We start from the raw sequence: 138,718 nt of genomic DNA on the forward strand, positions 1-138,718 counted from the left end.
TTTAACTTGTGTAACCCTCTTCAGGTATCTTTATTCATCTACAAAATAGGAGCCATGATGGTGCTGTAAACAGTAAATGAGCTATGGATGTAAATATTCGGTACATAGTAGTGTTGAGAAAGATAGTTCTTGTTGCTTCTACTCCTCTTTTGCTGGATGCCAAGAATGCAGACTCCTGGCTGATTATCCCTGGGTTATTTCTCGGGGTTGTGGGGTTGTGTTAACATGTGGCTTTGGAAGATAAAGTAATGTCTTCCTTCAGGACAAAGAACAAGTTTACGGTATTCCTTCCTAAGAATTGTAACCTTTCCAAGTTGTGCATCTTAGGCTCTGATACCTTAGGAAAACATCAGTCAGAGCTCTTTATCTACATGGTGGGGAAGAAGTGATGGTACACGTGGAAGCTGATCCTGTTTCCTTTGTCTTTGCTTTGTGGAATCTTGTGTATTCTATAACATCTACGAAACAGGAATGGATTAACTAGTGACTTTATCAGTAGGGGGAAATCAAACACCAGACTGGAGCAGAGATTGCTTAGATTGCTATGTGCATTTTTTTTTCTGTCCTTACTTGCTGTCATCAGGCACCCAGCACCATCAAGTTTATATCCTGGTAGGTAGCCAAAAACACCAATCGCATGTTTTTAAAGAATTCTCTTGTGCTATTGGGAGAAATGAAATAAACGAGATAAAAGCAACTTCAAAACTCTTGCTAAATTGGAATTATTGACCACTTTAATATCCAGTTCTAAATCATGGAGGTTGTTGTTTTCCTCCACATATCCTTTTTTGTATGTCTGTGAAGTTGCAATACATGGAAAAGAAAGTTGCGCAAAAATAGCTGAGTTTTAAATCCTGTTACATAATTGCTACTTGACTCTGGCCACCCTAAAGTTCCGTTTCCTAATACTTGAAATAAGGAACCGAATTCACGATCTGGTTGTATCACTGAATTGCTGGGACACCTTCCAAGATGAATATACAAGTGAATGACCAATTTAAAACTGCAATGAATCATCAGTTAGTGGTCGGGCGTAATCATCAACTAGTGGTCGGGAGGCAGAGGCAGGTGGATCTCTGAGTTTGAGGCCAGTCTGCTTTACAAAGCTAGTTCAGGACAGTAAGGGCTACAAAGGGAAACCCTGTCTCGAAAAAACAAAACAAACAAACAAATAAACTGAGCCAAAAAGATGCTCACCATCCAACCACGGAAACTTAGCCAGAGCCCAAAGCTCAATAAACCACAACTCCCAGAAGGCCTTGAGCCCGGATGCGTCAGGCACTCCAGGCAGAACTACATCTCCCAGGAGGCGCTGCAGCGCCCAACCGTCCGCTTCTCCCGCCTTACTACCTTTTTCTCCCCCGCAGCGCGGTGGCTGATAGCTCCTGCGGTCGGCCGGCCGGGCGCGCGCTGGGGTCGCGCGGCTGCTGAAGGGGGCGGGCGCGCGCAGGAGGAGTGGAGGCGTAGGGGGGCGGGGGACCGCTCGCTTGCTCGCAAGATGGCGGACGAGGACGGGGAAGGGATTCACCCCTCAGCCCCGCACCGGAATGGAGGCGGCGGCGGGGGGTCTGGGCTCCACTGCGCCGGGAACGGTGGCGGGGGAGGCGGCGGCCCGCGGGTCGTGCGCATTGTCAAGTCCGAATCCGGCTACGGCTTCAACGTGCGGGGCCAAGTGAGCGAGGGCGGGCAACTGCGGAGCATCAACGGGGAGCTGTACGCGCCGCTGCAGCATGTGAGCGCCGTGCTGCCCGGGGGGGCGGCCGACCGGGCCGGGGTGCGCAAGGGGGACCGCATCCTGGAGGTGTGAGTATCGCGACCGCCACGCCCCGTCCTCCTACCCTTCGCCTGTCCTGGCCCCTCACCCTGTCACCCAGGCCGCACCTCTCCTGGCTCGCGAGCCTGCGGCGACCCTCGCCCCCTTCGCGGGCCTTCGCAGCCGGGCTTGAAGCCTCCTGCCTTCCTGGCGTCTCCAGTTTGTGCTTTTGCCCCACCATCCCAGTGCTCTCCCTGCTGTCCCCATGCCTTTGGCTGCTCTCAACCCGTTTGCCTTCTTCTATAGCATGCCGCTTTCTGCCTCTTACTGAGAGAGTCTCCTTTTCGACCTAGCAGTGCTGTGTCCTCCCCAACTTTTCATCTTTAGCATCATAGTTTCCTGGTCTCTGCCCCCTTAGACCTTGTGGACTGTCCCTTCTGTCCTCTAGACCCGGGAGGTCCTGTGGTCAGCTTATTTTCCTCTGGAGGCATCATTTCTTTCCACCTTAACCCTCCACCTTCTTTCCTTAGTTACTCCCCGTTCTAATAGAGCACACCGACATTTTCGTATCCACCACTTGGCCTTTTCTCCCCTCCTCTTTGTAGTCATACCATCTCTAGTATACCTTATCATCGCATGCGTTTTTTGGGGGAGGGGTTGCAACCTGATTTTCAAGCTGGTTTCTCCATGGCCACATTGCTCTGAGTACACCCTTTTCTGACTCCCGGACTTCCACGTGCACCACTCCTCACACCTTGGAGTTCGGTTTAATAGTGCTCTTCCAGCTCCTACTTCCCCCAGACTGCAATCGCCTTAGGTCTTTGCCATCTCCGTCTTCCTCCTGCTCTGTGCTGTTGCAATCCTACACTTTATTTGTTCCCCTATAATGCTTTCCCTTCTCTTTTTAAGGCCCCTTCTGCTGCAGAACCTTCATCCAACTTGTTCGGGCTCACTTGTCACTTACCACATCCCGTAAAGCTTCAGGGATGTTGTCTTGTCTTGATAGTTTCAACGCAGGCCTCCTCTGCCCTAAGTTGTGTTGTGGTTGTGATTTTGTGCATTGTGGCTGTTGGTTGACTTGTGGGTGCTGTGTGTTTTCATTGTCTCCATTCTCTTCCATTCCTTGATTTCTCTCCTTTTTGCATCTGTACTGTATGTACCCCCCTCCTTCCATGAAGGGATTTACCCACATAAGTCTTTATTCTTTTTAAACATTTCATTTTAATTGTAAGTTCCACAGCTGACTTTTTTTTTAACAGGTTCATATAAGGCCTGCACTTATAGTATCTTGAAAGTCTGTCCTTGTAGAGGAGTCCACCCCTCTCCCCCATTTTGTGTCTATTTCTCTTACTCTGTGGACTCCTTCATTCTGTTTCCTCAACTTTTCCACTTCAAGAAAGAATAGCTCACTACCGCATGTGTTTGGTGAGCTTGTACATGTCTTCTGACTTTTCTGGAAAGAGATGCTTGTGGGTTTGTTTTGTTTAATTACTATATTACAGACTACTTTCTAATATTTTCTGGTCTTTGTAGGTGGCATTAAGAAACTGAATACAATAACAATGTTGATGCTGTCTAACTGGGTACCTGGGTATTTATTTTTTAGAAAACTCAACAGTGTGGCTGATGGTTTCTTCAGATAGAGACTTTTAGAATTGTCATTTTGCTTTCCCTTTGGAAATTAACTTTGATTCAGCTCTTTATTTTTAGTTTTAAAATATATAAAAGTTATAGTTGTATTAAAGTTAGGTCATTTACCCTATAGGATCCAAAAGGATGAAACTACAGCTAATATTGTCTACCATGAGTGTTTAAGCCTTTTATCCTTATTATAGTCTGCGCAGAAACCCCAGCTGTAAACTAGTAGTTGTAAAGATCTGCATGACCACGCGAGTCCCTATGAGAGACCAGGAGCCTAGGAAGCTAATGTTTTTGGTACTGTCCTTGGTGGTGAGAGAAGTTTTTGTCATTTTTGGTAGCAGGGGAAAGAAATACTGCCTAGACAATTCTTTCTGGAAGGTTGGTGATAAAACAGATCTTGGTATTGGTTTTGTACCCTTTGAGCTTTTCATAATCTCATTCAAAATTCTTTTTCAAAATTCAAAATTCTTTGAAACTATAGTACTTTTGTAGAAGTAGTAGAAGTAATTAAGAATTCCAGGCTGGTTGGTAGCTTCTGAGACTTTCGTATGCCTCTGCCCCCAACTCCCCCATTTCCTTAGACTTTTCAAGTAAGAGAAAAAAAAAAACAGCTACTAACTATCTTTCTTTCTTTCTTTCTTCCTTCCTTTCTTTCTTTCTTTCTTTCTTTCTTTCTTTCTTTCTTTCTTTCTTTCTTTCTTTCTTTCTTTCTTTCTTTCTTTCTTTCTATTTGAGGCAGAGTCTCATGTAGCCCAGGCTAGCCTCAAACTGTATGTAGTTTAGGAAGACCTTGAGCTTCTGGTCATCCTGTCTCCATTGTCTGAGTGCTGGGACTACAGGTCCGTGCTACTTTGTTGGGGTTATTTTTTGCTAAGGAGGGAACCCAGGGATTTAGGGCTTCATGCTTGGTAGGCAAGCATTCTACTGACTCAACTAGAATTCCCAGCCTGAGCTCTTCAATTTATCTTACCCGAGTCCTTACTCTGTCAGTGGTCCCAGGAAAGCTGTTCATGTTGATGAGAAGCGATGGTCTGAGCTAGGGAGGGTGGATTGTTGCTGTACAGCTTTGTCACTGTGTACCTAGTCACGCGCAGGCCTGGCCTCGGTGGTTGAGGTGTGAGATCTGTCCCTAGTTTAACTCCTCCCTGTGTGCAGACAGCTTTCACTCCGGTTGTCCTGTTGCAGTTGTTTGGACAACTGGTAGAGGTATGAAAGAACGGTAACAGATTTAAGTGGATCGAGACTTGTCCCTCAGCAAGAGGAGCCATTTCTTTGTGCTGCTCTTAAAGTCTGCCTACTGAGGCTCATCTATCCTGGGATAATTGTTAAGCTCAGGTGGAGCAGTGTTGGCTCACTTTCTCTGTTTTCCTTTCAAGGCCGGCTAGAGTCATGTTGCAGGGCTTGGTACCACAGTATGAAGAAGCCCTCTGGGCTCTAAATTTACTACAGATGGAAAGTTTTCTTGACTAACACTGTTAGTCTCCACCTTGTAATTTTTCCCAGTGTAATGTGTACTGGTGCCTTCCCTTTGATGTGCCTGTACCTTGAGGCCAGAGTGTGAAAGATGCTTTCAACAAATAGAACCAAAATAGATATGTCTTTGCACTGATTATATAGTATGTGAACTAACTGACTTGAGGTTAATCTCCGTAAGGTTAAAGTGCACTCTCACTGAGGACACTTGATTTCATGAGAGTTGCCTTTGGCAGAGTTGCTGTGTGCAGTGGGGTATGGAACCGCCTACATTTTTTGAGATTGTGTTTGTGGGCCTTTTTGGACTTGATCCTGGGGTGTGTGTGTGTGTGTTTATGCATGCGTGCGTGCGTGCAGAACACACTTTGAGTAGTTCTCTAAGTTAGGTCAGATTCTCCTTTGCCTCTCTCCCCATAGGGGTGGCTGGGATTAAAGATGTTTCCCCAATGCATCCAGCTTTTAGGTGGGTTCCAGGAATTGAACTTGCCAGACCTGCTCTGGAGAGTGAGAATTTCAAGAACAGATCCTTAAGGCTTGACTTGTAAGCATTCAAAATCATGATTTATTTATCTAGTCAGTATATGCTTCCCTTCTTAGTAGCTTCCTGATAATATACTTATCAGCTTTTCCTTGTTAAGGTTAAAGCATAAGATAAATTATATTGTACAGTTTATTGAGTCTTTTTTTGTTTAATTTCATGTGAATTTTTGAAAATAATTTAACAAAGTTTGATAAGTATTTTTACAGTTAAGTGAGTCATGAGACATTGAGTATCTTCTTAAGAACCTTTATAAAAGAATTCACTGATTTTTTTTCCCCCTTTGGCTCAGATTTTCCAGGTAGACGTGGATAATAATGTTTGAAGTGATTGTTGAGCAAAGGGACGCTGTGGCAAAGTTCTCATGCTCGGTATGCATGAGAATCACGGGGTCCTAGCCAGAAACACAGACCTGCAGGTATACTCTAATGGCTGTCATTCAGTGGGTCTTACATAAGACTAGAAATCTTTGTCAGTCTTTTGCCAGGTGTAGGGAATGTCAGTCACATGCTAAGCCAGTCACATTTCCAGAACGTGATAGTATGGACTGTTGTAGATTGCTCTCAACTCGTTTTGCTTCATCATTATGTGACACTGGGAGCCATGGCTAGGACTTGCTAACACTTATTAAGCTCCTGAATTCCCAGCTAAGGGAAGACAGCTCCTTACCAATCGTACCTCCTTAGGTGGGTTTTGCTGATGTCATGCAGCAAAGGTTAAGAGACAAATGACAACAGTCACTGTGTCATCTCGCAGTGTCTGTGGTGCATTACAGTTTGCAGTGCACTACGTATTCACTTCAGCACAGAGTTCCGGATAGAAAGGTTTGAAGCTCCTCGGGGTAGGACTGTGTTAACTATTATGTTTGTTGAGTTCCTAGCCAAATATGTAGTGGAACCTCGGTTCTCTTCATGAATACTTGAATATAGTGGACAGGACTAAAACCATCCCTGTGTTGTAAGAAGAGAGCCACACTGAGGGACAACCAGAATGAAGTCCAGGTCTTCGGAGTCTTTCCCAGTTAAAAAGTTTGCTTTGGTTATTTACTGACTGGGGACAGTCAACTTCCTTAACTTGTATGTATTCTTTGGAAGTTTCACACCTGTATCTTGATCGTGTTTACCCCAGCTCCTCCTTCCAGCTCCCCTTAGGACTCCCCTCCTCCTGTGCTCCTTCCCAACCTCATGTCCCCCTCCTTCCATTAGTGCTGTCCATTTGGGCATGGATGTAGGGCCTTCCCTGGGGCAGGGGGCCTCCTGGCGGCCACACTTTTAAAGAAGAGTGCCTCCTTCCCCAGTGGCAGCCCCTAGTAGCTCCACAGCCTGGGGTGGGTGTCTGAGTAGTTGGCTGTCCTTGGCGGTAACTTGTTATTCCTGGACTGGATAGCAGCAACTCTGTTTCTGTTTCTGACATGTGCCTTCATTTTTTATTTACCCTTTACCTCATGTTAATTTGGATCAGAGGCTGGGGTCCAAAGCAAACTTTCTTTGCTCCTATATTATTGCTTGTTTTCCTCTATACAGGCAAAGGGAACATGACAGTCATTCTTGTTACTTAAAAATACTTTTAGTCTCATGTAGTGAGGGTACAAACAAAGACTTGAAAACCACATTACCTTCCTTCAGAAATATTTTTATGAGTTGCTGTGACTAAGTAAAGGCATGGTGCATGCCTTTAATCCTGGCACTCAGGAGGCTAAGGCACTCTGATCCCTGTGAGTTCAAGGCCAGCCTGGTCTCCATAGTAAGTTACAGGATAGCCAGGGCTATACAGTGAAACCCAGTCTCTAAAACCAACCCACCAACCAAACTTTTTAAAACTTCAGGAAAGTTTGTATTTTTAGCATTCAGTGGATCTTGAGTTTTATACTAGCCTGTGCTATATATAGAGAGATCCTATCTCAAAAACAAAACAACCAAAAAATAACCACACCCCCTAAAATAAAACAAAACAGAAAGCCAAAATTGTAGTACCTTTTACATTACAGCGCAGTGTACACACAAACCAGCATCGGGTGCCACCCAAATTTGGTAAACCACCAAAACTCTTCACTGTTTGTCCTTGTTATTTTATTTATTTATTTATTTATTTTTTGGTACAGTAGTCAAGTTTTTTACTTTTCTTCTTAAAAGAGCAATGTCTTTTAAAACTTTTATTTTTTTTTTTTTTTTTTTTTTTTTCCCGGAGCTGGGGACCGAACCCAGGGCCTTGCGCTTCCTAGGCAAGCGCTCTACCACTGAGCTAAATCCCCAACCCCTAAAACTTTTATTAGTAGTGTGTATGTATGAATGCACACATACATGCATGCATATACATGTATGTACATGTACATGTACATGTGTGCTGTAACATGTGGAGGGCAGAATATAACTGTGGAGTCCTCATTCTCTCTTTCCATCTTTGTGTGAGTTTTGGGGTGAGAACTCAGGGTTGACTTTCCAGGCATGAGCATTTTGTGGTGAGCCCGCATCTTGCCAGCCCACTGGTCACTCTTTGTTTGAATGCTTGTTGGACCATGCCCATACTCTGAAGACACTGATTTGTTCATCCTGAGGATGCTAGGCCTTTCCAGTGCTTGGCAGGTAGTCCTATCACCCATGAGCTTATCTGCAGCCCTAAACAAAGTAATTTAGCCATGGTTTCATTCTCTCTTAGGCACCAACTATGTCAAGTATCACTAGGCTTGTGAGTCAGTATGCCTGGCTGTAACCCCTTGAGAAGCTGGCTCTGAGTTGGGGAGGTACTAGAAACAGTTTATTCTGTAAAAAAAGCAAAATGAAGTAAAGGAGGTTGTCTTGTTAGGGTTGCTGTGAAGAGACACCATGACCAAGGCAATTCTTATACACACACACACACACACACACACACACACACACACACACACACACACACACACACACACACACTTCTCTCCTTCCTCTGTGGCTTCCTGGGATTGAGTTGGGATTTTAGGCTGTATGGCAACTACTTTTCCCAGAGTTCCCCCTGACTCCAACATAAAGCATTGATGAGATTGAAGGATATGTGTTTCAATAGTAGAGAAAGAGGAAGGGTTTCATAGGCTGAGGACCTGACCAACGGGAGGAAAATGGGGGAAGTTCTAGGGTAGCAAGGGCCCTCACCTCGCTGTTGGGGCCATAGAAACTGGGAAGGATGGGTAAAATGAGATACAAAAAGGCCTTGAAAGCAGCACCAACAAATTTGGAATTTCTCCCCCCAAGACAGGGTTTCTCTGTGGAGCCCTAGCAGTCCTAGAACTTGCTCTGTAGACTTAGGGATCTGTTTGCCTCTGCTTGGGTTAAAGGCAGGTGCCACCACTGCCTGGCTAACAAGTCTGGATTTTATTCTTTTTTTTTTTTTTTTTTTTTCCCGGAGCTGGGGACCGAACTCAGGGCCTTGCGCATGCTAGGCAAGCGCTCTACCACTGAGCTAAATCCCCAACCCCATGGATTTTATTCTTATGTGCTAGGAATATAGTTGTGCATATATTTGTACACAGCTATTGTATATACCCATACAAATTTTGGTTTTGTTTTGTTGAATACATTTCCAAGGTTGAAGTAGAAAATGGGTGTTAGAATGAAAGACCCTATTTTCTCTTTTGACTGTCTTGTACTGTATAAAGAAGGGGGCTAGAGCAGGATGCTCTGACACCCAGTGAGAACTAGGAGCAGCTGATGAGAGGCTGCCTTTCATTTGTTCCAGCACTTTGTCCATAGCTCTAGCCAGCTTCTGGAATGTCTGTTTCCTGTCACTTTATGTTGTAAATGATTGTACTATGCTTCTCAGTGTGTTTATAGCATTTCGTCCCTAACTGCTCCAGAGCCCAAACTATGATTGATGCCTTGTTCTAGATATACTTTGTGTCTGTGATTGGAAAGTGCCACCTTGAATTTAAATCTTTTCTGTTGGTGGTGCTGGAAACCTGGCTCAGGGGTTAAGAGCAGTAGCTTCTTTTCCACAGGATCAGAGTTCAGTTCTCAGTACCCACAAAACAGCTCACAACCACCTGTAACTCCAGCTCCAGGGATCTAATACCCACTTCTAGTCACCTGTGTTGCCTCTCACATGTGTGAGTACAGAGACACACACATTATACTTACATAAAAACAATCTTAAATCTTTTGTTTTGGTGGTATAGCTTGTTGGGAGTTGAGGTGACTAAAGTACTAAAATGTATACCTGAAGTCTGTCTTCAGCTTGAAAAGTGAACTTTGGCTGTGTCAGGTATGTGAGGAGTGCTGCAGTGTTGTGAGATGCTGTTAGGTAGATGTCAGGTAACGTGTGTGTCGTCTTGTACTTACTGCCCCTGTTGGCTAAGTAAGGTTCTCGTACTGGAGGAGATGTACACATTCTTGAGTGTTTGAGTGTCCTTGTGCTTTTCCTCCAATGAACTTCTATTGTGAAAATGTTCTGTTTGCTTGTGACAGTAGCCCAGGCTGGCTTCTAACTCACTACTTAGCTGAAGCTGGCCTTGAACTAACTAACTCATCCCCCCACCCTCTTCTCTCTGTCCCTGGCTGTCCTGGAGGAACTCACTCTGTAAACTAGACTAGCTTTGAACTCAAAGAGAGCCATCTACCTCTGGCGTGTTGGGATTAGAGGTGTGTGCCAACACTGGACTGGTTTTGAACTCTTGATTCTTCTACTTGTATCCCAATGCATTACCACATCCAGCTTGGTCTTATTAGGTTGCTGAAGCAGACATCAAACTTGCTGTGTAGCCAGGTTGACTGTCCGCGATGTTCTCCCATTTCCACCTACTGAGTGTTGGGATTCAGACATGTGCCATCATGCCCAGTGGAGAAACATCTTTTAAAAAAAGGTTTTGTTTTTGTTTAAGCTATCTGAAGCTTTTGTTTTGTTTTATGCTAGTGTTAAACTCAGGGTCTAAGCATGCTAAAATATCAAATTCTATTGAGCTATACCCCTGACTTTATCCAAAATGTGATATATTTGTGTGTCAGACTATGTGTGCTATGGGTTCATACCCAAGTGATTTGCTTACTAACCTCTTTCTGTAGGAGTTACCTGCTTGTGTTGGTACTCTTCAGCTGCTTTCAGGATGGTTATTACAGAACTGTTCAATGAAAATAATAAGGAAATTGGTCCTTCATACAGCAGAAGTTTATTAACTCTGTGTGTCTGTTTAGGTTTAGTTATATACTGTGTTTTAGAATTGAGAGCCAGACTGAGTATGTGGAGATTGTGGAAGATGTGATAATCTCAGATAGTTTGGAAACCCACTTTCGCTTGTTTTGCTAGTTTACTTGTACAATGTACAAGGTGTTTGTCTACAGAACTCTGAGAGTTATGCTATATTTATATTAAAAGATGCTATTTAATTACAAGAGCAATAAGCCCTTAGGGCTGGAGAGATGGTTCCGTGGTTAAGAACACTTGGTGCTCTTGCAGAAGATGCAGGTTCAGTTCCCACATTGCAGAGACTCACAACCATCTGTAACTCAAGCTCCAGGGGATCAAGCCTTTGATGCCTTCTAGACCTCGTGGACACGCACACGCACACGCTCATGTATGGGCATAAACATCTTCAGGTTGGGTGAGGTGGCACATTCCATTAATCCTGGCACTCAGGAGGCAGGGGCAGGTGGGTTTTTGTGAGTTTGAGGCCAGCCTGGTCTACAGAGCAAGTTCTAGGACATCCGGGGCCACAGAGAGACCTTGTCTCATAACAAACAAAAGAAGAGCAATAAGCCTTCATAACTGCAGAGCCACACTGATAGCCCCTGGAATTTTGTATTCTAGCAGGAGTGAGAAGAACGAGATGGCTTTATTGTTGATAACAAAGGTCATGCTGGCTTCGTAGGTAATTTCCAAACTTTTTTTCTAGCTTACTTATATTTTTATAGTCTGAAAAATAGCTTAAGGTATTACACTTACTTTCCTGAATGACAAATATGATTCATTTTCCAGCTATATATCCTGTATTTGTAAACTGATTGCCTTGTAATTACAGACTTAGGAACTTTTCATTCTTTCCTAAGCAATAACCCCTTGTTTGTTCTGTCTGGAGGTGTTAGGTTGGAGAACAGGTGAGCTTTCTGTACTTCCCTTGCCTCAGGCAGATGCTTTGGGAGAACACGCAGCCACAGGTAAAGTTATTCTCCCCTCCCCTCAGCTTGAGAGCATCAGGTGCTGACCCACATACAGTCAGCTTTGCCACGGCTAGTTTTTACTGTTACAAAAACTCTCTTTTAGTGCCAGTTTTCTGAATGGAAATATTTGGTTTGTTTTGTATTTAGAGACAGGGCCTCTGTGTGTAGTTCTAGTCTAGTCTTGGTACTCACTATATAGACCAAGCTGGCCTTGAACCCACAGAAATCTGCCTGCCTCTGTCCTCTAGATTAAAGGCGTGTGCCACCATGCCTGGCTGGAAATGCTTTAAAAGTGTTGGTAAAGGCTGGAAAAATGGTTGAGTGGTTAAGAGCACTGGCTGCTCTTGCAGAGGACCCTGCACCCATATGGTGGCTTAAAATTGTCTAACTACAGTTCCAGAGGATTGAACACCCTCTTCTGGCCTCTGTGACACCAAGTATGCAACTGGTACATATACATGTAGGCAAAGTACCCATACAATTAAATTAAAATTAAAATTAAAAGTATTGATAAGGGCTGAAGTGATCCATCAGTGGTTAAGAGCATTTGCTTTGCAATCAGGGAACCAGGATTTAGATCCTCAGCAAAGTGTTCAATAAGAGCTGTAACTATCCTCTAGGAGTGTCTCTCTCTCTCTCTCTCTCACACACACACACACACACACACACACACACACACACACACACACACACACACACACTCATACCTGTACACAAACAAAAAATGGATAAATCCAGTTGTAGTCATATACCCAACACTTAAGGAGACTAAGGGTTGTTTTAGTTTAGGAATTATCTACATGAAGGGTCATTCTGTGTTGGATAGTTAGTTACAGGTTTGACAAATGGCATTGTGTCCTGTGTTCATAGTTGCTGTGTGGGCGCTAGGGATTAAACCTGTGTTCTTTGCAGGGTCAGTCAGTGTTCAAGCCCCAGTAGCATATTTCTTTTGATAGCTGAATTAATACTTAATTAATGGTTGTTGGAAGTTTGCTAATTCATCACTGATTGAAGAGTGTCACAGCTACTTCTAGTTTGGGACAGTTATGGATAAAGATGCTCTGAGCACCTGTGTGCAGGCTCTAGTGTGGATACGGATTTTACTGTTCATCTGGGTCAGCACATCGGAGCATGATTGATGGATTGGATGGTAAAACTGTAAAACATTGTCAACTTGCCTTACAAAGCCACTGTTCTAGTGCTATGGAAAGATACCATGACCAAGGCAACTGTTATTAAATAATAATAAAAAATTCATCTAACTGGGGGCTTGTTTATAGTTTCAGAGCATTAGTCCATTCTAATCATGTCAGGGGGCGTGGTGGCAGGCAGAGAGGCATGATGCTGGAGAGGTAGATGGGAGCTTTACATCCTGATCCTCAGGCAACAGGGAGGGAGGGAGAGAGGGAAGAAGGGAAGAAGAGAAGGATGGAGGTGGGGTGGGAACAGACAGATATTGGCCCTGGCAGCCCACTCCTAGTGGTACATGTATGTCAAGAAAGCCACATCTTGGGGTTGGGGATTTAGCTCGGCGGTGGGGCGCTTGCCTAGCAAGCCCAAGGCCCTGGGTTCGGTCCCCAGCTCCGAAAAAAAAAAAAAAAAAAAAAAAAAAGAAAGCCACATCTTGGGGTTGGGGATTTAGCTCAGTGGTAGAGCGCTTGCCTAGGAAGCGCAAGGCCCTGGGTTCGGTCCCCAGCTCCAAAAAAAAAAAGAACCAAAAAAAAAAAAAAAAAAAGAAAGCCACATCTTAATTCTCAGCAAGCAGTTCATCAGCTAGGGTTTAAGTGTGCAAATATGTGAACCCCTGGGGGCTGCTCTCATTCAAACACCACACAAAAGCGACTGCCATTTTACATTCTTGCAACAAGGACAATTGCTGATAAGGCACTTACCACCAAGCCCAGGAACCTTAGTGTGACCCCTGAGGCTTATATAGTAGGAGAGAACTGATTCCTAAAAGTAATCCCTTAACTTTAAATGCACACGGTGTCCCCACCATCACCCCATTCCCCATAAGTAAATACTGTGATAATTGGGTTGTTGCATTATAAGTTTGCCACGTATTTAGATGCAGATACTTTACTGGATACATGTTTTTGTAAATGTTTTCATTCTTTGTCATTTTATAGAGATGTTTAAAAATTTAGGTAAAGTTTAGCTTGCTAGTTTTTTCCCCATTCATGGACCAAGTCTTTAGTGTTGTATCTAAAACCTCATTTTCAAACACTAAGTCACATAGACTTTTCTACTCTGTTCTTCTTAGAAGTTTTATATTTTCTGGAGACAGAGGCTCAGTATGTATCAGAGGCTGGTCTTAAACTTGCTATGTAGCCCAGGCTAACCTTGAATTCTTATCCTGCTGCCTTTGTTTCCTGATTTTAGGATTCTACCAGAGTTCCCTCCTTGCAACTAAATTTTCTTTTTCCTCTTTTCTTTTCTCTTCTTTTCTTTCTTTCTGATAAGGTTTCTCTGTGTATAATCCTGGCTGTTCTAGAGGTCACTCTGTAGATCAGGCTGGCCTCGAACTCAAGAGATCCGTCTGCCTCTGCCTGCGGAGTGCTGGGATAAAGGCATGTAGCACAACTGTCCAGTCCTAAATTTTCAATTTTACATTAACTAACTAACTAACTAACTAACTAATTTTGAACATTTCTAGGGATCCAAATCCAGGGCATTGATGGGCGAGCACTGTACCATTGACGCATAGCCTTGATCTATATAAAGTACCACACTTTTTCAAAGATTTGTGCATATATGTTTGTTTAAGTGTGCATGTAGAGGTGTGTGTGCATGTGTGTGTGCATGTGGAGACTGGAGCACAACTTTGAGTGTCAGCCTTGGAAATGCTGTCTACAAGCTGGAGAAGGTGGCTAAGTGGTTTAGCTCAGTGTAGAGCGCTTGCCTAGCAAGCACAAGGCCCTGGGTTCGGTCCCCAGCTCCGAAAAAAAGAAAAAAAAAATAAAAGCAAGACTAGCGTTCAGACCCTGAGAGTCCACATAAATACCACATGGGTAGGGCTCACCTGTAATTACAGTCAGGGAAAGTGGTGGAGAGGGTACCTGAACTAGTCAGCTAGCCAGACTAGCATATTGGTGAGCTCTGGGCTTGACTGAAAAACTGCTTCAAAAAGAAAAGGTGGATATTATTAAGGAAGATGGCTGACATCAACCTGGAGCCTCCACATGCAGGAGTGTGTGTGTGCGCGCGCGTGCGCACACACACACACACACATACACACACACACAAACAAAAAAATGATGTCTGTTTCCTTTGAGCTTACCAATTGGTCTGGACTGGCTATCTAGCAAACCCCACAGCTCTTCCTGTTTCTATCTCTAGATCCTGTTTCTAGGGTTATAGTTCTGCACTGACATCTTTGACTACACACACACACACACACACACACACACACACACAGACACACGCACACACGTGCACACACACCCACACACGCACACGCACACACAGGGTCTCATTCTGTAGTGCTTGCTGACTGGAACTCACTGTGTAGATCAAGCTAGGCTTGAACCCACAGAAATCCACCTGCTTCTGCCTCCCAAGTGCTAAAATTAAAAGCATTTGCCACACTGTACCCGGCACGCCTGGCTTTGCTTTCTTTTTCGTTTTCTTTTCTTTTCTTTTTTTTTTTTTTCTTCTTTTTATGTGTGTTTTGGGAAGCTAACTCAGATCTTTATCCTTGTGAGGAAAGTACTTTCCTGACCAAGATAGTTCCTGGACATTAATTCATTAACAAAAAATAAACAAAACAAAACAAAACAAAACATTGTTTCCATCTTCCACCACTGGAATTATAGAAACTTACAGCCTTGCGGTGGTGCCTGGCTTTTTACATGGATGCTGGGATTTGAACACAGGTTTTTATGTTTATATAGCAAGTGCTTTTACCCACTGAGCTTTCTTCTTAGTGTCCTTGTCATTTTTTAAAATTTAGGCTTTTCTTGTGACACATTGCCAGTTTTTGTGACACATTGCCATTGTGTAATGTATGAAGTTGGAAAGCTTCTTACTGCTTACAATTGCATGAGTTTATTGGCTGTGTTAAAGGACTGCTTCTGAGGATTAATTGCCATTAGTCACTCGTGCATGTCACATGGGATCAACAGAGTATTTGTGTGTGGTAAAGAAATGGCTCCTTTCCCTGGTTTATACAGAAGTTTGCTTTGTTATTTTGTTATGTTGCTTTGTCCAAACCTTGTTTGATTATGTCCAGCTTCCTTCAGATGGAGGTTATAGGTCCCAACCAGAACTTCTCTCCTGCTTCTGGAAGTGTTTATATTAGCTTTGTGATTTCCTCAGCTGGCTAACTTTAGTTGTACTATTTGAAGCCACTTCCATTAGCTAGCTAAAAGTGTCTCCTTTGGAGCTAAACATTGACCTCAAAGTAAAAAAAATGAGGCTTTCTTTAAAATTATCAAGTGCATCTTTACATGCTGGAAACATCCAGGTGATTTGAATATCACTTAGATTCCCAAATAAACAAAATCCTGGTCTTATTTATGGGTTTTATTATAAAGCATTTTCTTATGAAAAATTTCAAGCAGAGAGGTTTAAAGGATTGTAGTGACTACCTGTAGGCTTAACATCTTTAAAAATGTATTTATTCATAATTATATTAAAGTATGTGTATGGGGTTGGGGATTTAAGCTCAGTGGTAGAGCGCTTGCCTAGGAAGCGCAAGGCCCTGGGTTCGGTCCCCAGCTCCAAAAAAAAGAACCAAAAAAAAAAAAAAAGTATGTGTATGTATGTATATGTGTATGTAGATGATGTTTGTGTATATGCTCACCAGGGGCTCAAGGAAGCCAATAAAGGGTGTTGAATTCCCAGGAGCTGGAGTTACAGGCAGTTGTGAGCTGATGGATGGGTGCTGCCAACTGAACTCAGGTCCTCTGCAAGAGCAGTGAATGCTCCTGACTGCTGAGCTGTTGCTTCTCTCTAGTACTATCCTCCTGATTCTATAATTGACATTCAGTTCTATTTCTGTAGTCACATACTTGTTGAATTCTTTTTTATAGTTCACTGAAGATGCTGACTTCTTTGTGGAATAGGATAGGTTGGTATTTCTTTTCTTTTTTTTTTTTTGGAACTGGGAACTGAACCCAGGGCCTTGTGCTTGCTAGGCAAGCGCTCTTACCACTGAGCTAAATCCCCAACCCCCTAGGTTGGTATTTCTTAACTCACTGCACATCTTTTGTGTTGTTGTTCAAACTTGTGTGGTTCTCAGATACTTGCTTATTTTGTGATCATTTATTTTCAGATAAATTTCTGATAGATTATGTTATAAAGACAGAAGGAAGCAAAATTGTTGGAAGAAGAATTGTGTCATGGAGAGCACAATTGTACCAGCCCATTTGCAGTGTGGCTATCATCGTCTTAATAGCTTTATCAGGGAGTCTGTTCTAGAGCTCCGGCTCACTTCAGTCCCCATAGCCACTTCACTAGCTGTGTGTGGTGGCTTTTCATATAGATTAGGGATTGAGGTCTAGTGAGACTGAGTGACCGAATACTAAATAAAGTCTTATCTGAAACGGCATCCTTGGCACTCAGACCCCATTCAGGTCTGACCCTCTAGAGCCCATGCTTTGAAACAGATGTCTACACTGCTGAAACTTCCCTTTTTGGGGAAGTTAACATTTTGCATTTATTTATATCTCAGTTTTGTATGAGTTTGGGGCCATGCTTAACTTGAACCTGGTTTAATAGTATTCTTGTGTAAAACGGTGTATAGTACCAACATTTTAATGACTAGTACATTACATTAAAAAAATAATTATTTTTGAGTGTGTGTGTGTGTGTGTGTGTGTGTGTGTGTGTGTGTGTGTGAGTGTGAGTGTGCGTGTGTGAATGAATTTGGGTATATGCATATGATTTCCTCTCACAGGCCAGAGGTGTATGCCTTTGGAGCTGGAGTTATAGTTGGGAGTTGAACTTGAGTCTTTTCACATGCAAATAACAGCTGAGCTGTCTCTAGCCTATGACTAACACTTTTATGTATGAGAAGTCCTTGAAATTCCTGAGGAGGGAGGGCCCTGTTTCAAATCAGATGGCCTGGAATTTTTTAGTGACTTCATTCTTAAGAGAATGAAAGAAGTTCTTTCTTTGTATTAGGCCTAGGCACATATAGCATTCCTTCTGCAGTTATCCAGATAAATATTAGCAAATGTGTTTAGGATATGACACAGAACATTAGAAGTTCTTTCCGATTTTTTGTGTCTCTTTGTAATGCTGGGGGTTGAATCTAGGGTCCATGCAAGCTGTAAGTATTCTGCCACTGAGCCAAATCCTTACCCCTTGTCTGTATTTATTTTTTAATGAAGTTTTGGGAATGTTAGCCAGTTGGAAGTACATTCTTGATGACAAAGACAGGGAACTGAAGCTGCTCCTTTTTCTCTCTGGATGTTTATAAGCCTCTCTTAAATTTCTTGGGAGTCTTTCTGGAATTTATTTTTGACACAGTCTCTTTCTCTTGCTCTGGCTGACCTTGAACTCACAGAGATCTATCTGCCTGCCTCTGCTTCCAGAGTACTAGGATCAAAAGTACAAGGCACTGTAACCAGCTTCAGGGAGAATTTTTACTCAAGGAGCAGTTCATTTCTGTTTACAACTTGAAGTTATGTTTTGAAATCAGCAGCTTTTTTGAAAAAATCTTTTTGTAGATCACATTCCTTTTTAAAGCCAATGAAAGGTGTGAACGTTCTCTCTAGAAAACAGATATATGCACATAAATACACTTTTACTTAAAATTTTGTAGGGTCACTAGTTTCCAAGACTGTAAGCAAAGTACTCCAAGGTCGGGTGACATATGCTGTGGTGCCCACACTAGGGAGCTGCATCAGCAGAACTGAAGTCAGGGCGTGGCTGCAAAGTCAGATCCTGTCTGGGAAAGTTGGGGGAAAGTGTTCATTCCTCCCTTGGGGGCCCCCAGCCATCGACTGTTATTTTTTCCTGTAACAAATCTTATGTTTGCTCTGCTAAAAAACAAACTGTGTTAAAGGGAAGAAAAAAAAAGGGGATCTGTAGAGAGACTATCTCAAAAAAAAAAAAAAAGAGGAAAATAGTAAGGTTGGAAGATAAATTCACAGAACAATCTTGTTAGTGTCTAGGGTGTTGTATTTTTGAGTCTCTGAGATGTCTTATCAATTGAGTTGTTTCAGAAGTGTCAAGACCGAGGAGCTGGGTAAACTCCTTTGTCATAAGTTAGGTGTCAGTTCTTACTTACCCAGTGTCTTGATGCATGGTGTCATGCCAGTCCCCAGCTCCAAACTGAACCCCAGGCACCCCACTACCTAGCTCTATGCCCCTTCTCAGTCTCCTCTCCTTCTTACTCCTCTCTCTTGTTTGGCTTTTTAGAAACAGGGTGTCATAGCTCAAATTGGCCTACAAGCAGAGATTCTCATGCCTTGACCTCCAGGGATTACATTTGGAAAGTTGGAATATCGAATTCTGGTTTCTTTTCAGGTTGTGTAAATTGGAATTTTCGTCACAAAGAGACCCTTAATTTTTATGTATAGAACTGTTTTGGTTAAATCACTACTTAAGAGTTTGCTTGGATTGGAGAGATGGCTCAGTGGTGAAGAGCACTGGTTGCTCTTCCAGAGGCTCCAAGTTCAAATCCCAGCAACCACATGGTGACTCGCAACCATCCGTAATGGGATCCAATGCCCTCTTCTGGTGTCTGAAGACAGCTACAGTGTACTCACATAAATATAATAATAAAATAATAATAATAATAATAGTAATAATAGTTTGCTTTTGCTTATAATTAGAATTTTAGGTTGAGAAATGTCAGGAGGAGTTTTGAGGATCACAGATTTTTTTTTCTTTTTCTAGAATTTTTGAGACAGTGTCTTGCCATATAGTACATGCTGGTAATCCTTCTTCCTGCCCCAGCCTCCTGAGTGCTGAGCTTACAGACCTGCAGTGCCATACCCAGCCTGATTTACTGGCTACATTGCTAAACTAGAAATAAGGGAGGAGGAGGCTAGCTGAGGCCTCTCCTTTCTGCTCTGTTTATACAAATGGATGTTTTAGATACCAGGCTCTGAGGAGGCTAGTCTATGGCTAGAAAAGCTCAGGATGGCTTCTTACTAAACTTAGTATTCTTTTCAGGAAGGAAAAACCCTAATGGTTTGAAACAGAACTGAAAAAATAATTTGATTCTAACAAGCAGATAAACTTTAAATATTAAAGTGCGTAGAGGCAGGCGTATCAGGCAGAGGCTCAGTGGTCTCGCTGAGGCAGCTAACTCACTAGACCAGCATTCTGGGAAGGCTGTTCAGTTTGTGGAGGGCTTGTGGGACTCGGCACCTTTTTTTTTTTTTTTTTTTTTTATTTATTTATTTATCATATATAAGTACACTGTAGCTGTCTTCAGACACACCAGAAGAGGGCATCAGATCTCATTACAGATGGTTGTGAGCCACCATGTGGTTGCTGGGATTTGAACTCAGGACCTCTGGTAGAGCAGTCGGTGCTCTTAACCACTGAGCCATCTCTCCAGCCCGCTCGGCACCTTTCTTGACAGAATTATTCTTCTTCCGTATCTTGTGCTTTCCCTTGTTTTAGGCTGTGTACAAGGGAAATAACTAGGTTGATTTGTGTATAACTTCAGGTGTATTTCTTGGTTTGGACAGATTATACAGAGTTTTAAGTGAAATGTATGGAGTATAAAATGTTTAGGTTATCCAGATATCCAAATTATCCTAAGAGATTATCCAGGCTGACTGGGAGAACAAAGGAAGTTGGGTCAGATAATATAATTTTTTTTTTTTTTTGTTCTTTTTTTTCGGAGCTGGGGACCGAACCCAGGGCCTTGCGCTTCCTAGGCAAGCGCTCTACCACTGAGCTAAATCCCCAACCCCAGATAATATAATTTTTAAAATAATTTTTTAAATTTTTATTTTATGTACATTGGCATTCTGCCTGCATGTATGTCTGTGTGAGGGTTTCAGATCCCCTGGAACTGGAATTACAGGCGATTGTGAGCTGCCATGTGGATGCTGGGAACCCAGTTCCTTTGGAAGAGCAGCCAGTGCTCTTAACTGCTGAGCCATCTTTCCAGCCCCCGAAAATAATGGAATTTTAGAGAGGTAGTCTTGCCCCTTTAGAAACCAAGAGATAGAGGAAACTAGCCTTTTTAACTATCAAGATAATAAATTGGTATAAAGGAAGGCTAATTTGAAGATATGGGGATAGTGTATATATAATTTAAGTAGCTATCTTGGGGGCACATCCACACCTACTTTAATCTCTACAAAGGGGAGTTTGTTTTTTTTTTTTAAGTTCTGGGGTTGGAGATATGACTCAGTGGTTGAGGATGTATAATGTTGTTGCAGAGGACCCAAGTTTGGTTTTCCAGCACCCACATTGGATGGCTCACAATGGCTTACACAGTGGCCTAATTCTAGCTCTGCACCTCTGGCCTCTGCAGGTAACATGCATTTACGTGCACATACCCATACATACATACATATAATTAAAAATAATAAAAATAAGTCTTAGAAAGGAAATTCCCTTGAAGTGTAGGTAAACAGAGTGTAGTTAAAGCTGGAGAATTGTTCAAGCCACCTTGATTGTATCGCTGGTTACAATGAGGAAAGCAGACTGTCTAGACAGCTAAATGAGCTTTATTTCATCCCAGCATCACTGTCTTTCCCACATGCTTTCCTGAATCGAGCAATGTGTAGCTGTAAGTTCACAAACAGCCTTTTCACTTTAGACTCTGAAGACAAACAGCTTTTCTGGAACCAGATACATCTTTTGATTTTATGGTTCATACTATGACACTGGAGTGGGGACAGCAGGGTGGAGTTACAAAGTGTTTGAACCCGTCTGGTTTATGGGATTGTTTTTTTCCCTTTTTCCCCTTAGGAACGGCGTGAATGTTGAGGGGGCGACACACAAGCAGGTGGTGGACCTGATCCGAGCAGGCGAGAAGGAATTGATCTTGACAGTGTTGTCTGTACCTCCTCATGAGGCTGATAACCTAGACCCCAGTGACGACTCCTTGGGACAATCATTTTATGATTACACAGAAAAGCAAGCAGTGCCCATATCGGTCCCCACATACAAACATGTGGAGCAGAATGGTGAGAAATTTGTGGTGAGTGTCAGCCCAACTTGAACCTCAAACATTTAGTTAGCTTGTATTTCTCTCAGTCTCGTTATGAATATGTTTCAAAAGTTCAAATAAGACTGCAGCCTAGGCCATTTTGTCTCTCGGGAGTTAGGTTCACTCAGAGATCTTGACACTGATTGGTTTATTGGAGGATGTGACCTACGTAATGAAGTGTCCTGTCTCTGCTTAAGTACAGTTTCATTTGCTTGTCTAACAGTTTCAATTTTGTATTCGTGAATTTTTTTTACCATATGTCTTTGCTAGTTATAGTCTGATTTACTGTTGGCTCTGGAAGTTTAGAGTGAGATAATTAATTTTAAAAGCTATCTTCCAAAGTACTTGGATAATACAGAGGTTTGTCTTTTGAAATCTGTGTGTTCCTGTGCTCACTCCTCTCCTCACCTTATTCCTTTTCAGTTTTCGGTGATGTCTGTGTGCATGATTAACTCGAGTTTTACCCCCACGGCTCATAGACTTTGACTGCAGTTCCCATGAGCTGTTCTGCACATTGCCATTTTGTAGAAAGTAGCACTCATCTTGCATTGTAGGTGATAAGTGACAGGCAGCCTGTTTCCCGTGCTGCTTGTCTTCAAAGCTTAGTTGTGCTGTTTATTTTTTCTCCTGGTTGCACTGTGTGTGTATGTTTGCCTTTAAGTGTTTCAGAAACATTGACATAATAAGCATAAATTCTTTAATTCTTTGTAGAAATGTAGTAGGTTCTGTTAGACATTAGCAAACAGACTACGGATGTTTAGAGCTGACCTGTAGGGCTGGGGGGTCAAGCTCAGAGGGTAGAGTGTTTAACTAACATACACAAGGTTTAGGGTTTAACACTCTATAAAATAAAAAACTGATCTGGTATTTTATGTTATTGCCTCTAAAAGTAGGATTTGTCCCATGTGTAGGAATGAGCTACTAAATGCTTGTGGAATTCTTCCTGGGGGCGGGGATACTGAACAAAACAGGTTAGCCATGGATAGTTGCACATAGGTTTCGTGTCAGCATGGTCTCTGTGTTCTTAGAGCTGTACACAAACTTTAGAAATGAGAGCTGATTGGTTATGGAACTTTTCGAGAAATAACCTAGGACTTTGGAAACTTCTGTAGCCTTGAGACAAGGAACGAAACTACAAATTGTTCTTTTGTAAAGGGTCGGTTTTACTAGCAAAATTTTTGTATGCTAACCATCATCTGTCTAGATGTCCAGTTTCCTGGTTCTATAGTGTTTTATCTACTACCATGTAAGGACAGGACTCTCATCACCCCCAGGTTCCCCTGTTCTGTTTTATAGTTATTTCCCTTTGTTAACTAACCACTGATTGCTTTCTGTCTCTATTTTCTTTTTTTCGAATGCCAAACACATGGAGATAAACAATCCGTACTTGTATTAGTTACTGCAACAAAATACCTGACAAAAGTAGCTGAGGAAGGGAAGGTTTATTTTGGCTCACGGTTCAAAAGTACGGTGGTGTTAGGGAAAGCGTGGAGGCCGGAGTGTTTCTAGTTGCAGTGGTTGGGAGCCATGGGCAGTTAGTCACATCACGCTGCACCGAGGAAGCAGAGACACACAAATGCTGGTGCTCAACTTGCTTTCTGCTTTTAACCTTCTATTCAGCCTCTGGATGGTGTTGCCCACATTCAGAGTAGTCCTGCTCTCCTCAGTTAGACTTCTTTGGAAATGAAAGGTTACTTTCTGTATCGAGTCAAGTTAACAATAAAGATTACCTTCTACAACAATGTGTGTGTGTGTGTGTGTGTGTGTGTGTGTGAGTGCACACACACGCTTGTGCATGCAGAGACCTGGGGCCATCATCAAGTGTCTTTCCTCAGTTGTTTTCCAACTTTATTGCTATTAGCTCCTTACATTTATTTAGTAGTATGTTGGGGTTGGCGTGTGGATGTCTGTGTATATGGGGGTGTGTAGGTCAGAGAACCACACGTGGAAGTTGCTTCTTTCCTTCTACCACGTAGGTTCCAGGGATTGAACTCAGGTCATCAGGCTTTGTGGCAAGCAGTCTTACCAGCTGAGCCATCTTGCTAACCCTCTTCTGTATCACAAGAAACTGCAGAGCTGACAAGATGGCTCATTGGTTAGGAGTGCGTGCTGTACAACTATGAGAACCTGAGCTTAGACACCCATGGAACAAGCCAGGTGGGTGGAGGCAGGATCATCTACAGGAACTTGCTGGCTGTTGGACTGTCCGAGAAATAAGAGCCCTTGCCTCCAATTAACATGGCAGAAGTGGTGGAGGAGGACATTCAGTGTCCACTACATTACACAGGCAGTCACAAACATACTCATCCATCCACTGCACACATACAAATCCTATACAAATCCTGCCAGAGTAGGATTGGATGTATAACTCGGAGGGAGGGAGACACGATGCTTAGCGTACATGAAGCTCTGGTTCAGGCCCTAGCACCAATAAACCAGGTGTAGTAGAGACTATGCCTGTAATCTTAGCACTCAGGAGCTAGAGAGAGGAGGATCAGTAGCTCAGGGTCATTCTCAGCTACACAGTTAAAATTTGAGGCCAGTCTGGGCTATAGGAGACCCTGTTTGAAAAATTCAAAAGAAAAGAAACTGACAAACTTCTTTTCAAAAGTGCCTTTGTCATATTTTCTCATTTGCTGTAGAGAATTCTAGTTTTCTATAACTTCAATATTTGATATTTTAATTACACCACCATGTCCGCCATAGGGACTTGCCGTGTATACCTGGGTGACATTTAACTCATGTTTTTCTTTTCTTTCCTTTTCTTTTCTTTTTTTTTTTTTTTTTTTTTTTTTTTTTGCCTCAGACCAGAGATGTCAGATCTTAGAGCAATTGGTTGTGAGCTTCTAGGTGGAACCAAACTTGGGTTTCCTTAACCACAGAGCCATCCCTACTACGGACTATTCTGGTTTTTATTTTGTTAAGGTTTATTTTTTTAATGTATGTGTATGTCTGTGCCAGTGTATGACAACTGTTTGTAGGTGCCTGCAGAGGTGAGAAGAGGGTGTTGGATCCCTGGGGCTGCAGTTACAGGAGGTCATGAACTGCTAAGCATGGTCCTTTGCCAGAGCAGGAAGTGCACTTGACCACCAAGCCATTCTCCAGCCCCCATGTGGGCATTCTTGTGGGTATAGTGGTATCCCACTTGAGTTTTAATTTATACTTATCCAATAGCTCATTGGTAATCAGCTGATTTCCTTAGATTAATCTCTATTCATCTGTTATCATTATGTGGAGATTGTTAATTTTCTGTCCATTTAAAATTTTGGTTTTATTATTTTGTTACAAGAATTTTTTATGTGTACTGGGTATAAATGCTCTCTCAGAGAGATATTTTATAAGTATTCCTCCTGGTTTGTGGCTTGCCCTGTTATTTTTTAAACTGTTTTGAAGAATGGAAGTTAGAAACTTTGATGAAGTCCACTTTTTTATTTTTGGTTATGCATTTCATGTTTTAGAAAAGCTGCCTAACCCCAGAATGTCAACCCTTCCACCCCCAGCTTTCTTCATCAGGGTCTTACCATATAGACTAGTCTGGCCTTGAACTCATGATCGAGTCTCCTGCCTTAGACTTTTGAAAGTTGAGACTACAGATGTGTTCCATCATATCAGACTTTATTATTCTGTTTTTTATGAATGTTTTATAGTTACTTTAACTATTTTTATAGTGTTATTGATAAATTTATGGATTCTGTATAAATCATTGCTATACTCATTCATATAAATGGTATAGTTTGCTGTTAGAGTGTTTACAGATCATACACAGCAATCACTTCTACAGTGTCTTCATTACTTTGACACAGTGTATAGCCTAGAGCGTCATCCCTCTAAACCTTTCCTCTTCCTCCAGCTCTAGGTTATACCAGTGTACTTTCTGTCCTATAAGTTGATATATACTGAATATGTCATATGAATATATCATATATGATTTTTGAGTGTGACTTATTTTATTTAACATGTCTTCAAAGCTTACCTGCATTATATTATGAACCTGTATTTTATTTTAACTTCCACTAGTTTTCCATTGTATGGTGAATTTATTAGTCAAGGTTTTCTGAATGAATAGAACTGATAGAATTATATAACTGTTTGTCTGTCTTAGGGTTTTATCGCTGTGAAGAGACACCATGACCAAGGCAACTCTTACAAAGGAGAACGTTTAACTGAGGCTGGCTTACAGGTTCAGAGGTTTAGTCCATTATCATGATGAGACACATGGCAGAGCATAGGCAGACATGTTGCTGGAGATGGAACTAGGAGTTCACCATCTTGATCTGAAGGCAACGGGAGATTGTGTATGATGCTGGGCATAGCTTGAACACATATAAGATCTCAAGGCCCATCTCCACAGCGGTACACTTCCTTCAACAAGACACACCTACTCTAATAAGGTCACACTTCCTAGTAGTGCCACTTCTTACGGGCCAAGTATTCAAATACATGAGTCTATGGCTGCTATCCCTGTTCAAACCCCAACCCCCCCACACACATGGGATTTATTAGACTGGCTTACAGAATATGGTCTAACAGTGGCTGTCTCACAATGGAAAGACTTAGAATCCAGTATTTGTTCCATTCAAGAGGCTGTTACCTCTCCAGTCCCTGTTTGGTGCAGGAACCCTGGAGGATTCTAGGGGAGCTGCTAGTCTTGAGTCTATTTTAGAATCCTGAAGTAATTTACAGCAAGAGGAGAGATGAACTTACCAACAAGAGTGCTAGTAGGCAAAAGGCAGAACTTCTCTGTCTTCTTCCTTTTATGTAGGCTATAGAAGGTGTAGCTCAGATTTAGGGTGGGTCTTCCTGTTTTAAAAATCTGATTGACAGCTGGGCAGTGATGATGCATACCTGTAATTCTAGAACTCTGGAAAGAAATGCAGGCCTGGTCTACAGAGTGAGTTTCAGAACAGCCAGGGCTATGCAGAGAAATCCTGTCTCTGAAAACCAGGTTGGGGGAGGGGGGAGACGAAGTCTGAGTCTAGTCAAAAATAAGCCTTTAAGAGTACCAAATAGGACTGGAGAGATGGCTCAGCGGTTTAGAGCACCCGACTGCTCTTCCAGAGGTCCTGAGTTCAATTCCCAGCAACCACATGGTGGCTCACAACCATCGTAAAGAGATCCGATGCCCTCTTCTGGTGTATCTGAAGACAGCTACAGTGTATTTATATATAATAAATGAATAAATCTTTAAAAAAAAAAGAGTAACAAATAAATGATCAAACCTTGACTCTCAAAGAGTGTAACAACAGCAGCAACAGCAACAACAAACCCCATTGTTATATTTTATCCCAGTCATTACTGTAAATGTACTCATAATATATGTAGCTGGGCATAGTGGCTCACACTTGTGCTTGGATGATAGGCTTAGGTCAGGCCATCTGGATTAAATATATATTTAAAAATATTAATTGGCACGGACATTCGTATTCGTGGAGTACAGTGTAACACAAGAATACCTGTATATAATGTGTAATGATTAGTATAGAGTAGTTGAGTACATTGCCTACTTCCTGATCTTGGGACAGTTTCAGCTTTCCCCACTGGGTGTGATATAGGCTGTGGTTTGTTATATATAGTCCTTACTGTGTTGATAATACAATCCCAGGATACTTTGCTGAAGGCTTTTTTTATCTGGAAGAATGTTGAACTTCAGCAAATCCTTTCTCTCAATGTATGGAGATTGGTGGTGATTTTTACCCTTCATTGTTTGATGTGATGTATTTATTGATTTGCATGTGTATATCATTTTTCATTTGTTCATCATCTATAATTTCATGTGTTGTTAAATTTAACTTTCTGATATTTATTGCTCATTAAAAGTATTACTTTTTAGTTTTTATATTTTTGTTGTATTGGGTCTGGGGTGTGTGTGTGTGTGTGTGCGCGCGCGCCTGTCTGTCTGTCTGTCTGTCTGTGGGGGAGGTCATGTGCCTGCCAAGACAGTGAGAGGACAACTTGTAGGAGTCAGTTCTCTTCTACCAAGTGAGTCACAATCATTGACTGAGGTTGTTAGCCTTGTCAACACCCACTGAGGCGTCTTCTTGCCTTAGAATTTTCTTTAATTTTGTATATTTGTACAGTTTCCAAAGTTCTTGTTGATTTAATTTAGATATTTTTGACAGGTTCATGCTTATAAACAATACAATGTATCTTGATCATAATGCACTTCCTAAAAGCACCCCAACATTTCCCCTTCCCCTTCAGGCTATCTTTTTATTTATTTATTTATTGTTTGTTTGTTTGTTTGGTTGGTTGGTTACCCATCAAGTTGGTGCTTTTTGTTGGAATGTTGACTGACCTTGTGCAGGCAGCCATAACTGTGGAGAGCTGCTGCGTGCAGTAGCCATGTTGTGTCCAGAAGGCAGCACTTCACAGCTCCCCTCTCCTTCCTTTGTTTCTTACACTCTCCAGTGTTTCTTGAGCCTTGAGTTGAAGAGAAATTGATACCCATGTTTCATTAGGGCTGAGTACTGGATAGTTACTTACCTTCAGCTCTTGGACCTGTTACCAGTCCGCATTAACTACTGCTCATTTCCATAGAAGCTTCTCTGGCCAAGACTGAAGGACACCTTAATCTGTGTACATAGACAGAATTAATTAGGAAACCATTTGATACTGTGTCCATTTAGCAGACCACAATCTTAGATTTCCCTCTAGGATTTATGAGCTTCTGTAGTCACGGGCTTTTGACCAGATTGATGTACCAGGCATGGATTCACTCGTTTGGAGCAAGCCTCAGGCCACTTCAAAATCGATTGCTAGTTACTCCTTCTGTGTGCTGCAAGTAACAGGTGGGCACATCTTGCCTGGTATGTCAGTATTGTAGCGTGCAAGGTTCCCTGTTGGTTAGTACCATTGGTGAGTTTCTTCCCCAGCAGCCTGCAGAGGACCTCTGGCACTTGAAAGCAAGCCAATAGGGAGGATGTTTTCAATCAGTTCCAGCTTGATTTCTCTGTGTTCCACAATCAAAGCAATAGAGTTTGATCATCTAGTTTTGATGGGTAAGCAAGAGCAATGCAACAACTTGTGTTTTGAGGACCTTGGGGGCTTTCTTGACCAATAACTTATAGAGAGACATTTCATACCTCATTGAGATTTAATAACTTGTGTTTTTTTTAAAATTATACTTGCAGCTGGGCAGTGGTGGGTGGCATGTGCCTTTAATCCCAGCACTTGGGAGGCAGAGGTAGGTGGATCTTGGAGCTCAAGGCCAGCTTAGTCTACAGCCTGAGTTCTAGGACAGCCAAGGCTACACAGAGAAACCCTATCTTAACAAAAAACAACAACAAAAAAACCCAAAGTCAAAAAACCTACAAAGTACTGGTTTTTTTGTACTGGTTTCTGATTTCTTTTTATATATATGTGTGTGTGTGTGTGTGTGTGTGTGTGTGTGTGTGTGTGTGTGTGTGTGTGTGAGAGAGAGAGAGAGAGAGAGAGAGAGAGACAGACAGACAGACAGACAGACAGACAGAGACAGACAGAGAGACAGAGACAGACTAGAAAAGACACAGGTTATTATTATAACCTTTGACTTTGTTGAAACTTTGTTTATACCCCAAGATGCAGTTGGTTCCATAGGATTCTGTTCAGTAATGAAGTAAATGTGTATTCTGTAGCTTTTTGATAGATAAAGTGGTGTATACATGGGTTTTTGGGTGCTTTTAGTCCGTAGAGTAGGTTAGCTTTGATATTCTTGTTGTTGGTATTTTGGAGGGTCTGGATTTCCCAGGGAGGAGGGTCTCGTGTCAAGTTTCTAACTATGGTATTAGAGTGTCCCCTTTAGTTATGACAATGTTTGCTCAGTGTAATTGGATGCTTTGGGGTATACATATGTTTGCAATCCTTATTTCTTTCCGTTAAGTTTGTCCCTTTATCACTATATATTGATAACATTTATTTCATTATTTTTTTTGTTGTTTTTACTTAAAACCTATTTTAGTTGCTATTGCTTGCTTCTAGCTTCTGTTTGCCTGATTCACATTTTCTCTATTATTACTTTTGGTCTTTGTCTTTACTTAGTAAAGCGAATTTCCTCAGGTAGCCTAGGATTGGTCCTTAATTGTTCAGTCTATATCTTTTAAGAATTTTATCTGGGGGTTGGGGATTTAGCTCAGTGGTAGAGCGCTTGCCTAGGAAGCGCAAGGCCCTGGGTTCGATTCCCAGCTCCGAAAAAAAAAAGAACCAAAAAAAAAAAAAAAAAAAGAATTTTATCTGGTCACTTTCAAGATTTTAAGTAAAAACATGTTCTTGTCATATGATATTTTTTTCAAGTAATTTTGTATATTTTTTGTTCATTTTTGTAGTTTGATTTTTTTTTTGTATTATTAAGGTTTGTTTTCTCTTCCTCTTTTGTACATGTATTCTACTAGTGAGCTTTGTGTTTTCATGAGAATCATTACCACTTGACTTCTTTCCCAGTAGAGGACTCTGTTTAGCATGGTGGTGATGAATTGCTTCAGTTTTTTACCTCTTTTGAAAAGACTTCATTTTTCCTTCCTTTAACAGAAAGCTTTATTGGGTGTTTTAGGTTGGCAGTCTTTCAGGACTGTCAATGTACTGTCCCTTTCCCTCTGGCTTATAAAGTTTCTACTGAGAATCTGATATTAGAGGAATGATTTGACTTTTACTTTGAAGATGTATATGGGTTGGGAATTGTTTGTTTCTTCTCATCACTGTCTTGTAGTATCAAAGGCTGAACAGTCATCATGGCAGGGCAGGTGCAGCGGCGGCAAGGGCACAAAGCGGACATTACCCCAGCAGTTTGGAAGCAGAGGTGTGTGTGCGTGTGTGCGCGTGTGTGCGCGTGTGTATTTTGAGACAGGGCTTCTCTGTGTAGCCCTGGCTATCCTAGAACTCGATCTGTATACCAGGTTGGCCTCAAACTCAGAGGATCCTCCTGCCTCTGTCCCCTGAGAGCTGGGGGTAAAGGGGTGTGAAGCCACCACTCTCAGCCTGTGCTTTTCCTTTTTCGAGGCACGGTTTTATGTAGCTCAGCCTCACTACGTGGCTGAGAATGGTGCTAAATTCCCTGCCCTCCCCCACCCTCTCCAAAGCGGTGGAGTTAATAGGCGAGCTTCAGCACACCTGGCTCATTTCTAGATTCCCCTTTTTGTCTTGTTCTTGTTTTTAATATTTGACCCTAAGATGCCTCTGAGAAAGTCTTTTTTTTTTTTTGGTTCTTTTTTTCGGAGCTGGGAACCGAACCCAGGGCCTTGCACTTCCTAGGCAAGCGCTCTACCACTGAGCTAAATCCCCAACCCGAGAAAGTCTTATATTACTTAAATCTGGTAACCTGAATTATCTTCTCCAAGATTTGAAAATTTTTCCTCAGCTCTTCATTAAATAGGTTTCCCCCTTTTCTTTCTCTTTCCTGTCTCTTTTCCTCCTTCCTTCCTTTCTTCCTATCTTTCTTTCCTTTTTCTTTTTAAATTTTATGTGTGTGAGTGTTTAGCCTATATGGATGTATGTATACTATATGGATGCCTGGTGCCCAAAGAGGCTAGAAGAGGGTGTCAGATCCTCTGAAGTCCAGTCTCTCCCCCACTACAGGAGTAGGAATCAGACTTAGCAGGCTCACCTGGCCAGTGCTTTGTACACATAGAACCTCCATCTTGTCAGCTCTGGCTGTAACAATTTCACAGGTGGTTTTCATTAAGAAAATGAAACTTTCTGCCGTGTATTCTACACTGTCATTTGAATAGGGTTCACTGGCTTTGGCTAGAAGTGAGTGCTTTAATGTAGTGTCTGTGGTTTCTACTGGTGTAATCAACCAGTTGGTGATGGATGAAGGGTTTAGTGTTACCTAAGCTGTATGGGTGTAGTGCCAGCCAGAAGACAGCTGTCTTGGGAAGGCTGTCATTTCCTGTGGGTTGCATGGGGCTGCTTTACAGTGGAGGGCCTGTAGAATATAGGTGAGGTGGAGCCAGTGCAGCAGCAGGGTGTGCTGTCATCTCAGTTTTTAAGGACAGTGTCAGTGTGGGGCCATGTTGATGAGTTTAGATAAGTATTCGTATCCACAGCATGGCATGTATCAGAGCAGAAAATACATCAGTATCTAGTGCTACGTGGGTGCCGGGTGGCACCAGTGGGCCCAGATGGAGCACCTGTCTGTGTTTGAGGGTTGCATGGGTAACTTTACAGGGCTTCTGTGGCTAACTTGCAGTTTGCTTCCTGGTGCAGAGGGAAAATGGGTAGCCAGGGTTTGTGGCAAGTTGGATGAAGCTGTGTAGCGAGTCCCTGGGCTGGATCCCATGCTGCCTGGGCAGTAGGGACTGGGTAGGGTGGATGAGTACAGTGTAGTTGCAGTCTAATGAATAGTGATGGTAGTAACTGGGCTGCTCCCCAAACCGGGCCCAGGGTCTGTGCTGTTGCAATGTGTTTAACAGCAAATGTTCCAGGTATCCATGGCCTCTTGTTTATCTTTTTCTTGCCATATAGAGACCTTCTTGGCTCAGGGTTGATCTTGAGAGAGAAGATAAGGACTGTAGTTCCCTTTATTATCTTAGTTTCCTTTTATTAATTTTATTTATTCATTTATTATTTTTGGAGATATGGTCTCACCGTTTAATCTCAGTTGACCTGGATGTTGGTCCAGACCAAGCTGAGTGTTGGGATTAAAAGCATGTGCCACCCATACCCTATTCCTTTAAAATAAATCACACACGCACGCACGCACGCACACACACACCCCTGGCCCCTTTAAATATATAAACATATGATTTTTATTTGTGTCTATATGAAAACCCACAGAGGCCAGAAGAAGGCATTGATGCCTTTGAACCTACAGTTACAGGCAGTTGTGAGCTGCCTGGCATGAGTCCTGGGAACCAAACTGAGGTCCTGCAAGAGCAGGAAGTGCTTTTAATCATCTCTCCATTCCCCAGCTACCTTCCTTAAAGACCCCTGTGTATCTCTGTGCTGCCCATTGTCTCTGTCACATACCATGTCACTCAAGGCAGCCTATCCAGCTGCTTCCTGGGGCGGGAGGTCGTAGCTGTGCTCTAAACACTCCACTGAAATACCTGTTTTTTCTTTCATTTGGTACTTTGTTGTGGAGAGAAGTATTTTAGGCCCCACTTATCAGCCATCTTGCTCATAGCACCAAGATTCTTTTATCTGTTTTTTAAAGCAGATAGCCAGTTGTTTTAGCAACTTACTTGGAAGAGAATATGGATTCCCCCATTGAGGTATCTCAGCATTGTTGTTGAGAACCAGCTGATAAATAAGTGATTCTTTTTCTGGACTTGTTTCTGTCTCTTGACTGTTATATCTGGACATTTCAATTCTTACATCATTTTGGGTTGTCTTCAACTGAGTGGTTTTCTCCTGAGAATGGCCCATATGGCCCATATGCTAACTCTTTATATTAATTCTTGCTTGTATTCTGAGTATGATGACTGTTACATTGTGTAGACTCTGGGTTCTATAATCTTCTTCTGAAGAGTACTGATGATTTTGCTTTATTTGCATCACCTTCAATCTCAGTTTACTTCTCAGCATTGGTTTTGTGTGTGTGTGTGTGTGTGTGTGTGTGTGGTGTATGCCTTTATACATGTATGTATGTTTGCATGGCACATGTATATGTGTGTGTTACATGTGTATCGTGAATATATATTTAATGTCTGGATGGATACATGGATACATGTATGGTATGCAGTATATATGTACATTTGCATGTCTGTGGATTGGTGGGTGTGTTTTCATGTGTAGAGGCCAGAAGTTCACAATTGGTGTCTTCCTGGATCATGCTCTGTCTTATATATTAAGACTACTAGAACCCAGAACTCTCCACTTTAGCTTGTCTAGCTAGCTGGCGTGCCTTCGAACTTCTCCTTCCACCTTTGAGGGGCTAGTATTATAGGCTGAGATCCACACTCTGGTCCTTATGTTTGCACAGCGAGCACTTTATTCACCAAACCCCTTCCTCTGTGTTTTGAGATGGTTTCATGTAGCCCAAACTGCCCTCAAGCTTATTTCAAAGCAAGAACAACTCCTGATTCTCTTGTCTGTGTTTCTCAAGTGCTGGGCTTACAAGTGTGTACAACCATGCCTGGTGGAATAACTCTTGGTTAGGTTAACCATATACATGTCACAAAATATCTTTCTCAACCTTGTGTCTGACGGTTTGACTTACCTACTTTGCCTATGGGGTCATCCCCAGCCCCAGCTGTACATTTTTGTGTCTGCACACAGCATTCAAATAGTCTAAATTACATCGTGTTTATTCAGTAGATGCTCATCTCTGGCCCTTCCTCTAGGCATCTTTATTACCTGTTCCTGTGGCAGCCTCAGTGCTTATGAGTCTTTTCCTATTTAAGTCAAGGAGATGTTAGATTTTCTTTTGAAGGTTTTTGTTAAGATATTGTGGGGGGTAGGGGCTGTTTCAATATGTAGTTCTGTGCTAGCCCCAAACTCTTAGCTAAAGTGATTCTCCTGCCTCAGCCTCTCTAACAGTTGGGACTGTAGATTCATGCCATCTATCTAGCTTTTCTCAGAGTTGTAGTTGCTCAAGTTGTGCTTCTTGGTTACTGATATCCCCTGCAGTGACAAGTCCACTAAAAGTAGTTAACCTTGTGTCTTAGGGTTTTTGTTGCTGTGATAAAACACCATGACCAAAAGTAACTTGATAGAAGCAAGGGTTTATTTCAGTTAACAACTCTTTGGCCACAATCTGTCACCGAAGGAAGAAGTCAGGGCAGGAACTCGAAAGCAGGAACATGGAGGAAGGCTCCTGATGGCTTGCCCAGCCTATTTTCTTACTCAACTCAGTCGCCTGCTCAGGGCTGACACATCCACAGTGAGCTAGGCTTTCCCACATCAACCATTAATTGGGGAAATGCCCACAGACTTGCCTAAGGCTATTTTTAGAGGCATTTTCTCAGGTTCCCTCTTCTCAGACATGTCTAGGTTTGTGTCAATTTTACAGTACACTAGCCATGATAGTTGACCCCATGTTAATTTGATACACATTGTTTATGGAGACTATCACCATTCCCTACTCTTTCTCCTCCCCTTCCTCCTTCTCCTCTTTGTTGTTTATTTGAGACAGGTTTCACTGTATAGCCATAACTGTCTTGGAACTCAGTCTGTAGACCAGGCTGGCTTTGAACTCGCAGAGATCCACTTGACTCTGCCTCCTGAGTGCTGGGATTAAAGGCCTGTGCACCCCTGCCCACTGCTGGGCTTCACCTTTCCTTTATTGATCATCCTGAAGATCTCATATTAACATCAGCGTCACAGTCTACAACACTGCAACTTTTAAGAACTCCACAGTCTTTAAAACTTCAGTTTCTTTAAAACATCCAGTTTCTCTGAAATATCCATAGTATCTCTAAAATATCCCAAATCTCCCTAAAATCTCCTACTCCCCTTCTGTAAAGTGAAACACACGTTACACACGTTCTTCTTACAGACGGAAGAACCAGGGCACAGTTAAAATCAAAGCAAAGCAAACCAGAGCTGGCTGGTGTGCAAGCGCTTGCCGTCTGGGACCGACTCAACTCCCTGGCCTCCAGAGGGTCTGAGCAGCTCCTCTCCAAGGCTCAGGCCAGCTCCACTCGACAGCCGCATCTGTCTTTGGCACCGTCCTGTCATCTCTACAATGTTGGGGTCTCCACTGCAACTGGATTGAACCCTTAATGATATCCTCTTCTGAACGTTTGTCAGGGACTCTGACCAAGCCTCAGCTTCTCTTATGATCCCTTCAATCCTGGGGTTTCTACTAGAGCTGGAAAGTTTTGAGAGCCAGAGTGACTATGAGCCTATAATCCTAACATGTGGGAGGCGAGGCAGGAAAATTATTGTAAGTTTAAGATCAGCATAGACTGCATAGGGGATTCCAGGCCAGCCTGGGCTAGAGTATGAGACTCTGTCTCAAAAAGAAAAAAAGTGAGCGACACAGGTGAATCTGAGTTTGGGACCAACTGTATAGCAAATTCCAAGCTGGTGGCTACCCTCAAACTCATAGAGATCTGCCCGTCTCTGCCTCCAAGTGCTAGGATTAAAGGTGTGTACTGCCACTCCCAGCTGAAAGATATTTTTATAGGGCTCAAACTTTAATGAGTTTAATGTTTTTCTTAATTTTTTTTTATATATATATTTTTTTTATTATAAGAGTGCCACGCCATGGGCTGGTGGGATTGGCTCGGGGGTAAAAACGTGTCTGCTACCAAGCCTGACAACCAGAGTACCATGCACAGTATCCACAGACTAGAAGAAAACCAAGTCTGCAGTGTTTTCCTCTGAGTCTCCATACATATGACTGCTCGAGCACACGAATGCACACACACACACACACACACACACACACACACACACACACACACACACACCCCACGTGTAATGTAGACATGCAGACTTCCGGTTTACATAGTTTGTGATGAGAAGTTTGCTCGTGTTATTCTTTTTTTCTTTTTTATAGAATATTTTAACCCACTCTGGCTATCTTCAAAGTTTTCTTCTTTATCTTTGATTTATTTAAGTCTTAAGAGGGTATTTCTCAGTATTTATCCTATTTAGGGAAGCTGATTTAGTATCTTGTTAGTTTTCGAAAAATTTTGGCCAGTGATTTTGTATTTCTTCAGTTTTCCATTCTTTTCCTCTTAGCTTTCTTTAAAAAGGTTTTTTTCTAAGATTTATTTTATATGCATGGTGTTTGCCTGCCTGCATGTGGATATGTCAGTGCGTGCTATTGTTCTTGGAGACCACAGGAGGGTGTTGCGTGCCTATTGTTCTTGGAGACCACAGGAGGGTGTAGAGGCCCTGGGAGCTGGAGTTGCAGAGGACTGGAAGTCACCATGATGAGAACTGTACCTGGGCCCTCTGGAGTGTCGGTCAGTGCTCTCAACTCTTGTCTTCCTCAGTTTCTTGTTGTTAGACTGGTATTGGCTGAAGCTTCTGGACGGCCTGTCTGTCCTGTGTTCTTTGCTTGTTTCTGTTTAGATGGTGTTGGCTGGTCTGTTTTTATGTTCCCTCGTTCTTTGTCATCACTGTTTACTGGAAAGACTGACAGAGGACTTCTCTTCTCTCACACGGTGCTCTTTATTTGTGCGTTTTCATTTGACGTTTGCACTTGGTTTTCATATTTGCTAGCGCTCCTCATCTGTTCACACCTGTTGCACACCTTCTCCTTTAGTATCCGCTCTTTCGGCACATTTTCATAGGTTTAGTCCCTTGTCATCATGGAGGGAAGCATGGTGACATGCAGGTAGACACGGTGCTGGAGAAGGAGCTGAGGAAGCATTCAAATACATGAGCCCGTTGGGACCACTGTCCCTCGAACCCCACAGCGTCTGTGTCCTCACGAAGCTGCATTGGCCCTCATAAGTGTTGGAAGGGGAAAGGAGAACCGACTCAGCTTTGTGCTTGTCTTATGGTATTTGACTCCAAAGCATCGGGTGTGGGAAAACTGTAAGCGCTGAAGTCATGGCGCTGGAGGTGCTCAGGTTTTTCTGTGAGGGAATTGGTATGTGGTAAGCTCGGCCTAGGTTTGCTGTGGCTCTCCTCACCTGACTGATGGGCTTCAGTTCCTCTGGAGTGGCCGCTGTTGCTGTTGAGAATGGCAGCCAGGGAGGGAGCTCGGGCCCTCAGTGTTTCCCATTGCCACCTGAGTGTCTCCACAACAGGCACGTTCCCTTTTGTTGTTGTTGTTGCATTTATTTATATTTACTTACTGTGTGTGTGTTGGTTTGTTGTGGGTGTCTATGTCAGAAGACATCTCAGGAGAATTTTCACCGTGTGGGTTTTGAGATATGTGTGTATTAGACAGGATCTCATGATGTAGCTCTGGCTGACCTGGCACTCACTATGTCAGTCAGGGCACCCTCATTCACAGAGACCTGCCTGCCTCTGCCCCCAGAGAGTTGAGAGTAAATGCACACACCAACACACCTGGCATTGGATAGCTTTTTTGAAAAACACAATCTATTATAAAGTGTTGGGGATCAAACCAAGGGCCTTTGAGGATGCTGCGTGCGCACTGTATGAGTGAGGTGCAGCCCCAGCTAGAATAGCTCCTGTTTTAGGACTAATGTTTGTTTGTTTGTTTGTTTGTTTGTTTTCCAAGGCAGGATTTCTCTGTTTAATAGTCCTGGCTATCCTGGAACTCCATTTGTAGACGAGGCTGGCCTGGAACTCACAAAGATCTGACTGCCTCAGCCTTCTGAGTGCACCACCACCACCACCACCACCACCACCACCACCACCACCACCACCACCACCACCACCATCAACCTAGAGCTAATTTAGCCTCCTTCCGAGTGCAGGCCCTTTGAGTTCTCTTCTAAAAGCCACAAAATTCAGAGAAGTCTGTTTCTTTCTGTTCGGAAGAAAGTTGAATTGTTCTAAACCCAGTGTGAACTCTGAGAAGTACTCATTGCGTTACCCGGCGAGAGTTTTTCCTTGAATTGCTTGCTGTTTAGTCAGAATTGCAGGTGACTGGAGCCTGCTTGTGTTTAGCACCTCTTGTGTGCTTAGCCCCACAAGTCTAGCTACTTTGACCTACTTGGCTCATGTGGCCTCCCTGCGCCATGCTTTAGAAGTTACCCAGGCAGAGAGTCAAGGAGCTGTAGGGCTCACCTTTCTAGTTTCCTTGTCTTAGGGATCACAGTTATTGGCTGCCTCCTGTTGTCTCATGTCTTGAAAAGAGTTGTTTCTGTTTTGTGTCCAGTTTTCTATTTGTAGTAAGAGGTTGACTATGGACCACTTGAGGATATCCAGCTTAGGTGTCCTATAAAGCATTATGTAGTATTTAGGGAAAATAATTAAAAATTAATTTAAATATTATCAACTCCAAAAGAAACATAATGTTAAAAAGAAAAAATGAGAAAAAATGTCAATGGAATTCCATATTATAGAAAAAAAAATTACAGTTCTCAGTCATAAATAATGGCAAATAGTTTTTAGATCTTTCTCTGGTTTTATTGAGACAGAGTTTGTGTGTAGACAACACTGGCCTTACTTGTTTACAGTGATCCTCCTGCCTCCACTTCTTTTTTTTTTTTTTTTAAAGATTTATTTATTTATCATATATAAAGTACACTGTAGCTGTCTTCAGACACCAGAAGAGGGCATCTGATCTCATTGCAGATGGTTGTGAGCCACCATGTGGTTGCTGGGATTTGAACTCAGGACCTCTGGAAGAGCAGTTGATGCTCTTAACCACTGAGCCACAGGTAGAGAAAAAAAATCTCCTTTGGACACAAAACTGTTCTTTATGAGGAAGAGTGGTACATTATACTCTTACAATTCAGAGCTTTTTGCAGTGCTTGGTAGAATTGTTAACAAGGAAGAAAGGGTTGTACTCTGAGCCAGGTGGGTGGCCCAGCCCTGGAGAGGTGGCAACGGGAGAATCAGGAGTTGAGGGCCAGCTGCAGCTGCACAGTGAGTTCTAATGAGACTGTTGTGAAACCAACACCTCAAACCAAATCATTAAAGAATAAAATTAAGTATTCAAAAGACCCTTAAATAAAGTAAAAATAATGAAAATGGAAGAAGATATTCATACTGTGAACATGTGAAAGAGATATGTCAACCACAACAACAAAAGGCTGGTCATGGTGCCATGACCTGTTACACATTGCGTCTGGGAGGCATGGGCTAGAGGATCTTAAGTTTGAGGCTAGCTTGCACTGCACTTCAAGACCTTGTCTCAAACACAAGCGAACAAAAATTCCGGTAGAAAAGCCACATAGAGCTAGAAGTGATGGTTTGTTCCTTTGGCTCTAGGAGGGAAATCACTTGAGCTCAGGAGTTTGGGGCCAACTGGGCAACATTGTAAAACATATAAACATCTCAGAACAAACTACTGGAACTTAACAAGTCTGTGAAAAATGCACACAAATTTAATATAATAGTTGGTATTTCACAAAAACAGTGGCTGGGCCTGGTGGAGTAAATAGCACTTAGGAGGCAGAGACAGGCAGATCCAGGACAGCCTGGTCTACAAAGTGAGTTTCAGGACAGCCAGGGCTACACAGAGAAACCCTGTCTCAGAAAAACTAAAACAAAAAAGCAAAACAAAAACAAAAAGGATATTTGGACAATAAATAATAGGAAGAAAATGTTCATTGTAGAGAAGTTTTGAATGTTAAAAGAGACTTTGGGTATTTAAAGAGACTGAACTTTTAAAGATTGTAGGACTTTTTTAATTTTTACTTTTTATTCCTGAGACATGGTTTCTCTGTGTAGCCCTGGCTGCCCTGGAACTCGCTCACTCTGTAGATCCGGGTGGTGTCAGACTTAAGAGATTTGCCTTCCTCCTGAGTACTGAGTACTGGGATTGAATGCGTAGGCCACCAGGCCCAGCCAACTGTGGACTTTTAAAAGTTAGAATGTTTTAGATTGTGATGTTGGTATTAATATGGGGTCTTGGAGATGATCTAAAAAGGAAAGGTCATGGTCTTAGTACGTTATCTGTTTGTGTGACCTGTGATAAGGAGTTAGTTGTCCTGACTGGTAACTTGGGAGAATAAACTGGGACTATTCCGAAGTCTTTTCACACCCATTCCATTGGCAGAAATACATTTCTTCTCATATGTCCCAGACTGGCCTTGAGTTGCTGCATAGCTGAGGATGGCCCGAGGATGACTCCTGAGTGCTGGGGTTATGGGTATGCCCCACCATTCCTGTTTATGTGGTGCTGGGGATCAAACTCTGGGTTCCTGCATGCTAGGCAAGCACTCTACCAATTATACTTCTTTCCCAGATCCTCAAAAGATTTTTTTCTTAGGTTGCTGTAGAAGGGAGTATAAGTTCTTACAAATCTTAGAGCTTGGTTGGACATTGTCTCCTAAGGCTAAAATGTACATGTCTTTAAATCTTCAATCCAGTACTCATCTCTGTATGTACAACAGGAGACTGTATACAAACGTTATAGCAGCATTTTCACATGGAGAGCTAAAGTCTGAAACAACCCCAATGCCAACAATGAGAGAAGAAATAAAACAAAGTGAACGTGGAGTTGATGAGGTGGCTAAGCAGGTAAAGGCCACCTAGCCTGACACCTGACTTCTCCTGGGACCCACACGATGGGGAGAGCTGACTCCCACAAGCTGTCCTCTGACCACCTCTGAAAAGACTATAGAGCTAGCTAGTGTGAGCTGAACATATGTCAGTCAAGTCATGCTGTTCTGTAATTAACCCCAGATTTTCTTTTCCTTCCTCATTAGCCTGCTTGTTCACTGACTGCGTTCATTGCAGTGGTTTTGAGAAACTTCTACCTTTCTGAAAACAAATTCACCCTTAAAATCTGGTAATTGCCTTTGAAGGTGTTTAGATGTTAGAGCAACTGGTAAAAATGAGACCATACCTCCTCAAAAGGAGTAGTTCTCTCATACATAGGACTTTTCCATGTTTATTAAAATGGCTGTGAACATTCTCTGTGTAGTGCATAGAAATACACCTAGCTAATATGCACCTGACTTTAGATGACTGAGTTCTTTGTTCTTCTGCCTCACCAGGTATACAATGTTTATATGGCCGGGAGGCAGCTGTGTTCTAAGCGGTACCGGGAGTTTGCCATTCTGCACCAAAACCTGAAGAGAGAGTTTGCCAACTTTACATTTCCTCGACTTCCAGGAAAGTGGCCATTCTCATTATCAGAGCAACAGTTAGATGCCCGGCGTCGGGGGTTGGAAGAATATCTAGAAAAGGGTAAGCCAGGCTTCATTTCTTAGTAGGTAAAGGCACTTGCCACCAGAGCTAATGACCTGAGTTCAGACCCCAGGACCCACAGTTAGAAGGGAAGCAACTCACACAGGCTGTCCTTCTCATGGCCATTTATCTGCTGTGGTAGGTGTGTGCCCCACCCAAACGGGTGGGTAAATAAATGTAAGTTTTAAGGTGTTTAAAGGTAAGTCAGTCCATTACACTTTACTGTGCTGAATGGTATAGAGTCTAACTCCTAATTGCATGGCTGTGTTTCCAGAAGCCATGTTTCCGATGAGAAGTGTTAAATGATCTGGGCCGTGAAGGCAAGACTGAAATGTCCACTGTGGTGACAGTACCCCACTTTGCTAGCTTGCGGAGAACCTCATAACAGAAAAATGAAGTTGTTAGTGGCCCTTCACGGTCTTTTATTTATAGGGTTTTATTTACATTTAAACGCATTGCTGTGGTGTGTTGATAATTCTTGGTTCATCGGGGTGTCCTGTATTCCTTACTCCTTTACAGCTGTTCCTGTATAGGTTTGCTTAGCTGTTGACCATCTAAAGTCTCCTGGTTCTCAATAGGGAGAACTAATAAAGCTTCCAAATGATAATTTAGGATTGTATGGATGTGGTACTGCAATATTTGTTTTTCTAGAAAGGCAAAAAAAAAAAAAAGGCACAGATCTGAGTAATAATGTTGTGGTTGTGGGCAGACACTGCCTTGATGTATTATATCATAGCTACATAACTTGCTAACTGTGTGTCTTAATCACCTTTCTATTGCTTGGACGACACCATGACCAAGGCAGCTTATCAAAGAAGCATTTAATTGGGGGCTTGCTACAGCTTCAGAGGATGAGTCTGTGACCATCATCATGACAGGAGCACAGTGGCAGGCAGGCGGGCGGGCAGGCGGGCGGGCGGGCAGACAGGAAAGGTTCTGGAGCCCATAGTTGAGAGCTTACATCTCATCCATAAGAGAGACTGGGCCTGGTATAAACTGTAGAAATTTCAAGACCCATCCCCAGTGCCACTCTTCCTCCAACAAGGCCACACTTCCCATCCCCACCAGACAGTTTCAACAACTAGGAGTGAAGCATTCAAATACATAAGCCTATGGGAGCCATTCTCATTCCGACCACCACACTATGTACTAAGTTTTTTTTTTTCTAGAATATTAGTTTAAAAGAGTAACGGTGTAAAGACTAATTGACATAATTCAATTTAAACAAACAAACAAACAACAAACAAAACCCCAACTAACATTGGCAGTGAACCTCTTTCTGAAGAGCTGTTTCCTGACAGTAATGGAGGCCCCTGATTTTACCTTTTCCTGAAGTAAACTGGCCCTCTGAGTGCGGCGTGGGGATGTTAGATGGGGTACTTTAGAAATGCAGTGAAATTGTCCGTGTACTTTACCATCCTTGGTGTGGAGAGCCACCCTAGTTTAGATAGCCAGTTACTCAGTTACGCCTCCCTCCCCTCTTTCCTTTGCTCACACTTGCCCTGTGTCTTGCTCTCTGTGTCTCTGTCTTCTGTCTGTCTCCCGTACATCACTTTGAAGGGGAAGTTAGATGCTCTGTTGAGCTCACATTTTTGGTTACCTACCCCCTTTCCAAAGTGATGTCAGGTATCATTCTCTGACTTGCTCTTCCTAGGCAAGGTTTCCTCTTGTTTCATTTGATGTTTGGTTTACGCTTACCTGACCTTTCTCTTCCTTCCCCTGCCTCTTTTTCCTGTGTTCTGACATGTCAATTGATCCCACAAGACTGGAACCTTAGATGTGTGATACTTCTCTATATTTAACATTTTTAGCAAACTACATCTTTATATTTCCTTTTATTGCACTGTTCTATACCATATTTAGATGAATTTCTACCAGGCCTTAAGATTCATATACTGAGGATACATATATCAGGTTATAATTGCCTGCTGCTAATTTAAAATTTTCTATATGTTCCCTCCCACCCCCACATCCCAAGATGTTTCTCCGTGTAGACCTGGCTGTCCTGGGACTCAGCTCTGTAGACCAGGCTGGCCTCGACCTTACAGAGATTACCTGTCTCTGCCCCCTGAATGTGGCGATTGAAAGCATGAGCCACCACTGCAAGGCTTGGCTTACTTTTTATACAGTGTTTTGCTGTATAGCTCAGGTTCGTCTAGAATCACTCTGAAATGCAAGCTGACCTTGAACTTGCAGCAAACTTGCTTCAGTTTCTGAAGGACTGGCATTGCGGATAGATATGACCTGCTTTGCCCTGATGGTTTAAATGTAAACTTTCCGATGCATCCTTTATATTCCTGATTTAGAGCCTGATGCTTGATACTGTCTTTGTTCTCTACAGTGTGTTCCATCCGAGTCATTGGTGAGAGCGACATCATGCAGGAGTTCCTGTCAGAATCTGATGAGGTAGGTGAACGCCCCTTCCCTGATCCCTTCTTGCTGAGCTTGTTATGTGGAAAAATAAATATAGACAGTGTTTGTGGGATGAATTACAGTCAGCTCTGTCGAGTGAGTGGATTTCTCCATTTCCTTTCCATGGGTATCTACCCTTTAACACCTAGAGCCAGGTTCACTTTCTCTGCCTTTTGTTTTAATTATTTTTTGAGTTCTGCTATAAAATAAACCCTCATCCTGGTATTTTCAATCACACATGTGTATGTGTAGATGTACACATCACTGTATTTTGTCCACGTTCCCTCCTCATTATGTCCCCATCACTTCCCTCTGGCCTCCTCCCTGGTTCCAAGGACCCCTCTGGCTTTGGTCTCTCATTTGTATTTATGTATTCAAGTCTAGAGTCTGCACAGGAGAGAAAAATTGGATGCAGTCGTTCTTTCCTTCTGTATTATCCCCTCTCTCTTTTCTGTGAACTTCCTTTTCCCTTCCATGTTCCACGAATGAGAGAAAGCGTGATGTCTTTCCCAAGAGTCTGACTGATTTGGAATGTGATGATCTCCTGCTCCACTTGTTTTCCTTGTGAGTCTTCTGTTCCCCTCTCAGCTGGAGCTAGAAGCACTTACTTCTCTTCATTGTACTGTTCCTCTGTATGTCTACCTGTCAGTCTCCCTTTTGTTTGCTGCCTTTGAAGTTATTTTAAGATTTATTTATTTTATGTATGTGAGTACACTGTCGCCTTCTTCAGACACACCAGATGAGGGCATCGGATATCATTGCAGATGATTGTGAGCCACCATGTGGTTGCTGGGAATTGAACTCAGGACCTAGGGAAGAGCAGTCAGTGCTCCTAACCACTGAGCCATCTCTCCAGCCCTGAAGTTATTTTAAAGGTAATTTTTTCATCTGACGAAACAGCAGCCACAGCGGTTTATTCTGGACCTGCATGTTGGTAAATTTTATTTCTTGAGATTCAGGTCTCTCTCTGTATTTCTGAGGTAATATTATGAGTATTTCTACATTGTCTGTCGGATCCCGATCATCAACAAACATGGTGACTTATTCTACTTAGAATGCTATAAAATTATGTACAAGTGACACAGTGGCTGGCTGACCTCAAAGCCCCTGAGCACTGGGTTTAGGAGTGTTTTCTGTTGGGGACCTTCTGATGGGTATGTGGCAGGACTAATCGAAAGATCATTGCCATAATTCTGCTGCTGTGAGAAAATGCTGGAATTCTCTCCTCTCCCCTTCCCTCTTCTCCCTTCCCTTCTCTTCCCTTTTCTCCCTCTTTCCCCTCCCCTTTGCTGCCCTCCTCTCCCCTTTTCTTCTTTCCCCCTCCTCCTTTTCTCTCTCCTCCCCTTCTCCACTTCTCTTTGCTTCTCTGTCTCTAAATAAAAGCATGCTAAAGAAAAAAACATTTCCGTCCTTCCTCTTAGTAACCATATTTCTCCATTCATAGCTAAGCATCTTAGAAGGGCATTCTGTTTTACTGCCATTTCCCTACTTAAAAGTTTAAAACTTTGCAGTTTTCAGGATTCAGTTTGAACTCTTACATGGCACTCACAAGGCCTGTCATGACCTGGTCCCTCTCCATCTCTCTGACCTCATTCCCTGCCATTGTCTTAGGTATTGTTAGTCCAAATATTTTGGTACTTTAATTTTCCTTTATGTTGCTACAACTCAAACCTCAAAACTCATGCATGCCAAGCAAATGTTCCACCACTGTGCCACATCTCCAAACCTCCGGAATACGTTTTCAACATTTATTATTTATTATATGTATGTTCTGTACATGCAGTGCAGCATTTTACAACATGGTAGACAACTTGGGAAACAGTTGGTTCTTTCCTTCTACCATGGGGGTTTGCAGACCAAACTCATCAAGGATATCAAGTTTAGTGCAAATGCCTTTATCAGCTGAACCAACCTACTGGCCTTCTCATTGGCCGGAGTACTGTTGATTGATTTCCTTAATCCATTGTGTCCTTCCCTTGAGCTTATGTCCTCTTCAGGGTACCTACCCTCACTTCATTCCATGCCTGTCCTTTCTATCACTGATCCTTTACAGCAGGTCAAAGGCCATTTCTCTGTACTCTTCAGCTGTCTTTATCAACTCCTTTGCAGTCCTTTATGCTCTGTCTGTCTGTCTGTCTGTCTGTCTTGGGAATGGAATCTATTCTTTGTTACTTTGACTTTTCTCATTCACTATTATGCAGAGGCAGCTTCTAATCTGCCATTTTCCTGACCCACCTCTTTGAAGTCTTCCCTGATGACTCAAGTCATTAATTTTTCATCTTACAAAGAACTTCTGCAGCTAGTATAACTCAGTCATCATTTTATTGCCATCTCATTTCTAATTTTCTACATATAAGCAGTTTGTCACTTTATATTTTTAGCTTACAAGAGTGTGTGAGCTACCAGTAGGTAAGAGCTAAATCTCGATTATCTTTATATCCCAGAGCCTCACCACAGTGTCCCACACAGTGGAGGTGCTTAGTAAGTGTTCATTGGATAGAAGGGTGGCTATGTAATACTGTCATCCAGCAGTTATTCTTCATGCCTATCTCTTGCTTTTCTGACTAGATTATAGGTTTTTTGTAGCTAAGGGTATAAAGTATAATAGTGCCCTCTCTCTACCCATGGTTTTACTTTCTACAGTTTGTTTCTGTGGTCAGCTGTGCACTAAACAGATAAATACAGTCTTTTAGAAACGAACACTATGTAAACTTCACATTGTGTGGTATTCTGAGTACCACAGTAAAACTTTATGTCCACCCCATGGGGACCTTAGTGGTCTGTCTGGTGTGTCTACTCTGTATATGCCACCTGTCTGATAGTCACATGGTAGGTTGGTCAGTCATCACATTGCCTGCACTAGCATCACTCCCTTGCTGTATTCAAGGAACTCTTAACCCTTCAAAGCAAGAGAGTGGTTTTATTAGCAACCAAGGGAGCCTTGTAACAGTAAGAAAAAGGATTCTGGTAAGATTGCTGAAGTCTATAGGAATGCCTCTTCTGTCGATGAAATTACAGACCAACCCCCCAGAAAAATTGCACAAGAACCTTAAACTGTAAACGTACAGCCAGGGTCCATATCAGTTGCTTACTGCAGGTGCTAACCCTTTTCCTGGACTCTCACCCCTGTGGGTAAGGAGGAAGCTATCGTCATGCTTAGGGTGCTTTAAAACAAAGAGTAGTAATATTTTTAATGGTCAGTGAGAATTAACTTATTCCTAGGTGATTATTTTTCAGTAATAAAAATTAGTAGACCAAAATCTATGAGAAGTTGGGGATGGTGGTTCACTCCTATAATCCCAGCATTCTAGAGACCAAGGGAAGAAGAAGGATGGCCTTCAGTTCATTGTGCGCCTTGTCTCAAGAACACATAACAAAAAGACAAAAGATAAACTATTAGAAAAATGTGTTGAGGCTGGAAACGGCTCAGCAGTTTAGGAGCCTTTGCTGCTCATGTAGAAGACCTGGGTTCAATTCCCAGCAAGTGAGTGGTGGCTCCCAGCTAATCTGCCCAAGGTCTTCCTGATCTCTGTGAGCACTGGACACACACACACAGTGCACGTACAAACATGTGGGCAGCACCCAGACACATAAAATAAATCTAAAAAGTAAAAAAAAAGAAATATGAGTTATCATCAAAAGCAATGAGGATTGTAGGCAGTTTGGGTTTTTTTATGGGTTTATGGTGTGTGTGTGTGGTGTGCTAGAGCCCTAAACATTCCAGGCAAGTATTCTCACACTGAGCTATATCCCCAACTCTGTTTATTCTTAATTAAGTAAGAGTAAGAACTGTATAATGTTTGCTAGAATTTTGGGCACGACACAATTTACATCTCATCAAGTTTGCATTTTCAAGATGGTCTGATCATGTCAAGGACATCAGTGTGTGCCTTTAGCCTATCCAGCTGCCTAATTATTCAACCAGTGTTGAGACATCCCCTGTCTCCTTTTTCTCGCCTCTTTGTGAGTTCTGAATGGAGTGACAAGAGTGAACCGAAATCTCATCTGGGCTTCACATCGACTGGTGCAAAAGGATTCTATTTTGAAGTGGCAATATATCTGTTCATTTTAAAGGATAACTTCTAAACCTAAAGTCAGCTTTTGTGAGTTGTAAATATATTAACTTTTAATACTTCATTTTTTCTCATTTTATTAGAATTTACTTCCTGTCTCTTATGTTAGATATTATTTAACTAGCATGGAGCAAGGAGAACGAAGACTTACTAGTTGCAAATTGTTTCTTTCTCTTCCTTTAGAATTACAATGGCGTGTCTGATGTGGAGCTGAGAGTAGCATTACCGGATGGAGCAACTGTTACTGTCAGAGTTAAAAAGAACAGCACCACAGACCAAGTGTACCAGGTAAAGTCAACTTGACATTGGGTGACATGAAGCTAAGAACATAAATTAAATGGCTACTGTGAAGTTAACTTTGTCCTTCTTAAAAGAAAGCGGTATGAGAACTGGGTGTATTGGCATGTGCTTGTATGCTTGTAATCTCAGCACGTGGGAGGCTAAGGAAGAATTCTGTAAACACTAGAGTATTCAGGAGTATAAAACAAAACCTTGTGGGTTTTTTTTTTAAGTGCAGTAAATACCCCAGAGTGCAATGGTTGTAATTAACTCTTCCTTCTCCTTTGTTGTTGTAAAAAAAAAAAAAACAAAAAACAACAGACTTTTTAAAAAAGTGTGTGTGTGTGTGTGTGTGTGTGTGTGTTGGCACTTGTGTGCATATTTGTGGAGACTGAAGGTTACATTGATGTCTTCCATAACACTAGGTGTCCTCCATCACTCTCTGTCTCACTCCTTTGAGATGGACTCTCCAGGCTGCGGCCAGCACACTTCAGCACTCCTCCTGGCTTCACCTTCAGTGGTGCTAGGGTTACGATCTTGAATGCATAGAGATCCATGCTCACTTTTTTATTTGGTTGCAGGGGTGGGGGTGTTCAAACTCAGTTCCTCGTGCTTGTTAGTAAGTGCTCTCACCTACTAAACTATCTTTCTAGTCCCTTGTTAAAAAAAAAAACACAAAAGCAACCTCGTGTGTGTGCGTGTGTGTGTGTGTGTGTGCCTATAGAGGTACACATGTGTGTTCAGATATACATGCATGTATGTGCGTGCTTGTGGAAACCAGAGGTTGTCACTAGGTGTCTTCCTAGATTGCTTCTCCACCTTACAGACTAAGGCAGGATCTCTCTAGCCAATTTGAGCTAGGGACCCCCTGGGGGCTTGGATTACAGGTAGCTCGTACAGCTCCCAGCATTTATGTGGTAATGAGAGATCTGAACTGTTTCTCACACTTGGACTGCCACAGAGCTATTTTTCCAGCCCTGTAAAACACTTTTTAAAAACATATATAAAATCAAAATAGAATCAAATATAAATTCCTCTATATACTTTTTTTTTTTATTATGTGAGATATAGAACCCAGAGCCTTGGGCGTCACGGGAAGTACTCTACCACTGAACTGTACCCCAGTTCCTCCATCGGTCATATGTAGTAACAATCAAGACCTTGCCACTCTTACACCATGACCTGCTTTTCCTTTTCCTCTAAGGTTGTTTGTTTGTTTGTTTTTGGTTTGGTTTGGTTTGTTTTTTTAAGCAAACACCATGTAGAGCTGTGTATGCTTTAGCATCCATCTAAAGCATGTATTCTGTATCTCATGTCATCATCAAATATTAAAAAGGACACTACTTTTAACTCCATAGAATTTTCCAGTTATCAGAATGATAGTTTATAGTTGGTTTGTTAAATCTGGATCTAAACAGCTCCTCATCTCCCTGCAGTTTTATGTCTCATTTACTGTACAGCGTATCCTTTCCCTGCTTTGTGTGCACACGTGTGGACGTTGGGTCATTCTGAGTTTACCTTCTTGATTCCTCATTTATCAGGTCCTTCTAGTTCCTGCATTTTCTATGAATACAAGTTTGCTCTAGAGGCAAGTTCTATTTTTTAATACAAATACAAATACTTCATAAGGAGGCTGTAACAAAATATACTCTGTTGTTTCTCAGTGTGCACTGCACAGTCTAGTTGTGATATGTGGTACGTGATTCACGAGTAGTTTGGTGGTGAGTGCCTGGTCTCTTCGCTATAGAGGGTCTGCACATCAGTAATTGTTGCCTTAATCAACATCTGTAGAAGCTGCAAAGTGCTGACTTCCAGTTCTCACTCCCTCTTTTTTTTCTTACACAGCTATAATTCTATAAGTAACTTTCCCTGGAAAAATAACAGATTAGAGAAAAGCTGTTTGTGGGGCAGAATGGGTAAATATTTAGTTATTTCCTTTATTGGTAATTTTCAGGGAAAAGAATTAATGTCTTAGTTGATTCCAGTGTTGTCCAGTGCAACAACTTACAGTATTTTATTTTTAGTACAGGTAAATTTCTAATTAAATGTGATTGAGTCAGTTCACTCGCATGCTATTATCTCATTGATGCTCAAACGGTTCATCTTTGCCCAAAAGACATCCCTTCCTGCCTGCTTCTATGTACTTTTGATGTGATCATTACCTTCTATAGGCATTTTAGAATAACAGTGAATCTTGAGCTTTTCTTTAAACATTTTCTGCCCTAGATCTAGAATAGCCCTTCACCAGTTAGTCTTGGTTCCTTTGTGAGAAATGACATCCAGATCAGATCTGTGTGTCATCCAGTCACTGCTCATACAAAGGCTTGTTTGTAGCGAGTGAGAACGCCTACTCTCCATTTGATCATCTACAGTGTACCATGGCAGTTGACTTACGTAGGATTCCAACATCTTCAAAATCTTACAGTAGTGGGTAATTACACAAAGTTTGTTTTTACAGTTTTCAGATGTTTTATTCTCTGCTTCCTTCAATGTTTCTTTAGAAACATTTGGTAAACCTAGGTATTTTGTTGTCTAATTTTTATATGTATGTGTGCCTATGAATATGTATATAAACGCACACAGTTATCTGGAACGACCAGAGAGGGCACTGGGTATCATGAAACTGGAGTTTCAGTGTAGGTGCTGGGAACTAGACTCGTGTCCTCTGTGAGAGCAGTGAGCACTCTTATCTGCTGGGTCATCTGTCCAGCCTGAACCTAGGCCGGTTTAATACTCTCCCTTCTCACATCTTACTACTGTGTCTTGTGGCTAGAAGCCATTTTGTAAATCCTGAGCGTATTCCAGTTTTGGTCCAGTGCAGTAGAGAATAGTGATTTAAAATACTTGTAATTTCCAGTTCCTATACAATATCAGGAATTGAGACTAGATATGTGAGCAGACATAGGAAGAAGCGATACAGTCGTTATTTGGTTCAGTCTTCCAATGATTTTTAGCTATTTAGTGATGCCTTGCTTATATTGGGAATGCTCATAAAAAACTGATTTTGTTACTACTGCTTTTTGCTTTGTGCTTCTTTTTGTTACATGTATGAAATTTCAATTTTAATTTATTTGCACACGAAGTCCTTAGTTTCTAGAGAGGATTGATTGTCAACAGTTTGTTACTTTCGTGAAGATATCAGTGATGGTAATTCTTAAGAACAAGGTAACCAATGTTCTCAGTTTAGAACATAGATCATCTGAAAAATAAAACGTTTGTGAATTCTGACAGGAAATAACAGTGCTTCAAGCTCAGGAATCAAGCACAGAAATGCACACATCTAGTTCCAGGTGCTAGGAGGCTGAGGCAGGAAGACCACGTGAGTCTAGGAGTTCAAGGCCAGTAGTCAACATATCGAGACCCTGTCTCTAAAATAAACAGAAATCAAAGGTTGAGGGGTCAGCAGCCACAGTGCTGGCTGCTCTTCCAGAGGACCTGGGTTTGATTCCCAGCATGCACATGGCAGTTTATAACTGTCCATAATAGCATTCTTGGGGACCTGCATCTTCTGGCTTTCATGGGCACCAGTTACACAGACATGCAGGCAAAACACTCATACACATAAAATAGAAATAATTAAATAATCAAAGGTTGAGATCTTGTGTGTTAATAGCCTGTAGCAAATGTAAGCTGATTATGTGAAACTAGGGAGCAGAGAATTTGTTCTCATGTACGAGGTGACTCAGTGGGTAAAGGCACGTTCCTTTAAGCCTGACCACTTAGTCTAATCCTTAGGACACACATGATTGAAGGAGAGCTGATTCTTGTCTTATCAAGTATATTTCTTTCTTTTTTTTTAATTTTTATTGGATTTTTTAAAAATTTACATTTCAATGTTATTCCTTTTCCTGGTTTCCCAGACATAAGCCCCTATCCCATCCCTCTCCCCTTCTTCTCTAAGAGTGTTCCCCTCCCCATCCATCCCTCCCTTCCCATCCCCCCAACATTCCCCTACAATGGGAGTCCAACCTTGGCAGGACTAGGGGCTTTTCCTTCCATTGATGCCCAACATGGCCATCCTCTGCTATATATGCAGCAGGAGCCATGGGTCAGTCCATGTATAGTCTTTGGATAGTGTGGGAGCTCTGGCTGGTTGGCATCGTTGTTCTTATGGGATTGCAAGCCCCTTCAGCACTTTCAATCCTTTCTCTAATTCCTCCAATGGGGGTCCCGTTCTCAGTTCAGTGGTTTGCTGCTAGCATTCGCCTCTGTGTTTGACATGCTCTGGCTGTGTCTCTCAGGAGATATCTATATCTGGTTCCTGTCAGCATGCACTTCTTAGCTTCATCCATCTTATCTAGTTATGGTGGCTGTATGTGTGTGTGTGTGTGTGTGTGTGTGTGTGTGTGTGTGTGTGTGTGTGTGTGTGTAAATATATATATGGGCTGAATACCCATGTTGGGCAGGCTCTGAATGGCCGTTCCTTCAGTCTCTACTCCAAACTTTGCCTCCATATGCCCTCCTATGAATATTTTTGTTCCAACTTTTAAGAAGGAGTGAAGCATCCACACTTTGGTCATCCTTCTTGAGCTTCATGTGGTCTGTGGATTATATCTTTGGTCATTTGAGCTTTTAGGCTAATATCCACTTATCAGTGAGTGCATACCATGTGTGTTTTTCTGTGATTGGGTTACCTACCTCACTCAGGATGATATTTTTCAGTTCCATCCATTTGCCTATGAATTTCATGAAGTCATTGTTTTTGATAGCTGACTAGCACTCCATTGTGTAGATGTACCACATTTTCTGTATCCATTCCTCTGTTGAAAGACATCTGGGTTCTTTCCAGCTTCTGGCTATTATACATGAGGCTGCTATGAACATAGCATATGTGTCTTGTTGTATGTTGGAGCATCTTTTGGGTATATGCCCAAGAGAGGTATAGCTGGGTCCTCAGGTAGTGCAATGTTCAATTTTCTGAGGAACCTCCAGACTGATTTCCAGAGTGGTTGTACTAGTCTGCAATCCCACCAACAATGGAGGAGTGTTCCTCTTTTTATACATCCTCGCCAGCATCTGCTGTCACCTGAGCTTTTGATCTTAGCCATTCTGACTGGTGTGAGGTGGAATCTCAGGGTTGTTCTGATTTGCATTTCCTTGATGACTAAGGATGTTGAGCATTTCTTTAGGTGCTTCTCAGCCATTCGATATTCCTCTGCTGAGAATTCTTTGTTTAGCTCTGTACTCCATTTTTTTAAATAGGGTATTTGGTTCTCTGGAGTCTAACTTCTTGAATTCTTTGTATATTTTGGATATTAGTCCTCTATCAGATGTAGGATTGGTAAAGATCTTTTCCCAATCTGTTGGTTGCTGTTTTGTCCTAACGACAGTGTCTTTTGCCTTACAGAAACTTTGCAGTTTTATGAGGTCCCATTTGTCGATTCTTGATCTTAGAGCATAAGCTACTGGTGTTTTGTTCAGGAAATTTTCCCCAGTGCCTATGTGTTCAAGACTCTTTCCCACTTTCTCTTCTATTAGTTTGAGTGTATCTGGTTTGATGTGAAGGTCCTTAAGCTTTGTACAGGTCGTAAGAATGGATAGATTTGCATTCTTCTACATGCTGACCTCCAGTTGAACCAGCACCATTTACTGAAAATGCTATCTTTTTTCCATTGGATGGTTTTAGCTCCTTTGTCAAAGATCAAGTGACTATAGGTGTGTGGGTTCATTTCTGGGTCTTCAGTTCTGTTCCACTGATCTATCTGCCTGTCTCTGTACCAATACCATACAGTTTTTATGACTATTGCTCTGTAATACTGCTTGAGGTCAGGGATGGTGATTCCCCCAGAAGTCCTTTTATTGTTGAGGATAGTTTTCGCTATCCTGGGTTTTTTTGTTATTGCAAATGAAATTGCAAATTGCTCTTTCTAACTCTATGAAGAATTGAGTAGGAATTTTGATGGGGATTGCATTGAATCTGTAGATCGCTTTTGGTAAAATGGCCATTTTTACTATATTAATCCTGCCAATCCATGAGCATCAGAGTACTTTCCATCCTCTGAGATCTTCAGTTTCTTTCTTCAGAGACTTGAAGTTCTTGTCATACAGATCTTTCACTTGCTTGGTTAGAGTCACACCGAGGTATTTTATATTATTCGGGACTATTGTGAAGGGTGTCATTTCCCTAATTTCTTTCTCAGCCTGTTTATCCTTTGAGTAGAGGAAGTTTACTGATTTGAATTAATTTTATACCCAGCCACTTTGCTGAAGTTGTTTATCCGGCTTAATAGTTCTCTGGTGGAACTTTTAGGGTCACTTAAGTATACTATCATATCATCTGCAAATAGTGATATTTTGACTTCTTCCTTTCCAATCTGTATCCCTTTGACCTCCTTATGTTGTCTGATTGCTCTGGCTAGGAATTCGAGTACTATATAGAATAAATAGAGAGTGGACAGCCTTGTCTAGTCCCTGATTTTCGTGGAATTGCTTCAAGTTTCTCTTCATTTAGTTTGATGTTGGCTACTGGTTTGCTGTATATTGCTTTTACTATGTTTAGGTATGGGCCTTGAATTCCTGATCTTTCCAGGATTTTTATCATGAAGGGGTGTTGAATTTTGTCAAATGCTTTCTTAGCATCTAATGAATTGATCATGTGGTGTTTTTTTTCCTTTGAGTTTGTTTATATAGTGGATAACATTAATTGATTTCCTTATATTGAACCATCCCTGCATCCCTGGGATGAAGCCTACTTGATCATGGTGAATGATTGTTTTGATGTGTTCTTGGATTCGGTTTGCAAGAATTTTATTGAGTATTTTTGTGTCAATATTCGTAAGGGAAATTGGTCTGAAGTTCTCTTTCTTTATTGGTTCTTTGTGTGGTTTAGGTATAAGTATAACTGTGGCTTCATAGAAGGAATTTGGTAGTGCTCTGTCTGTTTCAATTTTGTGGAATAGTTTGGATAGTATTGGTATGAGGTCTTCTATGAAGGTCTGATAGAATTCTGCACTGAACCCACTTGGACCTGGGCTCTTTTTGGTTGGGAGACCTTTAATGACTGCTTGTATTTCTTTAGGAGTTATGGGGTTGTTTAAATGGTTTATCTGTTCCTGACTTAACTTCGGTACCTGGTATCTGTCTAGGAAATTGTCCATTTCCTGCAGATTTTCAAGTTTTGTTGGATATAGGCTTTTGTAGTAGGATATGATCATTTTTTTTTTGAATTTCCTCTGATTCTGTTGTTATTTCTCCCTTTTCATTTCTGATTTTGTTAATTTGGATACTGTCTCTGTGTCCTCTCCTTAGTCTGGCTAAGGGTTTATCTATCTTGTTGATTTTCTCCAAGAACCAACTTTTGGTTCTGTTGATTCTTTGTATGGTCCTTTTTGTTTCTACTTGGTTGATGTTAGCCCTGAGTTTGATTATTTCCTGCCCTCTACTCCTCCTGGGTGCATTTGCTTCCTTTTGTTCTAGAGCTTTTAGCTGTGCTGTCAAAAGTGCTCTCTCCTTTTTGTTTTGTTGTTTTTGTTTTTTTGGAGTCACTCAGAGCTATGAGTTTTCCTCTTAGCACAGCTTTCATTGTGTCCCATAAGTTTGGGTATGCTGTGCCTTCATTTTCATTAAATTCTAAAAAGTCTTTAATTTCTTTCTTTATTTCTTCTTTGACCAGGTTATCATTGAGTAGAGTGTTGTTCAACTTCTATGTATTTGTGGGCTTTCTGTCGTTTTTGTTGTTATTGAAGACCAGCCTCAGTCCGTGGTGATCTGATAGGATGTGTGGGATTATTTCTATCTTCCTGTATCTGTTGGGGCCTGTTTTCTGCCAGATTATATGGTCAGTTTTGGAGAATGTACCATGAGGTGCTGAGAAGAAGATATATCCTTTTGTTTCAGGATGAAATGTTTTATAAATATCTGTTAGGTCCATTTGGTTCATAACTTCTGTTAGTTTCTCTCTGTCTCTGTTTAATTTCTGTTTCCATGATCTGTCCATTGATGAGAGTGGTTTGATGAACTCTCCTGCTACTATTATGCAAGGTGCAATGTGTGATTTGAGCTTTAGTAACGTTTCTTTTATGAATGTAGGTGCCCTTGTATTTGGAGCATAGATATTTAGGATTGAGAGTTCATCTTGGTGGATTTTTCCTTTGATGAATATGAAGTGTCCTTCCTTACCTTTTTTGATGACTTTTGGTTAAAAGTCGATTTTATTCAATATTAGAATGGCTACTCCAGCTTGTTTCTTCAGGCCAGTTGCTTGGAAAGTTGCTTTCCAGCCTTTTACTCTGAGATAGTGTCTGTCTTGTCTCTGAGGTGTGCTTCCTGTATGCAGCAAAATGCTGTGTCCTCTTTACATATCTGTTGGTCTATGTCTTTTTATTGGGAAATTGAGTCCATTGATGTTAAGAGATATTAAGGAATAGTGATTGTTGTTTCATGTTATTTTTGTTGTTAGAGGTGGAATTATGTTTGTATGTCTCTCTTCTTTTGGTGTCATTGCAAGGAGATTACTTTCTTGCTTTTTCTCAGGTGTAGTTTCCCTTCTTGAGTTGGAGTTTTCTATTATCCTTTGTAAGGCTGGATTTGTAGAAAGATATTGTGTAAATTTGGTTTTGTCATGGAATATTTTGGTTTCTCCATCTATGTTAATTGAGAGTTTTGCAGGATATAGTAGCCCGGGCTGGCATTTTTGGTCTCCTAGGTTCTGTATGACATCTGCCCCGGATCTTCTGGCTTTTATAGTCTCTGGTGAGAAGTCTGGTGTAATTCTGATAGGTCTGCCTTTATGTGTTACTTGACCTTTTTACCTAACTGCTTTTAATATTCTTTCTTGTTTTGTACATTTGGTGTTTTGACTATTATGTGATGGGAGGAGTTTCTTTTCTGGTCCAATCTGTTTGGAGTTCTGTAGGCTTCTTGTATGTTTATGGGCATCTCTTTCTTTAGGTTAGGGAAGTTTTCTTCTATGATATCTTGTTGAAGATATTTACTGGTCCTTTGAGTTGGGAGTCTTCACTCTCTTCTAGACCTATTATCCTTAGGTTTGATCTTCTCATTGTGTCCTGGATTTCCTGTATGTTTTGGGTTAGGAGCTTTTTGCATTTTGCATTTTGCATTTTGACAGTTGTGTCGATGTTTTCTATGGTATCTTCTGTCCCTGAGATTCTCTCTTCTATCTCTTGTATTCTGTTGCTGATGCTCACTCTATGACTCCTGATCTCTTCCCAGTGTCTTCTATCTCCAGGGTTGTCTCCCTTTGTGCTTTCTTTATTGTTTCTATTTCCATTTTTAAATCCTGGATAGTTTTGTTTAATTCCTTCACCTCTTTGGTTGTGTTTTCCTGTAATTCTTTAAGGGATTTTTGTGTTTCCTCTTTAAGCACTTCTACTTCTTTACTTGTGTTGTCCTGTATTTCTTTAAGGGAGTTATTTATGTCCTTAAAGTCCTCCATCATCATGATAAAATGTGATTTTAACTCTAAATCTTGCTTTTCCGGTGTGTTTGGATATCCAGTATTTACTTTGGTGGGAGAACTGGGCTCTGATGATGCCAAGTAGTCTTGGTTTATGTTGCTTAGGTTTCTGCACTTGCCTCTCACCATGAGGTTGTCTCTGGTGTTAGCTTGTCTTGCTGTCTCTGACAGTGGCTTGACCTACCTGTAGGCTTGTGTGTCAGCACTCCTGTAGAACTCTTATCTTTCAGCCAGATCTGAGTACAGAGAGCTCTGCCCAGGTGTGTAGGTGTTCCTGGCGACTGACTTTCAACTCTCAGTGCAGGCAGAAATCAGAAGGGTCCTGCCCCTGACTTCTCCTGGGTTCCTGTGCCCAGAGGGCACAGATGGCACTAGGTGATTTCCTCTTGGGTCAAGAATGGGGGCAGAAAGTAGTCGTCTCCTCTGAGTTCTCTGGAGTGTCCACACTTCTGAGGGTCCAGCTCTCTCCCCGACAGGATTTGGGTGCAACGAGCTGTGGGATCGGTTCAGTTTAGTTCCGGGCACAGCTAGAAACCTGAAGTGCCCTGTCCCAGAGGACTTCTGCCTTTGTGTGTCCTGAGTCTACCAGGCAGGTCACTTGGAGCAAAAAAGTTGGTCTTATCTCTGCCCTCACGTGTGTAGGCGCTCCTGGCGCCTGGCTTTCAGCCCTTGGCCAAGTACATTTCTTTAAGTGATATAAAAGACATTTGTGGGGGCTGGAGAGATAACTCAGTTCTAAATGATCTATTGTCTTTTTCTGGTCTCTGTGGGTACCCAAATATATATGGGATCATTCACACAGACACAACATACACATTAGTAAAAAATATTTTAAAAATCTTTGTGGAATTAGTTCATATTTGAGAAAGGAAATTTGACACTAAGGAGGAACTATTGCTAACTTGTATCAGAAGAGAGAGGTGCTCAGGGAAGAGAGTGGACAGCTATATTTGGGTTTGTGCTGTGTGTGCATATGTGCACCTTAAGAATACTGTGGGCCATGAGAGTTTTTATGAAGACAGGATGCAGCGTCTCCTTTTCCATGCTCATGCATGTACCTGCCCCCATAGTATTGTCTGGGCTTGCTTTTCCTGAAATAATTGTATCCTGTTTAAACTTCAGGCTATTGCAGCAAAGGTTGGCATGGACAGTACAACAGTGAATTACTTTGCCTTATTTGAAGTGATCAATCATTCCTTTGGTAAGTGCCAGTAGCTGTTTACTATATTTGGGGGGGGGGTGTTAGTCCTATACTGTTGGATAAAAACTGTTGAGAGGAGAGCTCCCACTTATGCCTTCAGCATAGGATCTGGCAGATCTTACAAAGGATTTCTGATCAATATTCATCCCTTTTCTTCTTTTGTCAGTATGTAGCAACTTTGTATCCTTGGGAGCAGCCATTTTCTATTATTTTTCTTCCCAACTGTCAGTGGCCTATTGCACAGATATAAATTTGTTGTAAAGAATTGGTAAGAAGCGAGGATGCTTGGATTCTAACCTTATCCCTTTCCAAGCTTTCTGGAAATATTTCTTGGAATTTTCCAAGGTGAAATATTGAGTCTGTGTTTGCAGTGTTGTAAAGCCTGGTAAGCCTCAAGAAAGATTAGGAGAGCTAGAGTAGGAATTAGAAGGAGTAAGCTAGGCATGGCGGCACAAGAATCCCAGCCCACAGTGCAGCCAGGCTGTACTCAGTAGACACCTGGAGTGTGACAGATGCCATAGGATTTGGGGAGTGGATGAGGAGTTCCTTTCAGTTCTGTATGAATAAACGCAGAGAGTGGCTATAGGAGAGTCCACATGGCTCATCGCTGGGTAAGGGAAGAGGCTGCTCTGAAGATGGTTGGTGGACTGAGCATGTCCACTTAGATGTTTGTAACAACAGGTCATAGATAAACATTTTAACTGAATTTGGATTTGGCACTTTCTCTACAGTCAAGTAATCTAAAGGATCAGTTATCTAAGCAACAGATTTCACTCATTTGCTTTCCTGGATAGATTCATAATTAGAAAGAGTGGATTTGGCTGGGCATTCTGTTGTTTTCTGCCCCTGACTTATAGTAAGTAGTTTGATGAATTTGGGCTGGTGCTGTAATTAATGACAACCTACCATTGTTGGTCTGCTTTGTACAGTTTGTACTAGGGAAACTCCTATGCATCGCTCCACTTCACCTTTCTTTGTTTTGTCTTCTTCAGTACGTAAGCTGGCCCCTAATGAATTTCCTCATAAACTGTACGTCCAGAATTACACATCAGCTGTGCCAGGCACCTGCCTGACCATTCGCAAGTGGCTCTTTACAACAGAAGAAGAAGTCCTCTTAAATGACAATGACCTTGCTGTCACGTACTTCTTTCATCAGGTGGGTGAAGAAGTCTTCTGCTAAAAGCTAGGTCCCTTTCTTGTATATAGTTAGTAATTTGACAGTTCAGTGTGAGTCCTTGGGTCCAAGTAGTACTTAGAGTGTGGTTCATCCTATTTCATAAGTCATAAATGCTAGAGCTGTGCCAGAGTTATTAAAAAGTTCACATTTTTAATAAGTAAATTGAGCTTTATGGTTATGTATATGTTCAGAATTTCTAAAGCAATATTATATATACTGTGTGAATCTGGGAAAAGCAAAATGTCTGTTTTTACATCATTCTTATATCATAGTCAATGCAAAGACTTCTGTGACGTCAAAGGGTACAGGAATTTGTGCCCACCAGTGTGTGATTCTTCGGTGAATACCACTCTACACATCATTAAATATAATGTAATTCTGACACAGTCTGCCTGGGAATATCAAATCCTACAGATCAAGGGCTAAATTCCTCAAACTGCCTCCTTTTTTAGACCTAGTTTCAAGTCCTCTGAAACTGATAAGCTGTTGGCTGCAGATCAAATTTCTATGAGCACACACATGCACATGCACACACACACACACACACACACACACACACACATAACTGGTTTAAATAATTTGCTTACACTGCTCACAGAGCTCAGGAAATTTGATATTTTACAGGACACGAATAAGCAAGAAATACAGTAATGTATAGTGAGCCCTAAAAGGTGTAAAGCATAGGAGCTTCTATCTTGGAAGAGTTGGGAGTACACTGCAGTCCTGGCAGGCGGATGCATTCTCATGTTCGCTGTCCTGCAAACTGGCCGTGTTAAGTAGCCCAGGAGCTTCATCTTTTGGGTTTTGGAGTGAGTGTGTGTGAGAGAGTGTGTGTGTGTGTGTGTGTGTGTGTGTGTGTGTGTGTGTGTGTGTGTGTGTGTGTGTGTGTGTGTGTGTGTGTGTGTGACTGACTGACTGACTGTGCCAGTGTGCATGCCCCTCTACTCACATGCTGAGGCCAGAGCAGTCCCCATGTTGCTTGCATTACAGGCTTGCAGATCCCAGCTTTTTTTTTTTTTTTTTTTTTTTTTTTAATTTTCTTTTCCCCATGGGTAGTGAGGATTCAAAGTAGGATGCTTGTAGAGCAAGCACTTTTACCCACTGAGTCATTTCCCTTTACTTTGGGGTATGTGTGTTACTGTGTGTGTTAACAGGGACTTAATGCACGGACATGACTGTGATATAAGCAACCATATTAAAATGTGATTGGATATACGCTGTTAGATTTGATGGTGATTCCCACGTTGACCTTTTTGTACAGCATTCCTTTTTCATAGTCCTAAGGTTCTCTTCATAAGCAGGGATCTTGTCATAAGAGAGAGGGTTTTGTTTCATTTGTGTTTGTATTCATGGGAAGAGAGCGGTAATGTGGGAGCACATAAAAGCCTGTTGTGTGGAGACCAGAAGTCAATGTTTTATGTTCCTTAGGAATTATCCTCTTTGTTTTTGAGGTAGGGTCTCTCGCTAGGCTTGGGAAACATCATTTATGCTAGTCTGGCTGGCTGCTGTCACTGCCTCCCCAGGACTGGGGTTACAAGTGTTTGCCCCACATACTTATACCACACTAGAACCCCATCCACTCTGCATTGGACTTTAGCTAAAACTTTATTAATCACCTAGCCTCCATCAGCCCCTATTTAACTGGAGGACCATGATGCTTCTTGGGGTCTTTAAGAATCAATGTCGGGGGTTGAGGATTTAGCTCAGCGGTAGAGCGCTTGCCTAGCAACCACAAGGCCCTGGGTTCGGTCCCCAGCTCCGAAAAAAAAAAAAAGAATCAGTGTCAATTCAGAACCAGTATCCAATTGACCCTGGAAAATCTGATTGTTTCCTTTCTCCCAGCATACAGTGACCCTTGTAAAAAGTCTGTAAGTCCCTCTGGGGAAGAACTAGAGAGAAAGGTTAGCAGTAACTCTTAGGCACTTTACCAAGGTCCTTTTGTTCATGGGATGCTGGGTCTGCAAACTAGTTCAATTCTGGTAATTGGGTCACAGGCCGAGATTTCCTCTTACCACCTCCTAGTAATATATCCTTTCTTACATTTGTTTGAGAGTTTTTCTGGTTATACAGATCAACAGAAATGGTGTAGGCTTATCTATTTTATGCCTGTAAACACCACAATAAGTCAGTACCAAAAATGTTCATTAAGGTCATGGTACTATAAAATCACTTTGCCAGTGCTGACGATTACAGGTTAGACCATTGTGGTAGCCCTGCTTGTCATGACTCAGTGCTGTCTGGCACTTGGGTAGCCTCTGCTACCCAAGGGCCCAGTTAAACCATCACATTTTTATTCATCTAGCTGAGCAATGGCATCTCCAACCCTAAGGTCTGGCACAAGGAAGGGGCAACCAGAAAGCCCTTCAAAGTGCCAGTGCCCTCTCACCATTCTGTGTTATACGATTACTGAAGGGTATGTCTCCTGGGCCTTCTCTTTGTGTAGGATCAGATACACAGTGTACCCACTCTAACACTGCAGTTTCCCTGAGCCCTAAAATCCTCCAGCCCCTGAGCCAAGGGATTTCGGGGATCTTTAGCTTCTTTTCTTTAGACCATCTTTTAGCAAATGCTTCAGCCAAGCAGTCAAACTTTTGATACCTTTTAACTGTGTGAGCTTACATATAAAACTTAGAGTCTCCACTTAGAGAGTCCATATGTATAAACCCAGTCTGTTTGATCCAGTCTTATGTTTCTTCTACCTTACTCAACACCCTTAAAATCCATTCCCATTCATATTTTTAAGATTTCTGTTTGAGTGAATTAGCAAACTCATTAAGCCCTTTAGTAATGTGGTGCACTCCTCCATGACCACACCTTTGATCTCCCCTGTAGGAGCCTGCTTAGCCTTAAGTCTAATGGGTCCAGAGGTCTATTGATGGGCCCTGAGGGACATCAGGATTGGCTGCCTGATACCTCCTTCAGAGAAAATCACTGCTACTTCAGCATACAATGAAGAATTAACTCCTCCAGGCAAAGGTGAAGAGGGCAATACTACAGGGATTGGGGGTACATCCTCTGCTAAGCATGGGGAGACTACGTCCTCATATGAGTTAAACACTTGAGAATCTGAGGGTTCAAAGTCCTTAACTTTGGGTCCTCCCACAAGTCTTCATCCCAAGTTAGAAAATCCCATTTCTGCCGATCAGTGTCCTTAAACACTGATGCCCTCTAGGGCTGGAACTTGAATAAACTACCATAGGTCAGCCAACCTTAAAATGAGAGCTTGGGCTTGATTATCTGCAGCTCAAGCTCGGCGGCCACTGAAGAGAAGATTCTCTTGCAGGGCATACTTAAAAACCTTTAGACTAGTGTTTTCAACTCTCCTAATGCTGCAACCCTTTAGTACAATTCCTCATGTCATGGTGACCCCCAGCCATAAAATTATTTCATTGCTACTTCATAACTAATTTTGTTATAATCTGTTTCCCAAAGGGCTGGCAACCCACAAGTTGAGAACCATGGCTGTAGACAGTTTATGTGAACCTAGAACTGGCTGCATTCTTTCATTGCACTCATGCTTTTCCACTGTCAGTTTATTATCAAGAGCTTCTAAGGGAAAACAGCCGGCACTGTTACTGTTTTAACATTTATCCACAAATTGTCAAAAGTTTATACAGTCATTAGATTCCTTGTTGTCATCAAATGTTTCTAGCTTTAGTGTTCTCAATCTATCAGGGGTGTTTTCAGTGACTGAGTGTCTGAATTGTAAAGCCTATACCAGAAGCTTCAAAAATTCACCCTCAGCTGGGTGATGGTGGCATGCACTTTTAATCCCAGCGTTCAAGAGGCAGAGGCAGGTGGATCTCCGAGTTTGAGGCCAGCCTGATCTACAGAGGGAGTTCCAGGACAGCCAGGGCTACACAGAGAAACCTTGACTCAAAAAACCAAACAAACAAAAGAAAGAAAAATCATGCTTATAATTCTCTCTCTCTAGAACCACTCCAGGTACCACAATCTGTACTAGTTAGGGCTCTTCAGAGACACAGAATCAGTGTGTGCATGCATGTATGAGCTTGTGAATGCTTATTAGACTACCTCTCAGGCTGCCCCATTAGTCCCACTGGTTCAGCAATGGCTGCCACCTGGCAGAAAGTTCATGAATACAGTAACTGTTCAGTACATGCACATGTGCTCATCTGTTGGGTTTTAGTTGATTCCAGATGCCAAGTTGACAACCAAGATTAGCCATCACACTTGTTTATTACTCAGTATGTAGTCCTGACATTGACTTCATATCTACTGTGTTACAGATTCAATGTAGGGATTAGAGGCATGTGCCATCATGCCTGGCTCAGAATCGTGTACCCTGCTCTGCATTTATTTTCTTTTATTATGTTGAGCTCTATGTGGAAATTTTGTCTTTTCTGATCTGGCAAATTATTTGAATGATTAAATTGATAACTTCTAATCTATTGTTCACTTTTTGAACTCTGATTCTCATATGGGACTTTTTGTTCTGTCCTTCATATCAGTTTCTTGTGGTTACCCCCTACACACACAGACTGATCGTGAACTCTCTTGTAACTGAGCATGACCTTGCCCTCCTACTGTGGCCTCCTAAGTGCTAGGGTTGCAGGCGGGCACCACCACACCAGCTTTTTAAGCAGTGTGTGGTTCAGGAGTGATAAGCTTGCTTACCTTGTTGTGTAGCAGGTCTCCAGAACCCTTTGACGCTGAGACTCCATGCACATTAAGCAGCAGTGCCTCGTTTCCCTCTCCCTACCATCCCTGTGCAACCACCATTGACATAACTTACCTCCTGCAGTAGAGTTCTATAGCTGACTGACATTGTGTTGTATTTTGTTGTTCCATTCTTTTCCAACATGGACATTTGTATTACTCCTACTGCTTGGCTCAATGGTGCTGCTGTGAACATTTATGCACAGATGTTCATTTGAAATCTTCCCTTTTTTCAATATGTTTAGAATTGAGATTGCTGAATTTTGCTGGCAGTTCTATCTCCAATTTATGTGTGATGTGTGCTTTTGTTCACGTGTGTATGGAATGTGTACACCCATGCTTGTGTGCATGGAAGGCCAGAGTTTGAAGTCACAAGTCTTCCTCTATCCCTGTCCCTTTGTTTTGAGACTGGATGTCTCACTGAACCTGGAGGTCACCAGTTTGACTTGATGGGCTGTCCAGCCAGCTCCTGGAGACCCAGGCTCAGGTCCATATGTTTTCAGAGCAAGCATTTGAACCACTTTCCAGTTTTTTGAAGAACTATTATGTTATTGTTGTTTTGTGGTCATATTTTATATTTCTACTAGCAGTATTCAAGTCTCAGATGATTTTGTTTGTGTGTTTTGTGAAATAGTATTAAATTTCTCCTTTATTAGTTTTAGTTACTTTGTACCCTATTTTAATGATGGGACTCTAATATTTCATATTTCTAAGATGTCATAAGTTATAAGATGCACCATTTTTTTGTTTTAAGAGAAAAATTTGCCAGGTAAAAGCTAGTACATCGCTCGCTGTAAGATCTGTCCCAGTCTTAGAGATTGTGAAGTAATGTGTCTCTTAGAATTGGTAATGAGTCTTTTCATTGAAAGTTAATAAGGTAAAAGTTCTTGGTACTTTATTTAAAAATTCTAGCTAGATCTGACAGATTATACATACTAACATTGCTCCATCCTCAAACTCACGAGACTGTAAAAAGAAACTTGCAAGCAGAAGGGCGCGGCAATAGATGAGAGCTGTCAGCAGGATTTTAAAACAGTTGAATAAATCTAGGGGAGTTTGAGTGTTTGATTATTGTGAAAGATTTGATGACAAAATTGGTTATTATAGTTGAGTGGTGGTGGCAGCATATGCCTTTGATCTCAGCACTCAAGAGGCAGAGGCTAGTGGATCTCTGAGTTCAAGGCCAGCCTAGTATATGAATCAAGTTCCAGGACAGCCAGGGCTACACAGAGAAACAAAAAACAAATGCAATAAGGTTCTTGTTTGCAGTTAATTGACAAGAATTAGATGTTTGCAGATGGAAGGTTATAAACAAGAGCATGAAGAATAAACCTCACAGTATTTTTTTTTTTCTCTTTTTTTCAGAGCTGGGGACCGAACCCAGGGCCTTGTGCTTGCTAGGCAAGCGCTCTACCACTGAGCTAAATCCCCAACCCCTCACAGTATTTTTAAATTATTAAAGGAAGCCAGTAAAGCAGGGGCTTTAAACATTGTTTGCATACTTACAAAGTACTATTGATGAAATATTTTTGTATGTATGTGTATGTGCCTTTGTGAATTGATGTGTACCATGTGCATGCAGGTACCTGTGGAGGCCAGAGGATGTCAGATCCTCTGGAACTGGAGTTACCGGTAGTTGTGAGTTGCTAAGAACTCAACCTGAGTCCTCTAAAAGAACAACTAAATTCTCTGACCTGCTGAGCCATCTCTCCAGCCCCTGATTAAATTTTATTTATCTTTTTTTTTTTTTTAATTGAGAAGTCAGGAGAAGAGTTTCCATTAAGTCTCTGAGGTGTGGCATTTGACTATAATCCCAGCACTCTGGGGGCTGAAGCAAGAGAACTGTAAATTCAGGGCCAACCTGGACTACTGTAGCAAGACCTGAAAAAAAAGTAAAAATGTATTGGTGTAAGGCTGCAAATGCAGCTCAGTGGTAGAGTGCTTGCCTAGTGTGCACGAAGCCTCTGGGTTGTATGCATAACATGTAGAATTTTGTAAGGATGACCATGAAAAATTTTCAGTTTCCAAGTAACTGTCTTTGTGTGTTGAAGCTCAAATGAGAGACTGTTTTTATCTTTAGCTGTATGTCTGTTTAACTTTTAATAAATATTTTTAATCAAGAGAAAAAAGAATCTAATGTGGTAATATTTGTGATTTCCATTCAGGGGTTGTCAAGTTTACCCTTGATTAGAATGAAAGAAGGCAGGCGAAGGGGCTCAGCTGTCATCCTAGCACCGGGGCGGCCGCGCAAGAGGGATGGCTGCATGTTTGATACCAGCTTGAGCTACGGTGTGCACTGCGTGCATGCGTGTGTGCATGCGTGTGTGCGTGTGTGTGTGCATGTGTGTGTGTAAAGAAAATATTTTACTGACAAGTTTGTCTGGACTTAACACTGCTAGAGTAGATTGGGTCGCCTGTGCCCTGGGAAGTAGCCTCAAATGCTCAGGTGCGATTCATATTGTGACAAATGTCACTACAGGTATTGGGAACTAGAACCTAACAAAAATAAAGTACTTTTATTTGATCATCAGGAAAAGGGCAAGCCCAAATTTGAACTTTTCACTTGTGCTTATTGCCCATCTGTCTGTAGTCTGACTACTGGTCTGTCTTTAGGCTGTCTATTGGTGTATGTGTTTGCCTACCTGAGTGCTCTCTGCTGTTGGACTGTCCCTAACAGAGGGCTTAGAACACATAGCACAGGGAAGGAATAAGAGTGCTTTATAGAAATCTTTATGGTTGATATTTATTTTACAAGGTTGCTTTTAGCAAATGATTAACACACACACACACACACACACACACACACACACACACACACACAGAGTCTTGAGCCTAGAGTCATGGAAGAGTATATAATTTAAGATTACAGCTGTGCATTAGCTTAGGTTGTAAATGGAAAATTCAAGGCATAGTAAAGTTAGTTGTTGTATTTGTTCTTTTAAAGATGGGTTAAGCCTAAACAGGCTGAATATACAGTAGTGTAGCAGGTTAAGTTTGGTTGTTTTTTGTTTGTTTTGCTTTTTAAAATAGGGTTTCTCTGTGTAGTCCTTGAACTCTCTCTGTAGGCCAGGCTGGCTTCAAACTCACAGAGATCAACCTGACTCTGTCCCCAGAATGATGGAATTAAAGGTGTGCACCACACCATTTGGCTGCAGGTTGAGTTTTAAGTGAGCTCAAGTTGCATTATTAACTTGGCTGTAACATCCAGCAAAAGTTTTGTCTCTTTGATTGCAAGAGATAATTTCATAAAATTTTATCACTACAAAAATTGTTAATTTCTGTCTTTTTGTTGTTATTGTTGTTGTTGTTGTTTCTGTCATCTGTATGTGTGGCTGTAGGCCAAACTGTGATGATTTAGGTGACTTTGAAGTAGACAATTGTAAGAGATAGGGTCAGGCATTGGTCCAGTCCCTGACTTCAATCTTGAACTCAGTCTCTTTTCTAGGACTCTAGAAAGCCAGGTATACACCTGTATTCCCAGAACTCAAGTCTGAGTCAGGAGAACCATGAGGTCATGATCAGTCTGGTCTGCACTGGTAACTTCAAATAGGCCTGAGTAAGGAACAGTCTATAGATGATGATGATGATGATGATGATGATGATGATGATGATGATGATGATGATGATGATACAAGGGGAATAATTTGTACCTTAATGTTACAACATCTATGCTTACTCCATTCCTTCCTCATGATCCATATATATATATGCATTATGTATTTGTGTGTATATGGATATAGATAGATAGATAGATAGATAGATAGATAGATAGATAGATAGATAGAACAAGCATACTTATTTTAGCCATACACTTAAGCTCATTGCCTTAAGTCAGAAAGGCTTTATTTAAATTCAGCAGATCTATTTGCTGTCCCCTGTCTTCAGCTGAGAGTTTCTCACTTGCCTGCCTAGGGGCGTCTGTCTAGGTTCTCTGGTAACTATGGTTACAATTGCTCCTGTTGTAATGGTACATTGCACATTTTTTGCATACGTACGCTTTGTTTTATCCTCATTATTTTTAAAAGGTAACATGCACTCCCTCTCCCTGCTCTCTCTGTTGTTGTCGTCACATTTTTACTGTGCTCTCCACAGAGATTTCTCATCTGCCGCTGTCTGTCAGTGCTAGTTACTGTGGTAACTGCACCTGTGTGGTGACAGTTCACTGAGGCGATGATGGTGGTGGTACGGGTGGTACAAGCTTTCCTGAAAATGCATCTGGATAAACTTTCTTTCTCTGCCTTTGCTTTGTTATAGGCTGTTGATGATGTAAAGAAAGGTTACATTAAAGCGGAGGAGAAGTCTTACCAGTTACAGAAGCTGTATGAACAAAGGAAGATGGTCATGGTAAGTTTGTGTCTCCACTGCTTCTTAAATGACTGCTTTGTCTGGTTTTGAAAGGAACCACAGCCTGGTCAGAGGCTTAATAAATTAAGAGGTGGAACATATCCACTTTGATATAAAATCCTTGTGTTTCCCCCATTATTATATAAAAAGTTTAGATTATTTATAGGCATATAGCTTTTAGTAATTTAATTTTGATAATTTATAGATTTTAGTAATGGCCAAACAATATTTGTTTGAAAATGTGATAAAACAGCTGGAGATAGCGCCCACCCCGTAATTGGAGGAAAGGTGGCTCTCAGCTGTGTAGCGAGCTTCAGGCCAGGCTGGGTTAATGAGTCCTCTCTCAAATCAGCAGCGACCATAAAACACACTCTGGGCTGGGGAGTTGCTTGGTGCTTAGGGCACTGTGGATTTTCCCAGCACCCACATGGATGCGCTCAACTGTCTAATTCCAGTCCTAGGGAGTCCGATGCCTCTTCTGGCCTCTATGGGCACCAGGTACACACATGATATACATATGTACAAACAGGTGAAAGTCAATGCTCATAAAATAGTAAATCTTAAAAAAAAAACAAACCTTTAAAGACATAAGAACTAGGATTTAGATTTAACTTTTAGTATTTATTTATCCTAGACAGGTCTCAGCCAGGTTAGCCTGGAGCTTGGTATGTAGCCCAGGCTGGCTTCAAACTCTGTGTTGACTAGGCTGGCCTTGCACTTGACTTGAGTATCTGACACCAGCCTCCCAAGGGGTGAGGTAACCAGAGTCGGCCACCACATTTAGTTAGGTCTTTACCGTTGAAACTGAGTTAGTTCTGAGGTGCACAGCCTTTCCTTTCACACCGCGCTCTTTCCGTTGGTGCAGACAGTTGTGTTCTGCAGTGCTCTGCACCCTGTGATGCCCTAGACTTGGTTTGATTTAGCTGTTACTAGTTTGATGTGGCTACTTATTTAAATCTAGATTTAAAATTATTGGAAATTCATTCCTTTGGTTATACTGGCCATGAGTTAAGTGCTAAAGAGCATGCGTGAGGCCAGTGGCTGGCATGCGATAGCATAGGCTTTCAGCATTGCAGGAAGTTCTGTCAGACAGTGCTGCTGTGCCTGTTCTCCAAAGGTCGTAACATTAGATTTTACTTTGTACCAGCCGTAAGTACACTGGTGGATATTGTTTAAAAAAAATGTATAACTAGTAAAAAAAAATAATAAAAGTAAAACTGGTAAGGAATATTTAAACATTTCAGTCATAAGCATTTACAGGTTTCTGTGTTGGCAGATGACATATAGCTAAAATTTTTTCAGTGTTCCATGTGTATTACACAAGATAATAAGTACACTGATGACCATTCTGATACACTATGTGAATTATGTTTTATTTTCTGTGTACTTATTACCTATTTTAAATTAAATTAATTGGGCTAAGTATGGTAGAATACACTTACAATCTCAGTCCTCAGGAAGCCAAGGCAAGAGGATCTTTATTTAGGACCAGACTGAGCTATCCAACAAGCTTGAGTTTGAGATCAGCCTGGACATAGAGTGTGACCACATTGCAACATCAGACACCACCCACCCCATGTCCATGTACATTAAGTTAGAAGGTAAATAGGGTCAGCATTGACCTTAGCCTGTGCATGACTTTATATCTAGGAAGGATAGTCATTTTACCACTTACATGATAAAAAACATCTCCTTCCCATAAAAAGTCACCAGAAATCAGGGAATTGTTTTACTACTACATATGAGCAAACTGAAATAGAAAATCAAAACTCTTTTGAGTATAACTAAATATGGGCAGAATTTTGGCTACAGGACTTTTTTCTATGCAGTAGTATTTTAAAACACAAGCCTCAGCTGTTCTTGAAGATAATAGCACTGGGACCAAGGGTGATGGCATACGCTAAGAAGTCACTCTGAGTGAGGCCAGCCTGCATGGTGAGCTCCAGGCCAACCAGGGGTGCTCCATGAGGTCATTAAAAAAGACAAACAACACAAAACCAAAACCAAACCAATCAGACAAAAACCCATCATTGGCTTAGAGGCTGGAGAGATGGCTCAGTGGTTAAAAGCACTGGGTGCTCTTGGAGAGAGAACTGAGGTTCAGTTCTTGTCACTCACATCAGTCCACAACTGTGTGTGGTACTTAAGTGCAGTTCCAGAGGATCCATTGCCTTCTTCTGGCCTTCACAGCACCAGGCACACATGTGGTATACAGACATCCATGCAGGCAAACATGCATATACATACAATAAATATAAATACATACAATAAAAATAAATGTGTAAAAAGCATACTTTAGATTGTGAAACCTGAAGAGTTTCAGAATCTCAATTAGAGTTTAGGGAAACTTGGCTCCCAGGGTTCCTCTCAGGTCCATGTTTCCATGAGACCTGGATTGACCTTTAGCGGGTCAGCAGGGAGAGCACAGAATTCTTTGGAATAGAACCTTAACCCATTCACCTAAAGTGTTCTGCTCTGTAAAGTGCCAGGCCGATCTCTTACTAACTACTGAACATTCATAGAGCATCCTTTACTCTACCTTTTCTCTCTGCTTATCTAAGTCAGATGTGATGCTCAAGATCTAGCAATTCAAAACAGACAGTGGACAGAACAGTTGTGTGGCCACTTTGTTTTCTAGGCGGGGTCTCATATGTGTGCCCAGGCTGGGGTCATACGTCTGTCCAGTCAGAGCTGCTCATGAACATCTTCCCACTCCATCTCTCAGGTCCTCGTGTGACAGATGTGCGCCACCACGCCTAGCTTTAGATCTTTGGTTTTTTACATACATGTTGCAAATATGTTAGAAAATAACAATTCACCTTTTCCAATTTTGAATTTATATAAATTTTCAGTGTTCTTTTCAAGCTTGGTACAGATTCAGCAATGTAGCAATTGTCCACTTAAAACAGAAATAACAGGAACCTGGGAGGCTCCGAACACCTAGGTCCCAATTAAGACTACATCTGGCTTCTCCTCATGGGCATGGGTGACCTCGGTTTCCACTCAAGCTATTTTTAGAACTTAGGCCAGTAGGCACTCTCTTGAAGATTATTTTGCCTTCAGGGTGATATCTTGAATCCAAGGACAAGAAGATGAGATTCACTGTTTGCTGGTACTGTTCTAGAATGCTTATGAAGTGTTAGCCTCATTTTACAAAGAAGTGGACCAAATACCAGACAAGAAGCAACTTAAGGGAGGGAGAGTTTACCATGGCTTAGTAGTTTGAGGGGATACAGTCTGTCGGGGCAAGAGTGGGAGATTGGCTGATGCAGGCCTGCCCCACTGACCTACTTCTTCCAGTAGGGCTCCACCTTCTGATGGTTCCACAGTCTTCCAAAAATAGCTTCAGCCAGCTGGAAACCAAGTGTCCAAACATATGAGCCTATTTGAGACATTCCCATTCAAACACAGTGTCTGGGATCAGGTGACTAGTCAGGGTAGAAGTAGGATTTGGGAGTAGAGTTCCAGTGCGTGTTTCCCCCGAATCAAGGGAGAGGGGGTTTCTTTTCCTTCCACATTGCAGTGGGAAAGGCCTCAGGAATAATTACTTTCTTGACATCATAGAGCATTCAGGATGCACTGTAGTCCACCTCTGATCACTTTTTCTTATCTTTGCCTTTATCTGCATGCTGCTTTAAAGAAAAATATATACAGAGGGCTGGGAATGGATGGTAAAACCATGTGATACGGTACTCGAGAGGCAGAGACAGAAAGAGATGCAGAGAGTTAAGGCTAGCCTGATGTTCTTAGCCTGTTCCGGGACAACTTACTGAGCTACATAGTAAGATTCTACCTCAAGACATAACCCCTCCCGCACAGACAAATCTATACAGTAAAAGGCCTTCTTAGGAACACGGCAGATATGTTGTCAGAACAGCACAAGTGTGTCCCAAAGAAGATAATTCTCAGTACGTTTCCTTTATGCTAGTCATTTTCTGTTAGAGAACTTGAGCAGAAGTCGTCTTCAGGTTGCGTGGCACCCACCTACATGACCTAAGTTTTTGAGCACCACTGAGCAGAATTGCTGTGCATTGAGTGTGCCAGTGTTTCTAATGGCTGTCAGGAATATGGCTTGGATTGGATGTTGGAGGACCGGTCAGGGCATTCTTGTCCCTTTACTATTTTATTGGGAGTTTTTCAAACACAGAGAAGCTGAAAGGGCAGTGCGGGAAGGGCAGAAGGCCCCATGTACCTCTGCAATGTGCCACCTCTACACGTGCCACAGTCCGCACCTCTCTAGTCTGCAGGCTTTGTTTGGATCGGTCTTGAACTGGAGACCTTTGGCTTTTATTTGCTTGCTTCTCTATGAAGCTGAAGGTTGAAGTTCAGCAAGTACTCTTTCCCTGAGCCAGCTCCCCGTCCTTATCCTGGAGTTGGCTTTTATGTGTATGTGTGTTTTCCTGCTTGTCTGTATGTGTGCCATGTGCATGTAGTGCCCAAAGAGTCCAGAAGAGGGCACCAGATCTCCTGGAGCTGGAGTTTTTGATGGTTGAGAGTCCCCCAATATGGGTGCTGGGAACCAGACTCTGGTCATCTGTGAGTGTAGCAGATGTTTTTAAATGGCTGAGCTAGCTCTCCAGCCCCTACTCTGGAATTTTTAAAAGTAACTAACAGATTTGTCATTTCAAGCCATTCTTTTTTTTTCTTTTTCTTTTTCTTTTTTTTTTGTCCACCAAATGGGTATACACCAATCCCCAAGGTCTCAAGCTGTTCTTGAGAGAGAAAATGGATGAGCACTTTGGCTAATGATAATAGAGATTTTTAAAAGATTTTAACTGTCACCAGATGGAGGAGGAAGAAGAAGAGGAGGAGGAAGAAGAAGAGGAGGAGGAGGAAAGAGGAGGAGGAGGAGGAGGAGGAGGGAGGAGGAGGAGGAGGAGGAGGAGGAGGAGGAGGAGGAGGAGGAGGAGGAGGAGGAGGAGGAGGAGGAGGAGGAGGAGGTGGTGGTGGTGGTGGTGGTGGTGGTGGTGGTGGCGGCCCAATCCTTTAATCCCAGCACTCAGGAGGCAGAGGCAGGTAGCTCTCTGCGAGTGTAAAGCAACCTTGATCTACAGAGCAAGTTCCAGGACAGCCAGGGCTACAGAGGAAAACTCTCTCAAACAAAAACAAAACAAATTTAAAACTATCATTTATTAATTATCTAATTGTGCATCAAATTCTGTGCTAAATATTTTATATTTGATGCTAATAGATAATATGACATTAGTGCCATCATTCTTTCTCATTTATACAGTAAGAAACTAAGGCTCCAGGCTTGAGTAATGTGTGTAAGGCATAACTAGGAAACAGTGGTTTGGATTTGTGCACAAGGTGGCCTGAGTGCAGCCCAGTGACACACGCATCACTGCTGTCTGGGATAAGGTCTGTCCCAGGCCTTGTTGAAGTTTTTACAGTTTTTACACGTTCCATCGCATCTGCCTCTTGTGACACTTACCCTGCAGTGTGTAGCAGGGTTTGCTCTTCTACTCATGACAATGGAGCAAGAGCAGACAGTGCTGTGCACTGGTACAGGAAGGGCAATAAAAAGGAGGAGATGGTGTAGTGTGGTGGTGAGAGAGTGAGAAAATAAGAGCAAGGCTTTGAATTACGACAGCTCCTCTGAACTCACCCTGCTCTGCTCTTGCTGCCCTCCTGTGCTTTTCTAAGTTGTTATTTTACTGAAGAAAAAATATGAAGTGGTCAGGGTGTGATCCCTGCTCCCGTGCACCCATAACCCCAACAGCAGGAGCAGTGTTTGAAGTGAAGTGTCATTCACCAGTAGCAGAGCCATGTGTTTTTTTTTCTTCCTTCCGTCCGTTCTTTCTTTCTTTCTTTCTTTCTTTCTCTCTCTCTCTCTCTCTCTCTCTTTCTTTCTTTCTTTCTTTCTTTCTGCTGGTGTCGTTCCTCTGTCTTGGTAAAAGAGATAGCAACTGCCTGGTTCTCAGTTTGGAATTCCCACCCATGCACTGATGTCACCGAAGCACTGTGTTTCTGCACACACCTGCAGTGACTTTGAAGCCTATGTGCTTACTTCTGAGGCAACCTCTAAAAGGACTCCAGCTCAGAGCCCATGAACCTTCTTACTCCCTTCTCTATCTCTTTGTCTACTTTTAACGCTCTATCCAAGTGTCTTCTATTTTTGGCTCAACTTGGGCTTATGAGCTGAGTTAGAGCAGCTGTAACAGCAGAGGAGTGGGGCAAAGCCGAGTGAGTGAGCGAGTGACTGACCTTGAGCGTTTGACGCCATCTCCGGATGGATCTTGTGAGGATCACGTCTTTCACCTGATGTGAGTTCAGATGGTTTTTAAGGAGGCACATTGTCTTATTTTCATCCATGTTGCTCTGATTAAAATACTCTGACTGGCAGCTTAAGGAGAAAGGGTTTAATTTAGTTCACTGTTTCCAGGGTATGGTCCACCATTGCAGGGAAGTCAAGTTAGCAGGAATTTGAAGCAGCTGCTCATTGCACCCTGAGGAGCAAAGAGAACTGAGTTAGTGCATACATGCATGCCAGTGTTCAGCTCCCTCGTCCAGACAGACCCAGTTATATGTACATGCACGCCTGTACATCCGTCATCAGTCAGACAACCTCCGCAGACTGTCCATAGGCAAACCCAGTGTAGACAGTTCCCCACCCAGCCTCCTTTCTCAGTTGATTCTAGATTGTGTCGAGTTGGAAATTAAAAGTAGCTACCACACACATTCCGGGACTCAGGAGAACCAGGTCACCTAGGAGTTAGGGAAAGAGGGAAGTCTGGGGCTCTAGTTCTGACTGTGCCATTTCTGACAGTGACCTACGTAGGTTCATCCCACCCTGGGTTCTTTAAAATGACTAGGTTTTTAGCTTATTTTAATTTTAACATGAGTGTGAGATATGGAGTGGTTTTATCTTCATCATTAAGGTCAGGATAATTTTCGATTATAGAGGAGATGGGGAGAAACTATTATGAAGATAGGCTAGATTTCTATCCCTTACGTACAGTGAAAGCAGAGGGCCACACTGGCTGCTGTCGTGAATTCCTCTCTGGTGTGAGTGCTCTTGAGCACAGTGTCTCTTCTGTCACTTCATTTCTGTGTCGTCTTAAAGAGAACTTGGTGTTAAACTTAGGAAGGGAACGCTGGGAATGGGATGAAGGAGTGCCACAGAGCCTGTCCTGACCCTAGGACAAGTGTGAGATCCGAAGCCAGGGCTCTGTCCACCTCAGTAACCGACTGGGCACCGCATCTGTAACGGGGTTCTCCCTCTCACTTGTTTGTTCAGTACCTCAACATGCTAAGGACCTGTGAGGGCTACAATGAAATCATCTTCCCTCACTGTGCCTGCGACTCCAGGAGGAAGGGGCATGTTATCACAGCCATCAGCATCACGCACTTTAAACTTCATGCCTGCACTGAAGAAGGGCAGCTGGAGGTAAGAGTTCAGCCTGGGGCTGGGCCAGGCGCTCTGTCAACAGACTTGGATACTTTGTGTGTTTTAGTTCCTCCTTGGGGAGCAAACGAAATGGAAACTTGATGATGATCAGTGAGCTCACAGTATCCTTATTTCACCAGCTCCAAATTATGCATTTTAATTATTGTGTGTGTATGTGGTATGTATGTGTGTGTATCTGTGTCCATGCCATGGTGCATGTGTGGAGGTTATAGGACAACTTTTTGAGTCATTTTCTCTTCTTCCACCTTTGTGTGGATTCTGGGGCTCAAACTCAGGTCGACTTGGCCAGCAAGCACTAACCACTGAGCCACCCCAGCAGCCTCAGTTTCTGTTGTCACACACAGCCTTTCCCTGATTCCATCAGAATCCCTTTGCCTCAGCTCCCCAGTACTCTCATACTTAAACTACAAACCTCACTCTGATGTTCTTGGCTGTCTAGAACCAGGTAATAGCGTTTGAATGGGATGAGATGCAGCGATGGGACACAGATGAAGAAGGAATGGCCTTCTGTTTTGAATATGCACGAGGAGAGAAGAAGCCTCGATGGGTTAAAATCTTCACACCATATGTGAGTGGGACATGGGAGGCATGGGAAAGTAGATTGGGCTTTGAACTTTTGAAGTAAATCCTAGTGGGAATTAAAGGAGAAGTCACATGAGCCTGGAGCTCTTGGAGGCAACAGAGTCAACCCAGACAGCTCTCCCTCCATTGTCTCACTGTAGTTGGTGATGCTGATGGCTTAATACACAGTCACTATCTAGTCTCGACTGGCCTGGAATTTGCTAATGTAGACCAGGCTGGCTTTGAACTCAAATAAATCCCCCTGCTGCTGCTTTCCGAGCGCTGGGATTAGAGATGAGTGCCACTGTATCCTTGTACGCCCTTCTCCTCAGTGCGTCTATAGCCTCTCACCACAAGCCTTTATCTTTGTTGAGGACCATGAGAGCACAGGTGGACCACCTTGATGTTTTATCCAGGGGAATTGTGGAATTCACACCCTGTGCTGTGTCATAGTCAGCACTAGGAGGAGCTAGAGAACCATAGGTGGTCAGGTCTGTGGTTTGTGGTTCCTGGCAGGATTTTCTCTGTCCTGGGTGGGTTTGGAAGATAGGATGATAGACTTGAAGTTCAAATGCATGGCCTTGTGCCTGGTTCGGGGAAGTCAGTGAGTATTGCTACTTTTTTTTTCCAGTTCAATTACATGCATGAGTGCTTTGAGAGGGTGTTCTGCGAGCTCAAGTGGAGAAAAGAGGTAATTCTAAAGAATTCTTGAATTAATTCATTCCTCTTCTTGTTTACAATTCATAGGACCATGACCAAATACCGGGACCTTCACCTCCATTTCTGTCTTTCTAGGAATATTAGTTAGAGACTGATTATCCCATGTGAGCCAGGACATTCTCCCAGCGAGGCTGGCCTCTGGATGGTGAATGGGCTATGCAAAAAAGCCCTGCTTCTCCCCTTGTGTAGAGGGTGGACACTGGCTGCAGGCTCTCCCGTCTCTCATGACATCATGGACCCTCTTCTGCCTGTTTGTTTGATTTTTGTTGTTGTTGTTGTTGTTGTTTGTTTGTTTGTTGTTTTTAATCAAATAACCCTCCATGCTGTTCCTGACCCGGAGAGCGCCTGTCCAGAGTTTTAGCCATCTGACTAGATAAGTCACAGTAGAGTCTTTCTTCACTAACCGAGAACATAAATGTGGGGGAATTTTTTGCTACCGTTGTCTATAGGTGTCAGTGCTGGAGCAGACTTTAGAAGACTCTGTATAAATACTTAGCTACTTATTGTCAAAGAAAGTCAGAAAATGAACGAGTACAGTCCGTCGCGTGGAGGTTGGTGTTCTTGCTATAGTAGAAGAACACTGGGCTCTGGCAGTCATCTGGAATTTCTCCTGCTGCTTTTATCTGTGGTTTCGGGCATAGCAACTGCCTTAAATCTGGATTGTGTCTTTTGTAAAAGAGGAAGACTGAGGCAGGTGGTAAATATCAGAGTCCTCTGCTTTGAGAGGCTGTGGTTCGGATGGGGTTGAGTCAGGGTCAGCCAGGCGTGCTGCTCCAGTCGTGTTGGACGGTTGTCTCCAGATCGGAGGCCAGGCTGCTCCTCAGTAACGCTTCTTTTTTTTTTTTTCCTTTCAGAATATTTTCCAGATGGCGAGGTCACAGCAGAGGGATGTGGCCACCTAGCCTTTCCTCATCCCTTCCCCTTCCCTTTGCCCTCAGCCTCTTAGCCTTTTCATCTTTCATGTCAGACAGTAACCATTAACACAAAAGAAGAAAAAAGGAAAAAAGTCATTATATCCCAAAGTCCTAAGCTAAATATTATTAATAACCTCCTGTGAATTTTACACCTCTGGACCTGAGCTGGTAGCGAGCAGCAGGTTGATAGTGCCAGAAGTCCACTGAGATCAGACAGAAACAAGCCCAGCACCTCGCCAAAGTCATCCTTGTCCTTTTACCCGGGCCTCATAACAACAGACTCTCCTTGTACTATATTTTTAAAACTGGAACTATGAACTCCATCCATTTGCACTGTTCAAGCATATATATGTATGTATGTATGTAAAAATTATATATACACAAATTAGCTGCACGTATATACATATATATTTCTTTTTAAATTTCATATTGATGGCAGAACCTTTTTTAGCTTGTGTTTTTACACACCTTTCACTGAATTCATGACCTCTCTCTTGCTCTCTTTATTTTGAAACAAACTTTAAAAAGGAAAAAAAAATACAGGGAAAATACCTCTCCTCATGAAGGACTCGAAAAGTTTACAACCTGCTTGGGTTTTCCTCCCTTTCTGTATTGAGTACGGTTTCTGGCTGTTGGTTTGCCATAGAGTCTGAGGAGCGAGGAGTGTAGTGTCTTTATCTTCAAGGGGTGCTGAGGAGGAGAAAGGCTGTTTCTCAAGAGCGGCGAGGCTGCAGAGAGTCTGAAGACCGATAGTCTTGATTGCAAGTCATTTTCCTGATCCATCCTGCATCTCCTTCCTGTTTCTTTAGGGTCTTTTATATAAAGCTTCCTTTCAACTGGCCCAAACCAGAGTTCAGGGTCACATGAGGCTGTTCCCACAGGAAACTGACACTTCTCTTCCGTGACAGACAGGGATCGTATCAGGAGTAAAGCTTGGCGTCTGAGGCACCAAGGCAGGACATGTGGAGGGGAGGGAGGGAAGAAGGAAGGAAGGAAGCAGTGCCTCATGTGTATAAGGGCCTTACCTCCTCCATTCCTGTCCAGTAACCATCTATATTTTATATCCTCTGTGAGTTCTTTAAACAGTTGTGTGTGGAGGGAGTGCCTTGGGTAAACTTAGCCCTGTTCATGACAGCTGAGGGCCCAAGAAGTGGGAATATGGTCGGTTTTAGTTGACCACCACCATTTCCTTCAAAGGAGACTGAGGAGAAAACTCTTAGAGTTCTTTACCTGGGGGTGGGCCTGGGCCGGTTCTGTTGGTAGAGTGCTTGCCTAACATGGGTGAAGCCCTAAGTTCCATCTCCAGCACTACATAAAACTTGGGTGTTGTAGTGCATCCCTGTAATCTCAGCACTTGGGAGGGGAATACAGGAAACTCAGAATTTTCAAGTCCACCCCTCTGCTACCTAATGAGTTCAAGGCTATTCTGGATCACATATCTCAAAGGTAGAAGAGTTTTTTACCTGCTCCTGCACTTAGGCCTCATAGGACCTCAAAGCAACATGTGGGACAGAGCCCAGGCTGGCACTAGAGTAATATTCTTAAACCTTGAGTTCTTGTGTAAGGAATGTCAGGTTAGGTACAACTAAAACACATCTTTGAAACTCTTTATCTACTTTACCTTCAACATTGAAGCCGCCATCGGCTGCCTCTTTGGCTTTCTGAGGCTGAGAGGCAGCCAGAATTGGATGTGGTCGGCAGTGCTGGACTTGGTTTAAAGTTTCTTTCAAGCCTTGGTTTTGCAGAGCATTATGAGGCCACTTTTCTGTCTCCATAATTCTAGCAGCCATTGTCCCAGGAAGGTGTGAACCTTTTCCCTTTCCTATCCCTTTCCTCTCCAAGCCTGTGGGACCACAAGGTATAAAATATGGTGAGTGTTTAAAGTTGAAGAGAGCCGTACCTGATTTGAAGGCTTTCATCAGTATCAACTCGCCCTTTTAGCTTTAATAATGAGCCTGAGTACCTTAAGAGGGGGTGAGTTGATTCTCCCTCTCCAAGATGTTCTGGAGGCCAGCTGTGTGCAAACTGTAAAATAGCAGCAGTGCAGCCCATCCATCCCTCAGTGGGAGAGCCTGTGCTATAGCAGCAGTGCAGCCCATCCATCCCTCAGTGGGAGAGCCTGTGCTACAGCCTTCCAGAGTAGAGACAGGGCTTTGAAGGTCCTGAAGAGTTGAGCCCCAGATGTGTGGGGACTAACAGATCTGAGTAGGAACATCCTACTTCAGGTAGTCTTGCTGCCAAAACACCCAGCTGCAGCAGGGAGATGGGAAGAGGGAGGTCCCACAGGCCCACAGTGGGGCTGCAGTCATGGAGGAGGAGGTCACTATGGCCTAGAGGCCCACAGGATCAAGTTCTTTTGCATGAAGCAGTGTTAGATGTAACATATCCCTCCCCCAAGCCCCTTGCGCTTCCTTTCTCTAATCCCTTCTATGTTTCTTAGTCTTGGCTTCTGCCCAGGGAGGCATCTACAGTTTTCTTGGACGGTTTGTCTCTAGGAATGGGATGTCCCTTCCCAGCTTCACTCTGGCAGGATCTTCCTGGTCTCCAGCTGTTGTTTCCTCCACGTTGAGTTTCTGTTCTCTGAGACAAAAATTCAGAGGTTTTTATGGAACAGGAAAATACTTAGGCCCTGAGAAACCTGGCGCTCTAGGAAGCTTTGCTTGGGCAGTACTTTGAGCTTCTGCTCTTTGTATTTTTATCCTGGTCTCCGTTTTCTGCCTTCCCCTTGCCGAGGCCTAGGCTCAGCCCAGCTACAGATGTGTCAGTGTTCAGGGCAGCGCCCGGCCTTGACAGAGCTCTCAGGGAGGAACAAGGTAAATGCTCTAGCATCCTCTTGCCTGGCCCATTTAATTTTATCCTTTAGTTACCAGGGCCAGTAGCTTTGAATTATCCTTTCATTGCTCCAAACCCAATGCCTGAAGCAGCAAAATAGGGCACTGATAAGAGGGAACACCTCTCTCATCTCAGAACTCCCAGCTTAAGTTCCGGCTCCTAGAAAGCAGTTTTCTTAAAGGGACCTACATGCATTTGAGTAGAGCCAGTCTCCAGGAATGGAGGCCCTTTCTGCCCTCCTGCCCATTGTGCTGTCTGGAGGGATGGCCTCAGCACACTGCTGCTCCTTCACCAGTTTCATGGGCTGCTTTAACTTCTTTTTGGAGGAGCAGCAGTGTGGCTGAGTACTTAGAGCTGGTGGGAGGGAGAATGCTTCTTTAGTCCTCCATCTTGGGCTCCTCTTATCTAACCCCCAGCATATGTTCCAGGCCTCCTTTACCTGGATAACTGCAGCTTCCTCTCAGCGGTAACTGAGGGCGCGTAGGCACCAGGCTCTGGGGAGGAATGAGACTGAAGAGGGCAGATCCTGGTAGGAGCACTTGGCCAGCTGCTGACCATGGGTGCCACCTTGTTATTGTGCCCCCTTCTAAGCTGGTGAGCTGGGCTTCAGTTTTTCCCAGGCCATGCACACTTTTAATTTATTTGAGAGAAACTAATTGTATTTTCACTGCAGTATCTTGTACTTTTATTTGTGATTTACGAAATGTGAAGAGAGAATGCAGAGACCCACTGGCTCCAGTGTTTCTCCAGGCCCTGCTCTAGAGCTAACCACTCTAAGATTGTTTGGTAATGTCACTTAGTGTAATTAATTGTAACATATTCTTTTAAATAAATTGATTTATTGATGAAACAATTCTTTGGTTTCCTAGACTACAAATCCTTTGGGTTATGTGGGAAGGACTAAAGAGGGGCCTTTGGCAGTTGAGTTGGAGTGGCTAGTCTGAAAATGAGAAGGAACATCTAGCCGCTTTCCCCAGCTAGCCAGCGAAGCAGTCGAGGCAGGAAGGAAGGAGCCCCTCTGTCCCCAATGGCTCCCTCAGGAACTCCAACCGCCTCCTTAGTTCTTGGATTGTTGAGCCCTCCTTTGCAAAGCCTTGTGACTGTTCACTGTTCCCAGACCCCTCACCAACCACGCACAGGTAAAGCCCGGCAGAGCCTTTGAGACTTAGTGTTATGTTCCCTGACCCTAGCTGTGTATCTCACTCATGAGTAACTGGGGAGATAGTTTCCATCTCCCCTGCTGAGTGCTTGGGCCATACCAGGTACTCTGGGGGTGTGATCCTCCCCTGATCACATCCTGAGAATAAAAGTGCCTTGCTGTCCTCGGGCTTACAGAGAACCCAGCACCGGGCCACTTCCCTATTCAGAAGGGAGTCTGCTCTCCAAAAAGCTTATCATTTGTAGTGGGTCAGGCATTTCCATTTTGTATGAGTCATCATTCTTTGGTATTTTCATGGCGCTTTACCACGTGCTTTGGTCCTTAGTTGACCCTAACAGCAAGGACACCAAGTTTGCCATTTTGTTTGGATTTGGGGCAAGACATTATTCATGGTCTCATTCACCTAGTCTTGGAAAATAATACTATGCCACTGACCTCCTTAATAAGGAGGAGAGAACTATAGAAGGTAGACTTACAGTCACAGAGGCTAAAGTAACAGCATTAGTAAGCGTGCGTGTGGGACGTTGTGTAAGAAATCGCAGGTGCAAGAAGGCTCACAGCCTCACAGAGGAGGCAGGCCGATGATTCACAGGGAAAGGTTTCAGTGCTACAAGAACGATCATAAAGACCCAGGTGTGGTGGTACGTGCCTGTAACCCCTGGACTCGGCACACAGGAGGTTCAGGAGTGCAAGGCCAGCTTCAGCTACATAGTAAGTTCGGGGCCAGCCTGGGCCACGTAAGACCCTGTCTCAAAAGCATGGGAGAGAGCAAGATGGTCCAGTGGGTAAAGACGCTTGCTGCCAAGGCTGACAGCCTGAGTTAGAATCCTGGGTCCCGCATGGTGGAAAGAGAAAAATGATTTCACACAAGTTCTCCTCTGCACACACATATACAATAAATGTGATAAATCTTAAGATGAAGATATAAGGAAACTCTGAGTGCTGATTAATGTAAATGCTTTAACACGAGCAGGATTTCATCAAGCAGGTATCAAGACTATTGGCTGTTCTGTTCAAGACCACTGCAGCCTGCAGAGTCAAGAAGCGTGGGGTAGGAACAGAACAGACCTGTCCTGAGCAGTGATTAGTTCTGTGCCAGCGGAATATAGGGCATGTCCAAGAATGCAGGAGGAGGTAAGGATGCTCCCAGCCCCTTTTCACAGTGTATGTGTGTGTTCGAACATGTGTGTCACAGTAAATGTGTGTCAGAGGGCAATTTATGGGAGTTGATTCTCCCTCCAGCATGTGAAAGATGGGATGAGTTAGGAGACTGGTATAATTATTCCGTTAAGATGCACACACGAGGGGTTGGGAATATGGGGCGTTGTGGAGGGGAAACTGGGAAGGGGAATAACATTTGAAATGTAAATAAATAACCAATTAAAAATGAAAAAAAGCACACACACTAATAACTGAAAGGAAGGAAATAGATACAAGGAAAAATTATAGAAACAAAATCTTTTGTGATTTAATAACACTGAATTTACGTGAGATTGGTGAAAGGCTCCCAAGCTTCATGTGACTCGAGAATCAAACTGTTTAAGAGTTGAGCCAGGCCAGGTGGATGCACTGTAATGCCAGCACTTGGGATGTACTTGTCGGATGATCAGCAATTCAGGATCATCTGTGGCTATATAGCAAGCTCGAAGCCAGCCGGGACTACATGAGATTCTACTTCAAAAAATAAAGTAGAATGGGGCAGTATTTTCAAGGCAGAGAGGCAGGCAGATCTCTGTGAGTTTGAGACTAGCCTGGTCTACAGAGTTAGTTCCAAGACAGCCAGGGCTACACAGAAAAAGACGTCTCAAAATGCCAAAAACAAAACAAAACCAAACAAACAAAACACAAAGTAGGCTAGAGAGCTGTCTTACTGGTTAAGAGCACTGTCTCCAATTCCAAAGGACCTAGCACTCACAGTAGCTCACAACCCTCTCCAGTTCCAGGGGTGCAGCCTCCTTGTTGGTTTCTTTGGGCACCAGGCAAATAAATATGTGGTCCACAGATAAACATGTGGACACACCCATAAAAATCTTAAAGCCGGCCATGGTGGCACAAGCCTTTAAACCCAACAGACAGAGAGGCATAGATAGGGGATCCTTGAGTCTGAGGCCAGTGTGGTCTGCAGAGAGAGTTCCAGGACAACCTAGGGCTACATAGAGAAACTCTGTCTTTAAATAAATCTTGACTAAAAAGAAAGCAAAGCCCCAAGACTTTGGAGGGAACATGTAGTATTTGACTACTTAGATTTACAAAAGGTGGGAAATCCAGTATAGATATCTAGGAGTCATTTCTTTTTAAAAAATGTGTGGGTATTTTGCCTTCCTGCACAGGTCTATGCACCACATATGCCTAGTGTAATGGATCCCCTGGAACTGGCGTTACACAGTTGTGAACTGCCACGTGGTGTTGGGAATTGAACCCAGGTCCCCTAGAGGAGCAGCCAGTGCTCTTAACTGCTTAGCTACCTTCTTCTGGCCCCAGGAGTCATTTCTTTAGAGATGTTCTTTTATGTGTATGTATGTGCACACGTGTGAGTCATTTCTTTAGAGATGTTCTTTTATGTGTATGTGCACACGTGTGAGTTGGGATTTTCTGGTACTGAAGTTACAGTTGTGAGTCACTATGTGGGAGTTAGGATTCAAACCTGTGTCCTCTGCAAGAATGGTAAACACTTTTAACTGATAAGCCATCTCTCCAGCCCCACCAGTCATTTCCTCATTGTTTACTAAATAGCTCCTAGTGCTCAGAGCACCTATTTAGAGCAGTAGCAATGAACAAGGCATATGCAAGGCAGTTATAATCCAGACTTGGTCATGAGTGGCTATGTGTGGCGATGTTTACTAGTAGGAAAACTAAGGGAAAAGGTAGTAACTTGTTCTTACTGAGCAGGCAAGGGGATTCAGTCCACAGAGGGAAATTTTGCATTTGGCAAGAGGAAGTTGACTCTTGGAGAAATAAGACTGTGAACCCTGTATAGGTGCACACCTGCCATCCCAGAACGTGGGCAGTGGAGGCCGGAGGAGCAGGAGCTCAAGCTCATTCTTGACCACACAATGATTTGGGGACCATTCTAAGTGACATGTGCCTCGGTGGGCCACCAAAGTGATTGAGTGATTAAGGTGCTTGCTGCCAAGCCTGATGACCTAACTCGGTCCCCCAGGACCCACATGGTAAAAAGAGGGAATGAGCATCTTCCAGAAATTGCCCTGTAACTGCCACATGTGCACATGCTCACCCCACACATGGATGTGTGTGTGCACATTAAATGAGGCTGAGCCTGGTGGTGGTGGTGCACACCCTTAATCCCAACACTCCAGAGACAGGCGGATCTGAGTTTGAGGCCAGCCTAGTCTATAGAGCGAGTCCAGAACTGCTAGAACTACGCAGAGAAACCCTGTCTAGAAAAAAACCAAATAAATTAGTAAGTAATAAAAAACAGGCTGCAAAGTGAGAACCCTTCTCTAAGAACCAAGATGTTAGGCCAGGGCTATTCAAATGCTCAGATTTAGAGAAAATAATTGAGGCTTGGCCATGAAGGGAATTGTTGGATCACAGATACTCGAAACCAAAGAAGTGAATGGTGTACTGGAGAAGGCCATGGACGCAAAGTCAGCACGGCTCAGCACATCCTCACAGCATGTGCCTAGTTCTCAGCTCTAAAAGTCCAGAAAAGGACGAGTTACTGAACTCGTTCAGGGCCTTCCCTGCCATGTTCTTGTCAGCTGTAGTTTTCCTATTGTGGTATCTGCCCTTGGGGTTGGGTTTTAGGTCGTGTCTCTTCTGTTAACATGACACTTTCTCTTCAGCAAGTTATTAGGAGCATATAATAGAAGCAGCCCCTGAGGTGCTGCCACATCTGCCTAAGCCCAAAGATACCAGGAGCGAGGCGGCACAGTCATTCTCGGAGAGTCTGTTGAAAGTTCACAGACACCAACCACCAGCTCTGATTGGCTGTACATTTGCTTCTTCTCATGCCGTCACACACATGCACACACAACTTGTCACTAAGATTTCGGAAGTTTTGTTACTAGCTAAACATCCTACCTAGAGCCTTATTGTCAGGCCTTTAATCTTCATTGGTGCTCTGAGTTACAGCTTGACTGGATTTAAAGCCAACCTAGGAGAGCATGCCCACAGAGGATGAGCTGGGAAGGGCTCTGTAAGTGTGGCTGACACCATCCCATGAGCCCACACTGAATGAAATAAGAAAAAACACAAGCAGACTATCTGCTTTGGAGTTATAAGCAAGCAGCCTCCAGCTACCACCATGACGGGCTTGCCTTCCTCACCAACATGGCCTGTGCCCCCTGGTCATAAGAAAAGCCAAGAATATGGAATCCACCCCATTTTTGATCTCCACCACACTAAGATTTTGCTTCTCCCTGAAGCCACACACACAGTATCTTCACAATGCCATGTGTGTGCATGTGTGCGTGCGTGCCTGCCGGTCTGCTTGTCTGTCTGTCCCAGGCTGACCTCAAACTTCTGAACCCGCTGGAATTGCAGCCATGTGCTGCCATGCTCTGACTTCCTTTGTAGACTATTAGTGGCTGTGCTAAGAGAAGGGTTGAGGGACTGTGGGGTGAGCTGTGAGATTTGACCCATGGCTGCAGTTTCTCTTCTGCCCTTGTATGTACCCCTTTCCTCACCCTCGACACCTTCCTCCTCTTAACTCCCGACTTCTTTCTCATTTTCTCTGTATTGGTGTAGAGGGGGCCCTGTGCACTTGCCAAGTGTTTTGCCACTGAGCTACATCCCCAGCCTGACTTTGTACAACTCTGACCTGAGGCCAGATCGTAAATGGAGAGGGGCAAGTTTCTGAGGGCTGGCAGAGAGGAGCTGCCAACAAACAGTGCTCAGTAAGGAAACCACAGCACGTGATCCCTGTGAGCCAACAGCAGTTCTCTGGAAGGAAACTGACTTTCAGACCTGCTGGATGGATCACTGCTGCAGCGTGTGATACTGCTGGGGGCTTCACCTCAGCTAACACATGGCTCGGAGGGGGCAAACGGTCAGTGTCTGGTCAGCATCCAGTCAGCGTCCATGGCTCTCTCCTTTCTGCCATTGTGACCCTCTTTCCTGCCTATAAAATGGTATCCATCCCGTCCCACAGGGTTGATGGAGAATAAGGAGGTGAACATTACAGGGTTGGACAGGACCGCAAACAGCAATGGTAGTATCAAGGCCAGCTCCCAGTGTCCTTGAAACTACAGGAACCCAACCCTAGAGGGGCATAGCTAGAGACAGGGAAAGGCCTCCTGACCAGTCAGCGCTTGCCTCTGCACTCACCTGCAGATGGTTTCCCCTGGGCTTGACTGAAGAACATTCTAGAATTAAGCCCCAAAGATGAGCAGAAGAGTAGGATCCTGAAGTTATGGACAAGGTCTGAATACAGGGAGGGCTTGGCCTTCCACCAAAGTTTTGCTAAGCCGGAGTCCCTCTCTCCCTCCCTCCCCTTCCCAGTGTGAGCACCCTACTCTCAGCCTTCCACAACTCATAGTTGATGCTTTCAAATGTTTTTCTTTATTTAGACAGAAAAGGCCAACTCTTTAAAAGTAAAACTCAGTAAATAAGTTAAGTGTAGAGAAGTGTCAGAGATTGATTTCCCCTTCTTGCCCTTCACCTCCCACTCCCACCCCATGTTCTTCTCTCTAAAACCTCTTCCTAAAGAAAATGATCAGGTAACAAACCCCTTTAGCCCTCCCGGTACCCTTCCCCCAAAATACCCAATTACCCCCAAAGCAAAAGGAGAAAAATCAAGAGAGGGAAAAAAAAAAAAAAAAGAATCCAAGGGTAACATTGTCTAAACTCCCAGACAGAGAGATGGCAGGGTCTGGCTGGGTGGGCTAGTTAATGCCCTGGTGCTCATGGTATTTACATGGAGGGCCAGCAGAGACTGTAAACATTTTTAGGGATTCAGGGGAAGGTCTTTTCCTCATGAAAAAAGGGTCTCTGTGACTGACTGGCAGAGAGGCAGTCCTCAGGGCCCCCACATCCTCCTTGGAGGGGGCCCTTAGGGAAGGCAGTGAATTTTAGGGCTGGGAGCCCGGGATTTGGAGATATCCTACCTCTAGGTGAGGGTGGAGGGGAATGTGGGAACCAGCTTCTGAGAAGGCCATGCCGTGGAGGAGAGGCTAGGTGAGGGCGCTTGGGAAAGAGAATGCCCTGCTGCCCTCCTGGGCCTCCACAGCTACTTCAGGCCCACTGAGGGGAGGCAAGTGTGAACAGTGGTTACAGAGCTCATCTCAGGAGCCTTAGCAGAAGGCAGATGCCCCTGAACCTTCAAGCCTATTCCTCACTTCCTCACAAAAGGCCAAAAGGGCACCGGGGAGGAAATAGGCTCTTGGAGGCAGGGAGGCAAAACTGGCCCTCCAGAGAGGCAAGATGGTGGGAATGAGCCAGGTCCTAGGCCCTTTGGGCCATGAAGCAGCTTTTGCCCCAAGTCCAATCAAGGCCCAGGGCAGATGTGCAGAGAAGGCCAGGGCCAGTCATAGGAAGAGGGTACGAAGTGCCCCTTCCTCTGGTATCTCCAGACCTGTGAAGGAAGGAAATAGAGGTGAAGCATGGGGAAGGTGGCTAGTACTGGTCACGGGGTCCGGGTAAGGCTGGGGTGGCAGGGAGTGATGGCACCTACGATGGGGCTACCTGAGAAAGGCAGGCATTGGAAAGGCCTCGGCCCAACAGACCCATCTGCTCACCTCCCCATCCCTTCAGCTTTGAGGGCATAGAGCAAGAACAGAGAAATGGGGAAGGCGGTATGGAACAACACAGAAACTGAAGCTAGTGGGAAGAAACAAGTCAAAAATGACCGGAAGATAGAGCTAGATGAGGAGAGAAGCAAAGAAATGAGACAAACAGGCAGGCAGAGGTAACTAGAAGGAAGAAGGGGTGCATGGATTAGACAGACACCTGGAGAGAGGGAAGCATCCCCAGAGACTTGGGATGACTCAAGAGAGGCTTAGGGATTGGAGTCTCATGGGGTGACACCACTCCCAGCCCTTAGTGTTCTCATTCCTCTTTGGAAAGGAACAAAGGAAGCAAGAGAACAATGCACGAACCACAGACCACAGTCACCAACCACTGTTGACCAGCACATCCCGCGAGCTGCCCCGGCCCTGAGCCTGGGCTGGGGGGCGTTTCCCGCCATAGCCCCTCCCCAGATAACAAACAATTGGCTCCAAAGACAACACGCTTGTTCCATGCAACTTACAGGGGCCCGGAGCAGGGGTCCGGGATGGGGGCTTCAGCCGACAATGACACGGACCCTGGGCTGGGGGCCCCCAGGGTGGGGGGAGTTAAGCAGCCAGGATTGGGGGGAAAGGGGAGAAACAGAAATGTGGGTATTGTTCTTGGGTTGTGATTTTTCAAGGTTTGGGCCAAGGGAGATTAAACAAATCAAAGGTAGGTAGGGCTACAGGTCTGTGCCCCAAGGTTGGGTGGCAGCCTACAGTGGGCTGAGGGCTACTTAGTACAATTCCACTTCCTCCTCTAAGCAAAGCCACGCCCACTCCCACCTGCACTGTGTTCTGCTGCGGCCCTGGGAAAATCAGCTGCAGTTCAGGGCAATGGGAACGGATCTGTCTCCACTTCTCTGGAGATCAGGTCTCAAAACCAAGAGGCTCTACAACCCTCCAGTTCTCCAAACCAGCCTCCTAGCCCCCAAAACCTACTCTTACCAATTCCATCCACCCAAAAGAAAACCAGAAAGAGAAAGACACAGACACATGAACGCTGACCAGACAAACAAGACCAGATACTGTGGAAAACTCCAGTAGACACAGGTGTAGACTTGGATCTCTCTGGGGTGCTTTTGTGTGTGTGTGTGTGTGTGTGTGTGTGTGTGTGTGTGTGTGTGTGTGTGTGTGTGTGTGTGTGTGTGTGTGTGCGCGCGCGCGCGCGCGCGCGCGCGCACGCACGTGCATGTACATATGCACACACAGAGGCATATGTGGGTGGGAGACACAACTATAGTGGGGGGAGTGGCCCGGATCTCAATCCTCATGTCTAGCGTCAGGGTGAGGTGGGTGGTAGTGGGAGGGTGGGACATTTACCTAAGGGGTCTGGCTGCAGTGTGTGGATCCTGACACTGAGGTCACAGAACAAGAGCAGCACCCACCTGAAGCCCTTAGTAGGGTCTGTTTGCATCCTTAGGCCGCTTTAGCTGGACTTTGAGGCGCTTCATGCCAATCTGGAAACCGTTCATAGCCTGGATCGCAGCCTGGGCGCTGGCCGGATTGTCGAAACTCACAAAGCCTGGGGCGAGAAGGGCATGAGGCCTGGCCCAGCCCTACATCGCTGCCCACCACAGGGCCAGAGCTTGCTTGGTTTCCCAGCACCACCCTTCTTCTTCCGAGCAGCTCTAATACCACGAAACCAGCCTGGCACATAGTAGGCATTCAGAAATAGTTTGTTGGTGATACATTTAATGGGTGAATCCAGTCCAGCCATTCACACAAACTAGGATGTACTTTCCAGTATTTTGAAGGGTGGGCCCTTCCTCAGTCTGAGAGCTCTCAGAAACATTCTTTTTGGAAATCCTGTAAGAGGCTTTTGAAACAAGGGACTGTGGCAAGCTTCCAAAGAACAGGAAAGCAACAGAAAGAAACCCATGTCCTTTTGAAATCCAGTATCTCCACATTACCTGAAATGGAGTTGGACTGTGTGTGTGTTTGCATGTGTGCGTGTGCATGTATGTATGAGTGTGCATGCGTGTATGTATGTGTGTGTGTGTGTGTGTGTGTGTGTGTGTGTGTGTGTGTGTGTTGACAGAACCTAGGCCCTCATGCCACTAAATGTACTCAGATCTCTGGAGTACATGTCTCGCCCCAAGGCTGGTTCTTAAGGAGGAAAGTGAGGCCGTGGTTTCTCCGGAGGAGATAGGCCTGAGTGGCACCTGTATGGGGTGGTGGGTGTGTCAGTGACAGTTCTTGTGTGGCCTTGGATACGAAGGCTTTCAAATACAGAGTTCACTGAGACCCTAAAATGCCTTCAGATGTGACGATCTTAGTTCTAAGAGTTCAAACAAAAATGTCCATACTCTGTCTTTTGGATCATCATATTCTTACCAAAACATTTGCTCTGATTGGTGGCCCGGTCAACAAAGACTTTGGCTGAGATGACATGACCAAAAGGGACAAACATCTGGAGGATCTCGGAGTCTGTGAACTCCTGGGGCAGGTGGTAGATGAAGATGTTACAGCCATCAGGGCCTGGGTGGCAGCAGAGACAGAACGGATAGCTCAGAGACTGGGAAGTGTAGACTGGACGGGCAGAGGTGGGGGGAGAGCAGCCACCAATCCTGGCCCCCAGCAGTGTGGGCCAGGGTTCCCCACTCTGTCCGTCCTCACACACAGGCCCAGAGCTTGGGAAAGAGCCATCGGGAGTACCCGAGCCCACAACATGGCATTCTTATTCCTGTAGGTTTTCAGCTATCAGACCCTGCCCAGGCTGGCACCTTCCCGCTGCTGCTGCTGCTGCTGTTGCTGCTGCTGCTGCTGCTGTTGCTGCTGCTGCTGCTGCTGTTGCTGCTGAGGTGGTGGTGGGGGCTGCTGGGCAACCAGGGCTGGAGGCTGCGGGAACGCAGGTGCAACCAGGCTGTAGGCTGCAGGGTAGGCTGCTGGGGTGGTGAAGACAGAGAAAGCTAATGGGATTGCCCTGACTCCTCACAGGTAGCCTTGCCTCCCTCCTCAGCCCAAACCAGTGGGATCCATAGGCTGAGAAGATGTCAGGGAAGAGGCTTCCTCAGACCAAGTCCTGGGTGTGTGCCACTCTCACAAGCACAGCGTCTCAGGAAGGCCTGGGGGTGTGGTTGGCAGGGAGCAGAGAAGCTCAGACTGTAGTTCCTAGATGGATTTCCCCAGGCTAGTCCGCCCACCTGGGCAGGGCCTGGGCTAGAGAGCCTCACCTGTGTAGTGCTGCATTCCTGCGTAGGCCTGCTGGAGAGGGTCCACAGGGGCTGCAGGGCTCTGGGCTGCAGAGAGCATCACAAGCCATGAGTGGGTCTGGGGCATAATGGGAGCCTCACCAGCACTTCTCTCAGCAGACAGAGCCTCGTCTGGGGGTGGGGGAGACGAAAAGGGTAACGCATGTGGCAGTAGGAAAGGGGGAAGAGCCCAGTGTTGGGGAAAGTCTGTGACTGACATGCCACTCTGTCACATTGCTTCGCCTCTCTAAGCCTCAGCTGCCCTAGCCAAGAGCCCAAAGAATGCCGGGGGCTCAGGAGCGCATGCCTTTAATTCCATACTCAGGGAGGCAGATAGGCAGATCTTTGTGAGTTCAAAGCCAACCACACAGAGAGACCCTGTCTCAAAAACCACTTTCAAAACAAAACAGAAAGGAAGGAAGGAAGGAAGGAAGGAAGGAAGGAAAGAAAAGAAAAGAAAAGAAAAGAAAAGAAAAGAAAAGAAAGGAACCCGAGGAGCATGTCCGCCCAGGAAGAGAGCAAGAAAAAGCACCTTAAACCCTGAGGTTGGAGAGGGGAGGTGTACCATGGCTGCCAGCAATGGGAGTAGTGACCGGATGGCTGATGGAGCAAGGTGGGCAGGCAGAGAGCCCCACCTGGGTAAGGGTGAACCCCGTTGGGATAGAGAGCATCAGGGGCAGGCTGCCCCGTGGGCTGGGTGGGCACTGGGCTGTAGCCGTTGACGCCCAAGGCAGCAGGGATGGCAGAGACCGGCGTGGCAGCAATGGCAGGAGGGGTGCTGGTTCCTAGGAAGGAGAACATGACAGCAACGGAGCAGAGAGACGGGCACACAGACGCAGAGAACCAGTAGGCAAAGCTGGGGGTGGGGGGACAGAGTGGAGCAAACAGACCCTCCTCTGATCCCTGAGCACCTCCTGCACCCCATGGCTTCCCCTAATCACGGCCACCATGCTGTCATTCCCTGCCCAGCTGCATTTGTCCCCAGCCCCGTCCACCTAGTCCGCCTAGCATAGGCCTTACCTGAGGATGGAGTGATGGGGGTGGCGATGAGGCCATTGGCATTGATGGCAGCCATGTGCTGCATCTGCACGGCAGCCATGGTGGCCATAGGGCTGAGGTAGGCACTGTGAGCTGCTACCAGGGCCGCCTGCTGCTGCATCAGCTGTGGGACGGGAAGAGGAGAGTAGGCCCCGCCCCCAGCACGCGCTCTAACCCCTGCTTTGGTGTCGAGAGGGTGGGCCCGAAAGGACGAAAGGACGTGGAGCTGAGCAAGTCTAGTACTGGGGGTGGGAGGGTGTGCTTACGGCCTGGGTGTAGGCGCTGTAGGCTCCAAACTGGAGGGCGATAGGGCTGAACATGCCCAGCTGGGTAGCCACCTGCTGCATCCGGCGGAGACCTCGCTCCTTCTCTGTGTCAGCAAACTTTACCACCAGGCTGGATGAGGCACCCTGGGCATGGGCCCCACATGTCACAGGAAGAGTCAGCGTCTGCTCCCTGGGGGGCCTCGTCTTGCCTCAGGCCTCCTTGGGAGCACAGCCATTACAAATGGGGAGATCCTAATCCCGCCATCTCCCTGCACTGGGATATGTAAAAGGCTAGATAGAATTGAGGAATGCGAAATTAAGTGAAAAAAACAAAACAAAACAAAACCCCCAAAACTGGACAGACCGTGGACATAGAGCGGATTGCGCTGACAGTCCACAGTGGATTAGCAGTGGGGAATGTTAATCTGACGGCTGTTCCATCTCCCTGCCATGATTCTGGACCCACGCCCAGGTCTCATGGAGTGCCCAGTGGGTAACACATCACACTTTAATGTTAGCTGGAGCCAAATCAAATCTAAATCGGAACATTTGCAAGTATTGTTACAGAGTCCTAGACTCTGAGAGGCGAAGGGGCCCAGCTGACTCAGCTCTCTGTCGATGCCTGAACTTTGAGTTGCGAGAGGCCCGCGTTTGTTGGAAGAAGCTAGCTGGCTCCGGCTGGAATTCCAGCTCACATTCAATTGAACGAACACTAACACTTAGGGACAGCAGTATCAACACGTGCTGAACAGGGCCTCTAAACCAGGGTCCTGACACCACAGAAGGTGAGGAGGAGCTGAGAGGAGGAGGCTGGAGATAAGCGAAGGGAATTGGAAGTAAAGTTGAAGAGTAGCTATGGGAGGGTGGTGTTTGATTCGCTGATTCTTTTGGAAAAACTAAAAAAAAAAAAAAAAAAAAAAAATAGAAGTCCTATCCTGAATGGAATTCTGCCCTGTGCCAGGGGCCTGGCAAGTGGGCCAGCTGGAGAGAGAGACAAGGAAGGGGACTGGGGCTCACCGGTAGAGTCCGGCTGCTGTGAAGAGTGTTAATGGCTGCCTGGGCCTCAGCATGAGTCTGGAACTTCACAAAGGCACAGCCTAGATAAGTGGATGGGGTGGAGGAGAAGAGGGGTGAGTGCTTACCATGAAGGCACCCTACTGGGTCCTGCGGAGAAGGGAGAAGATGAAGGGCTACCTTTGCTGGTACCGTCTGGCCCCCGGAGCACAGTGCACTCGTCTATAGTCCCAAATGGTTCAAACATCTTCCGGACATCCTCATCTGTCTGCTGCTTTCCTAGCATCCCCACAAAGAGCTTCCGGTCTTCTGGGAGTAGGGCATAGGAGGGGAGGAATGTACAGGGTCTCCCGGCCATGTTCCCAGCGCTCCACCTTCACATATACCCGTTGCTCCTGACACTACCTCCCCCATCCCGGGGAACAGCGGCTCCAGGGTGTAACGAACTGATAGTTGGGAATTAGAGTTCAATAACATGCAGTATTCCGCTCTGAAGGACTTGAACTCTACTTGGCCTGTTTTGTAATCTCTACAAACCAGCCAGATCTCACCCCCTTACCACCCACTCCTTAACCCCAACCTTAGCAGATAATTCTTTAGCATTACCAGACTTCCTTCCTCAAGAAAGGTTGTCCTTCAGCTCCATCAAGCCCTGGGCCTGGGGGTAGGAGAAAAGGGGCTAAATCCAAAGTTATAGAACCTACCTCCTCGACTCTCGCTGTCGGCTGGCTTGACCTGGATCGGCCTGTTCATCTATAGGAGAGAAAAGAAGGAAGCTGCCAGGGCCTCCTTGGAGCATCCAGGAGCCCTCCCCAGACTGAAGGGAGAGAAGTTGCCTCAGTCCTCTAAGTTGATGGGAAGGAAAGGTAGGGCCAATCTTATCTAGAATTCAGACCTAAAGGGATTAGAGGTACTGGGGAGAGGGGATGTGTTGGAAGATGTTCATGGGGGTACAGCTCTGGGCTCAGGTTGACCTCAGAATGCCTGGGTCACCTATAGGTGTTGCTCTTAGGTGAGAAAGGCCTGCTCTTAGGACCCAGGTCTTAAGTCAGAGCTCAACCAACAAACTGATCAGCCAGAGCTGCGTCCATTCTGCAAAGTAGGAACAAGCAGAGGCTATCTCATGGAGAACCCCCAAGGAAAGCTGAGGGAGACCCCACTGAGGCCCAGAATTCCTTCTGACCACTGGAGGTGTGTCCGCCTCTCTTTCTGCTCCCCTACACCCCTTGACCCCAGGGGGAAGGCACTCGGGCAGCACAAAGGGAGCAGATGCCCAGTCTCCGTGGCAACGGGAGAATGCGCACCATGGCAACCGCCCACTCAGCCTGATTTATCCGTCCCCGTCGCCCTGGCGACCGTGGTGACGTCATCACTTCTGCTTCTCCACACACATCGGAGGACTGAAGGGGGGTGGGAACAGGGTATGCGCGGGGTAGGGTATTGGGTGGGGGCTGGGAGATGGGGGAGGGGCCCAAGAAAGCTTCCTGGTCCCAGAGAGAGGTACCTGGAGTGAGTCCTGCAGGGGCCATACTGTTCTGGTTTCCTGTATCCCGCCTCCACAACCAATCCTTGCTATCTGAAGAGCTGAGAAAGCGCTCACGGAGCGCTGAAGGAGCGGAGGCTATCCCGCTCCTTTGCAGTCATCTTCCCTGACTCGGAAGTACTCCAGAGCTCTATCTATCCTCTCCCTGACACCCACAGTATCACCCTTTGTTCAGTCTCCAGTGTGGGCCGAAAATTTTCTAGTTCTATTCTCTGTGTCTTGTTTGGTGAGTGAACTTGGGAAATACTCCCACAGGTTGATCTCCTTAACCAAGATGGCGAGCACAAGTAGTGGAAAGTGGAAGAAGCATACAATGTTCTGCCTCTGAACTTCTTTTGCTATTGAGGACTCTGGCTGCTTGGGTCACACCCAGTCAGTCCCCTCACTCATGTGATGGTGGGACAGTCTTAATTCTAGAGACCAAAAGCATAAACAAGGCATTCATTTACATGCCTAGGGTGCTCTAAGGAAAGTCACTTAACTGAGAGAAGCCCTGCCCCTCACTAGCTGTGCCCCTCCAGGCTCCAACTTTCTCATCCGTTAAACAAGAGGATAGACCAGGAAGGCTGCAGTCCAATGCTGCTCAACTCTGGTGCTCTTGAATTTGGAGACCTTGAGTTAACATGGAGAGATACAGAAATACCGCTCCTGGCTGGACTCTGCCAGCCAGGTGTTCACAGCCTTGGATCAAACCTGAGGCTCATATCCAGTGATATTCCTCCCCCAGCCTGCCCTCCCCCCAAATCTCTGGATCTGAGAGCAGCTGGTGGGGGGTGGGAGGGTCACAGTCACATAAATCCTCCTGCCAATCTGGGATTATCCTATCTGAAATTCAATCTCCTAAAGTGTGTGAGTGTGTGTGTGTGTGTGTGTGTGTGTGTGTGTGTGTGTGTGTGTGTGTGTGTGTGTGTGTGTGTGTGTGACGCACGCTTGTCAAGAGAGGTCTGTGGGGTAGAAAGTTATGGCCAGTCACCTCTTCTGTACTGTCGCCAAAACAAGAAACTCCCTCCTAGGCACCACAACAGCTAACCACATCCATCCCTCAAGATGGCGAGTCAGTCAGAATCAGGGCCACAGAATAGGGCAATCTTAGACTGGCACTTTGCCCGCCCTAACAAGTCTCTGAGAAGTTGCTGTTCTCTCAGAGGCTGAGAACCTGGGAGAGAAATGAGGTGATACCCGCCCTGCGCAGGCTTCCAGAACAAAAATAGCATATCAATAAATACCCACAGCTGATGCGCTTTCGCACGGAGAAACAGCACAGACCACATTATGGATCTTGTGGCCAGAGCTCCCCACCCCCAACACCCTCACACCCTCACAGAGGACTTCTCAGTACTCCCGGCGCCCATTTTCAGTCCTCCCTCCCTGGCCTGGCACTTCCTGTGGGAAGTCAGCTTGTTAGCTCACCTGGGCACACCTGCCCCCTCCCCTGAGTCCAGCTGTGCTGTGTTACCTGGCAACCAGGCAGGCCTCTACCCTAGCTTCCACCCACCGGGTGATAAGCCCTCCCCAGGGTTGCCGGAAGAAGGAGGGGCTATTTATACTCCAGCCAGGGATCTCTGATCTGCTTCCCCTAACAGGACCACTGTTCAGGTCCCTCCCACTCATTAACAGTCAAGATCCCACCTCTAAAAAGAGCTCATTCTCTCACAAAATCTAACTCTCTTGGGGGTGCAGGTCTGGAGCCCTGCCCCTCCTGGTTCCACAGTTGAACCTGGTGTCCCAGAGACCACCATCCCCGCCTCAAGATCATGGGAAGACCCACATCTTGAGAGTGGGAGTTTGATCCAGAACAGATGGGGGAGATAAACCAGGCAGAGGCGTCCCTCACAACCAAAACTTCTAAGAGGCCACACCCTACTCAGAATGGATCCTGGGACCTGGGAACCATCCCGGGGACTCTCATTGGAGGGGAGTGGGGTTCAACAGCCACAGGCCAGCCTGAAACATCATCTAATCTGGGTGCACCTTCTAGATTGTGGGTGATAAAAGGGGGAGCAACACAAGCAGTCTAAAACTACACAGGTTAAAATAGACCTCGCAGGAGGGTTTGGAGATTAGACAGGAGCAGAAATGTGCTGACAGAACTGTCATTGGCTGACACCCTATATACACACATATACACATATACCTCTCTCTCTCTCTCTCTCTCTCTCTCTCTCTCTCTCTCTCTCTCCTCTCTCGGAGGCCCCTTGGTAAGGCACAAAGGTGAAATTTGACTATAGATATCTATCTCTTCCCTTAACTGACCTGAGTCAGTTTTCTCAACCCATTTGAGTGATTTCCCCCCCACCCCCTAGAAGAACAGAACCCCTCATTTCCTAATAGAAACTTTATCAGTACCCCCTGGATTCTGTCTACTGTGGCAAACACTAAGTAGGAACTTAGTGTCACTTGGGAAGTCTGGAGCAGAATGACAGAGCCATTCTTACCAGAGAGCCTTTTCTGACTCCTACGCCCAGCCCTCTGTCTTCTCAGGACCGAGTTTTACCTGAGCTTCACAGGTGCTGGAGAAGACAGATGCGGGGGACATGTCCCTAGCTGGTACTGTGCTTTTGGGGCTTCCGGTCACCCTCACACTGCCAAGTCCTTACTCTGGTCTCTTTTGGACTCTTTCCCCTGACTCTCCAGTTCCCGTAAGGGTTCTGAAATGAGGAACGGGAACACAACAGCAATGGAGGTAAAACCTGATTTGTGAGGGCCTCTAGAACAAAAGAGGAGGAAGCTGGGACCGGACAGCTCACACATCTCCCTAATCTCATCAAAGTAGATCAAGGTTCTACACTACAGTGTTCACATGCATGTGCACATGAACAAGCACATGCTTACTCTAGACCCCCGTGCCAGTTCACACCAGTTCACACCAGTTCACACCCATGCCGCCCTCCACTCTGCGCAATGGCTGTTCCTGTTGGTGGGGAACAACAGGAACTGTAAGATACTATAAGACAGTTGGGAGGGGCTGGAGGGAACCTCAAGAGAGTCTAAAGTTGGGGGAATATAAGTAGCTCTGTTTCTTATATCCCCACCCCATCTGTTTTGCCTGTTTCCTCTCAGGAGGATGGGTGGCCAGTACCATTCTCTGTCCCATGTGGGGAAGAAGTAGAGGCTAGAACAGATGTCTCCAGTCAGTGCTGGGCAAAGGTTCGCTGTGGGCACTGAAGCTTCAGGAAGGGTTTCCTGGGACTCAGTCTGAGAGAAAACAGAAGCAGATAGATGGCCAAAAGGACCAAGAGGCTTCTTGGTGCCCATTCTCAGTTACCGACCCAGGCTTGTACAAAGCTGGCTCAGAAGAAGAAACAACAACAAAATGTTGCTTTGCAGGAGGGAAGCCACCTCAGCACCACCTTTGCTCTCCTGACTTCCCTGGGCACACTTGGTAGGGTCAAGCCTGATCTTCCACGATGGCATCAGCTCTGCTCTTGCCTGCTGTCCCCAAACTCATGTCCACTCCAGACCTTGATCTACTTTGATGCCCTGTGACTGTGTTTCAGAGTGCTTCCTGGGAGACAGGCAGGGCAGCCTGTGTGATCTCAGAAAGCTGCACAGAACAGTCAGGCAGGCCCCGCTGCCTGTTCTTGGACCACAGCACCCCTCCCCCATCTCATAGCCACCCAGCCTGCCTTAGCCAGCACCACAAAAGAGTGCCTGGCTGCCTCTTGCTCCCTCTGACACAGGTGTCCAGTCTCCTCTACCTTCCTCCCATACAGCTAAGTCCTCCCTCTTGCATGGCCTGGGGACAGACCGGGACGTGGGGGAGGAGCTGAAATGTGTACCTAGGAAAGGTCCCAGTCACTCCACCAACCATTTTTGTTTCACACATCTACAGAGGGAAGGAGATGATGCTACAAGGACTTCCTGGTGATGAAGAGGCGGACCATGGCTCAGTGTCCTGGGAGGGTGGTGGGTCTGCAGCTGCTCCTAAGGCTTCTCTCAGCCCCGTGACCCTGCAGAGCACAGAACTCACCCCTGGGAGAGTCTTCTGTTCGTGCAGGGCACTCTGGGCCTTCAGGGCTGAATCGCGAGCACAGTACGTCAGGAAAGCACATCCTGAGGATACACATGCAGAGAGACAGTGTCTGGTGAGTCTTCAGGTTTCCCTTCCCAAGGGCTTCCCTGGGAGACCAAGGACCTGGAGGGGTATTTCCCCTTCTGGACATCTCTGCCTGCTGGGCTTGGGAAGGAGGAAGCATTTACCTAGAGGGATAAAAATTATACCCTATCTCTGGGTTGGTCAGGGACCTGGAGGTGAGGGACATGGAAGAGCATTTGATCTGTTCAGAGATGGGACTGGGGCAGGAAGAGCTGTAATCTCCAAACAGGTAGGGCAATATTGTGCGCTGGCGCTCTCTCTCTCTCTCTCTCTCTCTCTCTCTCTCTCTCTCTCTCTCTCTCTCTCTCTCTCTCTCTCTCTTTCCTTTCCTCCCTCCATCTTGACCACCATCACCCTCTCTTACATTTTCCCTACTTCTCGAATCTCCCAGACTCCACCAGAGACAGGTGTGCAGAGTGCGCGGAGAAGGAAGAGGGGGTGGGTGGGAGCGACAGTCGGAAGTGCTTTTACCTGGGCCCAAAGATTTCAGGGAGGTAGTGTGGCCCTGGGTTCCCAGACCCTGGAGCTCTCCAAGTGCTGATTCCAGGCCAGCCCTGCTTAGCAGCACAGCGCTTGGAGAGACCTCGGGAACCTCTTCCTAGTAACTTTCCAAGTCCGATAAACCGTGTCCATTCTCTCTTCTCGACGCCCCTCTCCTCCGCGCCTTCACCTTAGTCCTGGGTTGCCCTGGCTTGGCTGTAGCCACTCTTTCTAGGTTAAACACACCTGTCCAGCCATCTCAACATTATCGGGGGCTTCTCTCATTGTCCATCTCGATCCTTTCCTAAAATTTCTTCTAACCCTTCTGTTAACCCCATACCATCAACTCCCTCCTCCATCTCTCGTGCAGAGTTCCCCTTAGTTTTTCACCCTACGGTCCCTGACACTCAACTGGGTTCTCATTTAGGTCCTTTATCCAGTCCCCCAGGCCCTGAGGGACTTCCAAACCAGCCCTTTCCAGCCACTCCATCCCTCCAACTTCCTCCATCCTTTGGCCTCCCAGGCCACTCAGTGCCTCCTCTCCAGCCTGGCCTGACCCCTCACCCTTGTGCAGCCCGGTGTACTTGTCCTTGATGACAGTCAGCTCGAAGATCCGACCAAACTGCTCGAAGATGGGCTTCAGGTCCTTTTCCTCCAGATGCCTCGGGATCTGCCCCACAAACAGCTTGATGGCATCCGGCTCCTTCATTGGGGCGGCCCAGGAGGAGGGGCCGGGGGAACAGGGAGAGGCCCAAAGACAAGGGAAGCTGCCCAACCAGGAGGCAGGTGGTAGGGCCCAGGGGCCCAGCAGGGCCGGCTTTCCCCTTGGCCCCCAACCACAGTGCTGAGCAGAGGAGGGCCCTTCACACAAAGGAGTCCTGGGGAGTTGAGGGCTAGGGGTCAGGGGTCTAGGCAGACACTATCAGACCACCAGGGGGCATAGCCCAAGCAAAGGATCTCCCTCCCAGAGATCTGGCAAATATCCCAGGATGAGGGTCAGGGCAGCCAAGCCCTGGGGCGTTTGGGTAGTAGCTGGAGCTCAGAGGGCGGGGAGCAAAGGCACAAATGCCAAAGGAGATGGAATAAGAGTCAGAAGAGGGAGATAGGAAGGAGGCTGAGGGGCTAGGGGCCTGCTATAGTTGCCAGCAGCGTCATGAGGGGGTCCCTGCTCCTGATGTTGGCTTCCTAGGGAGGACACCTCCCTTGTGGCTGATCCTTTTGCTGGGTCCGAAGATCCCTGATGCCAAATGCTTGATCTCTGATGGCGGCAGGGTTCCGGGGGTCCCTTCTGCCCTGCCCCCTTCAAGTTCTCCCTTGACCCCCCCTCCTACCCCCACCCTGTATGGTTCCCCCGCTTGGGCTGCTGCGGGCTACTCCCGACACTAGGGCTGCCTGCTTTCCCGGTCACCTGGGTCCCGGAGCTCTGCTCTCCGGACGCGCTCTCCTCAACAAAAACCTCCCCCCTCCACACCCCCCTCCCCACTCCCACCTCCTTTCCCCTGACATCAGTGATGTCAGTCTCAGGGGTGGAATACAAATTCTCTACCCTGGAGAGAGACGCACAACCCGGGCAAGAGCCACGCCCTCTTTCTATCTCTATTCTCCGTGACTCCCTTTCCGCCCCAGAAGAGCAGCTGGTCTTGATAACAACCCTTCCCCCATCTTCCTCCCCAATCAGGAGTTGGGAAAGACACTAAGATGGAGAATTTATAGAGGAGCCCTAGGGTGGGGTCCATTGTTCCGGGGGTTGGAGCTGTCCCCGGTGCTGGAAGAGGAAGAGCAGACCCAGGAGATGGAAGCTGGGGGTGGGGAGGAGAGGGCAGCCTGGTCTTTGGGGAGTCTGAAAGTGAGAACCCAAGGAAGGAAACAAGGAAGGGAAAAGGGAAAGAGCAATCCCGCACGCTGAAGAGCAGGGAGAGATGTGTATATGAGGAAGGAAGTGGTCACAGGGTCTAGGGGGAAAGAGCAAAAGTGAGGCGGAGAGGAAAAAATTCAAACGGGTGTGGGAAAGGAGAGAGTCAGTGGAAGTGAGTCAGAGAGAGTCTGCATACTTTTCCAGAAAAAGGAACAAGAGTAGCTTAGCAGCCTGGCATTTTCAGACACCCCCTTCCTTCTCTCTGGAGGTGTTGTGTGTATACTTGGGCAGGGAGGCAGCAGCTGGCAGCAGCTCTCACTTGTACTATGCTTGAAGACCAAGACTCAGTGTCCGACTGTCCCCAGTATCTAGTGTGGTGTCTTGCTCGTACATAGTAGGTGCTTAACAAACGCTTCATGCAAGAGCCCGTGACAAGTGGAGAATCTTGATTCCTTCTGTGGGAACAGGCACAGGCACAGCTGCCAGGCTCCCCTCGGGGGCAGAGTATCCCATTTCTCCTTCCTTTGCTTCCTTTTGTTAGGTTCCTTGGGTGGAACTCAGAATCAGATGAAAGGAGGCAAAAAATACATTAGAAACTACTTTTCTCCTAAACGGTTACACTTCTAAACTTGGTCCTATGTTCCACAGTCTATGGGAAGATGAGCCCTCTGTGCTCCAGCACCACACCTGCCCCGTGTATCTGTTGGCATCAGCTCTCTGTGGTAGCAGTCCTGGTTCACCATCCATCCGCTCCCTTGGCAACTTCCGTATAGCAACCCCTGCTTCCCCTTCTGCCCAGGCTGGAGCTGCGACGTCTCTGAGACGCCTGCATGCATCCTGGGGGTCTCCATTCCTGAGTTATCACAGCGATCAGGTCCCACCACTGGAACTAAAACAACATGTCCTAGGGAGCTTTCCAAATGTGCTAGATTTTCTAACTGGGGAAACACACCGCCTCAGATGATATGGATGAAGAGACTAAAACACAGAGAGTCCAGCCTGGGCAGGGTGGGTCCTGAGGTCAGACGCTGAATGCTCACACCCAGCATTCCTTATGGGAATGAACTGGTGTGAACCTGGCCTTTCTTTCCCTCTGTGCTCATTGAAGCACTGGGTGAGACTTCATGCTTCCTCCTACTGCCCTGTTCCCTAGTGACTTCTTCCACCTTCTTTAATCTGGGTTTCTGTGGCCTGAAGCTACATTGTGTCTGTGTGTATAAATATATATGTGAGCGAAGTGAGTGTATGTTTGCGACTTGATAACACTTCATCGTGCAGACGCCCAGGTCCTCCCAATAGAGTGCCCTAGAATGGGTTGAGAGGATGAGAGGAGACTCCATGATGAGTAGCCTGGAGATGCCATGGGAGTGCCAGGGGACCAGGAAGTAGGAAGCTATAATTCTCCACAGTAACTTTCCATTCACCTGCCCCACCCCCTCTTCTCCTTTCTTGCCTTCTAATTTGATCTTGACATTTATGGAGACGCTAAACAGATCACGCCCTGTGGACGTGGGAGACCCCACGGATGGGCCCACTGATCTCATTACCCTGTGTCTTCTCAGCAGATCTGCCGCCCTGCTGCTCATTCAGGCTTGAGCTTAATCATATTAATTGAAATATTAAACATTCACAAAAATGAATTTCAATGAACCCCTCCTGCTCCTCTTCCCAAGCAGCAACTGGGAGGCAGCTGGAGTCAGCAAAGAACTTTCCGTCCTTTGCTTATGTCCAGTCTGCTGCCGTCAGCCTCAGGGAGGGGAGAGGGTACTCAGCAGACTCTCCTCGCTGAATGGCTATGGGCACGTATCCGCAGTGCTGTCAGTCTGAGGGATAAAGACTAAGGGGCCCTGTGGCTCAGGAGCCCATCGTCAGAATCTTCTCTCTAAGGAATGAGGCTTCAGGCCTTGATTCCCCCAGGAGATTTTCTCTACACACCATCCATAAACTCACTCTTTCCTATTCCTCTGCAGCAAGAGCTAAGTTCTATGTATTAGAACATACATACATACATACATACATACATACATACATACATACATACATAGGTGCTGGACAGAGATGGCTCAGGAGTTAAGACACCGGCTGTTCTTTGAGAGGACCCAGGTTCAACTCCCCAGCACCTGTATCAGGACTGTCAATCACATGTAACTCCAGTTCTAGGAGATCTTATGCCCTCTTCTAGCCTCCACATGCATGTACATGGTACCCAAATATACATGCAGGCAAAACAGCTCTACATACAAAAATAAATAAATCACCTTAAAAATGGGGTAGGAATGGTGGCACATCCCTTTAATCCCAGCTCTTGGGAGGCAGAGGCAGGCAATCTCTGTGAGTTCCAGGTCAGCCTGTTCTACATAGCAAGTTTGACCACAGCCAGAGCTACATAGAGAGACAACAACCCTCCCAAAAGTTCACTGATTTTACGTTGCTGTCATCGTTGTTGTCGTCATCATCATCATCATCATCACCACCACCACCATCATCATCACCATCATCACTATTATTTTACTGTGTGGGGTGAGTGTACCATGGCTTGCATGTAGAGGTCAGAAGACAACTTTGCAGAGTCATTCTTCTTCCCCTTTAAAATTACATTTATTGATTTATGTGTGTGTGTGTGTGTGTGTGTGTGTGTGTGTGTGCTTGCCAGCTTCACAGTGCATGTGTGAAGGTCAAAGAACAACTCTCAGGAGTGGATCCTCTAATTCCTTCCACCTTTATGTAGGATCGAATTTGGGTCTTCAGGCTTGTGTGGTGTTTTACCCACTGAGCATCTTGCTGGCTTGTTTACTGTTAGTTTGTTTTTGGAGGCTGGATCTCGCTATGCAGCCCTGGCTGTCCTGGAACCTGTTACATAGACCATGCTGGCTTCAAGCTCACAAAGACCCTCTTTGCCTCTGCTTCAGGAGTGTAGGACTAAAGGTGTGTGCTTGTTTACTGACATTTTAAGAATTATATATTTGTTTATTTGGGATGGGGTCTCTTGTATCCCAAGCTGGCTTGGAACTCACTGTGTAGGCCAAGATGAACTCCTGGCCTTCCACCCTCCACTTTCCAAGTACTTGAGGTTACAGAAGTGACCCACTGTATGGGGTCTAGCTTGCGAAGTTACTTTCAAACAGTAATGTTATGGAGCTAGGAGTGATAGCACACACTTTTAATCCCCAAATTGGGAAGCAGACATAGGCAAGTCTCTTGTGAGTTTGTGACCAGCCTGGTCTATGCAGTGAGTCCCAGGTCAGCCAGGGCTACAGTGAGACCTTGTTTGGTTTACAAATCATTTTAAAGGGCTGAGGAGATGGCTCGGAGGTAAAGTGTTTGCTATACAAGCATGAAGACCTGAGTTCAGATCCTTAGCACTCACAGAAAATGGTGGCTGCTGTCTTGAATCTCTGCTTTCCTCTCCAGGGCAGCAGATTATGTGGATTCCTGCACCTCCGGGCCTTGCTCTAGATTCACTGTAAGGTAAAGTGGTGCCTGACTAACACTGGACAAGAACCTCTTGTTAATACACGTGCATAGCGCACACACACACACACACACACACACACACACGCACACGCGCGCATATATGTACAACACACACGTATAACATACACATGCACATGAGCACAATACACGCACACATGCACACAAAGATTTTATTTAACCTACTATTTTCACAACACTATTTGAACATGCAGTATATATAAAGTTATTGAGATAGTTTGCATTATTTTCTTCCATTAAGTCTTCAGGATCCAGGGTGTATTTTAAATGTCTGGCAAATCTAACACAGCCGAATTTCAAGCATTCAGGAACTGAGAGACCGTGCCAGACACACTCGCTATAAGTCTATGGATTTTATCTTAACGTCTCCCTCCAACAGAAACTATCACCCTTGGGTGACCTCTGCTCTTGCTGGGAAAACGTTGCTTCTGGCAGATGGCAGCTTATCTCCCTCACTAAAAAAAAAAAAAAAAAAAAAAACAGATAAACAACCTAAATGATTGCTAACCCACATGGGCCCTAGGAAGAGGCTTACAGCCACAGCCTGGTCCACCTGCTTCCGGGCTTGGGATTGTTAACACTGTTTCTGCTGCTTTGGTGGAGGCCTTCAGATCACAGAGATCCCTCCTCGGCCTAACACTTAGCTTTTTTTTTCATGCTGCGTCTTGGCTTAGGCATGGGGTGTGGGGGGTGGGGATGGGTGGGTAATCCCAAACTCTTTTGGGATTCTGTCTCCTGCTTCTCTGAAGGTCTCTGTACCATCTCTCCAAACAGGGAAAGCTTGTGTGTGTGTGTGTGTGTGTGTGTGTGTGTGTGTGTGTGTGTGTGTGTGTGTGTGTCTGTGTTGACAGACAGGCTCCTGCCCTTTCCAGGCAACTATTTTGAGAACGGTGGTTTTATGTTTCACTTACCCTTCTAAATTAGATACTAGAAGAACAAATCTTGCAGCCAGTTAGTTCCCTCTTTTCATATTCAGTTGAGAGCGAGAAAAGTAATTTACAATTTACGAGGAGTCTAAGGTGAAGAGAAAATTAGTCTACCTGAGGAAGTCATTCCCAGGAGGGAAATTCTGCCAAAGCGCTGCCCAGATCGAGCATTCTGAGTTTGAGAATTACAGAGCTTGGCTCCCACCATGCTCTGGGGTGCTTTCATATTTCAGGAATCCAGGACTTCAGTATCTAGTGTCTGTCTATAGAACAGATGGAATGCTTCGGGCCAGAGGGAAGAGGAGAAGCCTGGATTTCTTTCGGCAAACATAGCGTCTGTCCAAGTTGGGAGCTGGATTCTGGAGGACCCTGCGCTAGGAACCTCTTTCTGGCTTCCTCTAGCTAAGTAAATGCACGATTTGAGGTCGAGTGGGATCAAGAAGGGCTCATTTCATATACAATTCAGATCAGTCTTTAAGTCTAAGAAAAATACTCCCCTGAAGACCCCAAATCCAAGTTAATTTAGCTGCAGAGTGACCTTGCTTCCCTCGGTGGGATTCTGCCTTCCCCGTCTGAAAAGGGTTGGTTTTATATGGGGCGGGGCGGGCAGAGGGGCGGGCCTTCGTTACTGGCGGCTTGTCGCCTAGACAACCGAGTGCAGCTAGATGGAGGAGACCGGACGCAAAGGGCTAGTGGGGCCGGATCCGGGAACGCTGAGCCCCGAGCAACTGGAGCAGTTGCGAGATTTCAAGGTGCGTGAGTTGGTGTCACCTAAAACCCGTTTCTATCAAAGTGAAGCCCCACTAGGCTGGGATCCCTCAGACAGGAAGGAGGGTCCTCGGAAAACGGAGCGGGGCCTGGTTCCCCCAGCTAAGTGACCCACCAGGCACTTGAAAGTGCAAGGCGAACCAAATAGGGATCAGGCCAGAGAAACGACAGGGGGTGTAGCTAGTTGGCAGAGTGCTGGCCTCGCATGCACAGACCCCTGGTTCTAATCCCGTTCACCCCCTCGTCCCCCTCCCGAGGTAGAGGCAAGAAGATCAGAAGTTCAAGGCCAGCTTCGGCAAGTTCCAGCCCAGCCCAAGCAATAGGAATCTCTTCCTGAAGAGAAAAGAAATGAGGTTACCTCAAGAGAAAATCCGGAAGATAGCTTTCAAGCACTCCAGACCTGGCTTGTGTCCCATCCCCCGCACCCCACGCAACTTCACACATCCTTCAAGGGTTGAATCCTGAATCTGTCTCACCAGATCTTGACTCTTGGTTGTTGCTCCTTAGATCCAGACTCGGATTGCAAATGAAAAATACTTGAGAACCCACAAAGAGGTGTCCCTTCTCATTAGCAGCTTCTTCAGGTAGGTGGTTTGACAGGCTGGCCTTGGGTAGCTAGTCAGAACTTTACCAGTGGATGACTGGATTAGTATGCATGCCTCTTTATTTAAAAGATTTATTTATTATATGTGAGTACACTGCAGCTATCTTCAGACGCAGCTGAAGAGGGCATCAGATCTCATTACAGATGGTTGTGAGCAACCATGTGGTTGCTGGGATTTGAACTCAACCTCTGGAAGAGCAGTGGGTGTTCTTAACCACTGAGCCATCTCTCCAGCCCAACGTGCCTTTTTCTTTAGACACTCTCTAATAGCCACCGTCAGGGAGAACCTTCAGTTTGAGGCCAGCCTGAACTATACAGTGAGACCCAGACTCAAAACCAAAACAGTAAAACTGTTTCCTCTTCCTTTGATTTATTTATTGATTTTTAAAAACAGGGTCTCAGATAGCCAAGGGTGGCTTCGAACTCAAACTCATTATGTAGCCTAGGATAGCTTTAAACTTGTGATTCTCTTGCCAGCACCATCCCAGGGGTTGGAACTACGCAAATACACCAGTGTATCTTGGTTTTGACCTCTTAAAAGTTAGAGAATACCTTAGGGTCAACCTTTTATAACTGACACTTGGGAATTTTCTTCAGTTATCTCTACACTCTTTAAAATGCTAATGTTCATTGACTTTAAAGATAAGCATATACCCCGAGTCACTGTGGCATTGGGCAACAGTGCACGGGCATCGGTGTAGAACACTGCTCCCACCCACAGGAGGAAAGGGTTCCAGTAGTGCACCATGGCCTACCTGAGAATGCTGCAGAAAAATGACAAGGAACCCAGTGCGTTGGGAGCTAAGGCAAGAGGATCACAAGTTCAAGGTCAGCCTGGATGACATTAGTGAAACCTTATTTCTAAAAACCAAAAAGAAAGAAAAATATTAAGGCAAAATAATACTATTTTCCAAGTTTGATGGCAATCTCATGGTCCCACAGTTTGGGAGTCAGAGACAGGAGAATTTGGAATTCAAGGCCAGTCTGATGACAGAGTAAAACCCTATCTCAAAAAGCTAAAAATCAGTAAAGAAATAAAATCCCCATTTCCCAGGGTGTCTTAGAACAGGTTTCTGCAGGGTATTCCATCTAAACAGAAAAATCTGAGACTGCAGAAAGGCCCCGCCGTGGTAAGGCACTGGATTTGAGACACTGGATATAGCACATACCTTCAGTTCCAGCACATGGGGGCCAGAGGCAGGGGGATTTCTGTGAGTCTGAGGCCAGCTTGATCTACATAGAGATCCAGCCAGGCTACATAGTGAGACCCTGTCTCAATCTCTTAGTGGGGTAACAGGGAAAGAACTGAGGAGTCATGAAGCAGCAAGAGTTACCCGCGAAAGTTCTGTTTGATTCCAGCCAGTCAGCACGGTTAACGTGACGCTGGTGGCCATTGCTAGGTGCTGCATTGCGATGGCGATGTCAGTCTTTGGTTTATGTAACTGTCTGATGTTCCAAGCTGGTGGTACCATGTGTGTGTCTGTGTGTTTATATTGTGTTGGCATCTTGGTAACATTTTGCACACACACACACACACACACACACACACACACAGACACACACACACCCCTGCAGTGACGCTATAAAAGAGAGGTAATTCTGAGATGATTCTGAGACAGAGTTTAATTATATAGGCCTGGCTGGCCTAGAACTCACTATGTAGACCAGACTGGCCTCAAACTCAGAGATCTGCCCACCTCTGCCTTCTGAGTACTGGATTAAAGGTGTGTGTCACACACTCAGCCCATTATTATTAATTAAAAGCCGTTTTATGGGGGCTGGAGAGATGGCTCAGCAGTTAGGCCCACTTGCCGCCCTTACACAAGACCTTGGCTCAATTCCCAGTACTCACAGGATGGCTAATGGCCTGTAACTCCAGCTCTAGGGGTTCTGACAACTTCTTTGGGCTTCCTCAGGCATGACACATGCATGTAGTACATCTACATACATGTTAAGAAAACACTCATACTCGTCAAGTACAAATAAATCTTAGAAAGACATAGAAGACAGCCTCTATTGTTTCTGTTTCTGCAAATCAGACAAGTTAAGCTCAGGTGAGAAGTACATTCCTCAGGTTGCTGACCAGGGCTCCCACGCCCTGGTTGTTCCCACCATGCACTGCTGCATGCACAGGTGCACGCGGAACTTCTTAGCCACGTGTGAAGAACTGGGTTCAGGCCCAAGTCCTTTTGACTTCCCAGGCCCCTTTGCTTTTCCTTGGATCTTGCTAGTTTTCATATTTTTGCCATTTCTCCAAGGAGCTTCAGATGCACACCGTAGGTAGGAAAGGAGTTAGTGAGCACCGAGACCTGGCCTCTGTGAAGGGCAGGTGATACTGCATGCAAGCTGGGTGTGCTGGGCTACACTTTTAATCCCAGCACTCAGAAGGCAGAGAAAGCAGATCTCTGTGAGTTCAAGGTGCCATCTAGTCTATATAGTGAGTCCCAGACCAGCCAAGGCTACATACAGGGAACCTGTCTTGAAAAACAAAAGGTATTTCAGAGTCTTCTCCAGCGTCAGATGTGGGGTTTCTGTTTGCACTTTTTATTCTAAAGGGAAATAAAGAACGAGTGGCTCCAATGCTGGGAGCTTACAGTCTAAGCTGGGGATGGTTCTGGCAGAGAAATTAAAAAACACTGAGGACCCACTCTAACACTGTTAGACCTACCCTGCATCATCCACAAACAAGGGGTTAGCACCCGGGGTGGTGAATGAGAGGGTGGGATTCTGGGTGGCCCTGTGCCTTGTTTGTCCAGGAAGTTTCCAGGAAGAGATGGGGCATCTGGGACCAGCTCTGCAGTATCCCTGCGGCCCCTAAAGCCCTCCTCTTCCTCCTTTCACCTCCCAAGGCCAAGCAGCCCAACCCGAGTGGCTTTACTGTCCTGAAGCTCATCTGGGTGAGCTTGTCCTGGCCCCTCTGTAAAGAGGAAGGGGAAGGCAGGCCGGGGGAAGGAAGCTTGCCTGTCCAGGCCTGTCCCTGGGGTGTGCTTGCTGGATGAAGTTGCAAACTGTTCCCGTTGGGAAGAGCGGCCTCAGATTGGGTTTTCTGGATTCCGTGATTTGTGGTCGTTTAGCCCCCACCCTTCAGAAATGCAGTGCACTTAATACCTTCAGTCTGGGCCCGAGCAATTAGAAGTATGGGGAGCAAACCCCGAAACCTGAGACTCGGCTGGAACTGCACCATCCTCGAAGGCTAAGGCAAACGAATCTTCCTCCAGCTCTGTCTGTCACCCTCGTCTAGAAGACTCTTGAGAGCGGCTCCTCAACACTGCCTTTTCTGTTCATTTTCAAACAACCTGTTGAAATATAGAGACAAGGGACAAGTCTTAAGCTGGACAGACTTCCCATGCATGGTTACACTCCAGATGGAGGTACAGACATCTCAAGGGACCCCACTACTAAGGATTTCGGGAAAAGTCTCACAACAGAGGCCAGGCTGGCCTCAGCCTCTGGGTAGTGGGAGGACAGGCGTGAATCAGGTCTAACAGCACAAATCCATTGCCCTTTGTCCGTGGCGCAAAGACTGGAGAGTCCCTGCCATGTTGTGCCCACTTCTTTTTCCTCAGTACTACCTCCACCCTGTGCCTGGGACTCCAGCACACGCTGCTGTCACCACCTTCTTTTTCACCGTGCCGGGCACCCTGGTGTCTTGTGCTAAGCACATGCTCTACCAACCATTCCATCCTGAGTTCTTCATGTCTCCTCCACCACGCATGTCTGTATGCTGACCAGACGACCTTTCTAGCTATTCCCCGAGCCCAGGGAGCCCAGGCAGACACCCCTGAGTGCTCTCCCGGACCCTGGGGATAGAACAGCAGACAACCCAGCTGCTAACCCCAAGGCAGTCACACCCAGGACACAGGACTGTTGACATCTCTGGGCTTTGTTTGGTCTTGCTGTTTCCCTGGCCCTGGAATGTTCTGGTCTCTCAATCTTTATTTTTGATAGTTAAATCCCATTTGTATCACAAAACTCTGTGAAAGGCTTTGGGGTCTCACTTTCAGCAACCAGTCCCCCTCCCAAGTACTATTGAGTAACCTTTTAGCACTTACTTGAAGTTCCTTGGCCTTTTGGGAAACTTACCTGTCTTCTTTTGCCTGTAAGTTAATTGAGACTGGGCTGTATTTATTGTGTGCATGTGTGTGCTTGAGTATGTGTGCACTCATGTGGATGTGTGTATATGTCTGTGTGTACTCATATCTGTGTGTGCACATGTGTATATGTGTGTATGTATGTATGTATGTGTATGTGTGTGTTGTGTGTGTGTGTGTGTGTGTGTGTTTGTGTGTGTTTGTGTTTGTGTGTGTCCATGCACAAGCATGTGGAGGCCAGACTACTCTATGCCTTATTCACAGAATCTGATCGAGGCTAAACACTGGCGAGCCCCAGTGATCCTTGTACTTCCAGTCCTCTCAATGCTGGGGTCGCAGGCACCAGGTCGTGGCCTAGATTTGGACATCGATGTTAGATTTCAGGTTCTCCTGCTTGGGCAGCTGCATTCTTTGCTACCGAGTCATCCTCCTAGCCCCTATCTTTCTTCTCCTTCTTTTTAAAATCATTCCTCACATATCGTAGTTACCTACATACATATAATTTATACTCAACAGTTGTCTAATTGCACTGAAGGAGGAATGAAACAACCTTACTAAGCCTTGGGTGAGGGCTTTCTCAGGAAGGGAGACTTCAGCCAAGGGAGTGCCTGAAACTGAAGGTGGCCGGCCAGGTCAGACCGCCTGTGGCCAGGAAATCACCAGAGGGAGCTCTGTCCTTGGAGACACAGACCTGGGCCTCTGCTTTCTTTACTCTGTGTGAACTTGGGCACATGATCAATCTTTTTGAGGTCTCTGCGACGAAAACTTTCTTGTCTTTTTCTCCAAATGAGGCCAGAGCTGCACTGGGGCAGGACTTCTCTTGGTGAAGATTCAGAGTTTTCTTTATAAGCAAAGTAGGATACAATTATCACTTGTGGGGACGTCATAAAGTGAGATGGTATTAGTGTGCATGTTTTATGAACTGTGAAACTTTCTGGGCTGTCAGACATTTCCAGTACCCTGGTTGCATGGAAACTTTGGCATTACCATCACGTCTGTCAGCTGCTCAACGGAGCTAAGAACTCCTCTCAAGTCCTTGATGTTGTTTTTTAGCTCATTCATTGTCTCCCTGGCCTGGGGAAATCCATGGATAAACTTCCAGACCATCACAGGGCTGCATTCTGACAATTTTTTGAAAACTTTTGGGCATGGAGGCTCGGGAGACACTGTTCATTGGCTGAGTGTGTGGAAGTGTCAGGTGACGGAACCCCACCTGCCTGCTGCACAGAGCCTCTTGGGATGAACATGGCTTCGGTTGATTTCTGTTTGAATGCTTGGTTTGTGTTCTTTTGAGACAGGGCCTCACTGTGTAGACCAGGCTGGCCTACACACTGCACAGAGACCCACCTGCCCGCGTCTCCTGAGTGCCCAGATTAAAGGCATGGTTACCATGCCCAGCCACTCCATTGTTTTGTTCCTTACCCTAGATCCTCATGACTTTTGTCTAAGACCCCCTGATCTATTGACGTCTAGAAGGGGAGGCCGTCATTAATCTGGTTTCCAAAGAGCAAGATGGGGCAGTGGCCGCAGCCTGCACCTCCCATCATCGCCTCCTCTCTTTTCTTTCTTTAAAAATATTTTACAGAGAGATGTTTCTGAGAAGACCAGAGAACATTCTTGAATTTGCTGCATGTGAGTACAGTGAAATGGGGGTGTCCCGCGTGTCTGTGCAAGAAGCAGAATTGGGGTCTAGAGTTGGACAAGCTTGGGACTTTCTGTGAGTCTGGGTTCCATTTTCACCTGATGTCCCTTGCAGGAGCTGTTTTTTTGAAGAGCTTTTCATTTTCCTGTCTTTTTCTCAAAATGAGGCCAGAGCAGCACTGAGGCAGGACTTCTCTTGGTGAGGATTAAGAATTTTGAGATTCCCAAAGGAGAGCCAGGCAGCCCTAGTCTATGGAGATCTCAAAGTGGTTCCTGACCCAGGCTGCCCACTAAAACCACCTGGGGAGCTTTTAAAAAATGCTGATGCCCAGGCCTCACCTCTAGAGGTTTCTATTTAATTAGTCTGGTGCAGGGCAGGGCAGCCAAGGTTTTGAAGGCTCCCTGGGTGACTTTAATGGACTTGGCTGCAGAGATGGCTTCGGGTCAAACAATACAGAGTGAGGAGCTGCAGCTGGCGTCTTGGGTGCAGTTAACCCTGGGAGCCCACAGTGCTCTGAGGAGGCCTTCACCACAGCAGATGCACTGTGACTCACATTCTTCCTGTGTAAAAACTGTCTTCTGTCGTCATGCTGTGAGCCTGGCTCTCCTGGGAGAGGGTGTTCTCAGAAAAGGTCTGCACCAACCTAAGTGGAGGAGGCCAGGTCCTAAGATGGTCCGAGGCAGAAAAGTCAGAATCTCAGCTCTTGGTGGCTCCCGAAGCATCGAGTGGGCCAAGAGCAGAACGCCTGGGCCACCTGCACAAGCCTTGCTTAGGATAGTTTCCTGGTATTCATGGGGGCAGCGGCCAGGGGCAGTATGGACACTGAGATTGTATTATTTTCTTTTTTTTTTTTTTTCCGGAGCTGGGGGCCGAACCCAAGGCCACACTGAGCTAAACCCCCAACCCCCGAGATTGTATTGTTAAGTGGGGCCCACCGGGGAGCCCTGCTAGCACAAAGCATGACTCTTTAGCAGAGTAAACTGTCGCCCGGGTTTTCCCCTTCAGTGTGAATGATTTTGTTCTGATTTTCATCCCAGACTATTTCACAGATCCAAGACTTCCCAACAAAATTCACATGCAGCTAATTAAAGAGAAGAAGGGAGCCTAATTAGCAAGCCACAATGCTCAGCTGCTGGGAGAAGGCAGAAGGAGTCCAGCCTTGGGTGGGTGTTAGCCTCACTCCTGTGAAAGAACGCAAGAGGAGGAACAGCAGAGCAGTGTGCCGACAGCAGGCCATTTTCCCGACAGTCTAGGGGGACGGAGGCCGGGAGTTGGTCTCTGTGTTGGTGACAGGGGTCTTTGGTCTAGTGAGGTGGTTTGGGGGAGGGGATGGATATGGAAGTTGTCCTGGGGATTAGGGAGGGGGAGAGGTCAGGAAGTCCTTTTCCTGAGCCCTAGAGGTGAGGAGCCCTCAGAGTCTTGAGCAGAGTCTCTCCTACAGTTTTTCCAACAGCCTTGTACATCAAGATAAGCCCTTAAGGCCACAATGTGTTTTATAGCCCCTTCCCCCACAGACAGGATGATTCCTGAAACCATTTTGAAGGCTGGAGAGGGTTTTTCTTTTTTAAATTTCTCTGTGTTTTTCTTAATGTGAGGTGGGAAGGCCACCCTCGTCATCTCATGAATCCACTTCTGTTTTGCAGGGTCATCTGGAGGCCCGAGAGCAGTGTTGCCCTTCGTATGGGTTTCCGAGCTATGTGGACCTTCTCCTCTCGTAGGGGCCTTTAGGATCCTCATTAAATCCAGACCTGCCGGCCCTCTGTCTTATTTTCATTTGAAGGGAGGAGAGCTCTGGGCTTGACAGCCTGCAGTGCCTGACTCGGCCCCTTTTCTCCTGGAGGTGGTCAGGGGCATGGGTGCCAGGCACTTTTCCCACCCCAGCCACGTCCAGAGGTAGGGGATACTGAGCAAGGCGTAGTTAGCTGTGCTGGGATAAAAACAAATGGGTCCAGACTTCAGCATCCTATCTCCTGTGTATCTTCAAATGGAAGGTGGTGGTTTACATTGCTTTCCATAGAAAGCAATTGTGAGAGAAATCGGACTGGAAGTACATCAAGAGAGATGGACAGACATGGAACACTCAAGAGGCCCGTGACTGTAGTGAAATAGACACATGACAGATGGCTGGGGAGGTAGAGGACTTTGTTCTTGGGGACTTTAGGAGCAAGGCAGTCATCTATTTGATGTCTGGCTAAGAGGTTGAAGGATGTCCAGATGGGCATGAAGCCCTTTGCATGTTTAGGTGTGTGTGTGTGTGTGTGTGTGTGTGTGTGTGTGTGTGTGCGTGCACACGCGTGTGGGGCATCTTTCAGGTTTGTTGCCTCGTCTTTGGCCTCTGTAGTCAGCTGACTCCACTGTATAAAGGCCCCTCCTGTGTTCCCCTGTCAACATCGCCATGGCAACAGGAGCAGTGGCTGAGTGTTATTTGGATCCCTTGCTCCTCGCTGCCCTCACCTGCAGTGGTAAAAAGGGCAGGGGACAGGAACACTCGGAACCGTGTAAGTTCTGAACTGGAACCCTTGGAGGTTGGGTTGGTTTCAAGAAAGAGTCTCACTCTGTAGCCCAGGCTGACCTCAAATTCGTCGTAATCCTCCTGCCTCAGCCACGGCTTTGAAGGTGCTGGGGATTATGGGCATTTGCTGCTGCACCTGGCTCTGGAGGAGTTATTTCTGTGCTTCAGCACCTCGGGCACGGACAGAGCTGTCCTTGCTTAGGAAATACAGGAAAGGGGGCCGGGAGACAGTGACGTGCTTGCTCTGTGAAAGCTGGAGGCTGAGTTCAGAGCTCACATTTAAAAAACCCCAAGTGTGGCGGTGTGCACTTGTAATCCCAGAACTGGGGGAGTGGAGGCAGGCGGATTTCTTGGGCTTCCTGGTAAGCCAGCCTAACCTAGTAGGTGAGTTCCAGGTCACTGAAAGACCCTGTCTCAAAAATCAAAATGAAATGAAATAAATAAAAGTGCTTGGTGCCAGAAGACCAGCACCCGAGGCTGCCCCCTGGCCTCCACATGTGCGTGTGGCCCTGTTACACACACAGACACCACACAGGGCTAGAGAGATGGCTCAGTGGCTAAGAGCACACATTGCTTTTCTAAAGACTTGTGCTTGAATGGGGCAGCTCACAACCCCAGTCAGAACCCAGCTCTGACCTCTCTGACCTCTGTGGGCACTCATGTGACATACTCCCCTCCCCCCACCACACATAATTATAATAAAAACAAATCTTTAAATAAAACAAAGCTTGGATCAGAAAACATACACACAGCGAGGCCTTTTTATGTGCAATGTTGTATTAGACCTCTTGGGCCGTCCCCAGTGAGAAGGTGGGATTGGGGAGCAGGGGAATTTGAGGTGCTTGGAGGCCTGCTTTAAGGCTGGTGGGGTATCTAACGGCTCATTCTTGGGCGGGAGGGTCCCTGATAGCAATGGAGAGATGCTTATCCTCTCTCTTGTTCTTTTTTTTATTTAATACATTTTAAAAAGTTACTTATCTTTTATGAGTATGAGTGTTTTGCCTGCATGTATGCTTGGTGCTCAAATAAGCCAGAAGAGGGCGTCCGATTCCTTGGAACTGGGGTTACAGACTGGGGAATCTTAAGAACCCTTATCGAACATGCTCTCTTTAAAAAATTGTTTTAAGTTATGTATAGGTGTGTGTGTGTGTGTGCAGGCAGCTACTTGAAGAGGCCAGAGGTGTTACATCCCCTGGACTCACAAGCAGCTGTGAGTCACCTGACATGGGTACTGAGAACTGAACTTGGGTCCTCCAGAAGAGCAACAAATGCGTTTAGTCACTGAGCCATCTTTCTAGCCCCACCTAAGGACTCAGTGTCTCACGAACTTAAGCCCAGATGGCTCCCCTGGGAACTTCCCCCTCTGCCTTATAGACCTCTACTTTCCCCTTACTCTGTAGCTGCCATCCTCATCTTTTTCTGATCCTCAAACAGGCCCATGCACCTGCTTGGGGAGCTCGGGACTCTGCCCCCTTTTCTCCTACGTCTGGTGATCCAGGATGCCCTGGTGGTGAGGGGAGAGCAGCTTCAGCACACAAGGCTCGCTTTTCTCACACAGCTGTCTGGAGGTGGCAGGTTCAGGATCAGCATCGTTGGCATTTCCTGGGACTTCAGAGGCAGAAGGGAAGAACCATGACGGGACTGTCAGTACTGATCTTTTTCCCCCTGGGAAGCTACATGAGCCCAACTGGGTTTCTGCCCTGGCTGGATCTCACAGACATCTCTGTGGTCAGAACTCTGCAGATGTGCGAGAAGATTAGAATTTGAGTCTCTAGGCAGCAACAGTGCTGTAGATTGCTGCTTACCAGTCTTGGAGGGGTCTTTCTTTGAGACCCAACTAAAGTAGTCTCCCTCAGATAATTTAAATAATTAAAGATCCTTATCCCCTGGGAATAAAAGCATGAGAATTGGGAGCTCAAGATCCTCTCCAAACACATGCTGAGTTTGAGGCCGACTTGGACTGTATGAGACCAGTCTCGATCCAAACAAGGATCGAGAGAGACGGCTCAGTGCTCGAGAGGTCTTGATCTTCAGAGGATTCAAGTTCTGTTTCCAGCACCCACAGAGTGGTTCATAAGCCCCTGTAACTCGAGTTCCGTGGAGTCTGCTGCCCCCTCCTGGCCTCTTTAGGCACTGTATACATGGTGTCTTCAGGTTTCAATTGCTGTGAAGAGACTCTAGAACCCCAGAAACTTATAAAGGAGAACATTTAACTGGGGCTGGCTTACAGCTCAGAGGTTCAGCCCACTATCATCATGGTGGGAAGCATGGTGATACAAATGCAGACGTGGTCCTGGAGAGGTAACTGAGAGTTCTACATCTAGATCCGAAGGCAGCAGGAAGAGAGAGCAACACCTCAGTGACACGCTTCCTTCAATAAAGTCACACCTACTCCAACAAGGCCACACCTCCTAATAATGTCACTCTCTAAGGGCCTAGGGGAGTGTACCACACATGGGCCAACATACATACATACATACTACATACATACATACATACATACATATACATACATACATATACAAACATACAGGCAAACACTTATATAAATGTTCAAAACCAAAGGTGTCTCAGTACTTTTCACCATACTGTCTTCTGCATTTCCTTCACGGTACTTCTCACAGCTGTTCCTCTCCCACTGTCTGTGGCATAAACCTGGGATTTGCAGTGATGGCTGCCCTTACTGAGCCTGCTTAGTACTCCATGGTCAGACCCTCAGCAGTGTCTGATACCTGGCATGGCTCCAGCTCGCTTTACAGATGGATGGCTAGGTGGGCAGTTGTAAGCCTTAATCTATGCAGTGGCACAAACACAGATGAAGCCCAGGCAGTTAGGAGAGGAAGAGGCCAACTGTGATTTGAATGGAGGTTAGATGTAAGGGAAAGTGAAGATTCTAGAGACTTCCAAGGTTTCTTGAAGGGAGGAATGACTGGGTTGTTCCTAAGTACCGAAGGGAAGCCATGGGGCGTCAGAATGGAGGGCTGAACTTAGTTCAGGTTTGTGTGGATTTGCAGTTGGGTAATGGGAGGGGTTAACATGAAGGGTTAGACAAGGTGTATGGAGAAGGCTACACATGGCCTATGTAGGTGGCTTTCTGGAGCCATCTACTCCTCTTTTGACCCTTAAGCCGAAAACTTTAAGATTAAATCTTGTTAGAAAACCCAACTAGGGGCTGGAGAGATGGCTCAGTGGTTAAGAGCACTGACTGCTCTTCTGGAGGTCCTGAGTTCAATTCCCAGGAACCACATGGTGGCTCACAACCATCTGTAATGGGATCTGATGCCCTCTTCTGGTGTGTCTGAAGACAGCTACAGTGTACTCACGCACATAAAATAAATCTTAAAAAAAAAAAGAAAACCCAACTAAGTAAACTGGAGGTGGGTACACATCTGCAATCCGAGCCCTCTGGAGCGGAGGCAGGATTTAGGGGAGTGTTTTAGCTTTCTTTTTGTCTGATTTTGTTTTGTCTTGTTTTTTAAAGACAGGGTTTCTTTGGGTAGCCCTGGCTGTCCTGAAACTCACTTTGTAGACCAAGGCCAGACTCTGCTGGCCGTGAGCCCACAGAGATCCCCCTGCCTCTGCCTCCTGAGTGCTGGGATTATAAGTGCCTCCATTGCCTGGCTTTAGCTTGAAAACACTCTGGCCAGGAGCTAGAGAGACAGCTCAGCGGCTAAGAGCACTGGCTGCCCCTCCAGAGGTCCTGAGTTCAATTCCCAGCAACCACATGGGTGGCTCACAACCATCTGTAATGGGGTCTGGTGCCCTGTTCTGGTGTGCAAGTGTACATGCAGACAGAACACTCATACACATGAATTAAATCTTAAAAACAAATAAGAGCTGGAGAGATGGCTCAGTGGTTAAGAGCACTGACTGCTCTTCCAGAGGTCCTGAGTTCAATTCCCAGCATCACATGGTTGCTCACAGCCATCTGTAATGGGATCTGATGCCCTTTTCTGGTGTGTCTGAAAAAAGCTCATATAAATAAAATAAACCTTAAAAAAACAAAACAAATAACAAAATACTCTGGCTTGGGGAGGAAAGGGGCTATTTGGCTTCCACATCCCAATCACACAGCTCAAGGCAGAGACTTTGAAACAGAGGCCATGGAGGATGCTATCTACTGGCTCGATGCTCAAGGGCTCACTCAGCCTGCTTTCTTCAATATCCAGGACCACCCCAGAGGTAGCACCATCCACAGGGAGCTGGGCCCTCCGACACCAATCATCAGTCTAGAAAATGCACCGCAGAGGTGCCTACAGGCTCTCTGAGGTTCCTCTTCCCAGATGGCTTAGCGTCAAGCTGATGTAAAACTGACTAGGACAAGGAGTCACCGCAAAGAACACTTAGCCACTTAGCATTGAGAACAGACGCTTGGAATGGGAGACGAGGGAGCTTCCTGATAACTTCCACTAATCTATTTTACTTTTAGGCTTACAAAGTTAGGGCTTCTGGAATTACTGTTCAGATGGTATCTGATATTTAGGAAGAAGGCGACAGCTGCTAAGTGGATCCAGTTGGCCCAGCTTTGCCATCTAGTGACCTAAAGAAACTTCTGGGCCAAGGGTCTCACCCACCAAAATGGCTGTAGTTCTTACTCAGACTTGCAGTAAGAATCATTTATTGCGAGGTTGATTTTCCCCCTTTCTTTATTATTCATCTCTGTGATCAGTCATTTACCAAGAGCCAGGACTGATCACACTTGTGATGCAAAGTCTTGAGTACTCTCTTCCCTCGAGCACGCGCAGCCTGAGGGGGCGTGGTTTGATTGAGTTCTCAGGGTGGAACCAGGGCAGCAGCTAGAAACCAGGTCACCCAGTCTTGATGCTCTGGTTTCTACTGCCCTCTTGTGGGCATCGCTATAAAATCAGGAGAAGTCCGTTCTAGAACAAAGTCCGGAGATTTAGCAGAGGAGGTATCAGGAGTGGGAAATAACACGTATTTTCAGATTTCTTTCTTTCCTCCTTTTTAAATTTTTTCTAAACAATGTTTCTCTGTATAGCCGAGGATGTTCTGAAATTCATTATGTAGACCAGGCTGGCCTTGAACTCAGAGATCTGCTTGCCCCTGCCTCCCAAGTGCTGGGATTAAAGGCGTGTGCCACCAGGCCCAGCTTCAGATATTTTTCTTTTCTTTTCTCTTAATTATCCGTTTTTGTGTCAGGTCCTCTGAAACTGGCGCTACAGATGGCTCTGAGCCATCATGTGGTTGCTGGGAACTGAATCCAGAAGACCTGCAAGACCAACAGGTGTTTTTAAATCCCTGAGCCAGCTCTCCAGCTCCCTATTTCAGATTTCTGAAGTAGAAAGTTTCTTGGATAATTTCAAAATTCAGGGCTTTACTTCTTGGCAGTGCTGCCTCACCCAGCACCCAGATGCTTTCTCCTCCTCCCCTTAGAAAAAGAAAAAAAGGGGTTGGGGATTTAGCTCAGTGGTAGAGCGCTTGCCTAGGCTTGCAAGGCCCTGGGTTCGGTCCCCAGCTCCGAAAAAAAGAACCAAAAAAAAAAAAAAAAGATTTATCCTAATTTTTTGTATATGAGTGTTCTGCACAGGTTATGAAATATAATGTAGCAAAAGGTACTTTTGGCGGGCCAAGCTAAGGTGCACCCTGGGAGAAATTATGCCATGCAACAGATTTGGTGTAAAAGGGGTTTACTGGGGAAGGGAAGAGGAGTGAGGACCTGGGGAAGGGGTTTGAGTGGACATGTAGACAAGCAGACGGGAGAAGAGCCATGGGGGCAGAGAAAGTCGGGGAGAGGGAGAGAGGCCGGGTGAGAGCTGAGAACAGGAAGAAGAAGAGAATGCGGGGAACAGAGAGACAGAGCAGAGACAGAGATCTTGGAGTACTGGGGCCCTTTTATGGCCACACACACCTGGTGCACCTGGTGCACCTGGTCATAGCAGGTGTTGAAGTAAGCAGCTGTAGATCCCTGAAGGGAAACCGGTGGGATCAGCTGTATGCTAACAGCATGCCTGTGTATGTCCGCCATGTGTGTGCCTGATACCTTCGGAGGCCAGAAGAGGGCACCCATCTCCTGGAGGTCTGTAACTCCTTGGAAGGTAGACAGCTCTGAGCAGTCATGTTGGTCCTGGGAACTGAGCCTGGGTTCCCAGCAACTGCAAGTGCTCTTAACCATCTCTCCAGCCTCAAGGCTTGCTTCTTAAACACAGCTGAGGGGTTGATTTCTCCCCTTCATTTACTATTCATTTCTGTGATCATTTACCAACTACCAGGACCCATATTTGTGATGCGAAGTCTTGGCCCACACTTCCCTCAAGGAATTCAATCTAGTGAATGAAGACAAAGTCCAGTTTCAAAACAAAACAACATTCACAGCGCACTCTTTTATTTTTCTTAGTATAGAATAGAGTTTATTCAGGGGATGGGGAGGGTAGTAGGGGCGGAGAAAGGCTGCAGCGCACTCTTGACCACACATCAGAAAAGGCTTCAGGGCAAACCATTTTGTGGTTTTTCTCTTCAGCTGGCAACTCTGAACAGGAAGTCAAAATACGAGACCATATTAAGCTAATCAGGGCAAGAAAATGTCTTATGGAGGAATTCCTCTTCTTTTAAAGGTTCTGCAGTAGAGGCTGAGGTATCCTTTCAGAACCTACCTTATGGACTTGCCCAGGAGCCAACTCCACATGAGCTGAACCTTTGGCGCCTGGTTGTTTCGGTTGGGCCCTTTCCAGGACAGCTCAACTGCCACATGGGGACTCACAACCACCTGTAATTCCAGTTCCACAGGATCCTATGCCCTCTTTTGGCCTAAGTAGGCATGCATGTGGTGCACAGACATACATGCAGGCAAAACACCCCAAAACAATCGGATACACACACACACACACACACACACACACACACACACACATACACACACACACACACACACCCTGAGTGCTGGGCAGATTTTAAAGCAGGACCACTGGTAGATTCACCAGCAACCAGGGTCCCATAGCAACGGAAACAGAACTGTTGAATGTCAACCACTTTACTTTGATTGTTACAACATTCACTAGGACTGGGGGGCGGGGTGCCTGGGAAAGAGGATGGTAGTGGAGAGAAATAAATCAGGTTTGAGAAATGTATCAGGTTTCATAAAGGATGTGGCTGGAGGTAATCAATACACCAGAGAAAGACAATAAAAACTAAGGATGATTGATCACCGACTAAAAGCTAAGTGTACAAGGTCCTCACATTGTAAAGGCAAATCTGCAAGGCAGGGAGGTCTGTATACGGAGCTCTGTCCCTTACCTTACGAAGGGACCCAGAGCTCCAGCATCTACAGGACATAAAACACCGCATGTAAAGCCCTGGACTTGATGATGCTTTGGATCAAATTTCCTCTCATCCTTCATGCCTGCAAAGGTGCCTACTTGTTAATGGTGCCTACCACTGCTTCTCGGCGAGATAGCCTCCTTCCCTTCTCTCCCTCCCCCTTTTTGTGTGGTTATATACATGTATGTTGATGCATGTGCACACGTGTACATATGTACCTGAGGCCAGAGGGCTTTTACCTGGGAGCTGGGATTCTAACTCTGTTCCTTATGTTTGCATGGCGAACACTTTACAGACTAAACTGCCTCCCCACACCCTCGCACGCTCCCTTTAAAACTGACCACCTCCACTCATGACTTCCAAGCAAGAATTAGGGGTCATTGAAACCCAGTCAACCAAAATGGGTGGTGGTGTAGCCTTTAACTTGAGCACCCAGGAAGTGAATGAAGGCAGGATCAGTACAAAGTTCAAGGTCACCCTGGACTACACAGTGAGTTGATGGCTGCCCTAGGGTGTGAGAGGCCTGTCTCAAAGGCAGACCCAGGGCCTGTGAGAAGATCCAGTGGGTATAGGTACAAGCCTGAGCATCACATGGGGAGAACTGACTTCTGAAAGTTGTTCTTGACATTTGCAGAAGTGGCACTTTGAGTTCTCTCTCTCTCTCTCTCTCTCTCTCTCTCTCTCTCTCTCTCTCTCTCTCTCAATAAACAAATGTAATTTAAAAATTTAAAAATCAGGGCTGGAGAGATGGCTCAGTGGCTAAGAGCACTGACTGCTCTAATAGAGGTCCTGAGTTCAATTCCCAGCAACCACATGGTGGCTCACGACCATCTGCAACAGGGATCTGGTGGCCTCTTCTGGTGTGTCTGAAGATGGCAACAGTGTACTCACATAAATCAATCAATCAATCAATCAATCAATCAATCTTAAAAAAAAATTAAAAATCAAACTCAGAACAAAACCCAGCTAAGAGCCTCCTAAGAGAAAAAGGATCTCCCTGGTTGGGTATGGTAGTGCGTGTTTTTAATTCCAGCACTCAGGAGGCAGGCCGAGGCAGAGGCTGAGGCAGAGGCTGAGACTGAGAGGCCAAGAGGCAGAGAGGCAGAGGCAAAGACCTTTCCTTAGAATGCACGCACGTGGACACACACACACACACACACACACCATAAATACACCACACAAACGCGAGAGAGAGAGAGAGAGAGAGAGAGAGAGAGAGAGAGAGAGAGAGAGACTACCTTACCCTAGAGATACTAGAGTGCTGAGCCAGCATGTATCATGTACAGACTGGGGATGGGAAGGATAGTTGGGTCTAGATGCGAGGACACAGGAGTGAGGAAAGCATGGTTTCTGCTCGATACTCCCTGACATCCCTCAGTGATGGACTGTGACCTGAAGCGTGAGCCATGTAATTCCTTCCCTCCCCGATGCTGCCTTTGCTCAGCAACAGGAAGGAAACTAGAACAGCATGCGAGGGAATGGTATGTGAAGTCAGAAAGCCACCAAATGATTATGTTCCAATAGAGAACCTCAAAGACATTCTTACCGCTGGGATTATCTCTTCATTTAGTGTTCTGATCCCTTTGACCAACATGCTATAGTCTCCTTTTAAGTGTGTGTGTGTGTGTGTGTGTGTGTGTGTGTGTGTCTGTGTGTGTGAGTCACAGGTCAATATGGTTCTTTTACTCTTTTTCTCTTCGCTGTATTTTTTTGAGACAGTCTCTGACTGATTCTAGGACTCACTATGTCAGCTAGACTGGCTAGTGAGCAATCCCTGGTAAGATACAGGTTTGTGCTTAGTTTTCCTATGCAACCCAGACCACCTGCCTAGGGAATGTTGCTGCCCATAGTGGGCCAGGCTCTCCTGCACCCATTAACAATCGAGACAATCCTCCACAGGCCAATCTAACCTAGACAATCCCTCAAGTGAAAAAGAATCCCTTTTCAGACGGCTAAGCTGTGTTAAATTGACAATGCTAACTGATAGATAAACCTTTTATTTCTTGTTTTGAGATAGAATCTCAGTATGTAGGCCAAGCTATCATTTAATTTCCAGCCCTCTAGTCCTACTACTGAGTGCTAGGCATCCATGACACCTAGCCCACTTCTTTTGAGCCATGTCTCTTATACCATATTCTACCACAGAAGTCCTGGCATTTTTACACCATTTAGTGTGAGCCCTGGCTTTCTCCTGGTTTCTTAGAGCCATCCTAGAGACACACCAAGTGGGATCCTTATCAGTGTATTGTCTTATATCATGGAAGATACAGTACATGTTCAGTACAGATAAACCTATATAAGCCAAGCTATGTATTCTATGGAGGGGACACACAGTGAATAAGGCTCAAAGTAGAGAACTGAAGGGACATATCTGTTAAAAGATAGGCTGCGGCAGCAGGGTGTACCCCAGATCACCATTTGAACAGACTCAGTTTAGAGCTTGCTGCCTCCGAATCCAAGTTTCCTTTTTTAGAAAATTTCTAGTGTTTCCCCTCACCCTTCCCCAAACGTGTGATCTATCCTTGGTAGGATTTGTTGGTTTGGAAACTGTGTAGGAACTGGTTCTTGTACCTGGAGAGGCTGCAAAGAGCCTCTTCTGCCTCCTGCCAGCCAGAGACCCTGGGAAGATTGTAATTTAGCGAGTCTGAAGGCTTGCGTTCAGGAAGCCAATGGTGTAAATCCCAAGGGAAAGGCTTGACGCCTCAGCTCAAGCAGGTGGGAAGCAAAATGGAGACCACATCTCTTCCCTCCATATGGGGAGAAGTGATTTACTCTACAGAGTCTGCTCCTCTGTTACATCACGTACTTGGACATTGTGATGAGATCACTTGAAAACCTGTTTTTAACTTTTGGGCAGTTGTATAGATGGACACATGAACTGTGAGCCTAGCTAATGCCCTGCTACCTCGTTCCATCCCACTACTGTTGACCCCTTCTTTTTTTCCCAACCAATCACCCAACTACTTTGGTGTTTTTTGTTTTTTGTTTTTAAGGGAAAATGGAGCCAGACATGGTGGCACACTCCTTCAATCCCAGCACTCAGGAGGCAGAGGCAGGTGGATCTCCTGAGTTCCAGGCCAGCCTGATTTACAGAGTTGAGTTCCAGGACAGCCAGGACGACATACAGAGACACATACAAAAAAGACCATGAAAGTGTTTTAAAGAAGTATTTTATGTGCATGACTACTTTGCTTACATATGTGTATGTGTACCATATACATGTCTTGTGACTAGAGGTCAAAAAAGGGCACCTGCTCACCTGCAGCTTAAGTTATAGATGGTCCCAAGCAGCCTTGCAGTTGCTGGGAACTGAAGCTGTGTCTTCTGCAGGAGCAACAAATGCTCTAAGCACAGAGACCCATTTCCCTTTTAAATGTTCTTGTTTTTACACATATTTGCCTGCACGTGTCTCATGTGCATTCTGTCTGAAAGGACAAAGAGTGTCACTCTTCTGCAAGAGCAGTATTCTTAACTGCTGAGCCATCTCTCCAAACCCTTGTTTTCCTGAAACATGATCCCACGTCTAGCTCGGGCTAGCTTACAACTGCTATGTAGACCAGGCTGGCCCCAAACTCGGAGAGAGATCACCTGCCTCTGCCTCCTGAGTGTGGGAGTTAAACCCATATACCATCATGCTCGACTGTCTTTTCCGTGTATAGGTTTTGTGCAAGTAACTGTAATTGCTATTCATGGCAATGGCTGTTACGTCCAGGAAGTATTTTTTCTAGCTCTCTTCCTGCTCACCCATCTCCAATCTTCTAATTGTTCTGCTCCCTATTCCTTGGTGTTCCCTAGTCTTAGAGGCAGCGCCAGAAATGCCCTGTGTAGGGCGGAGCACTCATTTTACACTTATGTTTATGCCCTTACTCTAGTGCTCCTTTCAGCTCTGGCGGAGTTTTCATTGTGGGCAATGGTTAATAGAGACTAGTAACTGGTCAAGCTAAAAATGAGTGCTTTTTAAAAAAACGTGTATGGGTACTTTGCCTACATGTACATGTGCGCCATGTGTGTTCCTAGGGCTGGCAGAGATCAGAAGAGAGCATCAGATGCTCTGGAACTGGAGTTGCAGATGGGTGTGAGCTGTCATGTGAGTGCTGGGAATTGAACCCAGGTCCACCGGAAGGGCAGCCAGTGTTCTTAAGCACTGAGTCACCTCTCCAGCCCTGATGATGGTTTTGTGTATAAGTCAGAGAGTGTGTTGATGTCTCCATATATGTCTCAGGGAATGGCCTTGAACTCATAATTCTCTTACTGCTCAAATACAAGCCACTACACCCCACCCTTTGGCCTTTTAAGATTGGGTGGCGGTCTTGCTAGAGTTGTTAAAGGTAGCTATTTATTAACCATGTAGCAAATAAACACTTCTTAGTTATGGGTTAATGATTTCATCTCTTTAAGGAAGTGTTTAATTGGATGTCAGACAAGAGGAAATTTTTGTTCAGGGATAGATCTTGTCATTTCTTTAAGGAGTGTTGGACTTGATTTTTGACATACTTCACATGAATTTGATGAAAGGTACATTCAAGCTTTGCTGGATGGGTCCAGAATAACTTACTGTCCATTAATGAGTCTTATAAATTGTGCATTGTGTATGTATTACACAATGGGTGGGTGCCACAGAAAGAGGGCACTCCAGGGACATAACCCCTGGATGGAGCCAGTTAATGTGGGTGCTGGGATCCAAACTCAGATCTTTAGGACAGTAGTTCTCAACCTTCCTGATATTGCAACCCTTTAACACAGTTCCTCATGTTGTCGTGACCCCCAACCATAACATTTCACTGCTACTTCTTAACTGTAACTTTGCTGCTACTGTTATAAATCACAATGTAAATATCTGATATGCAGGCTATGTGAAATATGACACTCATGTTGAGAACTGACAGAACAAATGGATTTGTAACGGTAATCATTAGAGGCGTGTGGTCCAACAATGTGTCCCTGAATGCTGGGAGTAAAGGGGTGCGTACCATCCTCAGCCTCCCACACCGATTCTTGAAGGACCTCTAGCTATCATTAGTCTGAAAACCAGGGTTTCTCTATGGAATGTCAGGAGCTAGTTAAGAAATAACACAGAAGTTCTTTTTCTTTTAAGCTTCTTTAATCCCAGCTTCACTTTCTCTGTCAATCCTCCTTAGGCCTTAAACAGATCTTACTGGAATCCCCTGTATCACTCACATGGAGAGAGAGAAAGTGCTAAGAGCACTAATTGGCTATATTCAGAGTGGTCTGCTCATGGCAACTGTGGGACACAGAGAACAGCTACACTGTTCTCCTTTGTACCAGACCTCCACGGCTCAAGACTATGGACATGCTGCCCATAGTCGACTCAAGTCTTTAAGCAGCTCTTTAACTCTGCACAAGACACTTGCTGGCTGAGAATAAAGCAATTGTCAGAGCAGTGGCTGGGCCCTGCCCCTGTCCACGCACTCTCAGCAGCAGGAAGACTGTTTCGTCACTGATGTTTAGCTCATTAAATCTACCGTCTGCAGGGTGCGGCAGCACAGCCCGCTCCGATGACCACTGAAGGAGGCGATGACAGACACAGAGAACCCAACACGAGTGTGCAGCTCAGTGTGCTGAGTCCACATGTTCTCTGTGATCCACGTGTGTGCAGAGATGGGACAGCTCCAAGCGCTGGCCCACGCTGCTCCAAAGCTCCCCTGACTGCTTTGTGGCCTTGGAGACGGAGACATTCAGACTGCCTCGGGGCTGGTGATCTTGGCAGCTTGCTGGGCTAACCAGTGCTTGTATCTTTTGGTCTTGGGCTTCCGAAAGAGCACTACAGACATGGGAACTCTCACAGTGTCGAGTCCATTTACCTGAACAGACATTAAAAACAGGAATAGCCAGAGATCAGTAGGCAGAAAACACATCACCCTTGCCAGCTCTCCATGTGGTTCTCCTCCCAATCCAAAGAGAATTCTGGAAATACGCACCGTCACATCACACCAGTACTCGCCCCACCGAGTGATAGGGTCCTCTGGCAGCCTCAGAGCATGTGGGGCAACCACAACACCAAGCTGAAAACAGACCAACCAACCAGTTAACCCTTCGATCACAGCCTCTATGTAACTTAGATAACTCTAGGCATATGATGGTCTAGAATTTCCTAAGAGGACTGAATACACCGGGAGACCGATCCTGCCTGATTTCAGATGCCCACAGATGACCGCAAAGAGGCTTAGTCTTAATTTCTCAGCAAGGGTGGTGAATTTTCAAACAGGTCTTGAGACCAACACTACTTCACCACAAAAGTAATGACTCCCCAATAAGCCACATATTCCTCGGTACTTCCTAGCTAGAGATAAACTGAACTGACCCATCCCATTAGTCCTTAAATTCTGCAACTACCTTTAGTTCTGAGCCACATTCCTCCCCTTTCCCTGCAAACCAACAGAGTAACTCCCAAGTCCAGCTAGAAAACCATTTTACAGGAAAAAGTTTAATCCTGGGTCTCTACCAAGGGGAGATGGCTCCTACCCAAGAGGAATGGGACACTCACATTCTTGAAGAAATGGCGGGCGACTATTTCAGGGTTCAGTTCCCATTTGACATTGTTCTTCATGCCCACTTCTAGGCGACAGCTTCTCAGAAACTTCACTGTCTGTGAGTCAACAGGAGTTGGAGTCAGAGGAGAGGAGGCACCTTAGGAGTCACAGGGTCTGAGGTTCAGGAAAGGTCTAACATCCGCCCTGCAGCTACATAGGTGACCGTCAACCAACCCTGACGGGGAACCCAGAGCAGTTGTTTTCCTCAGCTGATATGGAAGAAGGCTGTGTTTAGGACTTCATAGGGATTTTTATCTTGTTGTTTCTAGAAGAAGGAAGAGAAATAGTCTGCACTAAACTCAGGATTAGGGCTGGCAAGACGGTGCAGTAGGCAAAGGTGTCTGCTGCCAAGAGCAATGCCCAGAGTTTGACCCCAGGATCCACAGAGGAAGGAGACCGGCTCATGCAAGCTGTGCTCTGGACTGCACATGTGCTCTGCCCTCAGTACATAAATGTAATAAACTTCCTGGTGCATCTCGGGAGGAAGTGAGCATTAGTACTTTTAACTTCACAGTTCTGGCATTTCAACCCTACTTGACGTTCAGTACTTTTCCCTGCTTATAAAATGAAACATAAATTACCTGAAGGTTTAAGATATTTTTACATCTTAGTGCCTAACCCTCTTTCCAGATGTATATATTTTTTTTTTCTTTTTTGGTTTTTCAAATCAGGGCTTCTCTGTGTAGCCCTGGCTGTCCTGGAACTCACTCTGTAGACTGGGCTGGCCTTGAACTCAGAGATCCAATTGCCTTTGCCTCCCAAGTGCTGAGATTCACGGGGCCCAGCTAAATATTTTCTAGTATTACACTAGGTAGACTGGAGTATCTTCATTGTTAAAATATGCTCTAGAGCTGTTGGCAGACGTGTGCCTAACATACATGAGGCCTAGTTTCATCCCCCACATCCATAACTTAACTTTGTAGTACACATCTGCAATCCCACCAACTGAAGGGAAGGTTAGGGCTGGCCATGGCTATATACTGAGTTCAAGGCCAGCTAGGCCATATAAAATCCTCCAACTCAAACAAACATACCTTAAATACTCACTTATGCTTCGTAGATTGCCCAAACCTACTAATTTCGAAAGGCCTTACTTACTATCATAGGAAAAAAAGTACCCCTCCACCCCCCAGCACCTCCAAACCCTCTTTCCAGCTGTACGAGTGACTCCTGCTCTACTGCCTTTAGTTTGCTGACTACATTCTCCTGTGTGTCTACATTCCTTTCAACTTATTTGTAAATATTCTCCAAAGGCAGAACTCATCTTATATCTTCCCATAGATCTCAATTCCTGGACTGGGGACTCTCTCGAAATCTAGGGCACCTTTGGCAAACAAACAAAGAGATCCCAGGCTGAGATGTCACCGAGTATTTCAAATGGAAGAAATGAGCAAATTAAAAAAATTGGCACATTTTCTTGAAGTAAAAAAGCAGTCAGGCAGTGGTGGCCAATACCTTCAATCCCAGCACTTGGGAGGCAGAGGCAGGCAGATGTATAGAGCTAGTTCCAGTACACTGTACCCAACACAGCATTTCCGGAGGACCCCATACCAGCTGCACAGAGTAACAACCACAATACTACTATTTTACATCCTTGTGTGCAACAATAAGCAGACTTGAAGGCTACCAGGGTCTTTCAGGAGGGTGGTGACTTCCATGAGCAATCAATAAAAACTTCCTACTCACCGCCTCTCCTGCTTTTGTCTGTATCTTCTCCAGTTTTCCTTCTTGTCTCAGCTAAAAAGATAAAACCAAGTAGAAGCAATGAGCTATACTGAATAATTACAGCCCAACCGTGCTGGGAACTGGCTGGGCTTCTGGGTTCTTGTTCTAGTTCTTATTGCAGCTTTCAAGTAAATAACAAAAGGAAGGGAATTCCTAGCAGGAACCTAAAATGTTATTTCTCCAAACCCTTTGGTCCTTTGAACTCACCGATTTCTCCTCTTCAAACAGCTTCCTATTTTCAGGGGATGCATACACAGCCAGTCCCTGAGGAAGGAGCTTGTTACGACCCACAGATTTCTTCACTGAGACCAGATCACCCCGCACTCCAATTTCTGTCAACGAGAACAGGAGTAGTAGATGAAAACCCTGCAGGCATCCCTATAGAAAAGATGATCATCGTGGTTGGTCCACTGGTAAAGACCTTGCCTTAGCATACTCAGGCCTTGGGGTACATCCACAGCACAGAACAGAGACGTCTTACTTTCTCAGTTTTTATTCTTCCTTACAGACAACAACAATAAACCACCAATTTATTGGGGGGCAGGTTATAAAGTTCAGTCATTAAGTGCCAGCTGGAGAGAGGATCTGAGTTTGGATGTGGTCCAGAAGGTTAGCACTGAGTGGAGGATACTGGTAGATTTCTTGGAGCTTGGCTATGTCTTGTATCAAATAGGATGGACCTTTGGCCTTCACACCGAGACACACACACATACACATGCATGCATTAGGAACTACACTTGTCAAACGTCTAGTTTAAAAACCGGTGTAGACTGAGCTGTTCAATCAAAGAATGCAATTGTGCTGCAAACTGTTAGGCTTCTCTTCACAGTTGACAATATTGCACACACGTTTTAATTGTCCGTGCTGGTATCTCAATCACAGTACTTTTTTCTCATCAGAACCACAAAGTAATTAAAACAAAGCAAGCAAACGAGAGGCAGGAAGAGGTTATGGTCGTACAGGAGCAGCCCAGGAGGGGTAAGGGGTTAGCATGTGTGTCCAAGCCTTACCGTCCACAGACTGCGTGAGGATGAGCTCAAGGTGGTCTTTGGGCCGGTGTTTCGTGTCCTCCACCAACTTATACACGCGGTGACGCCGGTGCAGGCGCGGCTTACGGCCCTCCCCGGCGAGTGGCACCTTCCACCAGCGCTCCACGATGACCGTGCTCTGGTGGTCAGGGAGGCTGGGGTGAGTGTCCGCAGAGAACATCCAGCAACCCGCGGGTCACCTGCACCCTAAGGAAAGTCCACCCTCCCCCTCCCACCTCAGCTCCGTGCGGCCCTTCCCGGTCTCAGTCTGGCACGAACAGCACTCCTGTCCCCACGGTGTAGGACCCCACGCCCCAGCCGGCCCTCACCTGATAATGAGAGAGACTGAAGTCACGGCCCGGGGTGCTTCTTTCAATTCGTGGCTGGAGTAATTCCCCGATGCCTCTTTGACGCAGCCAAGCAGCGCCTGCCCACAACAGAGCACTACATCGCGGAGCCATAGAGGCCGCCATGTCCACGAAGAGGACAGACCGAAGAAGGACCCCGCGCAGGCGCGGCTGGGCCTCTAGGCTGCCCGCGGCGCGCCTGAGTGGTGATACAGGCTGCACTGGAACCTGAGCCGCCACACCTTGCACAAGACGATAGGACAGCGCAGAAATTTGCTATTTATTTTCGTAAATCCTCTCCACAGAGCTTTGCGTGGACTGACAACGGAAAACATACTATTATTTTCGTTGGCGTCGCTTTAAAAAAAGAGGCGGAGGGGGCTTGGTGGCGCTCACCTGTCATCTTCCAACAGGACAAGTTCTAGGCCAACCTGGTTTACATCCCAAGCTCTAGGTCATTTAGGACTATATAGCGAGACTAATAATAATAATTAACTAATGATGATGATAAAAACTAATAGCAATATAAGTGGTTTGGTTTACTAGTTACTGAGATCACTTCTGATTTTGTCATGCTATAATTTTTGAACACTAAACTGTGGATGTCACTCTCAATTTTCCCTAGAATCTATCTAAAAGTAGTCGAAGGATGGGATCCTCTAAAAACTCTGCAACTTTCCACGATATTGTTACTATTGTAGTTAAGCTTTAAGGAGTTGCAGGAGACAAACTATAGAAAAAAAGAAATTACTGCTAGGCCCAAATAGTTCCTTCTGTGTAGCCTTCGTGCTTAATAGATGATTATAAAGGAGCATGGAAAGATGGGCAACGTAAACTGACCTACACGCATTTCCTCGGTATTCTGGACAATAGTCTTCCACAGTCTTAGTTGTTTGCACTCAGCACTCAGTATGTGGAATTCCATTCTTGGTATCTACTCTCTTGATCTCCTCAGTTCATCATATGGCTAACCGCTACTTATATGCTAGTGATGTCCAAATTCTTATCATAGGCTCCCATAAACTCCACATTGGAATACCCAACTTCGTATTCATTACTGGTGATCTTATATGTCTAACAGACATTTTAAAGTTAATTTATGCTCCATTCTTAGCAAACTGTCCTACCTGCAGGTTTTCCTGTTACAGTTGATGAGAATTCCAGTTTGTTATTTTTTCTTCAGTTCTTGGAAACATTATTTTAAAATTTTCTGCTTATATTTTTGAGATTATGTAATTTTCTCCTTTTTCTCCTTCTAACCCCTCTCCTCTCTCAATTTCATGGCCTCTCTCCCCTTGTTATTTTTATTTGTGTGTTTATATGTTCTTAAGTATAGAAATACATCCTGCTCAGTCCGTACATTGTTACTTGTATGCATGTTTTCAGGGCTGACCACTTGGTATTGGGTAACCAATTGGTGTGCTCTTCCCTGGGGAAGACGATTTCTCCTGTTCTCTGCATTCTTTTGTTGCCTGTAGCTTTTGTCTAGGGCGGAGGCCTTGTGGCATTCTCCTTCCTCATTAGCATGTATCTTATTGGCCTCCTTGTTTAGGTCTTGTTTAGGCATCCATGTTGGTGTGAATTCATGGATGTAGCTTCCCTGACATTTTTAGGAGACACAATTTCATAGCAAACGTTCTGTTCCTCTGGCTCATAGAACTGTTTTGCCTCCTCCTCTACAACAATCCGAGACTTGAGGTGCGGCTCTGTTACAGTTGCATCAGGTGGGAGTGGGTCTCACAGCTCTACATTTCGATGGCTGGAGTTTTCTGTAATGAGGCCCACCTGTTACAAAGCTGTTCCCTTGATGAGTTGCAAGAACTACACTCATCTGTGGGTAGAAGGACACTATTTTAGAATGCAGTTATGGATTGTTCTAGTTTAGTTGGGTAGGGGAAATAGGTTCTCCTCCAAGATCCATGGCCTTACTAGGCCTGGTTGTCTTAGTTTCCAGGTAAGAGTTCCCTCTTGTTGAGAGGGCCTGCAATACAATTAGAGAGCTGTTAGTTGCTGTCAAAAGTATGCATGCTATGCTGGTTACTGTTGTGGTTCATAGGCATCATAGCTAGGTAGGACTATCGGTTGCTCTTCCTTTGCAAACTTGCATGGTACCTTCTGGTATCATGAAAACTAGTCCTCAAGGAGGAGGCCTTCAGCTGAGAACCGTCTCTGATCCTCTGAGTTCTGAACACAGTTTTTAAGCTTCTTTATCTTGTAGGGAATCAGGAAACCCTATGTTCTTAAATAATTAAGAGATTGGCATATATATATATATATATATATATATATGCATGCCACATATGCCACATTTAGAACACAAGTGAGGTCAAGGAAAAGGTGAGAAAAAGGGAAAATTGAAAAAGAGAAAGAAATAGAAAGGAAAGAAGACAGGAAATGTTTAAAATCTAAGAGGCAGAGCTGGAAAGATGGATCAGTGTGTAAACTGCTTGCATGCAACTCTGATAACCTGGTTTAGAGCCCCCCAAAGCCAGAAGAAGTCCATTGAGTTTGTAATCTCAACCTCTGCATTCCTATGGTGATGGGAGATCAAGACAGGAGAACTGACCAGAAGCTCAAGTTCACAGTGCCACAGCAGATAGAAGCAGAGACTCTGGTTTAAAAACAAGGTGAACGGAAAGAATAGACTCCCGGGAAAAGCTGTCCTCTGACTTCCACGTACACATGCATACAAGTAAATTAATTTAAAATGATCCAGGGGTTGGGGATTTAGCTCAGTGGTAGAGCGCTTGCCTAGCAAGCGCAAGGCCCTGGGTTCGGTCCCCAGCTCTGAAAAAAAGAAAAGAAAAAAAAAATAAAATAAAAATAAAAAAATAAAATGATCCAAGTGGCAGGCCGGTATGGTGGTGCCTGATTTTTATCCCAGCATTCGGAAGGCAGAGGCAGGAGGATCTCTGTGAGTTTCAGGACAGCCAGAGTTATACAATGAGATTCCCCTCTCTAAAAACAAACAAACAAACAAACAAACAAACAAACAAACAAACAAACAAACACCCCAAATCACTAAATCTAAGTGGTAACACATTTTGGGGTTCAGAACAAACACAATATTGGAAAGAGGCAATACCTTGTTACATCTCTATTCTGCCTCAAAAATCATCCTGAATTGATTTGGTGGCTGGAAGGCACCTCTCACACACACACCTTCCTCCTCTTTGCTGTCCTGGTGAAACAGCTTATGGAGGGCATTCAGCTCCAGCTGCTTGTTCCTCCTGGGCAAGTGGAGAGGAGGAAGTGTGATGGCTTTCTGACTACTGGTTAGTTCACCCAGCTACCTTGCTTAGCCATAGGCATCAGACTGGAATGAGAGTAGAAACTGTGTGAGGGAAATTTGTATCAGTGAGACAGAAGAGGATTTACTCTCTTACCTTCTGGTTGGGGTCACCAAGGATGTTACTGGTGGTCATGCAAGCCCCAGTGTATCCACATTTTTGGTATTTTGTTTGAACAGAAAAATGTACACAAAAGAGCAAAGTATTGAGAGATCTTATTTGGAGGCAAAGTAAAGGCACAAATTAGATACAGTACAAGGAGCTGTCGGTCCTGAGCAGGCATGCAGCTCAAGAGTGCTTGGTTACTGTTTAGGGCTTTCTTTTATGGGTTCAAGAGGAAAAACAGTTTTGTGTGTGTGTGTGTGTGTGTGTGTGTGTGTGTGTGTGTGTGTGTGTTGATGCAGGTGGGGGTCCGGGTTGCTAAGTGCTTTGTTGGGAAAGGTGTGTGTGAGTAGCTTTCAATACACTTACCTGCCTTACCATCACCTCTAAAGACCCATTGAGGAGAATACATTGTCTTTTTCTGTAGTAGTCACTGAAGAAGAGATGTGTACTGCATAGTTTTATAGGATTTTCTTTCCTTAAGCCATATGTGGTAGCATATGCTTGTCATCTCAGCACTTTGGAGGTGGAGGTAGGAGGATCCAAAGTTCAAAGCCATCCTCACCCACACAGTTCTAGATTATCCTGGGCTACATAAGACAATGTCTTCTTTAAAAAAAAGTTTTTCTTTATCCATTTGAGACATATATCTAACCCAAATTAACCTCAAATTCTTGTCCTGTCCCAGCCTCCAAAGTGCTGGGATTATAGGTGTACACCACTAAAGATCATTTTAAAAGTAAGTCATATCTAGTCAATCTTTCATGTAAAACACTGCTCAGCCACTTCCCATTTGCTCAAAAGAAAAAGCCCACAGATTTGTGTAGGCTGCTCTGTATCATGTGACACCATTAACTCTCATTTCCTATAGCAAATACTCAACTGCCCCATTCACCTACAGTAGCTGCCTTGCTGCTGAAAACAGCTTACACACTCTTAGCATTTGAATTGGTTGTGGCTTTTGACTAGGCTAGTCCTTATCCTTAGACATTAGCTTCTTTAATAGTCTATCATCATCACCATTGATACAGGGTTTCTTTATGTAGTCCTGGCTGTCCTGGAATTCACTATGTAGATCAAGCTATGTAGATCACTAGCTGGTTAACAATCTTAGCTCCCCTTGTCTTTGATCTATCATCTTTTCAGTGAGGCCTACATGGATCACCTGAGCCAAAACCCTACTGCATACCCCACACTCCCAATCCTTCTAGTTTTTTTGATATAGGGTCTCACAGGTAGCCCTGGTTGGCCTGGAATTCATTATATAGACCAGGCTATCCTCAAACTCAAAAGATCTGCCAGCTTCTGCTTCCCAAGTGCTGAGACTGAAGGTGTGCGTCACCACACCTCACTTGCTTCTTTTTTGTTTCCCCTTTAACAGTTTTCTTCTGACATGCTTATTTTCTATATATTTGTAAATACCTGGTGCTCTCACTTTAAATAGAGCAGAGATCTGTAGTTCACCGCCTTAAGCACCATAAGAGGTGCCTGGCTAATAGCAGGCCCTCAGGAAATGTTTAAATTGATGGTTAATACATTTTAAAAGGCCTCAAACTGTTGGTTCTAGAACAAAATTTGCCCTTAATGTTAAATTTTATCAGTGTCTTAGTTTTTCTATTGCTGTGATAAAACACCATGACAAAAGACAACAGGGAGAAAAGGGTTTATATCATCTT

The 138,718-nt window shown here is 45.0% G+C and overlaps 4 protein-coding genes across 16 annotated transcripts; 2 read left to right on the plus strand and 2 right to left on the minus strand.

Annotated features, from left to right (window-relative positions):
• Positions 1 to 1,414: 1,414 nt before the first annotated feature.
• Positions 1,415 to 80,373, plus strand: Snx27 (sorting nexin 27). Of its 2 annotated transcripts, none has more exons than XM_032897810.1 (12): positions 1,415 to 1,803; positions 21,410 to 21,641; positions 41,105 to 41,297; positions 43,639 to 43,703; positions 47,966 to 48,070; positions 58,599 to 58,677; positions 59,670 to 59,833; positions 68,789 to 68,878; positions 76,119 to 76,268; positions 76,729 to 76,857; positions 77,482 to 77,541; positions 78,425 to 80,373. In XM_032897810.1, the coding sequence occupies exons 1-12, from the start codon at positions 1,499 to 1,501 to the stop codon at positions 78,470 to 78,472; spliced, it is 1,620 nt and encodes a 539-aa protein (XP_032753701.1). In that variant the 5' UTR covers positions 1,415 to 1,498; the 3' UTR covers positions 78,473 to 80,373. The 2 variants fall into 2 exon arrangements, with proteins under 2 accessions (XP_032753701.1, XP_032753702.1); XM_032897811.1 differs by lacking the exon at positions 78,425 to 80,373 and adding an exon at positions 77,646 to 78,418.
• Positions 80,374 to 87,975: 7,602 nt separating this feature from the next.
• Positions 87,976 to 102,315, minus strand: Celf3 (CUGBP Elav-like family member 3). 12 transcript variants are annotated; one of them, XM_032897820.1, is made up of 14 exons: positions 102,243 to 102,315; positions 101,399 to 101,504; positions 100,229 to 100,311; positions 95,420 to 95,468; positions 94,896 to 95,024; positions 94,719 to 94,798; positions 93,702 to 93,845; positions 93,418 to 93,559; positions 93,033 to 93,182; positions 92,380 to 92,529; positions 91,930 to 92,091; positions 91,541 to 91,684; positions 90,592 to 90,728; positions 87,976 to 89,010 (listed from the first exon to the last, which is right to left on the minus strand). In XM_032897820.1, the coding sequence occupies exons 4-13, from the start codon at positions 95,466 to 95,468 to the stop codon at positions 90,601 to 90,603; spliced, it is 1,278 nt and encodes a 425-aa protein (XP_032753711.1). In that variant the 5' UTR covers positions 100,229 to 100,311; positions 101,399 to 101,504; positions 102,243 to 102,315; the 3' UTR covers positions 87,976 to 89,010; positions 90,592 to 90,600. The 12 variants fall into 12 exon arrangements, with proteins under 12 accessions (XP_032753711.1, XP_032753705.1, XP_032753708.1 ...); XM_032897814.1 differs by lacking the exon at positions 102,243 to 102,315 and having other exon boundaries at positions 94,896 to 95,021; positions 101,399 to 102,009; XM_032897817.1 differs by lacking the exon at positions 102,243 to 102,315 and having other exon boundaries at positions 91,930 to 92,088; positions 92,380 to 92,445; positions 101,399 to 102,009.
• A 5,442-nt stretch (positions 102,316 to 107,757) lies between these two features.
• Positions 107,758 to 115,459, plus strand: Riiad1 (regulatory subunit of type II PKA R-subunit domain containing 1). The gene is made up of 4 exons (XM_032897826.1): positions 107,758 to 107,859; positions 108,383 to 108,459; positions 114,156 to 114,202; positions 115,250 to 115,459. Exons 1-4 carry the CDS (start codon positions 107,773 to 107,775, stop codon positions 115,318 to 115,320), a joined length of 282 nt encoding a protein of 93 aa, XP_032753717.1. The 5' UTR covers positions 107,758 to 107,772; the 3' UTR covers positions 115,321 to 115,459.
• A 13,622-nt stretch (positions 115,460 to 129,081) lies between these two features.
• Mrpl9 (mitochondrial ribosomal protein L9) lies at positions 129,082 to 133,810 on the minus strand. The gene is made up of 7 exons (XM_032897827.1): positions 133,633 to 133,810; positions 133,286 to 133,442; positions 132,483 to 132,607; positions 132,237 to 132,287; positions 130,505 to 130,606; positions 129,939 to 130,022; positions 129,082 to 129,821 (listed from the first exon to the last, which is right to left on the minus strand). Exons 1-7 carry the CDS (start codon positions 133,774 to 133,776, stop codon positions 129,696 to 129,698), a joined length of 789 nt encoding a protein of 262 aa, XP_032753718.1. The 5' UTR covers positions 133,777 to 133,810; the 3' UTR covers positions 129,082 to 129,695.
• Positions 133,811 to 138,718: the final 4,908 nt, after the last annotated feature.

This window comes from Rattus rattus, chromosome 3 (genome assembly GCF_011064425.1).
Source record: "Rattus rattus isolate New Zealand chromosome 3, Rrattus_CSIRO_v1, whole genome shotgun sequence".
In the NCBI taxonomy this organism is placed as follows: domain Eukaryota; kingdom Metazoa; phylum Chordata; class Mammalia; order Rodentia; family Muridae; genus Rattus; species Rattus rattus.

Coding starts and splice junctions, on each gene's coding strand:
- Snx27 (XM_032897810.1), top strand. CDS start 1,499: ATGGCGGACGAGGACGGGGAAGGGATTCACCCCTCAGCCCCGCACCGG. Junction 43,704..47,965: donor TCCTGTCAGAATCTGATGAG/GTAGGTGAACGC, acceptor CTCTTCCTTTAG/AATTACAATGGCGTGTCTGA. Junction 76,269..76,728: donor CTGAAGAAGGGCAGCTGGAG/GTAAGAGTTCAG, acceptor TTGGCTGTCTAG/AACCAGGTAATAGCGTTTGA.
- Celf3 (XM_032897812.1), bottom strand. CDS start 101,543: ATGAAGGAGCCGGATGCCATCAAGCTGTTTGTGGGGCAGATCCCGAGG. Junction 94,799..94,895: donor GCCAGACGGTACCAGCAAAG/GTAGCCCTTCAT, acceptor CCACTTATCTAG/GCTGTGCCTTTGTGAAGTTC. Junction 92,092..92,379: donor AGGAATGCAGCACTACACAG/GTGAGGCTCTCT, acceptor TCACCACCCCAG/CAGCCTACCCTGCAGCCTAC.
- Riiad1 (XM_032897826.1), top strand. CDS start 107,773: ATGGAGGAGACCGGACGCAAAGGGCTAGTGGGGCCGGATCCGGGAACG. Junction 107,860..108,382: donor AGCAGTTGCGAGATTTCAAG/GTGCGTGAGTTG, acceptor GTTGCTCCTTAG/ATCCAGACTCGGATTGCAAA. Junction 114,203..115,249: donor CATTCTTGAATTTGCTGCAT/GTGAGTACAGTG, acceptor TTTTCATCCCAG/ACTATTTCACAGATCCAAGA.
- Mrpl9 (XM_032897827.1), bottom strand. CDS start 133,776: ATGGCGGCCTCTATGGCTCCGCGATGTAGTGCTCTGTTGTGGGCAGGC. Junction 132,608..133,285: donor CCTCACGCAGTCTGTGGACG/GTAAGGCTTGGA, acceptor TCTCGTTGACAG/AAATTGGAGTGCGGGGTGAT. Junction 130,607..132,236: donor AGACAAAAGCAGGAGAGGCG/GTGAGTAGGAAG, acceptor GTTGACTCACAG/ACAGTGAAGTTTCTGAGAAG.